General features: G+C 39.8%; 1 protein-coding gene across 4 annotated transcripts; it reads right to left on the bottom strand.

Annotated features, from left to right (window-relative positions):
* Window positions 1-734: 734 nt before the first annotated feature.
* znf217 (zinc finger protein 217) lies at window positions 735-60,753 on the bottom strand. Of its 4 annotated transcripts, none has more exons than XM_033041567.1 (6): window positions 60,630-60,753; window positions 24,345-26,203; window positions 15,448-15,573; window positions 11,024-12,754; window positions 5,788-5,910; window positions 735-4,822 (listed from the first exon to the last, which is right to left on the bottom strand). In XM_033041567.1, exons 2-5 carry the CDS (start codon window positions 26,104-26,106, stop codon window positions 5,804-5,806), a joined length of 3,726 nt encoding a protein of 1,241 aa, XP_032897458.1. In that variant the 5' UTR covers window positions 26,107-26,203; window positions 60,630-60,753; the 3' UTR covers window positions 735-4,822; window positions 5,788-5,803. The 4 variants fall into 4 exon arrangements, with proteins under 4 accessions (XP_032897458.1, XP_032897457.1, XP_032897460.1 ...); XM_033041566.1 differs by having other exon boundaries at window positions 60,538-60,731; XM_033041569.1 differs by lacking the exon at window positions 60,630-60,753 and adding an exon at window positions 50,920-51,037.
* Window positions 60,754-121,896: the final 61,143 nt, after the last annotated feature.

Here is a 121,896-nt window from a genome sequence, read left to right as displayed (position 1 = left end):
TACCCATTGTGAGGTTTATATTGTTACTGCTTTCAAACTAAGTAAGTTCAAAATTTAAAAAATGAATTAGACCTTAAAAAAACTAAAGCCCCAAATCACGTGTATTTATTTTAAGATTGAAAGAGTGGACCAGTAACATTTTACATCCCAGCAGCAGTTATAAGCAATATTTGTTTTATGGAATGAGTTGATAAAGCAAACGGATTTAAATTCAATGAGTTTTATTACTCACATTTCAATGCTATTCCATCGATGGTGGATAAATCCTAGTGTACAAGCTCCCACCATCTTAAGACATATGCAAATGAATTGGTACATTGTTTAAAGCTTGGCATATGCTCAATTAAATATTATGCTGCCTTATTTGCATTTGCTGGTGTATTGCAGAGCCTCTGATCAGGTTCTTCAATCATAAAATATTCTATCCTATATATTTTCTGCAAATACTGTCTGTGATTATGGACTATTTTTATTCCAAACCTATATTTTTGCTGAAGGGAGAAACTAATGGACGTGTGCAACTCAACATGTCTTCAACTCAAAGTGTGCCTGAACACTTCTGTGAAAATTTACACAGTGGAAAATTTCAGAAAGCGACACAAATCTTGGCAGCAAACCCACTGGAAATTGGAACGATAGGCTGCAGCAGTGAAATCATTGGAAAATAACATTTTGCACACAAACGGCAACAATAATTTCCGAGGAGAATAAAAAAAACTTCAACAGAACCAGAGATGTAAAACACCAAATGTATTCCAAAATTGAATGAATGTACATCAAACAATGGTACATTATAAATTAAAGACAGCATGAAACACTTGTATGGTTAAACATGGTTTTAAGGAAATCAGAAAGGTCCAAACATGTAATAAATACAAAAAGAAAACTGAATTAAATAAAAGACACCTTAATATGCATATCAGAGTGCGGCCAACTGCAAACTTCTAATATAGTAACACTGAGCGATCAAAACAAAAATCATGTATGTGAATTCCCTAAAAATGTCATTGCAAATGATAATGTCCAAAATTTTATATAATAGAAATTAATGAAATTGAGCATGCACCCGCAAGCAATAATTTTATAATCTGGAATAATCAAGCAGCTTCTTGCTTGGAATCAAGTATTTTCTGCACAACAATGTCAAAAATGCACCATAATAGTACAACTACAAAACATTTTCTCGCACAATTACATATGGCTCAGTCTTCTCCAGAGGTTGAGGTTGGTAAAAAGGAAAAAACATCAGAACCAATGGTCATAGGAGGTCAGTAGTGTCAACATTACAAACCCCAAGCAACTCAAAAAATGCTCAGTATATTGGGCAGTTCTCTTTCTCCCCCCCCCCCCCCCCCAGAATATTAAGAGTTTGGGATCTTGGTAAAATGCGTCATCATTCAGATACTTTACATGAAGTGTTTGGGCAAATATTTAAACCAAACACATACACGCGTGAACACATATTCTCCCACTGCATAGCTAATACTTTATTCATATCACCACTGGAATGTTGAAAGGGGTTTTAATGAATTTACTTTTATAAACCTTAGCCACCCATCAGATGAACAGCTATTAAACAGTTTGAAAAGTGTACATTTGTCCAATGGCTTCATTATGTCAGCAGCAGTTACGAGCTGGCGGACATTGCAACATTCTATGGTTGCTGCACATTCAAGATCCTTTCACTCAAAAACAAAGATTGCTTTGAACTAGTCTATTAAAATAAAACACCATTAGTTCAATTCTAAAGAAAACTAAATGCTAGCCAAAAGCTTCATTCACTTCATTAAAAACTGCCTGCAATCCTAAAGTATCAACCCCCTTCACCCAGTTGACCATACTTGTGAATAGCCAATTTAGCAGCCTAATGTACTTACATGTAAATGTTAGATTACCAGATTTACATTTATATAAAAAATATCAAAAATCAAGTCTATCATCTACCTTGTTCCACAAGTTTTCAATAGTTAGATTTAGCTCTTAGGGCGAAGGGAATCAAGGGATATGGGGAAAAATCCAGAACAGGATACTGATTTTGGATGATCAGCCATGATCATATTGAATGGTGGTGCTGGCTCGAAGGGCCAAATTACCTACTCTGGCACCTATTTTCTATGTCTCCAATTCAAAAGATCCACACTTGTCAATTACCCGAGTCAAAATAAAATTGTCTTAATTGTTTTTAATATAACATCTGATTCTGGGTAAAGGACATATACATTGACAGGGATCCTCCCACTAGTGCAGTATGTACAAATGGCCTCAAACCTAATTTTTTTTTACAGAATATTCTTGGTCACAAATCCCTCATGAACCAGGTAAGATATCGTAAATATAGGCAAGACCGCCAAATCAATTACTAAAATCTTGAAATCCAATTGAATGCTTACTTAATAATCACAATTGTTTGCTCCTACCTTGTCCGCACAAGAGCAATATAGTGCATTTTACTCTGGAACAATGAACAGCTTTGAAAATGTGGATTCCAAATAACTTTTGACCCTTGCTCTCAGTCAAACTACCTAATTCACAGAGTTTTGACACCAAACTAGACAAAAACTGGATTACTCTGTCCTTTTCAGTAACCAAAGTACAATTATCATCTTCAATAAATCAAAATACAATTTACAAACAGGTTTATAATGTGCATTAAACATCAAAAGTAGAATATTGGGCATAAATGTGGCAAATTCAATAAACTAACCGTCTTTAGTAGAATTACATGTTTAACTTTTCCATCACAAAGAACATTGCTCATTGTTTTACATGTACTGGGGCCATGGTCTTAAAAGTTCAATTCACTGAATTTTGATTAACACAACAAATCCAAGTACAGCTGTGATGAGCACTACTTAAGATGGTAAAGCATGGAACTGTTAATGCATGATTAGCAAATGTGGATAAATGCAATACTTGATCCAATTGAACTGATTTTGGTACAGTTGTTCGTAGCTGCGTTGACTAAACGACAGATGCACTTACTGAAGTTGCCCATTCCACTCACTTATTTACTCATAAAATCACAGCACCAATTTTTGCTTTTGCCTCCAAAAAGTTGTGCCATAAATGAGCTTGCACAAGATGGGACTGGTCAATAAATCTTTATTCAAAGCAGAGCACCGTTATACAGCAATACCTTCAGTTATTTCAAAGTAAAACTAAATTCACCCAATACAATAATGGGAAATATTCAAATGATGAGTCCCATTATCCCCAATGTCTACTGAGCAAGACTTAAATTTTTGGAAAAATGAGATGAACACTCAGCATTAGTAGAATTTTAAACAGTGTTCAGCAAATTAAGATTTTACTTTAAAGAAGCACCAAAAAAAAAATCAGGTAGAATCAGCAGTATAATTAGTTGGCTCCCTCAACAAAAAGATGTTCATGCAATCCAGGCTTTTTCAATTAAAATCTTTCTATTCCTCTTCAGGACACCAATTTTGTTCATTGTAAAAGTATTTAATCATGCTCAGTTTTACATTTCCAGTCAAGAGTTATTTTTTGTTGCAATCTTTGAAACTAATAACTCGTGTGACATATTGGTTCAATCCCTGACCCATTACGATGTAATAATCCAATGTGTCACCTAGGTAAAGGGAAGGTCCAAGGAGCCCACAATTTGGATACAATTAGCTGGTTTTATACAATTTATCCAAGAGTCTAGATGTTGGAATAATTATCCTTGCGAGAAAAAGTCATGACAAGGTATTCCACGGTGCAGTTTTGTTGATAATTATACTGAGCCATGAGGGAAGTCAAGGGTTCATCATTCTGCACCACCTTAATGAACTGCTTAAAATCATGGATACGTGGAAACATGGTCTGAAATTGAGTAGGGCTAAAGAAACCATTTATATAGTCAAAACACAAAGTAATTCAAATCATACAAAATCAAACTTCATTTTACACTAAATTTCTATACTGATATTTTGTCATTGTGTGCAAAATAACTTTGAACATTAGACCCAATAAGATTGGGGTTTTTGTTGCACGCTTGAGTATGATTTTTGAGTAGCTTCCACGTTTCAGGTCAATACAATGCATTTTAGTTTGTCTACCAGGTTCACACACATTTTCACTATTGATTATCAAATGCTGCACTTTTGCAGGGCACAGTGCAACCATAATTTGTGATTGCTTGGACCTCTCATACAGCCTCTAGATACACTGTTGGTGCAATTTAACCAAACTAAGACTTAATGTCACACCCAAATGTAAAATGAACTAAACAATGTTAAGTATTGCTTGCCACAGCTGCTCCACACAAGACTAGATAGTATACAAAAAGAGTTGGAAGACCGAAGCTTGAAGCATTACCACAGGTTATACAATTTATTGCTCAATTTTCCAACGTAGAAGAAAAGCCTCAGTAAGTTACACAATTTCCCAGAAATATTAAACTTCAGGTACCAAAAATCTGTTCTCTGCTTGAAAGATCTTTCAAAACAAAAAGAGCCCAACATTCCAGAATTGATGGCCCATACACTAGTGCCAAGTAATCAATATAGTTATTGCAAAAACAGAAACACTTGATAATTTTTAATTAGAAATGGTACAATTTCAAGTTCAGAATCAAAATGGAATACAAAGCAATTTTATATATATTTATATAGTCTCTGATTACATTTTTAGGCATGAATAAAAAAATGCAATCCAGAATAAATGGAATAGTAGTGTTCTATACATGTACAAATCACAGCTTATTGGATGTGCATTCTGTACTTCGAATGTGATTAGATTTCACCAGTGGACCAGCTGACACCCCTTTTGAACCTTCAGTTTTGATGCAGGAGTATCCCATTCACAGCGTTCAACAGATCTAAGGTTAAGAGCACACAAAACTGTTAGAAAATTGCCAATGGCCAATCACTATTCTAAATAACCCAAAAAAATCTAAAAATTCAGAACTTCAGCAACATACTATATTAAATACATTGACATTTAGAACATTTAAAAAAAATAAGCTTGTTGGAAGTAAAGAAGCCATCCATAATTGGGTTTTCTTTGTTTCCCTCTTATACCTTCCGATGAAAATGCACAACAACCAATCAAGCAAAAACCATGGATTGAGAATGAACTGCCAGGGAAATAGTCTCCAGCTTTTTTTCAATTTGCATTTAAATCGTTAAAGACCTGATAGATTGAAATTTCAAGAAGTCATAAAGTGACTTGATTTGCCTCCAAATTACCTCCTCAATTTAGGGGCAATTTGGGACATACAATGAAAGCTGGCAATGCTATTGATTAATTCATTCATGTATATGATAAAGACAATGCATCTTGTGGGAATCACTGAAAAGGCCAACATTTATTATCTATCTCTAATTACCCTTAGGGAAGTGGTGGTAAACCACCAAACACTTTCCATTGAAGGTAATCATTAATGATTGGGCCAAAGAGCTTATTTCTATGATCTGTGACTATGACTCAAGATAGTTTGGTGTAATGTTCCAATAACAATGAAAAAGGTGCACAACACGTTTCCAAGTTATAATGGAATTAAACTAGGAGGAAACCCGGTGGTAGTGGTATTCCAATATTCCTGCTGCCCGTCTATCCTAATGCAAAAAAGGTCATTGGCTTGGTAGGTGCATAAGACCAACTAGAGTGCATTTTGTAGATGGTAAGCACAGCAACAAGTCTGTTAGAGGTGACATTCTACATGTCTAGAATGTTAGGAGTGATACCAAATGAGAAAAATGCAATATTACAGCTCAATCAAGATATACAACTGAATGGATTGAAGTCATTACAATATCAAGTGATTGTATTCCATGCAATTACCTTCCATTAACAGGCTTCAATGGGTCATGTACTCTTTGTCTAAAGATCCACCAAGAGTGTGATTAATGCTCCGCTTTTGTGACGAACTGTTAGAATGTTGTAGATATTGGAGCGACCTCTTCCCTTTAAAAAAATGTAAAACAAAACACAAATTTGTTAAAAGCTGATGAAATCGCCATCCATTGCCAAGTTTTCAACTTAAAGTTATTAATTGGCCATCGCACACACTTTGAGATGATAAATGTGTAGGAAAAAACTGCAGATGCTAGTTTAAATTGGTAGACACAAAAAGCTGGAGTAACTCAGCGGGACAGGCAGCATCTCTGGAGAGAAGGAATGAGTGACGTTTCGGGTAGAGTCTGAAGAAGGGTCTCGACCTGAAATGTCACACATTCCTTCTCTCCAGAGATGTTGCCTGTCCCGCTGAGTTACTCCAGCATTTTGTGTCTACCTTGAGACGATAAATGTCAAGTTACCGATACAACTGACCAAAGATTAACATGCTATTTGAATCTGGTTCTTTTCCTTTTCCCATCTAACTAAAAAAAAAGTGGAGAATGCTTATATTCTAAGATTACTTAGAATACAAGACCCTAGATTTCAATATATGCCCACGTTACACTTATTAAAAGACAAGGATTTTATGCAAATCCAATTCTCCAAAAATAAAACAAAGGAACACTTTAAGACATTTTGAATTAAATTGAGTAACAATCTAGGTTACCTTTTCAAAAGAGGAGAGTGTCCACAAAACACTATTCTTGATATATCAGCATTAAAATATTGTTTTCATTCATTTTTAATACGCTTACTCGTCTATTGACAGTTTAAACAAAAATAGAGCAAGATAAACAACTGGTTCATAAGTGATAAGAGCTGAATTAGGCCATTTGGCCAATCAAGTCTACTCTGCCATTCAATCATGGCTAATTTATCTCTCCCTCTCAACCCATTCTCCTGCCTTCTCCCCAAAACCCGACACCCGTACTAATCAAGAATCTATCAAGCTCTGCCTTAAAAATATCTATTGACGTGGCCTCCAGTCTTCTGTTGTAATTAATTCCACCGATTCATCACCCTCCGACTAAGAAATTCCTCCTCATCTCCTTCCTAAGGGAACGCTCTTTTATTCTGAGGCTATGACATCTGGTCCTAGACACCCCCACTAGTAGAAACATCCCCTCCACATCCACTCTATCCAAGCCTTTCACTATTCGGTCATTCACCACATTATCTGCACCCAACCTATAAATCACACTATGGCTCCAGATTCAATGTGAAGGCACGGGTGGAAGTAGCTGACCTCAATGAGAATTGCGTGTAGGAAGGAACTGTAGATGCTGGCTCAAACTGAATATAGACACAAAAGTTGGAGTAACTCAGCATTTCCGGTTAAGGCACAAAAGGGTCTGAAGAAGGGTCTCAAACCGAAACACCCATTCCTTTTCTCCAGAGATGCTGTCTGACCCGCTGAGTTACTCCAGCTTTTTGTATCTATCCTCAATGAGAATAATATCAACTACCCAGGAGGTTAAAATAAATTACTTTCGTGTCATCTCCAGAGGGCAAATAGCACTAATTTAAGATCAATCTTTGTCAGGAAACCCTTATGTCTTTGTGAATTAGTAAACATTCAATACATAGATTTAAGCCAAAAGCAAACAACGTGTGGTACAATGCACCATTACAATATTCAAAAGAATGAAAATAATGCTTAGACCTTAATGAATTTAACTCCCAGGTTTGATGGTCAAGCCATTTGCATGCAAAGATATGGAAGAGCAATTAAATTTTCAAGGGGCCATTAATCATATTAACTCTGACCAGCGTTTAGACCACAGGAGCATCTGGATACTTGACCATATAGGCCCATTAGGCCCTCAACCAAGCAGAACCCACATGCACTTCCCGCAGAGTTGTTAGAAAACAACCTACCAACCCTTCCTTCGGGCACCAAGCCAATCTTCTCCGACACTGCCTTTTCCATAAAACTCAAATTGGAATGCAAATTACATTTGCTTTTGTACGGCACATGGAGACGACTCTTTGTATGAATGTACGTAAAATTAAGACCAAGGTCAGATACCGACTGAATCTACGGCAAACTTATTTTAACTTAAGTTACCCAATTAACTGATAAATAACTTTGCTGGCATTTAAAACCTTTGCGGATAGCTGTCACAATCATGCCAGCTCCATTCCAAGGTATACAGTTCTTGCCAAAGTTATATTTAATCTTTTAGATATATGGGAGCGAGCATAAAATTGTAAATTATAACATTGTATTTTTTTCACCAAGAAAATGGGCTCGCCTAATTCACATTGGATTGGTCACTCTCAAGAGAGTGGCAAAAGTGGAATTAGTTAGTGCTTCCTTCAAGCATCCCATTGACATTTACTATGGCTACTTTGACTTTCATTGGCACAACTTTGGTCCTCATGTTGATAAACAGCAATAAAAGTTTCCAAAGCTGATGGATAGACTTGGGTGATGAGAGACTCTAATACCTGCATTAAGGAGGCAATTATCCGCACACAAGCAATTACAAATGCCTGTGAAGATATGGTTCCCTGAAATGGGGGGACTATGTATAAGCACAGCTGTAATTTCTACATGGTGTAACCAAAATGTATAAAAATACCCTTTAATAAAATCTGACAATGTGCACTTTAGCCACATGTGATTTTTTTCTATTACAAATCTCAAATTGGAGTACAGAGGCAAATAAATAAAGAGTCTGTCCCAAACATTATGGAGGGCACTGTACTTTTCCCAAATGGTAATTTTTGATATGTCATAAAGCTTCAAGAGCCTTAGAACAGTATAATGGAGGAGTGTCTGGCTTCAACATAGCCACAATAGTTAGTGGCAGCATTGATCATTGCAATCGTGATAGACACAAAATTAATGCTCTTTTTACTGACCAGGGGACAGATTAAAATACCTTCTTCTGAAACACTGATGTTCTTTTGAAAAGCCCTGAACTTTTGGAAATGGGCATGAATCTTGCAAAATATCAAATTATTGAATATAAGCAGTTAAACCAGCCATTACCTCATTGTATGAAAAGGGACATTTATTTCAACAACTAGCCCCACCTTTTCCCAGCACAACAGCTGAAATCAAATATGCTTTTCTTTTCAGGGAATAGTGGCTGTCCAAAGGCTCCCAATTACTACACAGGCTTTTAAATACAAACAATGTTTTCAGAATGAAGACTTTCTGACGTTATACAAATGGCATACCGATTCTATCTTCTAAAGCTGAAACACTGTACATAATAAACAGAGCCACATCCAACCAATTGCATCCTTAAAGTATACCAAATAATTGGCTGGAAAATGTGAACAGTTGCTTTGCAAAAATAATCAGTTTTTTCCATACCCTCTGCTGACAAATCTCAATGCCCTATATGTGTCCCAAGTTGCATTATGACCAGAAAACAGCAGGGGAAAATGATCATGTTAAAATTCAGGACAGGAAGATGTCATTAGCATTTCTGATCTGCCAGGGCCTTTCTCTGGCTCCTATGACTATTTGACAGCCTTCATTGTCACCAGTGCTGACAATCCCTGCAAAGTGCACGGCAGCAAGTATGAATAAATTGCATTAAATTAAAAGCCACAAGCTTGATAAATCTCTATAGTAGCATCATAGTCTTGTCAGACATGATCCTTTCCGAGCAGCTGGCTTTATTTTTCAGACATCAACCAGCAAGTCAGGCAAGATGGAAAGTCGCCACCTTGATCGGGGCAACTGATGCAAAAATAACAGGAAATGAGTGGCACCAGAACTTCCCTGTCTCCTCTGGGCAACAAAAAAAAAATCAGCCTGATGAACAAGTAGTAGTTGGAAACATCATGGGCTAATCAAGTTTGCTGAGTGTAATGCATTTCCCATGTCACTTCTGATCTTTCATCCAACACAATACTCAGCCGGGAGAATTCTGTCACAGCCCAACAAGGCCTGCTTGTAATTCAAAGTGCTTTAGGATACTTTGGGCTTGAAGACGTGTAGCATTTCCTACTGCCTACGTTAGCAAGTGCAAACTGAAAGTTGGATCCGTGAGACCTCTCATTCAATATTATTTCTAGTGGGAATGCTGTTAAAAGATTTAGCAGTGATTAGTCCTCAGACTTGCATCTTACCAATATCCAGCCCTCCAATAAAGAAATGCCACACATTTAATCGGAAGATTGATGTTGCAGATTTAATATGAATCTTCATTTAACCCATCACATTTGCAAGTCAATAATTGACTTCAGCACAACTAAAGATCAGCAGTTTGTGGACAAGTACAGAGGCAATCATGAAGATGTTGTTGGCGGAAAGCAGATGGCGTTGTCAGTCGTTCAGGCCGTGTAAACACTGATTTGTTTTACGTATACGTTCTGCTCCCTGGGTATTCGCCACCCTGGCCACACACTCATTTCACCCGTCACCGGGAAGAAGGTACAGGAGCCTGAAAACTGTAACGTCCAGGTTCAAGAACAGCTTCTTCCCTTCAGCCATCGGGCTATTAAACATTACAACCTCCAATAAGCTCTGAACTACGTAGATATGCGTGTGCGTGTGTGAAAATGTGCGTGTATGCGTGTATATATATACACACACACACAGAACTTTCTCATTTATTATACTGTTTACAGTGTACTATGTTTATATATTCTGTTGTGCTGCTGCAAGAATGTCATTGTTCTATCTGGGACATATGACAATAAAACACATCTCTTGCTTAATGTTTGTCCATACGAATAATGGTAGTGATATTTTACAAATCCCTCAAACAGAATAAACAAATAAAAAGTGGCCAGTGTATAGTTGATGACTGAAACACTAGAGTCATTTGAAAGCCAAACTAGTTTGTCGTACTTGTAGGTACACAAAAATGCTGGAGAAACTCAGCGGGTGCAGCAGTGCGTCGTACTTGTACTTGGCTTCTGGAAACTATGTGAGGGCAGGTGGGATTACAATGAAAAAGACAGCAAAATTAGAAATAACACTGCTTTAGTCTGTGGCACCTTGCATGAAAATAAAATCAGACCCCTGGGACGGCGTTGAATGACCAGAATGGCCATTTTAAGCAACATTAACTACTTTTGGTTCCCCGGAATTAAATCTCCATTCGATTCCTATTTAGAATTCTCAACATTCAGCCTTCGGAAACCATTTAAAATACCTTCATACAATGTTGATTTAAAGTGTCTGAGGTAAAATTTAACAAATCAATCTTACCTTCTTGAGCAATATTAGTATCTCTACTGTTACTGGGTCCACACGTGCTGTACAGTGAAGCGAGATCTTGTGGGTTGTAGGAATTCAAAATTTTCAATACATTCCAACGAGAATCAATTCCATTTGAATCCAAGGCTGATCCTGGCTTAGCCGATATCCCTGTGCTTCTTGCCTGAAGAGGGGACATCTCCTGAGATAATTTTATATTTCTTCCTTGAACACTCCTCCTTATTCCAAATGAAAGCTGATCATTTCTTAAAGGACTATTTATTTTCATTCTTTTAGCTGTAGGCTCATGTGAGTCCAAACCTCCCTGATTCTCAGATATATTAGTAAGACACATTTTGCTAACATTGGGAGCCCAATGACCATCATATCTAAACAAATGTCCCCTGGGTCCTTCAGATTCATAGTCCAATTTAGTACCAGACTTTTCAGACACATTTCTCTTACTGGTACCAGCTTCTGAAAAACCATTCCTTTCTGCTTGTTGCACCATCTCTGGCATCTGCCTTGTTTCAGAATGTATAGATCCATAGCTTTCAAGTTGCATGTTAGGACTCTGGGTCATCTTGAAGGCATTAAAGTCACTGGAAGATCTAGCTTCTGCTGCAGAGGGAAGGAGATTATTGCACAGGGACTGGTGTGAGGAAGATGATAATTTTGCCTTTCCAGGTAGCAAGTCAGAAGCATCGGTTGGAGCTGCTGGTAATGGCGACTTGGTCCGACGAGAAAACCTTTTGCTCATTTCTTTGGTGGCAAGCAAAGAAGAAACATCTTGACCTAATAGTGCAGGAGGGCATCCAGTGCGTCTGCTTTTAAGTGACCCACTATGAAAAGCATTTCGAAATCCATTTATCGAACTCGGTTCAGGAATATATTTGTGTACCAACCTTTGGTGCATCACTAAGACCTCTGGGTACAAAGTTCTGTAGGTACAAAATGGGCACACATTGCTCAGTAAGGCACTCTTGGAAAATGAGGTAGATACATTTCCCTGAGGACTACCAGCGCTGCACAGGCTTTGCCGATATATTGTGGTACAAAGATTCAAAGGCTTTTCCAATAAACTGAATTCATATTTATCACAGTAGTCCTCCCTGTTACGTCTAGTACTAATATAACATTGGTCATTTATAGGAATGGGTTCCACCTTCATACTTCTAGCATTGTTCTGTTGTGTATAGTTTTCTGCAAGTTCCTCCATTGAGCTTTCCTCCAGAACATTGGAATCGTCAAGTTCGATAATAGCCTTTGCATCAGAGTTACATCTCTGTAACTCAACTATCAACTTTTCATCCATTAATTTCTCAGCGTGAGACATTGGCGACATTGGCAACAGTGCACTGCAGAAGATTCGTCGACCGTGATGGATCTTCAGGTCCGGGAATTCTCTACTTGTATTTGAAAACTCGGCATTTTGAAAAATTGGACTAGTAGACGAAATCATCCTTTTCTGATTCCCCCGAGGAATGTTCGCATCTAAATCTTTGGCACCGCCCAAAGAATCTGTAAAGAACCTCTTGGAGTCTTGAAGAGATTCCTGAACAGATTCATCATTTTCTTTTGGTGCTACTTCCAATTTTGGAGATGTCAATGAATTCTTCAGAGGATCATTCTTTTCTTCAGTCCTTTTCTGCTCACCCTTATGATGCCGTTCCAAGTGATACTTAAGTGAGGTTTTCTGAGCTGCAGCATAGTCACAGAGGGGGCATCGATGGGGTTTTTCACCTGAAACAATAAATACATAATTTACTCATTTTTAATATTTTACTAATTTTAAACCATCCTACCAACAACAAGAGAGCAGTCCAGAGCTACTCTCTACTTCATTTGAGACCCTCGGACTATCTTTGATCGGACTTTACCTTGCACTAAGCATTATTCCCTTTATCATGTATTTGTACACTCTGGATGGCTTGATTGTAATCATTTATTGTCTTTCCGCTGACTGGCTAGCACGCAACTATAGCTTCGCACTGTACCTCTGTACTCATGACAATAAACAAAAAGGTACAGGATATTTAGGCTTGCAAGCATGTTCCATCAGTCAATGTGATTTGTAACCCCAACTCTACATATCCATTATTTTGAAAGGATTTGGGGTGGCACGGTGGCGTAGTAGTAGAGTTGATGCCTTACAGCGCCAAGTACGTGTTATTTGTACGTTCTCCCCGTGACTGCATGGGTTTTCTCCGGGTGCTCCGGTTTCCTCCCATATTCCAAAGATGTACAAGTTTGTACGTTAATTGGCTTCGGTAAAATTGTAAATTGTCCCTAGTGTGCAGGATAATGCTAGTGTGGGGGAAATCGCTGGTCGGTGCAGGAGCTGTTTCTGCACTGTATCTCTAAAGTAAAGTATATCACTTGTTTACATCATTCATGAAATTTCACAGAGGACATAGGTTTATGGTGAGGGGGAAAGATTGAATAAGAACCCAAAGGGCTTTTTGTTTTAACAGAGGGAGGCAGATATATGGAATGAGCTGCCAGGGGGGAGTTGAGGTCGGTACTATCACATTTTAAAAGGGATATGGGCTAAACACAGGCAGGTAGGTAGGACTAATGTAGATGGGGCACGTTGGTCAGTGTGGCAAATTGGGCAGAAGGGCCTGTTTTCACGCTGTATGACTATGATCATGAAATCCTTCAGAGGATGAGTGATGGGGAAAATTCTATCGAAGGAAATATTTGAATTAAGGTATGAAATTGAATACTGAGACATAAAGCCAACAGGGAAAGTTGGCAATAGAAGGAAGAGGCGGGTTGATAACTAAATAGGCTTGGAGTATAACACGCTGCTAATCAGCTACTACCAGAAGTTAATAAACCCTTGCTTATTGTCATGTAGATATGGCCCATTTAAGTGGAAAGGTTTGGAGTAGTCTGATGGATTTTAATTTAACGAATGGGAGAGTATTCAATTACTGGTATGTTGCAATAAGTATGCATAGCACAAAGGGTTTTTTGGTGATTGTACTGGTCAAGTGCAAAGGTTAGAACAGAAGATTGCTTGATGGATAATACACTGAAAGCATAGGGGCAGTAATAAGGCAAAGTCTACTTGGATGCACAAGGCAACTCAAGTAAGTTCTATTCAAATTGAACACCCAATTAAGGAGCATGGCACGTAATTCTGGGTTAAAACATCAGAATAAGAATATGGATTTTTTTGGAAAGAGGTTCATGAGTGACCATACCCAAGGCTTTCAATGGTCAACAAGAAATACTTGAGTTATGGGGCAGCACGGTGGCGCAGCGGTAGAGTCAGAGACCCGAGCTCGATCCTGACTGGTCTTGGACAGATGCTTGTTTGTATGGAGTTTGTACATTCGCCCCGTGACCTGCGTGGGTTTTCTCCGAGAACTTTTGGTTTCCTCTCACATCACACTCCAAAGACATAGAGGTTTGTAGGTTGTGTTCAAAAAGGAACTGCAGATGCTGGAATATCGAAGGTACACAAAATTGCTGGGGAAACTCAGCGGGTGCAGCAGCATCTATGGAGCGAAGGAAATAGGCGACGTTTCGGGCCGAAACCCTTCAAGGGTTTCGGCCCGAAACGTCGCCTATTTCCTTCGCTCCATAGATGCTGCTGAACCCGCTGAGTTTCCCCAGCAATTTTGTGTACCTGAGGTTTGTAGGTTAATTGGCTTGGTATAAATGTAAATTGTCCCTATTGTATGCAGGATAGTGTTAATCTGTGAGGATTGCTGGTCGGTGCGGAATCAGTGGGCCTGTTTCGGCACTCTCTTTTATTATAATAAAATATAATATATGAACAATTACTTTAAAATGAATACAAATGAAAGGCAGGATGGAGGTCCTGCACAAGACTAGAGAACATTAGTTCAAAATTAAGCAGCTTTGAGAAAGGTTTATTATTCAATTGTTAATAGGAAAGCAGGAGATGTGAAATAGGATTACAGAAAGATGGGTTAACCGATAGTATGAGAATAAAATGGATCACCATCTACATTAAGAATGACCGCACTGCTTTAAAATAATGTAAACTAAAACCGATTTTGCTCATTAGGCCTTTAGCTCAACATAACAGTAAACCCAGTGCTTGTGGTTACAGATACTCAACATGTTTCAATATTCCTCTTTATGCTGCAGTGAACAAATAAAAAACAGGAAGGAAAGGGTCTCGACCCAAAATGTCGCCTTTTCCTTTTCTCCAGAGATGCTGTCTGAGCCACTGAGTTGCTCCAGCTTTTTGTGACTATCTTCGGCAAAACTGGGCAACTGTTAGTGGTAGAGTGACAAAGGGGATCCGACTGTAATGGCTTCCCCTTTAATATACTTGAGTAAATTATATATGTTTGTAGGTTTCGACCCACCATGCTCAACCCAACGTTCCTTTGTAGCTTTGCAACTATTGCAAACAACAATGCAACTATTTCACAAAGAAACTGCAGACATACCTGTGTGAATCCTGAGATGAATATTAAGGTAATAGTTTGAGCGGAAAGACTTTCCACAGTAACTGCATTCACCAGATGAGCCAGACTCTCTGCTTCTTCCTCGTTCTGAGCCATCCTCGCTACGATCTGGGAAGTAAAAAAAGCTACTTAATCATCCATCACTCCTCCCAAATCATCCCATCCATATATCTGGCAACTTTATCTTAATCCAAGAGAATGAGACAATACACATTTTATCTACAACAAAAATGTTTATAAAGTACATTTAAGAGTGACACGATTAAATGGATCATGAAAATATTGAAGATGGACTGTAAAATGTTTTAAATTCTATATCTGTACAAAATTAAGACCATTCAGCCCACTGAATCTACACAACTGGAATTCTCTGCTGGTTTCCTTGAATCTTATATTATTTCATATGCTTATACTCCCATCGCCCTCCCAATTCTCCTACCCAGCCCAGCCACACTGGGGATACTTTACAACATTCCACTAACACACCAACATGTACTACTTTAAGATGTGAGAGAAAACCAACCACTTTGAGGAAACCCACACTATCACATGGTGAATGTAAAGACTCCACATAGCCAGCAGTGGATGTCAGGATCAAACTTGGTCACTGGAGAATTGAGGCAACAACATTACCTGTTGTAAAACTGCGCTATCCTTAATCTTGGAATAAGTGATAGCCGCTCTATACAATGCGTTTGCAACTGTATAAAAATGAATGGATGCTAGGCTATAAAACTCCAGAGGCCTTTGAGTTAACCATCTCCCATCACAAATCTGCGCCCAGATCAAGCCTGGCTCTCTTTTATTTCTTGTACCTTACCCGACAACGAAAGCAATGACCAGCAACCTTGGTGCTCGCAAGCACACCTATACAATGTATGCAGTGCACAACACTGTGCAATCATAAATCAACGCCTGAATCACCAACTGAAATATTCATCCGATTACAAAAGTTCCCTAATCAGGTGTGCAGCACACATGAGCATTTCCATCTCAAGAAATGTATTTACCACTAGGCTAAGTGGGACCCGTTGGGTCCCAGTCACCACGGGGGGTGTGTGGTGGGGGGGGTGGGGGAAGTGTGTATGTGGGCGGGAGGGGTGGAAGAGGAGGAAGGATGTGGGGGGAGAGAGGAAGTGGGACGTGGTGGTTTGGGGGAGGGGTGTGTGTGGGGTGGGAGTGGTGTGTGGTGGAGATGGATTGTGGAGGAGAGGGGTGTGGGGGTTGTGGAGGGGTGTGGGGGCGCTGGGGTTGTGGGTGAGGGCGCGGGGGGAAGGGTGTGGTGGGGGGGAAGGGTGAGGTGGGGGGGGGGAAGGGTGAGGTGGGGGGGAAGGGTGAGGTGGGGGGGAAGGGTGAGGTGGGGGGGGAAGGGTGAGGTGGGGGGGGGAAAGGGTGAGGTGGGGGGGGGAAGGGTGAGGTGGGGGGCGGAAGGGTGAGGTGGGGGGGAAGGGGAAGAGCTCGGAGAAAAGATGGGGGAAGAGCCATGGGGGGGGACCAGAGGGGAAGGGGTTTGGGATGTGATGAGGCCTCACAGCGGTCGCTGGTCGTTCTCCTCCACCAGGATGAGAGTCTCTGCTTTCCGTTGGCGACATCAGCGCCATCTCTGACTCCGCGCTGGCTGGGCTGGGGTCGGGTCGGGTCGTTTCCGGTCCCTCCGAAAATTGTGTCCAGTTGGAGACCTCCGCCGGCCATCCAGAGCCTCCCGCAACTGCAGTAAAGATGCGATGGCACAGGAAGCGGAGTGACAGCAGAAGGGACCAATCCGCCTGACACTGAATGGCAGGAGAGCCAATCGATCTGCGCACGCGCAGTTTTTAAGATTTTTAAACCTCGATAACTCTTACCAGCTTCCACCGATCGGAACGAAACTTGGTGCAATCGCAGCATAGGAGAACGGTAAGCTGAAGAAAAATAGTAGCGCTATCGCGTACCATTTTGCGCAAATAGAATGACCACCAAACCGGAAGATAACAAGATCAGAATTTTAGTTATGTATAGATTGTCCAACTGTGGTCCATAATTCACATTAATTTAACTTGGTAAGAGCACAAGGAAAAAAATAATCCAATTGATTAATTAGATCCTTTACATCTGGCCAACATGGCAGTAAAACCAATCATGCATTGAGCAACTTCTGTGCTTAGCTAATGCCAATTGTAAATATCCCTGTTAGGCAATATCACTTAAATTGTGATTTAATTCAAAGAGTTACAATGAAACTGCAGGGGGAAAAAAGTGCAATGCAGCAGTGAACTGAACAGGCTAATCCCAGATTTGAAACTCTGAGCATCCACAGGGTTAATGTTCTTTGCAAGATGTTCTTTGTAAAGGCAGGAAGTTTGCAGCTATATGTTATCCATCAATCCCCACGGGCAAAACACGGTGGCAATGTTGCTTAAAAAGTCAGGCTTTAACTATTATAATGGTGTAGGTGGTGGACGAGTTGCAGCTACATTAAGGCAGCAAACAAAGGCAGTTGCCATTAAATTAAGAATTGTATACATGTGGTTTAGCATTTCACATTTTTAATTACAGGGAAAAGTCCACTTATAGCCTCTGGCACTGAGCGATAATACATCAGTGTTGCCAGAGATACAAACAATCATCCCCAAAAAAGATAGAGCATTCATTTTGTGCTATCCATGATGTAGTCACACTATGTGGCCACTAGGTAGATCTGTGCGCAGTACTGATGATTTCCCCCAACTTATCACCCGATTAATGTCAAAACTAGAAGTTTAATTGTTTAAGCCATTATCAATAAGGTCTGCAGTGTTATTTATGACAATTAATGTTCTATAGAAACCATATTTTTACCAAGAAATGTGGTAAAAATTGTAAGCTTGAAACACACACTCAAGCTGAACATGGTGCCAGGACAAACTGATCTCATCTGTTTTTACATAATCGATATCATTCCATTCCTAACACCCATCTAATCTAATAGCTCTTAAATGTCACTATCACATCCATCCCCACCACCGTGTAAAAAACAAACAATTGCCCCACACATCTCTATAATACTAAAAGGTGTGTGTGTGTGTGTGTGTGTGTGTGTGTGTGTGTGTGTGTGTGTGTGTGTGTGTGTGTGTGTGTGTGTGTGTGTGCGTCTCTCTGTCTGGTTAGTGTCCATTACTAAATGATTGCAAATTCAAGGAGTGTAAAAGGCACATTTTCAATTGTGCAAATGACAAATTTTAAGTTCCCATTAAAATAAATAATCTGCTGCATGGAAATATCAGGATAGCCCTGCAACAGTGCTTCCCAATTTTCCCCAGTAACAAGCCTCACGGAGACACAACCAGTTGAAGGCCATTTTATTCTGGTTGAATTAGGAGTTTGGTAAATTAGAAATGCTTTTACTGTAATACAAGTGGCTGAGCACTAGATGGTGCAATTGCACCATAATCTTAAAATTATTTGGAAAGAAAATTGGGTTATTGAATTGAATATTAGAATAAGAGTCGGTCTAAATTTTACATTTATCATGGCAAATTGCCTTGACCTTATGCACTAATTTAAGAAATTATATATATACTGGAATTCCAAAATCATTTAAAGTTTTTAAATCTGATAATACACCTTATTTTTTAGCGTTCCTTCTGTGTTCCCATAAAAATTGCAAGTTTAAATGGAAAGGGACTCATCAACGTTTTCAATGACAGGACAAAGTAAAAATAATTTTGAAATTATCAAAATATAACTAGTATAATATATGATTATAACGGAAGGAATAAACAGAGCAGGGTCCACGCCACTACATCTTCATGTTCAACTTACTAGAGCTTCATGTTTGATCCAATCAGTGTTTTGAGTCAGCCCAAGGCAATTTACTCTGTCTCATTTGTTTTTCATGGCTTTCTGCAGCCTTTGGCATTGGTGTTATCTAGCTAGTTTGGATTGTATTCAGTTGGCACTCATCTCTCTTGCCAATGCCATTAAGCCACCTGCAATGGCTTCACCTAAGCTTGCTTTCTTACCACTCATGTCCACTGGTAGATTGAAAAGATTAAACTGAAAAGATCAAAACCGGGAAGAAGGGGAACACCCAGTTGTACCTTAGTATCTCCTCTCAACACTGCCATAATCACCAAATTCTCCAGAGAGCTTGCCCCATCAGGGGAGAGCACACATTTCCTCCAAATATTGGTAAGATTCAAACCAACATTCCAATCATTTTCACAAAGTCAGTTCCTTACCGACCATCTCTCTCAATCAAAACCCTGTGAAACCGAAAAGGTAATGCTCACAAATCTCAAGTCGCATCTGACCTAGAATCAGGTTTCCGAAATCTATTCTCATACTATAATCAACGCCAGCTATTCTCTCCTCTGATACTGGCCCTGGCTTGCTCAATGTCCACAGAAACCCTCATGCTTACCATATAACCATATAACAATTACAGCACGGAAACAGGCCATCTCGACCCCTCTAGTCCGTGCCGAACACATAATCTCCCCTAGTCCCATATACCTGCGCTCAGACCATAACCCTCCATTCCTTTCCCATCCATATAACTATCCAATTTATTTTTAAATGATAAAAACGAACCTGCCTCCACCACCTTCACTGGAAGCTCATTCCACACAGCTACCACTCTCTGAGTACCTTTCATTACATTTAAGTTGCCATTTTAATACAGCCCTTGCCAGTCTTCCTTGTACATGGAGGTCCTGACAACCCCAAACCAACATTGCTGGCCATGTTGCAACTTGCATCGTGACATTCATCAGTCAGTATTAGTATTTTTGATCCACATAGCTTCAGTTCAAGTAAGCGTTGACCATAAAATGTCCATCTTAGTTTTTTCCCCAATTTTTACCATGGACATTCTCTGTAATTGCCTCCAGCTCTCTAAACATTCAGATCAGAGCTTCTCAGTATCTGGCCCCACATATAAATGTTCCACCGTTGGCAGTTATGGTTGCGAAGTCTGGAGTTCTCGCCTAAACTCCTAAAGCCTGCGACTCTTTCTTACAAAGCGTGACCCCCTTTTCAAATAGGCATAATTATCTGCTGATATCGCCTCATATGTTATGATGCAGCTGGCAAACTGTTTGCTGATAAACTGAACTACCTCTGCCAATTTTCCGCCTACATTAAAGATACAATATGAAGGAAAGTCATTATCAAGATCCTGCAGTTGTACCATTACCAACAGCTGCAATAATCAACAACTACCTTCAGAATCTTGGCTCTGAAGTAAAATGGCTGAGGGATGGGTTGGTCAATATTATCCATCATTGGTTAGAAGGTTCAAGCTAATTCTAGATCAATGTTTATTTCAATCAATTCACTGCACATCAACAAGGTATTTTTGACCTCTACATTTAAAACATACGTAATGACCCAACAGCACAAGGTATCATTGTCTTGTTAAATGCTGTTGTATTGTTTGGCATTCTGTGTCACTGAGGCCATTTTAAAGAGGTATAGATATTAGAGGTGATCACATTACATTCAACCGATGCCACCACACGAAAGCAATTAATTTTTAAGTTTTAAAACTAGGAACAATTTCGCACAATGCACAACAACTTACACATTAGTCCCTCATCAAACAGGTATCTAATTTTCACCACGATTTCAATTCCAAAACAAAATGTCTCACTGACTGGCAAGGGATTAAAAACATGAGGCAAAGGCATTTTGCATTGCTTGCAGGCTTAGCTATACAATGTGTTTATTCAGTGCCTTTCCTCCAAGACATTGTAAAAGGTGTACAAACATCTAAAAATCTCCAGAGATAACAAAGAAAAATACACACTTTACCGACTTGGATAACTGGTAAATCTGGAACAAGCTCAAAGCACCCGAGAGCCTTTATCTGTGCTTTCATGTAATTCTCATATTTCATAGGCATCAATAGTTTAGTGTTATTTTGATGAATTTAAAAAAAGGATGTGCCATTAATAGCAGCTGTAATTAAGATGCTTCCATAAGTGGTTAGAATGTTTGCAACTGATGTTCTAAACTGTTCTGTAATAAAACGATTTTGCCACCCACCCACCACCCACCACCACCTTTCCTTAGTATCTTTGCCAAATTTGATGATTTAAGCAAAGAAGCTTAAAAAATGCCTATTAAAATAATTAAAATCTGCAATGGACTACGATCTCTCGGTAAGGCTGATTTAATCATTATAATGAAGATTAGCTGAAGGTTAGAAACCCACAACAGAAAAAAGTCCAAAAGAAAAGCTGCTTAAAAGGAAAGACAACATACTCTAAAGCAGGTCCTGCAACAAAGAGACAAGATAGTCTAACAACCAGAAATTTAAAGACTTTTGCAGCCTAAAAACTGACCTTACAAATATAAAACAAAACAAAACTCCACCTGTGGTTTAACCCCCCCAACTATTTTTCGTATTGAATTGAGATAATTAGATTGCACATTTCTGTAAAGAAACCATGACCTAGAAATGTAATCACAAATGATTTTCACCATTTTCAGTGATAACACTATTTACAATGATTTCTCCCCAGGAACACCATTATAAAAACGTATTTTGTAGAATTACAAATAATTCATAGATTTGTCCAAAATTTGACCGAGTGCTTCCCATTACAATAAAATTATATAAACTCACCATGCTAAGCTGCTCTGACAAAAAGTCTCTGACCAGTTTCTCTTTCTACAGCTGTTACCTGACCTGTTAAGAGGTTCCAGCATTTTCTGTTTTTATTTCAGATTTCCAGTATGTGCAGGTTTTTTAATTTTCACTTCCCATCACAAACTGTTCCTCTCCAGATCTAATATTCGGTGCTGCTGATGCGCACAAAATTAGAATATTTTTGCACAACTACTTGTGCATTCTCCTTCATTCACCTCCATCCACCCCACCCACAAACACCTTCCCAAAGAACAGAGTCATCACCCAATCCAATCTTTCCTGTTGAACTGCACACCTATTGATCTCATGCTCAACTGACTCATTGATACCCGCCTCATTCCCAAGACGCCCTTGATGCACTGAGAGCACAACACTGCCCCATCAGCCTTCATTAAACCCTTGCCAGGGCAGTCCCAGCAGCCCCTCAAGTGACATTCCATGCCTAGTTATGCATATCACCACAAAATAAGTGATCTTGGGAAGGCAGCCAACATAGTCAAGAACCACTTAGACCGCAGTCAATCCCCCTTCTCCCCTTTCCCATCAGGCAGAAGATACAAAGCTCAAAAGTACATTACAGGAACAGCTTCTTCCCCATTGGTATTAGAACAGATCTCCCACAAGCTAGGGTGTAGTTCCTATCTTCCAACCTGCCTCACTGTTGACCTTGGACCCTTATGTAACACTATATTGCTATAACTCTATATTCTGCACTTTGGTATTTTTCTCTTTGTACATGCTTGGGTGTGGCTTGAATGAATGCACTCACGTATGGTATTTGCCTGGATAGCATGCAAAACAAAATATTTTTCACTGTATCTCAGTACACGCAAAAATAATAAACCAACACCAATCTCTTGAGACAAGATTTCTTGTTCTGAATTCAGTGCCTTACATCCTCTAGAACTTACCTTCAACCTTTCTATCAATCCACATCGCTCATCCAAAGCGTCCCAAACCCGTGAGCCCATGGTCTTGTCTCTTTTACTTTAATGATCTGCACCCAAACAGCCTCAGTGGGTCTCAAACAGCACCAAATATCTTCCAGAGACAGATCCACCACATAGACAATAGGTGCAGGAGTAGGCCATTCAGCCCTTCGAGCCAGCACCGCCATTCAATGTGATCATGGCTGATCATCCCCAATCAGTACCCCTTTCCTGCCTTCTCTCCATATCCCCCGACTCCGTTATCTTTAAGAGATCTATCTAGCTTTCACTTGAAAGTATCCAGAAAACCGGCCTCCACCGCCCTCTGAGGCAGAGAATTCCAAAGACTCACAACTCTGTGTGAAAAAGTGTTTCCTCATCTCCGTTCTAAATAGCTTAATCTTATTCTTAAACTATGCCCCTGGTTCTGGACTCCCCCAACATCGGGAACATGTTTCCTGCCTCTAGCGTGTCCAAACCATTAATAATCTTATACGTTTCAATAAGATATCCTCTCATCCTTCTAAATTCCAGTATACAAGCCCAGCCGCTCCATTCTCTCAGCATATGGTAGTCCTGCCATTCTGGGAATTAACCTTGTGAACCTACGCTGCACTAGCAAGAATGTCCTTCCTCAGATTTGGAGACCAAAACTGCACACAATACTCCAGGTGTGGTATCACTAGGGCCATGTACAACTGCAGAAGGACCTCTATGCTCCTTTACTCAGTTCCTCTTGTTATGAAGGCCAACATGCCATTCGCTTTCTTCACTGCCTGCTGTACCTGCATGCTTACTTTCATTGACTGATGAACCCCCAGATCCCATTGCACTTCCACTTTTCCCAACTTGACACTTATGTATTAAGTGTGTCCTCAATGATTATATTAAAGTCTATGAATTATTTGACCATAGAAATATCAAAAATACAATAAAAATATCAAAAAAAGCAGCAAATGTCTACAAAGATTCTATTCTAAAGACCAAATGGTTGATAACTGCAAGTTTAAATACGAAACACAAGGAACTACAGATGCCCCATTTACAAAATGAAAAGACAAAGTGCTGGAGTAATTCAACAGGTCTGGCAGTTACAATGCCTTGTAACTGTATATTTTGACTGATGGCAGACCAATTTCTCTCTGGGATAAATAGAGTTGTATCTCTGGAAAAATGGACAGGTTATGTTTCAGGTTGGGGCCCTTTCTGAAACATCACCTATGCTGCCTGTCCGGTTGAGTTACTCCAACAATCTTTTTTTCCTCAAAAGGAACAGAGTGTTTGTCACAGTGACAAATGGCATGAAACAGATGTTCAATGGACTTATAGCCACCTACCTGATGAAGGTCCTTCGCCTAGTCCTCCATCTTCTGAGCCCTCTTCAGAGCCTTCCTCAGGCTTGTCAGTCCCTGGGCTGCGGTCTTCCACCCCTGTGTTAGAGTCTATCGACTGAGTGCCAGGATCACTACCATCAACTGAACTTGGTAGTGGATTCTCCACACTTTTCCTGCCTTTCCTGTGTACTCTGGAGTGCAGCACTAACTGATGGTAGGTTCTGAATATCTTACCACATACTGTGCAGTTGGTTGGTTTAAGTTTGTTCTGAGATAATTTGGGATCAACATCCACTTCTCCCAATGGAGGCGACCCATTCTGCCCTACGCCGTTGTGCTTCATTTTAGCCTTGTCAGGATTCTCCAAGGTCATACCCTGATTGGATTTATCCATGACCCATTGTTCACTGGAATCCTCTTTGTCCGATGGTTCCTCCTCATTCTCAGAGTTTGCTATTAGCCCTGGATCTTTCACATTCTCTCGACCTACTGCCACTTTCCCTTTGGTGGCCAGCTGCCAAGCTTGGTAGGTGTTGAAGGGATCAAGCTCAGGTATCCATTTCCCCAGCTTTGCAGATTTGTTACAATTTTGCGACAGGAAAGGACTCAAATTCAGCATCTGTAGGAATCCATCCTGCGACAGAGCGGGTTCTGGATTTATGGAGGGATCGTCCATCTTCTCCGTCAAATCTTTGTTGTGAACTTTGCTGTGTTCCTTTAAGCTGTCTTTGTTAGGGAAAAGAAATCCGCACACCATACACATTTTGTAGGGAGAAGCAATGTTTCCCAAAATTGGCTCTGGCATAGCAACATTATTGATCGTTGCAGGACCTTCTGGATCCTGCTGCGATTTCCCCTTGGCTTTACTCAAGTGTGTCCTCATGTGGTTCTTTAGAAACCAAGGCTCCTTAAAACGCCGGCCACATACATTGCAGCCATAGGTAAAGGAATCCTTGTGTTTCCTCATGTGAGTTTCCAGATTCAAAGCACTCTCACAGGACAGGCCACAAACTTTGCAGCTAAGCTCACCATCATCATTTTCATCCATTGCCTCCTGTTCTGGAGAACTTACAGCGTCATGCTCCTCTTCAACGGGGCTCAAACCTTCCTCTACTCGAAGGACTGCTGGCTCACAGAGTGTAGGCTTGTGCTGAATGACCACATGGTGATGGAGATCATCTGAGTGTTGAAAGCTTTTTTTGCAGAACATACACGGGAGAAGTGGGCACGCTTCAGCTTGGACTACCTTTCCTTCCAAGCTCTCAAGGGACAAAGTAACACCGTTTACCGGTTTTACATCAATCTCAGTCACACCGGTCTCATTAGTCGCGATACCACCAGACACCGTATTTGCGATTTCAAAATTTATGGGTGTCATGTTGGCCTTATTCCTTCCCATTTTTTCTCCTTGTAAATGGTCTAGTTTGTGCTTTCGGAGGTGAATTTTCAAATGGGCTTTTTGAGAAGTTTTATGGTTGCAGAAGGGACAGTTAAATCGCTTTTTATTTGTGTGCATGGTCATGTGTTGTGCCAAAAGACTGCTAAAAGGAAAGTATTGATCACAAATTGAACAGTGGTGTTCAAACACATTTTTTGCATCCGAAAAATCGAGCGTTGAGTTTACATCGTCGTCTTGGACACCAGATGTTTTCATTATTACGCTCTCTGTGGGCTTTACCACAAATTCATGCGGCTGGTCAGTAAACCAAGGCATAAGCTCTTCTTCAGATGTTCTTTCTTGGTCGTCGTGATATTGTATTCTCATCACATTGAGACAATACAAAGCCTTAGAGCTTCGATTTCAAGCTTGAGCACCTGGCTTGTCCCTTTCCTTGCACTTAATGATGTAGAAGTTCCAAATGCTGAAAGCAGAACACAGAGCATTCAAAAACGGAATCAAAATTGTCGCTCGTCCACAAACATCTGGTTTAAAATTATGCTTTAGCACTAAAAAAAACATTGGAACTACTTTTCTAACCATAATCAAAACAGTAACACTTTCCACATACATAGGATTGCTTTCCACTGCGATATAAATGTCGGGAACAAAGATTAGAAAATCTGAATCAAGTTGCTCTTTATAGACCAGAGGACAGCTCATCACAGAACTCGGTAAACATTCATTTCTCCAGTGGCTTCTACTGAAATGGAGACCTGTTTAACTGACTCTTTTTTTCCCTCTTTGGAGCTCACTGGATTTTGCAATCGAAATTATAAAGCACCAACTGTCCATATGCAAGTTAAACCCAACTTCTCTTTAACAGCATCTTAATGGTTTGCAATAGAAAAAACATTTAAGTTATTGTCCAAGTTGTTTTGCACCCCCATTGCACAAATACTTTACCCAAAAGTCTCAGTAGACATGAAGCTGGTGATAAATATTAAATGTGCACGAACATCCCCCCCCATAAAAAGCCCTTATTTCAATTTCAGTAGAAATATTACTAAACACATCACAATAGGTTTTCACTTCAACTTCTAAACAAGCTGACTGGCACTTAAGGACGCAAAATGCTGGAGTAACTCAGCTGGTCAGGCAGCATCTCTGGAGAACATGGATATGCAACATTTCGGGTTGGGACCCTTCTTCAGACGGACTGGCACTAAAGGTTGTGCATGTTTACTTTGGTCATTCCGTCAGCTTTTAATTATTCAATAAAACAAATGTTTCAACTTTGCTGACTAAGCAGCATCCGTGCAGAGAAAAATGTTTTCGGGTCAAATTCCCTCCTTTAGAACCGGAAGAATTTTGATAGGCAATATATTGGTCAATGCAAAGAAAGAAAGGAGTCAATTGGGAGAGGGCAGTTTGCACTGTGGGGAATGGAGAATGAAGTGCAGAAAGGACACGATTGAGTAGAATGGCAGAAGTATTAAAACCAATGCCTATGCTAGAGTGCGGCACTGTGGCGCAGTTGTACAGTTGCTGCTGTACAGCGCTTGCAGCACCAGAGACCCGGGTTTGATCCCGACTACAGGTGCTGTCTGTACGGAGTTTGTACGTTCTCCCCGTGACCGCGTGTGTTTTCTCAGAGATTTTCGGTTTCCTCCCACATTCTAAAGACGTACAGGTTTGTAGGTTAATTGGCTTGGTACAAGTGTAAATTGTCCCTCGTGTGTGTCGGATAGTGTTAATGTGCGGGGATCACTGGTCAGTGCAGACTCGGTGGGACGAAGGGCCTGTTTCCATGTTGTATCTCTAAACTAAACACAACAATGATAATAGGAAAAAAGGTTGCGAGTAGTTAATGGAAGTAGTAGGCGTATTCTAAAATTGCTAACTTAATTTGAATTCAGAATAAATGTGGTGTAAATGAAAAGATAAGGTGGTTGCTGTTCCTCAAGTCAACAGTGCAAGAGATCTTGTGCTAAGTTCCACCCAAGTTAACTATTGCTTCACTTGGGAGGAGTGTTTGGGGCCTTGAACAGAGGAAGAGGAAGTGGCACAGCATGGTTTGTGGGGTAATCAAGAATGCTCCAAGTAATAATGAAAGGAAAAGGAGACAATGTGTTTTCTGGTGGTATGACGAAAATACACGGGAAGAAATTCATTGAATTTGAAGGGTGATGGAATTGCAGACTTGGGAAGTCATGGGGATGAGTGCTAGCAGAAATGAGACAAACAATTCCAACCAAGTCCATTCTTCAGAACCAATTCGTGAACCATCGAGACATACCCATTCATCTCACCTCATCAACGCCAACCATGATACCCATCTACAATAATCACACGCCTGCATTCGGCCTAGATCCCTCTACACCCTTCCCATGCAAGTATAAACACCTTGTGTTTTATGCAGGGATAACGCTCCTGAAATGCAGCGTGCAATTCAAAAACATACAAATCAAACATATTTACACAGGCATAAATACGAGCCTGTTCTTTTTCTTAAATTAGCATGTAAATTAGGTCTTTGTACTAATTGAACAAGAGCGTTATTTCAAAAATGCACAAAATCAAACATACGTAAAATGTAAGGTGCCTGTATTGTTGAAAAACCTTTAAAACATTTTATCTGCAAGGTAGAGTCCAGCAATAATATGTGAAAGCAGAGCTTGATGCCCCAGAGGGACTATAATAACCATTCAACCTCCACAAGGCAACGGTCATATTACCAACAAGGACATCATCCCTGATTTTGTTGTTACACCTGCTGACAAGGGCAAATTCAAGGTCACAGTGCTGCAGTAGGAAGTAGGAAATGAAAATCAAGATCATTGCCACATCCAGAGTTTACAGAGAAATGTTTCTGTTATGGAGTCTAGAGTAGCAGATTTGGAAGAGAGAAAGGACCTTGTGTGGAAGGGTGGTGGTTATGGTCTTAAAATAAAATGGCTAACTCGTGTTCAAAAATAAAAAATAAAAAATAAAACAAAACCCTACGTCTGCATTTCCAAATACTGCCACTTGGTGACACTATAATTAAGTGCTCCCAAAAAAAGTAAGCTCTCTCACAATCTTCAGTGTTGATACCTCCCATAATCTTAGTTCTAAACCAGTACAGTGAAATGGATGGTAGACAAAAATGCTGTAGAAACTCAGCAGGTGAGGCAGCATCTATGGAGGGAAGGAAATAGGCAACGTTTTAGGTTGAAACCCTCGGGTTTCGACCCAAAACGTTGCCAATTTCCTTCGCTCCATAGATGCTGCCTCACCCGCTGAGTTTTTCCAACACTTTTTCCTACCTTCGATTTTCCAGCATCTGCAGTTCCTTCTTAAACAGTGAAATGGGTAATGATGTGGCTTTAAAAAAAATGTTAAATAGTCAAAGTCACTGCCCCTACAACAAAGCACAAATGTAAAAGGAACCTATCAGTGCAAATATCCTTGGGAAGACTATTTAGGAATGGGGCAAGGCCACCATGCGGTTGGAACGATTTCTAAGCAGTAGATAGGCTTCAGCCAACCAATTGCAAAGATCCCAGTGCATCCAGATAGCCACTGTCAAAGGTTTTTTTATAATTTCACTGATCAAAAGATATTAAAACTAATCAAATAAACTATTTAAAATACTGGTGCATAATTAAACACTAAAAAGTGAAATGGGGAATTGGAAAGTACGGAGAACATACACACATTTAGTGCTCCACTGGGGGCATCAAAAGGAGAGTCCAGCAGCAAAACAAGAGGTCAGGGGCATTGGGATCTAACCTCTGGGTCAGTTCAAGCATCTCCATTGGGCTAAGCATGTACACAAGTCCAAGAGGTCTGAACAACTGGCAGCTGCTGTGTCTTAGAGAGCGGCTGTCATCAGTCACTTCGATTCAGCCCACTGAGTGTGGAAAGCAGAAGTGTCAACATATGTGATGCAGTAAAGTAGTCTCATTTAAAAAAAAATGATACAACCGTTTAATGTATATGGACCACATTGCATTATTTTCTAAATTTGTAATGGAAAGACAATTAACGTACTGAAAACAAATTTATTCACAGTCAAAAAGCATTTAAGTTTACTCATGCAGACAGTGTTGGGCATAACTGTTTGCTTGTTATTGTATGTGCTCAGTGATTGTGTGTAAAACAAAGCTTGTACAACCTGTATCCACTTCAGAAAATTAAACCCTTATGCGGCCTATGACAGCAGTATAAATCCTAAAGGTTTTATTTTTTTTGCAACTCTGAACTCTCAACTTCCAACTTTGATGACATTGCCTTCAATAAAACAAATCCACCCACTCTCATCACAGTACGCAACTTTCATCTTCACCACTGTCACTCAAGATTAAAGGGCATCTGTGTACTTAACTAAGTGGTTTAGTACATTCATACACCTAACATTTTAATACATTGTTTGGCTACATTCAATATCTTGCTGGGCATGTTTTCTACAAAAACCACGATCTATTGTGCAATCACACCGCAGAGGGATTATCTATCCTCAGATTCCTCTGCCAATTCATATTCAAAGTCCAACAAGTTGACAAATATTTGTCAGCATGAATACTCGCAGACCTTGGGTATCTGGAATTCCCTTATTCAAAAGAACCTACACCAGCAGGAACAATGTGGTAGTTTGAATGTACAATGCACTTTGTGTTGCTCAGCATGTGTGGGTCAGGAATTTTGTGACCAAACTATAACCACTTCTGATTATTACAGGAAGTCATAAATACAGACCAAATGGTTCTGCTGGTATAAAATTCAAAATGGGAGTTTAAACCAAAAAGGACAAGAACAAAGTGAGAATACTCAAATAAAAGTTTGAAACTATTTACAAACACAAAATTTTTACAATTAAAAAAAGTGCCAGTTAAAAACTTCAAGTTATGCTAATGCCACAATGATAATTTTAAGATAAAATATTTTAAAGTCTTCTTTCTAGGTGTCAAATTTTCACACTTGGCCACATAAAGCTTTACATAACAAATCTTTAACCCTAATTAGTTACTGAAATACAAGGTTCACGAAGTGGAGTACAGAAGTCCCTGGGACTCCAATTCAAAACTTTAGGTTGAATAGTTTTCTTTCTCTCCTCAAATAATGCCATTCAGCTAAACAACCTATGCAGGCATGTTGCTACAATAACATCCACATTTACAATAGTCCTTTAAAACAACCCCCACTATTATTTGATTCTGAGAACAGAGAAAATCCTATGTGTTCTTTCAATTAGTCAGGCAACAACTTTCAGGGTCCACTAAGTCTCAGCTAAGAGTTACTTTATGTATTGCAATCTGAACCTTTGAGTGAACACGACAGGCCAAAACGACTGTGGTGGTGAAATAACCCCAAGTAAATTGGACACATTTTTAAATTAGTGTACTGTTGTGCTGTGAAAATCTAACACAACTGTTGAGAGGAGAGAGAGAGAGAGAAAAAGAAAAAAGAGAACTTGCAGCAGTATTTCTCGATTCATTTGTGCTGGTACTGTTGGAACCCAACTGCACACAAAGTGCTTTGTACAGCAGGTGGTCCTTACAGATCTGCCAAGTTTACAACACAGCCCATTATTATTCTGTTGCAACATACTGGTCCTGTACTTAAAAGTTTCAAAATAAGTCACTTGTTCCTGTCCTGGAGAGAGTATATCTTGTATCTGGTAAAACACATCCACCCATTTCCATCGACAGTAAACACGGGAATGATGTCCATACGTGAAGTTGACCCGCAATACAAAAGTATTCAATTAAGAAACACTGCAGAAATGAGCAAGTTTTTCCAAAAACAAAAAAATAGGGCCATTTTAGTTGGAATAATAGCTCTTTCTAAAAATGGTGCAACACAAAAAGTATATGTTAAAAATAGCTACTCTTCTGCCATTTTATTGAAACAGCTCATTTTTAATTTTTTCCCCCCATAGGCCTATTGATAGATATTTGGATTTTTTGGTGTTTGATTCATGTAAATAAGCAGACCAAAGATTAAAAATACAACTCACCTTTTGAGAAACAGCTTTTGCAATAGTTAAAAGCAGTTTAAAAACCGTGATCAGCTGTAGTGTTTGAGCATTACCCAGCATATTGCAAAGCCAATGGATACAGAGTCTTCCCAATTATTTTATCACCTGGATACATGTAGTATTGATGCTTTAATATTCCACATAACCAGGGCAGATGTCGAGGTAAAACCATTGATATTAGGATCTTTCAAAATACCCATTTTGAGGTAAGCAAATCAGTACATCAAATCTTAAGGTGCAATGCTTTTATGTGAGTAGAAACTCCCTGGCCCACTGACAACATACATCAGACTATTGAAAGACCCAGGAAAGTGGTTTCTGTGCCAAGTTGGATAAACAAAACCAGCAAGCCTACACACAGGTTATCGGCCACTGTACAAATTCCACACATTGGACAAAATGGCAGCGGTAAAATCTTTAAAGTAAATTTATGTTGCTGAACAACCAAAAAGAATTTGTGCAGAACTGCAAGGAATTTAAAAGTCACCTTTAACTGTGACACGTGTTAAATTGCACACTTTTAGCATCAGTACGTCAACATTTTTTTTTTGTAATCAATCCCAAGTAGAGGCGAACAAAAGCCTGAAATATATAGGTTCCACAGACCATACATTTAGAAGGAAAATCTTCAGGAAATTAACTGTTGTCATTGAAATGGCAAAACCAGTTTTATTCCCAAAGACTTGAGGGTATAAAATGATATGGATATTTAAAGCTAGGATCACACATCAACCATGTTCTCATTGAATGACAGAACTGGCTCGAGCGTTAACAGATTCCTCCTGTTCCTAATATTGCTTTCACACATTTGCATTGTTGGAGGAAGTAACATTGACCACACTTCCTGCGTCAACCTCAGAATCAATGTGCATAGTGATTATTGATGGGAAGCACTATGTTGTATTAACAATTACTATATCACTACCAGAAGTGTTAAACCAAACTCAATATTCTGTCTCACATTAAAAAGTTAGAACAGTAAATCTACTAAATTACTCAGATTGAAAGCCTATAGTGCAGTATTGTCCAAGTAACTGGTCACAAAGCTAATTCCATTCCTGGATTATTCTCCTCTGTTCATCATAATCTATTGTGCCTGCAATCTATAATTCAATCAAAAGTGAAAGACTATAAAGATTAAGAATAAATGATAGCAGAGTACAAAGTGCTAGAAGAACTCAGTGGGCCAGACAGCAAATAGAGAGGGAATGGATAGACAATGTTTGGGACCCAAAGATAGGTTCAGGCTCAAAGCGTGCCTGTCCATTCAATCCACAGAGGCTGCCTGACTTGCAGAGTTCCTCCAGTATTTTGCCTTTCCTCGATATTCCAGCATCTGCAGACTCCTGTGTCACCAAAACACTACCTTCCATCACATCATACTCTATTATGTTATTGGAGGTCGTCAGTTGGCCCAACGAGTCTTTGCCGGCTCTCTGAGCATTCCCAGAGTTACATTCCGCAGCCTGTAACCATCACAAGCCCACTGACTCCATGATACTTTTCTTACCAGCAAAACGAGAGGTAATTTACAAATAACCAATTAGTCTACTAAGTGGCAAACCATTGGAATATGGCAAGAAATCGGACCTTCCAGGGAAAACCTACACAGTTGCAGCAAGAACCCATTGAAAATGTAGTCATTGTCAATTGGGCAGCACAGTGGCGCAGCTGTTGGAAGTGCTGCCAGAGACTATGGTTCGATCCTGACCTCGGGCACTATCGGAGTGGAGTTTGCACCTTCTCCCTGCGACCCGGTTTCCTCCCACATTGCAAAGGTGTGCAGGTTTGTCAGTTGATTGGCCTCTAAATCACCCGAGTGTGCAAGAATAGATGAGAAAGTGGGATATCATTGAATTAATGTGAATATATGATTAGTGAGGACTTGGTGGGATGAAGTACATGTTTCCGTTTCCCTCAACTAAATTTGCAAACTCCAAACGGACAACATGAGAGATCAGGATTAAACCCAAGGCTGCCGTAGCACTATAATAATGCATGATGTCACCCATTTGAATGTTAGTTTTTTCTTGCCCCCCAAAAAAATTGTTGTCTAAATGGTTGCCACCCATGCTCGTGATTAATCAGTAATATCTACTAGACATAATTCGAAATGTGATATTAATTCTGAAAATAAACACATTTCCATTACATGCAGGGCTCTCTAATCTGGCAGACGTCACATATAATTTGCCAGTTCTGATATCTGACAAGGCAGGCCAGCTTCACAAATTCTACACACTTATTCAAATGACATCAATATTCAACATCAAAATTGTTTGCTTGAAGAAATTTTAGATTTGGTAGGGAGGATATTCCAATAAAATCCACAGAAACAGAATAATTGACAATGTCAATTGTTCAAATCAAAATTTCAGGAAACTAAAAATAAGCAAGCAAAAACTGTCGGAATTAAATCACTTGAAACCTAAAAACCCATTCATTCAGCATAACATTTCCACACATTGCAACAGTGACTGACCTACCATTCTTTTGTTTAATCTACTCACGATATTATTCATTATTTGACCGTGGTGGAATGTCAAGGAAGAAAAACAGCTTTGCTACTGATACCAGACGTGCAACTAGTACAGACTATTCTAACTCAAGGATGTTAATTGACAATATCCACAATAGATGCTTTCAATTCCAGTTCATGACTAATACCAGTTAGACAGTGCTAATCATTTTATCTAAATCAAGTTAGTTTAAACAGATTTCCATGATTGAGATTAGCATTCAAGAACAGCATTTGTGACAGCAATGACATAACAGTTAAAGGTGTCAACAGAAAAACTGCAGATGCATAATGCTCGGAACACAAATTTTGAATTGCCAAAACATACAAGACCTTGTCAATATGGTAGGGAGAAACTCGACGGTTAACCTTCATTTCCTCTTCATATCAGTGCAAGACTGCAATACAGTAGCATACTGACCTTGAGGCATAAAAAAAATGCACATTTGTACATTTTTTGTTCTGTATGCTCTCTCATAAGATGAATAAAACTTTGTTCCTCTATCTACTGCGAGACATAATATTCAGGAATCTGGCTGCAGTTAAGGTGATTTATAATCATCTCTGGGGAGTTGGACATTTTTCATCCTCATTGGACTTTACTGCTCAAATTCTGCTCTAACTCAATGATTCACAATGCAATTCTTTGTTTTTGCATACAATCCAGTAAAAGCATCCAGTCAATAAATTTGTAGGTGGCACTACCATGGGTGGACCAGATCTCAAATAATGAGATGAAGTACAGGAATAAGATAGTGTTTAATACTATGGTGTCAAAACCACAACTTCTCCCTCAACATCATCAAAACAAAGGAGCTGGTCAATGACGTCAGGAAGTGGAGAAGAGTACATGTGTCAGCTGTCATCAATGCAGCTCCTGAAGATAATCAATTACTTCAAGTTTCTAGGCATAAATATCACCAACAATGTTCTGGTCCAACCAAATTAACGTTACAGCTAAGAAAGCACACCAACACCTGTACTTCCTCAGACAACTAAGAACATTTGGCAAGGATCCAATGAGTCTTATCAATTTCTAAAGAAGTACAATAGAAAGCATTCCATCTGGATGCATCAAAACTTAGTATAGCATCTGCTCTGCCCAAAACTGTACAGAAATCGTAGAGTTGTAAACATAGCCCAGCACAACATGCAACCCAGCCAATACATTCACACCCTGGTCATTCTTTTCTTCCCTCTGTAAAGCAAAATGTACAAAAACGTGAAAGCATGTAGAACCAGATACAAGAACAGCTTCTTTTTTGCTGCTATGAGAATTTTGAGCAAGGATGAATTCCCAATCTACCTCGTTGCTGTCTTCAACCCTTTTAATACTGGTTTCACTCTGCAGCTGTATCACCAGGTTCCGCACTTATTTATTTTCTCTTTTACACCCTTTTCTCCTGTCATCATTTAAAAATAGACCAGTGCCTCCACCCCCCCCCCCCCCCCCCTCCCCCCCCCCCACCACTCCCCCCCCCACCAACCATGTCATATACACAATGGCAATACATGCTTTGTATATGTCTGAAGAAGGGTTTCGGCCCGAAACGTCGCCTATTTCCTTCGCTCCATAGATGCTGCTGCACCCGCTGAGTTCCCCCAGCAATTTTGTGTACCCATGCTTTGTACATGCTTTGTTTGATGATGTTCTGACTGTGACTCTATTTATATGTTCTCTGTTGTTTTTAAATTATTGTCTGTAACTGTGGAACTGTGCTGCTGCCTGTCTTGGTCAGGACTCTCTTGTAAAAGAGATTTTAAATCTCAATGAGACTTTTCCTGGTTAAATTAAGGTTAAATAAAATAAAAAATACTTGAATCATTCAGAACAAAGTATTTATTCCCAAAATTAATGGCCTCAAATCATCTCCCACCATTTCCATCTGGGGCACAGTTTAACAAGGCTCTGCATCAGCCCCAATAGCTATTCCTCATGTATTAAAATGGTCTGGCATGAGTGTATCAAGCAAATCAGGATCTTATCCTCCCTCATCTAACGCTCTCACACATTCACCATAAGGGGGTGCAAGATAGCAAGATCAGAAAAGAGGCAAAATGTTTAAACCTGGCATATCCGTGGATAGTATGGCAAAATTTACTGACCAGGTCACAAGAGATATAGAGTGTCAATTTACTGATGTATTTAGAATATACACATACGCTGTTTCATTAAACTTGTTCCACATCATCTAGGACACCAGACTATACATAATGGGTTGTTTCTAAATGATGTAACAGGAATGAAAACTGAAGTAATAGAATTACAATAAGAAAAATGAATTAATCTGGTCCAATCCATCCATTACTATCAGTTACCTATTAGTTGCTTCTGATGAATAGTTCATTTAAAATTTCAGCCATCTTCAGATTAGAAAAAGTTGTAAATGTGCCTCCTCTTTGGCTAAAGGACTCCAAGATTGTAACAAAAATTCTCTCCACTACTCCCCACTCTGAACCAGCTTACAAGGCTGCAGCAAGTAAGAATGTCATTGTTCTAGTCCCGGTGCATGACAATTAAACACTCTTGACTGAAATATTTGGCATGTTCACTTTCATCTATTGTCAAAGGATTTCTGATAGCTTTAAAGCAATTCCAATGATGTATCTGAATTAAAATCCTAATACATTTGTTGAAGCATGGATGACAAAGGCCATTGATACTGTAATAAAATACTGTGGGCAGCCCTATAGCATTTTAAATAGGTCATCAGCCTCTGCAGTTCTTTTTCCAAGACATGGCTTGTACATTAGAGCATTCAATAGAGTCCTTTCTGTGATTCACCACAAACGCAGAAACAGGGAGAAGAAAACAAACTGCGTGGAACAGTGCCTGATTTAAATGGAGAACATTGCACACAAGGATAGGATTTAAAAAACAAATAACAGTATGCATATTATTACAGAGTTTATTCTAGAAACGAGAATAGTTTCTTAAGCTTACACTGACTTGTGCTCAGGCAAGGTACTTGCTCTAACATTTAGTAAGATATTGACAAAGCAACTCAAATCTTCTTTTCTATCTGATTCCCACCACGTTATTCCCTTTATCATGTATCTGTACATTTCGATGGCTCGATAGTAATTGTGTATTGTCTTTAACAAGTTTTTCATTATACCCCGGTAAACGAGACAATAAATTAAACTCAAACTTCAAATATCTGCCTGTCTCAGCTCCAGGGGAGCATTTACAACCTTTAGCTAAAAGAATTCTGAAGACTTGTGGACACATTTGTACTCATCTCAAATCGTCCCTAAAGCTGCTCATGAAACCGTCTCTAGTCTGGCAAAACAGCCTCAATAATCCTCCTCACAACCTCTGATCTCTCTTCAATGTTGACCAAATTTGCACTATTCTTAGAGCAACCCACTCAGAGCAGAAAACAATCCAGCCTGGGTTCACCAATTCAGAAGGAAAAAAAAAATCCTGTGTTCGGCTCTAGATCACCAAAACTACAGGATTCCTGGTGTGTCATATTATTAACATGACCCTATTAAATCAGACTTCTGAGCTTTTATACTCTGCCTCTGTTGCAATGATTACCAACACATTATTCACCTAATTGCTTCATATTTGACATTCAACATTCCATGAATCAGCACAAGATTCTTCCACCAACATTAACATCTTGCTACTTTTCTCTTCTTCCTGCAATGATTAACCTTGCATCTGCCCACATTATATTTTGTCTGCCACCATTTAATCCATCAGCAAATTTCACAATTTGTTCTCCCATCAGACTTCATACTATCTAAACTAGATACTAAACTAGATACATAACATGGCACAGGTTCTCCCAGAGAACTTTATTTGAACCACCAGCTTGTAGCAATACATAACATTGTCCTTTAATTATAAATAAGATTAATGTATAAACCGCAAATGGCTCCACACGAGTGGTTGTGACATTCCACTAACCTAAAAAATACGCTTAGTTTCCAGTTTTCTGTCCTTCAGTATTACCTCCCAACACCAGGAACTGCTATTTCATCAACCTTTGATACGGTATCTTATCAAATGCCTTCTGAAAATTCAGACATACTACTATTCACTGGCTCCCTCTTATCAACTAGTAAAGCTTTACAATTTGCCAAGAACAATTTTCCCTTTCATTATACAAAGTTAAATCAACCCAAACCATTCTATTTAAATGCTCTATTAGCAGATATTAAATAATAGATTCCTGAATTTTTGCATGCTAATTAACTAGCCAATAGATTTTTCTTTCTCTGTTCCTCCTTTTTTGAACAACAGTGGTATACTCAAGTTGCAATCAGCTGAAGCTGGTCCAGAAAAAAGGGAATTTTTATTTATCATTAATGTATCAGCAGGCAGATAATGCCTAAATAAGAGTCGTGCAGCAACTGAAATTAAATGAAACCAAAATGGAAACTATTATTTACACTTTATAATCCTCCCCCCCCCTCCCTTCTTGTGGCACTGAGTGCTGCCATGAGGTGGTGTGTGATCAAAATTTTAACCCAAAAGAAGAAAATGATTACCTGCAAAACATACTTGGATGTCAATTTGTCAAGTGTTCTTGATGTTAATGACCAACATTCAGTGATGTCATCAAGCTCTTGCATCAAAGTCCACTGACAATTCAAATTGCAGTCAGAAATGTTCCCCGAGTTTTAAAACAAAACTAAATCAGATAAGAATGATATAGACAACCTCCACGTTACCAACATTAGGGTAAATAGACATTCGGCCTCACAGAATTCACAAATCACTACCCAAAATTTGAGATAAGGAATAAAATTCACCCATGGAGTTTGTTAAAAGTAAATACATTTTTTTCTTCTCGCATTTGTCGATTACGCAGCTTTGTGTTATGGAAAATAGCAAAGCAGATCATTTGAGGAACATAACCACCATCCCATCAGTCGTGGTCACCTGTATTGAAATTGACTATATCGCAAGCTTCCAGACCCGGGTTGTGTCAACTTTATTTGCCAAACTATGACATTGTCAACATAATGAATTTTAAAATGGCACAGGTTCTCCCAGAGAACTTTATTTGAACCACCAGCTTGTAGCAAAATGTTTGGAATTGTAAGCCAAATGAAGTCCCTCTAGTGATGGAAAACAAAAACTGCAATGGTAAAATCAAGGCACACCAACATTTAGTAAATTGCTCATATGCTGAAAGTGTTCAATTCTACATTACAGTCAAACTATAGTCATTGGACCAAGGCAGACATGTCATGAAGATCATTTTTGTAATAGTAGCAATAATTTGCATGGAATAGCCTCTTTCTTTCCAACAGATTTCTTCCAACCTATTATTTGTCCAATGATAAGTCTGTATATAGGCTTAAACAGCATGACTATCCTCACATTTTTATACATCTCTCAAGGGTCCCATTATTTCAAGCGAGCGTTCAACAATAAGGCAAAAGGTATGGGGGATATTTTGTGATCAGAATACTGTAACTGTACAGGTTATTGAGCATTTCTTTCATTGCAAGGATTTTACTCAGAATGCCTGGACCACCTAAAAATATTTAAACACCTGTTATAATTATCCAGTTATGTAATATAGGCGTCTTGGGCAAAGCTAACCTTTCTTTCCCATTGCCTAATACACTCAAACTTGAGGCTGACCCACCTCAAATTACTGCAATCCTCCTGGTACTGATAACCCATTGTGCTTGTCACCTTTACCATTGGTTGTGGAGCTCCAGAATTTAAAGAAAGTGATGGCAAATGACTGGATATTTTAAAGTAACAAAGCTGTGGATTATTTAGAGGGCAGGGAATTACAGTTGGTATCACTTCCAAATGCAAGCGGGCCAAGTGTTTAACAGGTGGTATGGTGGAGCAGCGGTAGAGTTGCTGTATTAAAGTGCCAGAGACCGATCCCGACTACGGGAGCTGTTTTTACGGAGTTTGTACGTTCTCCCTGTGACCGGGGGGGGGGGGGGGGGGGGGGGGGGTCTCCCCGGGTGCTCCGGTTTCCTCCCACACTCCAAAGACGTACAGGTTTGTAGGTTAATTGGCTTTGATAAAGATTGCAAATTGTCCCTAGTGTGTAGGATAGTCCTAGTGTATGGAGATCGCTGGTTGGTACGGACTCAGTGGGTTGAAGAACCTGTTTCCCAGCTGTATCTCTAAACTAAACTGCTGTCAAAGAGCACCCTAGGCAAGCAAGGGCAATGCATTTTATAGTCTGAAGAAGGATCTAGACCCAAAACATCACCTATTCCTTCTCTCCATAGATGCTGCCTCACCAGCTGAGTTCCTCCAGCATTTTTGTCTACCTTCGATTTTTCCAGCATCTGCAGTTCTTTCTTAAGGATTTTATAGATGGTCTGTTAACTGTTGCACATCAACACAGTGGTGAAGGTAGTGAATGTTTAGAGTAACAGATGGAGACAATGAAGCTTCAAGTGTTATTGCAGCTGCATTCATCCACACAAATGGAGAGCATTTCACCATATTTCCAACCTGTGCCTGAGAAAAGGTGAAAGGTTATTGGAAAGTGTGATTCTGATTCTGAATCAGGAAGGTGAACCCAAAGACTGCAGGAGAGGGACTCAACAAGGATGATGTTGAACCAATACTTTACTTTCACTGAGTTCCCACACCCTTCTGTTGGGAAAAGAACTTTTCAAAATTGTAGCATAATGATCATAAATCAAGTTTGCTTTAGGAAAAGACATCGACCTCTGTATCCTGCGAGTAACCGAAAAGCAAGTGCCTAATACAACTGAAAGTGCTTCAGGATTGAGATGTGTTAGTGCCACATTCCACAAAATGCACCAGAACCACACACTGCCCCTCCCACCAAAAAAAATTACAAACATAATTCAACAATCTAAACCACTTTTTAAATTAAATGATCCAAAGGGAGCAATAAAAGAATGCATAGAATCTAATAAGACTTTCAAATTAAAGCTGACAGGTTTATGATTAGCTGGCAATGCAGCACCCCTTTACAAACAAAACCATCCATTCAGTATAAATTAAGCCACATGTTGCACAGAGCACTATTAGGCCTATCACTTGTGTCTATTTTTTGCTTAAGTAACTGAAAACGTACTCCATAATTTTGCTCTAACTTTTCTTTTGCTTAGAAAAGTGCCAAATTTCCTGGAAGAGATTCAATAGTCCCCACCTCAAAATGCAAATTCTTCTTTCAGACTATTCAGGGTCATTTGTTCCTTTATTGAGATGTTATCATTAATGGCTTGTAGCGTTAGGCAATAAACAACATGAAAATAAACTTGATGGTTTCGTACAAAGTTGCTCCAAGTGACCTTATATAAATGAACCCAAGAATTTACACTGAGATTGGGACAAGAAAGCCAGGCCAGTGCCTCTAGTAGTCAACATAATCAAGAACTGTTCATACTCACTCCTCCCTCCTCCCCACCCCCCTCCCTCCCAATAGATACAAAGGCTTGGAAAACCGTATTACCAAATGCAAGTTAGACACAAAATGTAAAAAAGTAATGGGTGACATTTCAGGTTGAGACCCATCATCAGACTGAGAGTCAGAGGAAAAGGAAATAGAGATGTAGATGGTGAAATGAATGAAAACAAGAACAGCTTCTTCCCAACGGTTACCACGGAGCTCTCTTACACAAAGGACATATTTGTGATCTCTCAATCCAACTTGTTAGCACTTAAAAAAAAAACATTATCTGACTCCACAGCTGTAACACTATATTCTGCAATCTGTTTCCTTTCCATTTTGCACTACTTGTTATACTCATGTCTGATATGATTTCCCTCGATATCATGCAAAACAAACATTTTCCATTGCACAGGTATTGGTTTATCATTGCCATAAGCTGTATAATTCTCACGCACTGCAGACCAGAGTTTGGGGGCATTAGCACCCCTAGCAGAGAGAAAATAAAGGTAGACAAAAATGCTGGAGAAACTCAGCGGGTGAGGCAGCATCTTTGGAGCGAAGGAATAGGGGCCATTTCGTCGCCTATTCCTTCTCTCCAATGATGCTGCCTCACCCGCTGATTTTCTCCAGCATTTTTGTATACCTTCTATTTATCCATCATCTGCAGTTCTTTCTTAAACAGAGAGAAAATAAATATCAGTTTACCCATTTACAACACAACCAGCAGTGGCAGCCTGGGGAATTTTAAAAGCACAATTACCAATGCAATTTAAATAATCATCTTATAAAATGGAAACAGCCACAGCTGAAAATATTCTGAAATTTGAAACACAAGACCAAGAATAGGTCATTTAACCCCTTGAGCCTGTCCTGCCACTAGATTATAAAATGGCCAATCTGTCTCTAACTTTATATTTGTCTTTGTTCCACATTACCTAATTTATTTTGCTAACCGATGGAGTTAATGCAGAATTAACTGATCCAGCATCAGCTGCATTTTATGAAAGGGCGTTCCAAATTTCTACCACCACATGTGTTCAAATCTAATCGAATCAAATTCATTTGCATGATAAGTGAAAATTATCTTGTGAATATATCCTTTCTTGAATGAACGAATTGTTTTTTTTTTTTTTAAAACAAATCAAAATCACGTTGAATAAAAGGTGATGATGAAACGGGTTTAGATGTGCTGCTTGTCACAATTTAATAAATCCTTATTTTCTAAACGAAACTGGGGTTTCAACTCTCTCACGAAATGTTTATTTTTCACAAAATAAAGTACATCGTTCAAACAATGTTAAAAATCAAACTTAAAAAAAATCAAATCAGAACAGCCAACTGCTTCAAGACAATGCACCATTTGTCTGAAAACAGTACAAGTTTCCTCAGCAATCTCACTTATACATGGATGGATCACAGGAATAACACCAATTTCAAATCACATTTGCAACTCCGATGAAATAAACAAAAATGTTAACTCCTACCACAGTTTTTTTTTTTTTTTTTTTTAAACATGACAGATCAGGAAGTAACAACAAAATTCTGGTATGAATCCCTCAACATGACACAAGTCAACATTCTGAAGAAGGATTCCAGCCAGAAACATTGCCCATTTCCTTCGCTCCATAGATGCTGTCTCACCCGCTGAGTTTCTCCAGCATTTTTGTCTACAAGTCAACATTTAATTTGTTTATTTCCTCAATGGATTTTGTGTTCCTTACTGGACAGAATTTTTTATTAACTTCGTGAAAGAAAGATTTTTTGTTCTGCAAGAGAAAATACCTGCATTGTTTTGTACATTTCTTTAAACAAATGATCAATATAAAAGAATAGTTGTCTTATTTCTAAGCAACCTTTATATCTTCAGAGTTCTATATGGGCAAACGTGTACTACATGGTGCTTATGCCATTGATTGTACAAACACAGGAAAAATACTGCCAGATGAGCCATACACAACTTTCTAAAGTTTGAAACATTAAAAAGCCTCAAGAGTGTTGAACAAAAGCTAGGCTTTTGCCCAAAAGCAGCTCCAGCGTCAGACTTCACAGCTGGAGTGAAGTTTAAAAAAAAAGTCACATCACATCGTTATGTTTACAATGGGAGCACATTCGAGACTGGACTCAGACCCGTCATTTGTGGATTGAAACAGAAGCTATGGGGAAGGTAAACTTTTTTTTTTGAGAGGAGCTTTTGGTATGATCTGATAGTAAGATGGCTCCACAGGCAGACAAAACAACTAAGAGAACACAGAAAAGACAGGTTCATCATCTTAGATCCACAACACAACTCAAGCTAGGAATTCTTGAGAGACTTGCTAGATCCAAAACTGAGGCATTGAGAGAGAAGTGTCGGCGACAGAGGTAATTGTGAAATTGGAAGGGGACAAAAATTGGACCAAAAGTCACATTGCAAGAAGGAATACAAAGAAAATAAAAAACTTTGCTGCAGTGCAGTGAGAAAGGATCTGGAACTCATACTAGGGAGAGGTGGGAACAATAGAACCAGGAAGTCAAATAAGATTAGTAGATATACTGTAAACGGCAGGATGCTAAGGATTGTTGATGAACAGGGCTAGGGTTCAAGTCCACATTTCCAAGAAAATGTCAGCACAGGTTGATGGTGAAGGTGGCATATGGCATAAGTTGGGAAAACATGTCGCACGTTTAGAAGATATGCATTTAGGAGATTTATTGTAATTCCAGTCACCACAATAGAAAGGACATGTTGCATTGCCAAAGTGTAGAGGAGATTCACCAGAATGTGCAAATTAGACATCTTTAGTTACGAGGAGTGAATGGATAGACTGGCTTTAGTTTCTTTGGTGTATAGGAGTGATCTGAGAGGTATACGCATTGAGTAGACAAGTCAGAATTGGGCAGATAAGTCAGAAACTCTCCCCAACCCCCTTCAAGTGATATGGATATCAAAAACAAATGGCCACAGGTTTAAGGTGAGGTAAAGGACGTTAAGAGGATTTGTGGGGAAATGTACTTTATAAAAAAGTTATTGATAACTGGGACATGAGGTGGTGGAGGAATCAGATAGGTTTCGAAAACATTTAGAGAGGAACTTAAAGCAAAGCATAGAAAGATGCAGATCGAGTGCAAGCAAATGGAATGAGTGTAGATGGATGGACCAAACAGCCTGCATGGACATAGTGGGGAAGGCAGCCCACTTCTGTGCACTACTTTGCATTCCAGGGGAGACTGCAGACACTGGTTTATAATTAAAACGACACTGAGTGCTGGAGTAACTCAGTAGGTCAGGTAGCAGCACTGGTAATATGGATAGGTGACATTTCAGTTTGCGGCTCCTCTTCAGGCCGAGGAAGGGTCCCGACCCAAAACATCACCTATCCATGTCCTCTAGAGGTGCTGCCTGACCCACCGAGTTACTCAAGCACTGTTGTGTCTTGACTCTAGGAATTGGATAATGTTTACTAGATCAAGAGCGACGGGACTGAAAAGACCAAGGAACCAGAGTGTCAGCACAGACTTAATGGGCCAAATGGCCTTTTCAGGTATTTCTTTACTGCCTCGTGTCAAAATGGAAAAGTGTTCCTGAGGTGGGCTAGCACAGTGGCACAGCGGAAGAGTTCATGTCTTCGGGTTCGATCCAGACTACGAGGGGGGGGCTGTCTGTTTGGAGTTTGTATGTTCTCCCTGTGGCCAGATGGGCTTTCGCTGAGTGCTCTAGTTTCCGCCCACATTGCAAAGACGTGTAGTTTTGTAAATACATTTGCTTCTGTAAATCGCCCCTAGTGTGTAGGATGCAAAACTGGGATAACATGTACGGGTGTTCATTGGTCGGTGCAGAGCCTGTTTCCATGCTGTATCTCTAAACTAAATGTAAACAATGAGAGAGGATTTGTGTTGAAACCTTACTTTAATTAAAGTGCCAAGTGTTTAGTAGAGGATAATTGAAAGTCATTTCTAAATACGCAGTACGGAGAATCAAAATATTACTTTGTTCTATTGACATGTAACATATGTTAGTTCTTCATAACTGATAGTAACATAGGGAGTAGTATATCTTGGAGGGCATTGATGCATGTTTATTTTTCATGTTACCATACAGATTTGAAATAATGCCAAAAAATCCAATCCCAAGGGTTTAGTGAGCATCTTATTTCATCTGAAGAATGCAATTAACTTACAAGCTCAAATTGGAAAAAAAAACTGCTTTTATATTGGCTCAATGTTAATGCATATTATGACAGACCAAATACCTGTGGAACTGCTCTCAAGTTATGCCGTTAATCCAGTTGTCCATTCTCTCAGGTCACAAAAGAAATGTGCATAAACACCAAGGTGCCACATTGATGACATCACCTTGGGAACCTGAATTACGACAGTCTCAATACAAAATCAACTAAAACAGAGTGTAATTATTAGGAGACAGGGCTACCACCCACACCCAGCTCAAAAACATTTCACTGCTATCTTCAAATTGGTCAAGTGTTGAACAGACTGCGACTTCAGGTAATGAAATAAGCAAAACAGAACGAACAGCTGGAAAAGTTTTATAATTCACCAATGCATGGTAAATCCCTGCACTCCACCAAAGATTATTGCAATCAATAATTTTATATATTAACCACAAGGCAGTTCCGTTTTTATACATCTAAGAACACAGTACTATGCAAAATGTAGCTCCCTAGGAAAGTTTGGTTTGTTTTAGATTGAACAGAACATAATCCTATTGCTTTTTAGGGGAAAAAAAGACTGCAATGATGGTACCCAAAAGCTAGTAAAGGAAATTTAAAAAAATGTTTTTCTGATGTACCGTGTTACTATTAAAGTGTGAAAAAATGACCAAATAACCTGGGATGCAAATATGCCAAAAAAAAAATTTCCACGAGACTTTTTAAAACAAGGTCTAGAAAGAAATGTATAACCCAAATTATATAATATGCAAAGTGATACACAAATTACACCAATGGACCCAAAACTATTATGTAAATTAACAGTTGCATCAGTACTTATTCATCTCAAACCCTTTAATTCATTTTATGAGCTCTAATTCACACACTAGGCACAAGTTTGAACATCTTTTTCCAAATGAACGCTGGAATGGACTGCATGCAAACAATACTGTTTCTGCACCCACATCATTTACAAAAATTGGAGCAGCTTACAACTCAAAGCCAGCCATGCCTCCAGTGCTCCTATGTCGTTGAAGCAAGTCCCTACATACACTGTAATGGCTGATTAAACATTACAGTTGCTGTCAGTATTTCAGGCTTGCACAATCAGGGGTTTGCTCAAGAGATATAGGAAAGAGTATTTATTAGGTAGGCAACTGAAAATGCTAAAATAAAATCTGACAAAAGATTACAATTTGAATAAATCCAGATCAATTTTTAAAGGTATTGAGGAACAGGCAGGGTTATGCAACAGTTAATAGCTAATCTGACCATTAGTACATAGCCTTCAGAAAGGGAAGGTTCTATCACCGATCTACTATTTAAAGTAAAACCTAAAGTATCACCCTAAATTTCTCTTACTAAAAGCTATTATTATCTTTCTAAAATTATGCTACTTTAAAACTGAGCTTTTAAGCATAAAAATTGAATTGTGAATTATCATATTAATATTTAATACCATTGCCCCCAACTGTTCACAATCTTTTTAACTACTTAAGTATCAGTATTCAAAGGTAACTGGCCAATATTGTGAAGAATTCAAGGTAATCATTTCACAAGTGGAGTACCCATCACACCTCCAATAAGAACACTTGAAATTACCAATCCAATTTCAACAAATTCATATTCCCCCCCCATCTTAATTTTCTGGACCTTCCAAACATAGATTGCACAAAAACTGCAAAACACTGAATCAATTTTGATGGTTCAATAGCAGGAAACTGTCTTCAATTTGCTTTCCCTGGCTCTTTGTCCTGCATTCTTTTCTTACAACTCATTTATCACTTATTTCTGAAGTGTTTGATTACTCAACTAGGGGTTAAGTTGGTTTTTCATCTCCACACACTCTGATAACAGCATTACAACTAAGCAAGTGTTACACAGCAAGGGGATGAAGAATGAAATGAAAAAAATACCCAAGGCTGCCAATCCTCAACATTATGTTATTTAAGCTCCTGGAACCTCTCTCCAATTCAAACCGGGATTCACCACATGTTGCTGAAAAGTCACATTCAAATGTGGGAACTCTCATGCTCGCCCTTCTTAGAGCAGGCAAATTACTCTGTTCCATCATGGCCAGGCTTTCATATTTAAGTGGGGGTGGGGGGTGGAAATCATGGATACAATTATAGATGTAAATAACTTTTAGCCAATGGAATACAGGGAAGTGTAGTGGGCACAAAAACAAAACTCCTGCTTTAATGTGGGCGGAAAGGGTAAAAATAAATTGGGAAGTGTGATTTAGAGTCCTAGTTATAATCAACTAATCACGAGTTTGTATAATTCAGTACATGCAGTGCATTCAACAAGAGACACCAGGGATTAAATTTATGCTTGAGCATTTCAATAGAGATAAATATAACTGGAAGGCACCAACAGGGAACTGTAAAGTGAGAATGAAGTAAAAAAACACTTTGAAAAAGTGAGAGAAATTAAATTATTAGTATATTATCCATCGGGATTTATAATATTAACTTTTGTGCCAAGTGAATAAGAATTCACAATTATCTGTACACTTAGGTTCTGAATGCCAAATTGAGAGTCTGAACTAGCTGTTAAACCCAGAGATGAGAATGTTAATTTCATTTTGATTCCAAAGTTTGGAAATAAAAGGAGTTATAAAATGATAGAGACCTTCCTAAAAACACATTCATTGAAAAAAACTTCTCAAAGTAACTGTGGGAATTGTTGTTCTTCCTATTGTCTGAATTTTATGAATGAAAAATTCAAATAAATCTCAATGTGACTAATTAAGGTTTTTACAAGCCTTCATCTTGCCTCAACTCATGAAGCTTTGCCCATTGATATCATGAGCACCAGGTAATCTTTTTTCACTTTGGAGCAATTAAAATAAAAATTGCCCAATCTATAGTAGACACTCCTATGGCAAGTGCAACAACCAAACAAGAAACTCATGGGAGTGGTTAGTAACATTCCTCAGCCGAGTTTAAATACTACGTGATAAACTGTTAAGCACAAATATCTCGAGATGGAGGATCGACTAGTTTATGCACACAAACGCCAATATTTCAAAAATACCACATGTTTTGTTTGGTCTTGAAACTAGAAGCCATAAGGACTAACTGACCAAAACCTAAACAAAGCAGAACTGACTTTTAACAACAGCTGTGTTTTAGCAGATGTGCAGCATGCATCTCCAGCTTCATCGTATTCCACATTTCAAGGAAAGGGCGATGCATTCTCAAATCACTTCTGCTGTAATGCTTTGTAACAATAAACTGGAAGTGCTGCGATATGCTGGAAATGCATAAACACAGCATATTCTTCCTGCTGACTGTGCTAACACTTGAGGTCACAAACCCCCCCAAAACTTTACAATCACAAATCACTGGCTTAAACAACGTTCAAAAGATGGCAGGCTGTGGATTAAAGCCAAAAACAGCAGCAGAGCCTCAAAGTTGAACATACATTTATAGAAAAAGAAATGTTAGTAAAAATTGATATTGTTATGGAACGAATGTCACATCAATAATCTTACTGGTTTTGCTCATCTTCACATTACATAAGAATACAAACAGATCTAAGTTCATGAGTTAGTTTTTAAACTGGGGAAAATATGATTGTTGGTACCTTCCTTCAGATAAAACATGAAACCAAGGCCATATTTGCACTCTCAGGTGAATGGAAAATATCCCTAGCCACCATTTTTAAGAGGCCCAACCCAGCCAATACTTGATCAATGGCACAAACATAGACTGGTCTTTGACATACAGGTGTGTGTGGGGTTCTGGAGGTACCCCTACATCACCATAAGTGTATCCTGATTGCCTCAAATCACTTCGGGACTGCTAGGTTGCAACATGTACTATACAAATCCAATTTGTCTTTTCTTTCCTGATGTGTAGACTTGCAAACGAGACTATCATCCAGAACCAAGTTTTAAAGAGTCAAAAGTCAGACGACTGCTGATTAAGCATCTGCTTGCCGTGTACCAGATTTGCACAACACTTCAATTACTTGGTCTGCAGGTGAGACGACAAAGAAATAAATGTATCACTTCATACATCTCAAGCGCACTTCCTTGCAAGTTAAGGGTGGTCCCAATGCAGGTAATTAGGGTAGGCTACAAACAGCTGACTAGATTCACTGAACACAAAGTATATGTGAATTGCTTTTGACTTTCGATAACAGACTATTTCAAATACTCTACCTTTAGACTGCCACCGATACTCACAAATAGATTTAATTATATGCATCAATGACATTCTCTAAATAAACACCTTTTAATTTAGAAACTGGACTATTTGCACGTGATTTGCTATACCTTCCTCTGATACATGCTTGCAATCAATATTTGCAACCTTGATATACATATGAACCATAACACTATCTACAGAAGACAACAGAACACTATTCCAAAAATCTATAGTCAAATAAAGAAACAGAAACTTAGCAACGTTTTTGATTTTTATCGTCTCTTCCCAATCAGGTGTTACAACATATCTTTTCTTGTCTGCTTTTTTCATCCAGAAGGCTTTTCAGCAAATAAGAGCTTCCATTAGCACAGGGGAAACCATCTCTCCTGGCCCTTTTAGCTATTCTCTAAACAGTTAGATTGTTTCTCTAACACTCTAGTAAAATATTGAAAATCCAATGCCCACAGCAAACTCTTTTAGGATACTAATCAATTCCCCTTGCCTGCAACTGTGCACTGCCCAATTCAATTCTGCAAACTTGATGTCATTTTTAACCCGAGATAAGCTTTGAATCACACGTCCATGCCATGATCATCCCTTACTTCCATCCTTGTAAAACTGCTCAGCCACTTTCTGCCTCTGTTCTGTTGATGATAGGCTCACCTTTGCCCTTGTTACCCCTGTAGCCCTCCTAACCACCCCTCTTCACTCCACCTCTGAAATAAAATAATCTGCTTCCTGTATACTAACCCATGCCCAATCGTGTTCATTCTGAGCAGTGATCTGTACCAAGTCCTGATTAAAATTTTCAGAATAGATTCCTAACCGCTCCACGATATTATACTTCCCGCTGCCTTAATCTCCACATTCCTATAATTCCAGCCTCATGATAATGCCCAAAGTAAACTGCTCCAACATTATCAGCCATGCCTTGAGCTGACAAAACTATGAACTTTAATTCCTTCCTTAAGCATTTGCACTTCTTGAAACTTACTTCTCCAGCCATTTTGTCATGAACTGCACCATATGGCTCAGTATCAAGTTTGATTTGAAAACATGCCTGGGAGGTAACTTAGGATGTGTTGTGCACCAAAAGCTGAATCTGCCACCACCTGTAATAGATAACATGCACATCAATCTAATATGGTGCTCAAGGATATAAGCCAGGTGTGATACAAGTTCAGTTATGAATACATGCGAATAAATGGTAATGGAGCACCTCTACTGATTTCAAATTCCCCCTAGTTTTGAGAAAGGTTAACAAAGATGCAAGAGATAGTTCAAAAATCTCAGTGTGCAGATGCTAATAAAAAAATCAATAAAATGGAAGATAGGCAGTGAAGTACCACTTAGAAAAAATCAGAAAGAGCTGCAGGCAAAATGAAAATGGATGCTAGAGTGAAGGAAAAATAAAAGTACAATTTGGCTCTGTTATTCCTGATACGTGCAACATTTTTAAAATAAATAATTGTTACACCAACAAAAAACAAATGGTGAAATACATCACCAGTGGTGGTCATGAGAAGACATGGTGTTTGTGCTTTAAATGATCGCTTCAAATGTTCTAAACTTTGAACTGTATCTTCATTTAATATCCTACCAAGTTAAACTTAGTTCCCATACACCCCAATGGATATGCAGCCACCCATTATTTCAATCTGCACATTAAATTCAAGATACAAACCCTGCCTTCCTTTTCATCAACTTGCCCAATTTTCTCAGCTCTCACAGGGCCTTCACAAAGGGCAATGGGAAATTGTCAATAAGGCTAATCGCCGTCTGGCTGCTTGGCATAGCACAGGCAAAATCCCTATGTTGCAGGGGATGGGAGGAGGCCACATTTTCGAAAAACGTCAATATCGTGATGAACTGTAACGTGAGACCAGATTATCTGCGCATGCAGGAAGATGTCGGAGTTGAATGCAAAAATAAATTGTGTTGATTTGTTTACTTTCTCCCAACCACAAATTCTGGGAGAATTAATTATGTTCCACACCACACATTTTTGGGCAGTGATTTCTGAATTCTGCAAGAGCAAATTTCCATAGCCCAGAAGACTCTAAAACTCGATGGTCACCTGTATTTGATGGTTAGAATTGTCAGACAACTATCCAATCAAGGTATCAAAGTATCCTTTATTGTCATTCAGACCTTTCGGTCTGAACGAAATTTTGTTGCCTTCCAGTCATACATATAATAAAAATAACAAAAACACCCAATAAACACAAATTTAACATCCACCACAGTGAGTTCACCAGGCACCTCCTCACTGTGATGGAAGGCAAAAAAAGAGTCTTAAAGTCTTATAGGGAGTATCAGCTAAATTCAAACCCAAATTCCACCGACACCACTTTCAGATCAGGAGTAAAACCTGCCCAATTTCCTTCCCCCATTGTTCTTAGCCAACAGTTTATGTTTGCCAAGTTCAAATTAGTGTGTTTTTGCTGCAGAAGTGTTTTTGCTGGTCACAAAACTGAAATCAAACCTAGAGATTCTCTGGGTGTGAACTGACCATACCACAAGCTGCATCATATGCACCCACATAGTTTCCTCCCTATCCATTATTAGAACCATGTACTCATTGGAGTTTTAAATTTACATTGCTCAGCTTCATCTTCAATCTGCTGATAGACATCGTCTTAGTGTGTACAAGCACAACGCCTGTCCAAGATACTTTTAAACCTGGTTCAAAAAGAAGAAAATCCATACTCCATACAGATTCAAGCTTCATGCCATGCGATACTTCTTCCCCATGCCCCAAATCATTAGAAATTCAATGTTCCTGTACATAAATGGTCATATCAAAATGATTTTACACAGAATTGGGCAAGATTATAACTACAAAATGTAATTGAGTTCTGCACAGAATTTAATGTCTTCTTTACACTGATGCCAAATAAAAATAAATATTTATGGCTTTATGTTCTTTGTTCAAAAAAAAAAACATGCAGATATTTAATCACTTTATCAAAAAGTGTAATAAATACTATTATGACCATATCTGCATCAATAATCAGTAGCACTCTTGTTATACCAAGTAATAAATCCCCAGGACTACTAACTGTTTACTCCCAACTCAGTATCAAGAAGATCAAGATATTAAATGGAACAGTAAAGCTCATGAACACAATACATTATACTGGATCATATTCCACTTAAACTCACAAGGACAACTGAACAGCAAATATACTCCATGCCCAAGCAGTAAGCACCTAAAATGGCTCCTAGACGGGTGGGATGGAAAGAAATCATACTGTCTAGTTAATAGTTTAACCACATTCTATTTGCATTACATCAGGTCCAGCTGTTATATTCCAACCAACACATTATAAATGTAAAGTCAGCCTTCCAAATTGATAAGAGCCTGATCAGAAGAAATACAGCAGGTTTCAATTGCCCATGAATCAGTAAACTTTATATTTGAATCATGTCTGCTATGTAACCAATACACTACAGCATTTCAATGCTAATACAGCATTCACACAATCCTCTGAGATGGAAGCTAGCAGACCTCACCAAGTAGCTAGTTTAGATACCGTCTGATAGCTTATTATGAGATTCGACAAACTAGCTATCCCCTTAATGACAAACTCTTCACTAATTCATTTTCTTCCTGTCAGCTTTTGAGAGGATGGAAGGGGCTTCTGAGCATTTTTGCTTCCCAAGTGCCAAGCTTAAAGTGCAATTACACCTTTAAGTGGCAAAGAGAAAAAATATATAATTCAACCATGCCATGTTTCAGATTTGCAAAAATGGAAGTAGCTACTCAAGGTAGAAAAAAACTGCTTTTAATATTTAGGTTAGAACTTCAACCAATTTTACTTACTCATTTACTGGATAAAATCTCAATCTGTGATTCTGTTGACATTCAGTTTGGTGTGTACAATAAAGACATTTCAATGTTGGTGTGGATTGCAATGAACAAAATACAGTAGATGAACTCGAACTTTGAAGATTACTATTCAGTATAATAATTAAGATTCAACAAAATTAACTTTTAAATTAAAATGTCTGCATTTTAAAAATGATTTGTTACTTTTAAAAATACCACATCCGATGTCACTGAATTTCCTTCTATTTCACATCACCAAATCTCCCAACCACAGACCCCCTCATCAAAAATTCATGAGGAAATTAGAAACAAGGAAATCTTGCATTCAATTCACAATGTGTCATCCTTAACTAATTTCTCAGCTGCTATGCCAATACATTCAAAATTGTATCCCTAGATGAATATGGAAGGAATCAGTCAAAATTACAACTACAGGTTACAATCTAGCTATTTGTTTTGGCACTTTATATGGGTGGTGGACAGGAAATGGTCAGGACTGACTGAATGAGCAAATAGTATGACAAAAAGAATGATTATTAAAGAGAATACTGTGAATGGCGTTTACAGAATCTTACCCAAATTGAGTATGGACTAAATATTTTCAGGATGGGGTTAGAGAAAGAAGTCCAAGAGAATTTGATAAACAAAAAATAATAATTCGTTGCGACTTACCAGTACTTAAAACTGTAAAAATAAGAACATCAAAGTTGGAAGACTTACAAAATCCCTCAGGAATATTTGGATGTATTTTCATAAATATAATAGCGAATCCAAATAATTATTTAATTTTCAAGGAAACATGCCCAAGTAAAACAGTATTACCAAAGCCATCACTGCCTCCAAAGTATCACTTTAACTTAAGCTACAAGAAAAAGAATAATGGATGTTGCATTCTTTTTAAGTTCTTCCCAGATTCCAATTAAAGGCTATAAGAGAATGCAACCCAGTATAGCAAAAAAAAGAGCATTATAGTAGAAAATATCTGATGAAAAGATCAAAAGGACAGGCAACAGAAGAGGAAGTAGGTATCAAGGAATCAAGGGAAGTATCAGTCTGGTTTATTTATGACATAAACAGATCTGAAATGTTGCAAAATAGGTATTTAAATATTGTAGCTATTGCGAGTTCAGTGGCAATTAATGCTGATTTGTTTTAAGAATATTTCCTGACAGCACTGTACTTGTTGCCACTGTGGTTACATCTGCATTTCACTGCTTATATCTCAACAACTGAAAAAAAGTGCTGGCACTCAGCAAAAACACACAAATATATTTGGAGTAGTATCGTGTGCAAAGTGCTTCCTCATACTCTTACAATAACTGCCATATTGAAAAAGACAACTTAAAGATTACTATAAATGTAATCACAAATGGTTTATTAGCAGGCCCCATTCTATTAACATCTAAATGCCAGCTCTTGAAAGCCTCAAATGAAGCTTCCTCGAGCTGATAAGTGATCAAGAGGATTGCATTGTAAGCACATCTACACACTACAGTGGAATTCATAAAGGGTTAGGTATTTTTCTGAGTAGTTTAGTTAAATAATGCCTATTCTCATTCTGACTGCATAATAACAGTCCCAATTAGATGAATGTCATTTATAAAAAGGTTCACCGAAAGAATTACTGATGCAAACTTCAACTTTTGAATATGTAATAGAAAAATGTTTTTCAAATCAGTTCAAACCCAGAGGAAATTAAAACTGGGTGGATAAATAAGAATGCTGAACTACATTCCCTATTGCTATTCTTAAAACTGTAATTAAAAATATTTGTAAATAGCTTTAAGTCTGAGACTGTTGATGTGGATGCCAATTTAAGCATGTTTAATGACACCTTGGCTGAGATAATTTAATTCAGAAAAGACACAACATTTAGTTGAAAGGCAGTGGAATACTCTGAAAAACCCAAATGGGATTGGAATTATTTTTCCTGGTTTTGTATTGCTCAGCTATATAATAATTTTAGAAATGCATCTATTGGAAACAGTGTCTACAACTACTTCTGCTTTTTGGCATACAATTTTGAATGTCACAATTCTTAAAATGTTAATGTTGAATTGGGAAAAAAAAACGTATCTTTTGCCTCGCAGTAATTCACTCATATTTGCATTTACATCGATAATCCACAAGACGTGTTTTACTACACATTTAGAAAAGAGGAACACTTTTCGAATTGTTGGATTTCGGCTGCAAAGACTATCTTAATATGTTATTTCAAGTCACAACATTGAGCATTTATGATCCACTTCTACAGTAGAAATTTCAAAATGATATTTTAAGCCATTTGCTTAATGGGCCCTTTCTTGTCCAACCTGTATGCAATTTGCATAACAGTCATTCCATCAAATAAAGTACATGGGTGGGGTTACTTCATGTACAAGATATAAAAGTCGTATTGTATTATTTACACATTTACAGGCTAAAGTCACAGCAGTTACCCAGAAATAAATATGAGCCATCAAACCTTCCAAGTTTGACAGCAAAGACCACTGGACATTTATCAGCTACAGTTTCAATCTGTTGGCAGCAAAAACACCAAATGGGACAATTCAAAATGAAAAATAAGATTGACTGAAACTGTGCAAGGTGAACTAATAGTACAAAGCAATACAAAAACATGTATAGCAATCAACCTCCTAAGTTCCCACAAAAAAAAAAAGATATGCTGCTACATAACATGACATACCAAGGCTGTTGAAAAGACAATGATAGGCTCTAATTTAGGGAACTATTTAAACCCAAAACTTTACAGTACAGGATGTAAGTGTAATGCAAACATCAATGCTGTCTAAAACCAGCAAAGACACATCTACATTTTCAATAAGAGTATGGTCACCAAGGTCATAATCCACAAGCCCAACAGGCAGGCTGACATGCCTAATGTGAAGGACAGATGTGGCTTTTAATTTAACGGCACAACACAGGAGGCTGCTTGTATATCAAAAACAGCCCTGAAAGGAAGGGTGGGAAAGAGCCACTAGACTAGTAACCGCTTCAACTTACAAAGCAACCCTCAAAAAATGCCTACTGGACTAAATATTTCAATTTCTTTGTTGTTTTATAAATAAAAATGTGACATCTTGGATTTTTGAAGAGCAGGGATGCCCAAAAAGTATCTATTTTCAATTACTGGGTTCTGCATTACTTTCCCTTTTTATATAAAGAAAGTGAACTATCTATCCCTTTACAATGAAGGGTTGTACTTTAAACAGGCAAAGTATGCCAATTCCTTACATTCTACACTCTATTTCAAGCCTCACCTATGATTTTTCTTTAAAGGCCTTGTGTATCAAAGAATTTGTTAGAAGACATTGCAAACAACACCACTAGTTTATTAACAAAATCTAGATTAAATCTGTGCAGAGCTATAGCCTTTGTTTACTGGACTGAAGGGGTATTTTACTTAATGACTCAGACTATTTTAGAAACCTTGACTTTTGGATTGTAAAATACTATTTCTCAGCAGGAAGTCCAAGAAGCTGGGATTTTTTTACATATTTACACTGAACATAAAGGAAACTGAAATAAAAACAAAGCAGATGGATATTTGCTATATTTGTTTTCAATAGCTTGCATGGAGATTAGATGATTCTATACTGCATCCAAACAAAATGAGGACTTGTCACATCATGCACAGCTTTGAACAAGGCAAAACAAAATCAAGTGGCAACTGAATTTTATTCTGAACTGCCAAAAGCAGCTGACATTTCAACTCTCCACTATCATATGAAGTCCAGGTTAACCTTTCTTAAACAGGGCTTCTGCAACAATAGTGTTGCTGCCATCATTATTCTGCCCATGAAGATGTTCATTACATCAGGATAAACAAATGTAGCACTTCCTTGATCAATGAATCATACTGGAAAAAGTATGTAACTATCAGGGATTAGGGGAGGGTGAGATGCAACAACCACTGACAGTGAAGAAAATGTGGTCGCAAACCAAAAATGTATAAAAACTAACAAAATCCTATTGATTTTGTATATGGCAGCACTGCTTTAAAATTAGACTGAGAAAATAAGGGGTCAAGAACTTCCTTCATGTATGCTGAATGGGGATATTCAGAAATTAATGTTATTTTAAAAAGGAAATGGAAAAAAAAAAAACTTCACCATGTTAGGGACAAAAGGTTTACCAATTTTATGTTACATATGACTAAACCCACAAGATAAAGACTGATCTTTTCACTTCCTGGTGCTTTTTCTGGCTATGTAATCCTGATACTTTAAATAAACTATGCAGCTGGTTGCATCCAAATACATTTATTTCAATCTGATATGTTCCAACATTAGTTTGTGGATTCCTTTGATTAGTTTCCAATTAGATTTTAAATTGACATGGTTCTCTTAAAGAACTCAATGCCACAAAGGATGCAATTTAAAAGCTGAAGTTCATGCATTGCAAAACTTGTGTGCAAGCATTAAGCAGCCAAGCTTATCTTAAGACAAGGGTTCCCAATCTTTTTCATCCTGTTTACACCTGGTAGCTCTAAGAGCACATTACAATGTTATTTCACTTATTTATGAACAACTAATGATGAACAGGTATACCAGAACCAAACACAGTCAATCAATGAGAAAAAAATATATACAAATCCACAATCAACAAATTTACCCCCTGGGTAGGCGAAATCTTTACCCCAGGTTAGTAACCTTTGTCATAAGAGAATCAAAAAATAAGTGAATTTATTCATTGGAATAGCCTTTCATTTGTTTTCTAACTTTAAAAATTAATACAATTCAAGTTTTAACTCAGAACAAATATACAATAAATATTATTTTAATTTGCCAAATTTGAAGTTTTATTAAATAGCTCTGATAGGCTTTTCAATTATTCTTTTATCTATACTGGATGTGTGTAGTCAGCAAACAAATACAGTACTGAAATTTAAAACCACTGTTCCTAAAACAAACACTTCAATTCAACACATAGGGCAAGCCAATTTCTAAAAGTACACAAAAATCAACCTTGAGACTTTTTTTCTAAAAAAACATTCAGACCCTGAAAGAGACCCATCTAGTGCCCAGTGACATTTGTGAAAAAGACTGAAAGTTCCAATCAAGGTTATGGAGACTAAGGCAAGAAAAACAAAATTACAACTTCTATGGAATTTTCCATTTCCTCAGTTCAGGTGTCCTTTACCCCAGATATGTGAACAACTAATTGCTCAGCAACCCTGATTCTGATCAATAAGTAATTAATTATTTCTCTAATCTGCAATGCAGTCCCTTGGTTTTGAATGTAAATATCTCTGGAGGAAGGGGGGAAAAATAAAATGTCGATTCTCTACAATTTCTGCTACTTTGTACCATTGGTTATTGGAAAGCAAACATGGCCATAACAATTCACTGTACAAAAGTGTTGTTTTATTTAACATATCATAAAAAGTTAGTTCTTTTTTTTTTTAACTGCTGAAAATAAAACGCTCCCCAAAGTTATTCCCAGGGGCCCAAGATTCAAAGGCAGTTTGTTCTTTTAAAACGGAACCAAGAATGCAACAAAAGCAATATGGAGATGCTTTTTTTCTGCAATACGCTATGCAACTATTTTGCAATAGTTACATTAATTAGTTCTACTCTGGATAAAAGTACTACAAATACTTCTATACATTTTAGTCATTACGTTAAAAGATTACAGTACAATTCAAAAGCGACTTTCAGCACACATGTCTAAACATGGCGTGAAGGCATTCAAGCTATTGTCATGTCATTGTGTTTGCTACCTTTTCTCCTAACACAACCCCCAACCATACCGTCATGGTATTAGTCAGCAAGTCACTGCCTGCTCCCAGCAGATAAAGTCTGAAAAACCTTCCATTTTCAACAGATTTCTTAGATACTATTCAACAGATACTTTTTTTTTTTTTAAAGCGCCACTTAAAAGTTGCTTTAAAGATCTCCACCAGAGGTAGGCGACCAACAGTCAACATAATCCTGGACCATGTGATCCGATACTTGCTGATTAGAATAAAACACGAGTGTTAAGACCTACACTTCTCACATCAATTGTTTCATAAAATAAGATGAGGCGTTATTCTGATCGACTTTAGAAAAAAAAACGAAAATTAAACCAAAAAAAAAACAATTACCCAATGCATAAAACAGATCAGCTAACAGTAATGGTCACCATATGATTATGAAAACAATTAATAATGGGACAACCGTTGAGGTTCTTCCCCCTCCCCCTCCCCCCTTCCATAAAAAAAATATTAAAAGTTGCCCAATTCCATCTGTTCTATTGATCGCTGTACAATCTGTATCGTTCAGAAAATATCGCCACTGAGGGCACAAACGGAATCCAAACGAAACAAAAAGAAACTGACAGCGATCAATGAACTTTCATAATGACTAACAAGGCTCCCTCAGACCTTCAAGGAGCAGTTCATTAATAAAACTCTCCTCGTTTTAAAACTTGCATTAACGCAGCTTGGTCGAGCAATACGACTGGGAGCCCGTAATTCCTATTATCAAAAGTTATATGTATATAAAATAGAGGAAGAAAGGAAAAAAATTCCTAGATTTTTCTTTTTGCGTAAGCAAGTTGAGAGGCTCCCTTGACTTTTGGCTGTTTGGAGTTCTTGTTGATGTATTTCTATACAGTGGCTGAATGAAGTCATTTTATTATAAGAGCATCTTTCGAATTAAAGCTACTTACAAGAGGAATAACCCCCACTTTGTAGCATGTAAAGGCAAATTAAAATACACTATTTATATATATATATATTCGACAAAGGAACAAAACAAAAAAATAACATGCACACCGCTCCCTGCATTGACTGACCTGCTTCTCCTGTGATGTTTGGACTCATTCCCTGAAGCCCTTTATTCCAAGCTATCTCATTATTTATTTACTCCGCTTGCCTCCCCTCCTACCTTGCGCTGCCAGTGCTGCAGTTACTCGCTGCTCCCTGCGCCGTGTAATATTCTGCCTTTACCACTCCAGCGCTGCTCGCACCGCCTCCCTCGCTCACTCACTCAACGCCTGGGTTCACGTGTCTCCCCCCTGCCGCGCGTTCACGCCGGCCAGGGAGCGCGTTCCCTCACCCATCCAGCGCGCCGCCGACAACCCATCCTGCGTGCACGCGCGTCCTTCCATCTATCTGTATCTATAAATGTATGTGTATGTGTATGTGTACATACATATGTGTCTCGCAGTCCTTTACTGTGCACTGTCCCAGTTTTATGAAAAGTGGGGAAAAGGGTGAGCAAGGGAAAAAAAATTACTTGATGATGCAGGGAATGAGCTGTATCAGAGATTAAATCTTTTTTTTTAAATTTTCATTTTGCCTTCCTCTTCACTGGGATTTGTTTTGAGACTTTGGACTCTACAATCACGTGAACAACGAAATGACAAAGCCCCGTGTCACTGATCTACTGTGCATTTTTTTTGCCATGGATTATTTTTGAATCTTAACTTTTATGTTCAAACTTTTAAATACAATTTTATTGGCTCTTCTACACAGATTTGGGATACTTCTATATTCACAAATCTGTGGGGTTTTTAGGGATGTGATTTTTTTTTTTTTACATTCGGTTTCTCAAAAAAAACCCTGCACTGCTATGCAAATTTACTATGAAAATCTATCAGCCATTCCAGTACAGGTGATTTCTAGCAAAAATTTGGAAGTTATTTCCAAAGGAACTGAAAGACATACTAAAATGGGTTTGTTGATGCATGGGAAACCTAATGCAGACTGGTGATATTGTCAGAATATCTTCAGTCATATCTTCAAAAGTGTGACCCCGCCCCCCAGTTGCCAATTGCTTTTCATTTTATTTCTCCATTCCAATCAAACTGACCCCTCTGGCTTGAGCCTCCATATGTAGTAAAGAGTCAAGGATGTTTGGTGACAAAAATGCTGGAGAAATTCAGCAGGTGAGGCAGCATCTATGGAGCGAAGGAAATAGGCAAAGTTTCGGGTCGAAACCCTTCCTCAGACTGATGTGAGGGTGGGGGGGAGGGAGTTGAAGTGCTGAGCCACCGGGAGATCAGGTTGGTTATTGCGAACCGAGCAGAGGAAATAGGCAACGTTTCGGGTCAAAACCCTTCTTCAGTCTGAAGAAGGGCTTCGACCCGAAACATTGCCTATTTCCTTCGCTCCATAGATACTGCCTCATCTGCTGAGTTTCTCCAGCATTTTTGTCCACCTTCGATTTTCCAGCATCTGCAGTTCCTTCTTAATCATTTAGTCAAGAATTTTTTATTGTCATATGTCCCAAAATGAAACAATGAAATTCTTACTTGCTGCAGCACAACAGATATGTAAACATAGTACTCTAATAAACAACACAAATTTCAGTCAATATATATATTCCCCGATGGCAGGGGTGAAATGAGAGTGTGGTGTGCTGTGGGTCTTTGTTGACGCTTTTTGCAGGAGAAACTTCTGTAGATCCCTTATGGGTTGTGGGGAGGTCATGATGGAAGTGTTCAGCACTTTTTGCAATCTTCTTCATTCCTGGGTGTTCAAGTTGCTGAACCAGGTTGTGATGCAATCAGTTTTAATATGCTCTCCACTGTACACTTGTTGACGTTCAAGTGAGTATTTGTTGACATACCGAATCTCCGCAAGCTTCTAAAGAAGTAGAGGTGTTGGTGGGTTTAGAATTACATCAATGTGCTGGGGTCAGGAAAGATCTTCAGAGATATGCATACCCAGGAAGTTGAGGTTTTGACTCTCTCCACCACAATCTCGTCAATGAAGACAGGTTTGTGGATCCTCGACCTTCTTCTCCCAATGTCAACAATCAGTTCCTTGGTTTTACTGACGTTAAGAGCAAGGTCGTTGTTCTGGCACCATTTGTTCATTTGATTGATCTCCCTCCTATACTCTGACTCATCATCATCCGTAATTCATCCAACAATGGTGATGTCGTTGGTGAATTTGAAGATGAGGTTGGAATTGTGGCTGGCTACAGTCATGACTATAGAGTGAGCAGAGCAGGGGGCTGAGCATGCAGCCTTGAGGTGATCCTGTGCTGATGATTATCGAGGAAGAAATGTTGCTGCCAATTCATACCAATTCTGGTCTGTTGATGATTGAGGATCCAGTTGCAGAGGTATGCGCAGAGACCCAGTTCCGTGAGCTTCATAACCAGTTTGAAGGGGATGATAGTATTGAACACTTGCTGTAGTCTATGCAGTCCATGCAGCCTATGTCGTTTTCTTGTCAAGTGGTCCAGTACAGAAGGGAGAGCCAGTGAGATTGCATCCTTTATTGACGTGTTGTGCTGGTAGGCAAATTGCAGTGGGTCCAGGGTTTTGGTGAGGTAGGAGTTGATATGAGCCATAACCAACCTCTCAAAGCACTTCATCACCCTGGACGTTAGGGCCACCAGTCGGTAGTCGCTGGAATCTGAGGAATAGTATTTAATCTTCTATTTTGGCACTTTTGGAATAAACATACTGAATTCAGCAATTCAACAGCTTGGATTATCAACAATCCCAGGTTTACATCTCCAGCATTCATTGTTTCAAAACAATGAACCGCTAAAACACAGGCAGTATCTGTGGAGGGAAATGAACAGTAGCCATGTTGCATCAAGATCCTTCATCTGGACTAAGTATGGAGTGGGAAGTAGTGATTATAAATAGGTGGAGATAGATAGATAGATAGATAGATAGATAGATAGATAGATAGATGGATGGATGGATGGATGGATGGATGGATGGATGGATGGATGGATGGATGGATGGATGGATGGATGGATGGATGGATGGATGGATGGATAGATAGATAGATAGATAGATAGATAGATAGATAGATAGATAGATAGATAGATAGATAGATAGATAGATAGATAGATAGATAGATAGATAGATAGATAGATAGATAGATAGATAGATAGATAGATAGATAGATAGATAGACGGATTGATTCGAAAGGAAGTTGAAGACTGAATCTAAATAAGGAAGGTTGATGGCAGGTGGGAACAACAGAGGGAGGGGAGAGATGAGCAGTTTTGCGGGGGAAAGGGAACCAGTGGGAGGAGTGTTGGGTGATGGGCAGATAGAGTAGGTGCATGGGTGAGGGGGGGGGTGGGGGGGGGGGAGAAACAGTGTAATGGAAGGCTTCTTTCAAGGAGCTTATTAATTAATTGGCATTTTCATGGAATAAATAAAACACGACCCAATTTACCCATGCGAGTATTTATGATCTTGCACTTAGCCTCATCAGGATCATCTTGTATTCCTTTCTCTCTTACATATTTATTTAGCATTCCTTTGACTGTGCTAATGTTACTGCTTAGAGTTTACAATTGTGTTTGGAGCATTTATACAAAGGCTGAGGGTACTGTGCTTGCACTGCAACTCAATTACTTTATTGACTCAGCAACTGAGTCATACTGGCAAGAGCTCTTGCAAGCTTTGTACCTTGTCTATAATAAATTAAACAATCCCAGATTGAGAGGCGATAAAGATAGTGGTGTTAAATGAATGAAATTAACCATCATTTCAGCATCTGCACCAAGAAGGAGAAATTTTCATAACAATTCTACAACTATTGCTGGTAGGATGCACATGCGTTATTGCACCTAGAAATGATGATCCTAAAGCTGATTTTCACCTGCGAGCTTTCCGCTGGGTTACATATTAAAAAGTAATTTAAAATAGTAGTTGTATAGGGGTTGTATAGCAGCAATAGCCAAGTGTTTAACATTCACTTGGAAAACAAAACGGATTTTGACCTCTCTTATCTGACATAAACTCCATTGAGCAGATTAAGCTTAAAAGAAGGAATGGTATGTTTGTAGAAATTGGCAGCCAATTCTGTGATAGAGATAGAATAAGGTACATCTTGAGAGTCCAAATGTTTTTCAGCATTTGCTATCCACCATTTGCCAATGTAGTTGCCAATGAAAGAAATATGTGTATACTTTGTGCGTATATTAAGTACAGAATATCAAAGAATATTCATGCTTTTGCATTGTATCAGATTCTCTGAGGATATAGAGAATGATCCTGCAGTCATCTGAACACTAGATGTATGTTGTGTTTGTCAAACTATCATCTCGACTTTATCATTCAAAATAACCATCTAATTCTGCCTTCCACTGCGTATTCTAATTTAAATTGTGTTATTAGAGCATGTATCTTCCATTATAACCATGAACTTTCCTAGAATCACTGTTATTATGAAAACAAATTAAGAATCTGGAGAGTAAACTGCAGTATACTGTAAAGTATGTTTGGTGTCTTTTTCAATTGCCTGTGCAAATCAGATATACATTTCTGAGCTTTAATTTTCTGTATTAGCGATCGCTGTCTTTAAAATATATGGGGGAGTCAAGATATAAAATATTGATTAGAATTTTCTTGGGCAAATAATTTTTCTTCATTCAGCAGTTTCCGCTGTATAGTCTTTCCGCTGACTGGTTTTCATGGAACAAAAGCTTTTCATTGTACCTCTGTACACGTGGCAATAAACTAAACTAAACTAAACTAAACTAAAATAACCAGAGAGGAAAATTTTCCCTGAGATTATATTTGCAAGTGACCTTGACATGGCCATTTTTACCCTTCACTTTGGTAAAGTAATATTTTCAATTGCAGAGCAATGTTACATAGTCTAATTTCTATCCATTCTTTCTTCTCTGCACCTCATGTAGCAAAATTGTAGCAAGTTCTTTATAAATTTGCTGCATTCCGCCAACTCAGACTTACACTCATCCAACGTGTATATGGAACATTCGTTCTGATTTGCACTTTTCAGCGGATTAGGTGAAGTCTGGTATTACTGTACTTTTAGGCTAACCATACTGTCAATGTAACTGGGAATAGCCTAAAATAGTTTAGGCAAAACATATAATTTTATCATCAACCACATCAGCTTCCCCTGGTAAGGCTTCACTGCAATATTTATGGAGAGAACGGACAGCTGATGTTTCGGGTTGGGACCTTTCTTCATTCTGACCCGAAAAACCAATTCCCTCCACAAATGCTGCCTGACCCGCTGAGTTTCATCAGCACTTTTATTTTTGCTCAAGATTCCAGCATCTACAGTTTCTTGTATCTCCATTTTACTGCAATGTTAGTGTAAAATTATTTTTCAGTCGCATCTGTAGCAGATGTAAACACGTTGATGCACTACAGATGCTGTGTCTATAGTGCACACATGTGTATGTTTATGGATTTGGAAAAGCTGTTTCTGTTCACCAATTTAAAGCAGCCCCTTGTAAACTGGTTTTCGATGATCACTACCAACAATCTATTCATGTATGTCAACAGACTACATAATGTTGTTCAGCTCATTTTCCATTACAAAGGGAAAATAACAGAAGCAAATGTAGTTTCTTGTTCTTTCATGACTCTACATTTATCTAAAAACCAGGGGCTGAACACAAACATCCACAAATGTATTTGCAGACTTTCGTACGCAAGCAAAACAGTTGGCTACATAATCTGTCTTTTATGTCTCGTCTTACACCCAAAAAAACAACTAATTATTTTGCGACGAGCATTTATGGGAATAGTCTGTCACTGGTAAAAGCCACTGCACTTCTTATCATGATCACTTTATAAATAGGTTCCAATCCAATAACAGGAACTGAACAAAACCCAGAAAAAAAACAGCTGCAAAATAATGTCCCGAATGCTGTAACATCAGATAAATTACTGGAGTTTCAGCTTATATTTTAGGAGAATTTACAACCACATGTATCCCCAAAACTACTAAACATAAATAGATTTAAAAACTGGAGGCTTTTATTCATGAGGAAAAATGGAAGACTGACAAAGGAATGTAGTATGTAACACCTATATGGATTTACAGAGGATATTTAACAAATTATAATGGTGAGTGATTATTAAAACCAAGACAAATGCAGTAGAGGGATTCGGGTCAGAATGGTTAAAAACTGGAATAAGGACAGATGCAGGATAAGACGGGACCCTTCTTCAGACTGTTCGTCATAGAATCATAAAGCTGTACAGCACGGAAGCAGGCCCTTCGACCCACCTTGTTCATTCTGACCAAGTTGGCATAGTAGGCTAGTCCCATTTGCCTTCATTTGGTCCACAGGCCTCCGAACCCTACCTACCATTGATCTATAAATCCTATCCATCTGAAGGAGGGTCCCAATACAAAATGTCATCTGTCCATTCCACTTCACAGATGCTGCCTGACCCGTTGATTTCATCCAGAACTTTTTTTTTTGCTTTGTCCAATGTGACTCGAACGGGTCATACTCATTCTTTTCCATTGTGTCTTCAACTCATCTATCTTGTTACAAATACCATGAAGTCCAAGGCAAAATAATGATTTGAAATCTCTGTCATTTCTCTACTTCCCATTATGAATTCCCAGTCTCATCCATTAATGGACAAAGTTTGCTTTAGGTGCTCCCTTCCTTCTGCCTAGCACATGAATGTTAGAAAATAGGAGTGGGTAGACCACTCGGCCCCTCGAGTCTGCCCACCATTCAAAATGACTGATCTGCCAGAGGCCTCATCCCCTGTGTCTTCTCCCCATAGTCCTCAATTCTCTTTTCCTTACATAGTGTCAAATACCTCTGAATATTCATTTCCCAGGCTTGGTAACATTTGTCACCTTGGAGCCATGTCTCCATGACGGCTGTGTAGGACGGAACTGCAGATGCTGGTTTAAACCGAAGGTAGACACAAAATGCTGAAGTAAGTCAGCGGGACAGGCAGCATCTCTAGAGGGAAGGAATGGGTGACGTTTCGGACTGTCTCCATGACGGCTATCAGGTCATGCTTGTTTATTTCTCGTTGTGCCTTTGACTTATCTATCTTGTTACAAAACTGTGCTGAATTTGGCCAAGAGCCTTCAATGTTCTGTTACTATTTTTCTTTACTCTGACTCTATTTGCTTCTCCAATCTTAAATTGTACACTTTGACTCTCCCTGATACATATGGGTCATTGCAATCCCTGACACGGCCATACACTATTTCCTTTTCCTTTCTCTTTGGCTTCTGAAATAACCCTCACCTGATTCCTTTTTAAACTATTTCCAGCTGAATAAATCTCAAGAGGATATAGATAGCCTTTTAGATTAGCATGCATATTTTCAGGATGTATGAGGAGCATCAAAAGAGGGCAAAAAGGCAGTCGGCAATAAAAGATGTGGAGGAGCAGTGAGACATGGGTGCTTAATTGGACAAATCATTGGAAGTGGAAAGACCTGTTGAAAATATTATTTAATAAAGCATACAAGATCCTATGTTTCATAAACAGAAGCACAGCGAACAGAAGCAGGGAGGTTATACTGATTCTTTCTGAACACTTATTTAGCACAGTTGTCGAGTATTGTGTTCGATTTTGATCACCATACTATAGGATGAAAACGAGGTTCCTGCAAACAATGCAAAATAAATTTACAAGAATGATTCCAGAAATGAAAGGCTTTCAGTTCTGGGCAAAGGTGCACCAAATCTTTGCACTAAACGTGGTATTCTTTATCCTTTATCTCTGCACTGTGGCCAGATTGATTGTATTAATGTATAGTATTTTTTTTACTGGATAGCATGCAAACAAAAGCTTTCCACTCTACCTTGGTACACTTGACAATAATAAACTAAACTAAACTAAGAAGGTTGGGAAGACATTTGTTAGAGGTGTACAAGACTGAGAGGCCTGAGAAGGGGTAAACAAAGAGTAGCAGTTTCCATTAATAGATGGATTATTGCTCAGGAAAGCACATTCAAGGTAAGGGGTTAAAGTGCATCGGGGACGTGAGGGAATACTTGTAAGAGCGATTATGATCTGGAATTAAATTGCTCATAAGGATAAAGGGAGCAGAGACAATCAGGCCTTCCAGAAGGAAAGGCATTTGCAAATCTAAGGGAAAAGAGGAGGGGAATGTGACGGAGTAGATTGTTCTTCAATGAACCATTATGGTGTTCAGGCGAAACATGGAAGTTCAGGGACTGGAGGGTTATGGATTATGTACAGGCAGATGAGATCAGTTCAACTGGCCATCACGTTTGGCACAAACATTGTGGGCCAAAGGGCCACAGTCCTGTTATGTACTATTCTATGTTATATGTTCTAATATATATAGTCGCAGTTAGAAAGTGTTGATATTTATATATATATATATATATATATATATATATATATATATATATATATATATAAATATCAACACTTACCATATTATATATGTGTATATATATATATATATATATACATAAATATCAACACTTACTATATTATATATGTATATGCTGTGCTGTTGAATTAATTGCATAAAACTTTCATTTTGGGAAACCTACTCCTCATCACTGCCATCCTTATTTGGCTGTATGATAAAACAAACATGATAAGCTGACAGAATTTGCTTTGGTCCTGTTGCAATACAATGGCTTTATTGCACTGAAGAGCTGAGCTACTTGGACTTTGAACAGAGCAGGCTCACTGTCCAGTGTTCAGTTAGCCAATTGCAGCATGATGTCAGAGTCGTTCCGTTTGCCCTTGAGGATTCCTGTTAGAAGAATACATGCGTGAATAACAAAACGCAGAAGCAGATTAGGCAGCGACGTTTCCCATAATAAAATTGCTTATCGACATTTGCTAGAAGGACTCGCATAAAATCAAAGATTGCTTGTGGGCACGAGAAACTGCAGCTGCTGATTTACAAATATAAAAACACAAAGTGCTGGAGTAACTCAGAGGGGCAGGCAGCAGCTGTGCAGAACATGGATATATTAGTTTAGTTTATTGTCGCATGTACCGAGGTATAGTGAAAAGCGTTTGTTGGGAGCTAACCAGTTCAGCGGATAGACAAGGATCTCAAATCTAGCAAAAGTACCCTTGGATGAGCCTCCACAGGATTTTGAATGGTAGTTTTAAGTGATACTAGACCAAGTGCAGACCCGTTGGGTCTGCTCCCTAAACGCAGCCGTTCCCTACCCGTAGCCCCCACTCAGGAATTCAAAATAGACAATAGACAATAGACAATAGGTGCAGGAGTAAGCCATTCGGCCCCTTGAGCCAGCACCGTTATTCAATGTGATCATGGCTGATCATCCACAATCAGTACCCGTTCCTGCCTTCTCCCCATATTCCTTGACTCTGCTATCTTTAAGAGCTCTGTCTAGCTCTCTCTTGAAAGCATCCAGAGAACCAGCCTCCACCACCCTTTGAGGCAGTGAATTCCACTGACTCACAACTCTCTGTGTGAAAATGTTTTTCCTCATTTCTGTTCTAAATGGCTTATCCCTTATTCTTAAACTGTGGCCCTTGGTTCTGGACTCCACCAACATTGGGAACATGTTTCCTGCCTCTAGCGTGTCCAAACCCTTAATAATCATATATTTCAATAAGACTCTCATCCTTCTAAATTCTAGAGTATACACCCAGCCGCTCCATTCTATCAACAGATGACAGTCCTGCCGTCCCACAATTATCCTGGTGAACCTATGCTGCACTCCCTCAATCCCTCAATACCAAGAATGTCCTTCCTCAAATTGGGAGGCCAAAACTGCACACAATACTCCAGGAGTGGTCTCACTGGGGCCCTATACAACTGCAGAAAGACCTCTTTGCTCCGATACTCAACTCCTCTTGTTATGAAGGCCAACATGCCATTTGCTTTCTTCTCTGCCTGCTGTACTTGCATGCTTACCTTCAGTGACTGATGAACAAGGACCCACAGATCGCGTTGTACTTCCCCTTTTCCCAATTTGACTCCATTTAGATAATAATCTGTCTTCCTTTTTCCGCCAAAGTGGATAACCTCACATTTATCCACATTAAACTGTATCTGCCATGCATCTGTCTACTCACCCAACCTGTCCAAGTTACCCTGCATCATCACAGCATCCTCTTCACAGTTCACACTGCCACCCAGCTTTGTGTCATCTGCAAATTTGCTAATGTTACTTTTAATTCCTTCATCTAAATCATTAATGTATATTATAAATAGCTGCGGTCCCAGCACTGAGCTGCGGTCCCAGCACTACCCCACTTGTCACTGCCTGCCATTCTGAAAGGGACCTGTTAATCCCTACACTTTGTTTCCTGTCTGCCAACCAATTTTCTATCCATGTCTGCACCCTACCCACAATACCATGTGCTTTAATTTTGCCCACTAATCTACTGTGGGACCTTATCAAATGCTTTCTGAAAGTCCAGGTACACTACATCTACTGGCTCTTCCTTGTCCATTTTCCTAGTCACAGCCTCAAAAAATTCCAGAAGATTAGTCAAGCATGATTTCCCCTTTGTAAATCCATGCTGACTCAGACCGATCCTGCTACTGCTATCCAAATGTGCCACTATTTCATCTTTTACAATTGACTCCTGCAACTTCCCCACCCCAATGTCAGGCTAACTGGTCTATAATTCCCTGTTTTCTCTCTTCCGCTTTCCTTAAAAAGTGGGATAACTTTAGCTACCCTCCAATCCACAGGAACTGATCCTGAATCTATGGAACATTGGAAAATGATCACCGATGCGTCTACAATTTCTAGAGCCACTTCCTTCAGTACCCTGGAATGCAGACCATCAGGGCCTGGGGATGTATCTGCCTTCAGTCCCATCAGTCTACTCAACAAATATAAGAATATAATACATATTCTCATGGTCATGCATTTTGTTGAATTTAGACAGCTAATAAAGAATTAAAATTGTATTCATGACTTACAAGGTTTGATGCAATGTAGTTTACTTTGATTTATCAGCCAGTTCTGCTACAATAACTGTTTCATGTTGTAGTTTTCAATCAGTGTTACAATTACGTTTAGGAATGGGGAAACTTTCACCCGATCTTGGCAATGCATCGTGACAAAGTAAGCTGCAGTACTTGCAAATTAGTCAAGTAATTCAACTGAACATAAAATATTACCACTGCCTAAAATTGCCATTACCTACAGATATACAGTAGTTCAGGCTGAAATCCAGATTAGAATCATTTTGTTTACAAAACTCTACCACCCGAAACATTTCTATTAATTATCTAACACAGCACACATTTTCTAATATAGTACACATTTCCTCTGTCTCTTTGCTACTATGTCTTAATGATTAACTCTGACAATCACATTGAATTTCATCAGAACTTGGATTTATGAAGGTCTCATGTAACTAAGATTTGGAATACATTATGCTGAACCAGATTTACTACAAGCTTGCATAGAAAGGCAATCAACACCATCTATTACAAAGAAAGCATCATATCAATAATCCTGCATATTTAAGGGGATTTGGCAAACATCCATAAGAACAGAGAAAAAAAAAGTTTCACAATCAAACTGAAGCAGATCAGCTGCTTTACCTTTGGCTTATTTCATAAGTTCTCTGATAGCTCTACATGATGTAAATATGCAACTTGTACCCTGGAAAGCATGAAGTATACTAATCAACACCTACGATACGATACGATAAACTTTATTCACCCCCGGAGGGAAATTGGTCTGCCGACATTCGCAACACACAAGGTACACAAAAACTTGAAATTAAAAGTGAAAACAAAAAGAAAAGGACAAGCGACTGTTGTCTGGCTGCCGTGTGCACAGCGCCTTCACCAGAACAAATGAGCAAACAAACAAACAAACACAGACTTATCCCCTGGGCAGAGGATTCTAAACTAGAGTGCCCCCCCCCTCCCCCCACACCAGGTCCCCCTTTGTTCCCCCACCGTCCCTCACAGCGGTCCCCTTACACCGGGTCCCCAGTGTCTTCCCCTTCCCCACCTATTGAGACAATGGGTGAGTCAACACTTCAGGAATGGATTGCTTTTCAAAAAGAAGTAAACCATCGTAGATTGGAACGAGAGGAGATGGTTAACGATTGGCTGCCTTACTTTTCTTTTTATATCAATGCATCCATTACATTTTCGGGATCTTTGTGTAATTTAGTCGAGTTTAGTTTAGAGAAACCGAGCCGAAACACGCCCTGCGGCCCACTGATTCCGCGCCGACTAGCCTGAAGGTAATGAAGAAAAGGTGTGTAAATATTCTTTGATATTTACGCTATCGCAGCATCTCACATAATCAATATTCTTCCAAACTCACAAGGACTTCATGAACTTTGGTACAATTATAAATACAATTAGGATTGACTGAATGAAATAATCAGTGTCACTGCTTGCAAACTACAATTACTACATTTCTTTGTTTTATTTTAGGTTTATTTGGTATCTTTTTAAAAACCTCTCTATGCTATTCCTTTTGTGATTACCACTCTGATGGGTTTAGTCTGAGAAGTGACCCAGAGCTTGTTGATAGGAAGTATCATACAAAATAGTGAAAAAATGCAATGAGTCATTTTATGCTTGTTTAAATAAATATAATTTAGAGCTAAATTAGGCTTGTTTTTCAGTGGTATGAAGTTTAACCTCTGTACGTTTTTGTCTTTGTGTCACTGAACTCCATGTGGGGTCTTTTGATGAGGGGTTAGTGGGCCATGGGCTAGCCTGTGGAGAGTAATTTTCTGCCCACTGTGGAGGGCCCTGACCTATGTTAGATTGCACAAGGCCAGACTACACACAACCTTGTATGATTCTCCCTTCATGACCAAGGAACCATAAGACTAGTTTCCATTGCAAGCATAATTGGGACATCTGTAAGAATTGCCATGGTATCATGTCACAGTGTTAATAGAACTGAAGTATCATGAATAAAGATGAGACAATAAATGGTTCTGTTGATGTGTACGATGCAATCCATTACTTTGTTACTTTGCAGATTTTTTACATCCGACATAATTATTCATTTCTACTGTTTCACCTTAGTTGGAATGCCCCACCTGGACTCTCACCTATTTCTCCCCTCCCCTCCCCCTCCCCTGCCACCTATATTCCCTCCTCTGGCTTCACAATTTATAACTCTTCAATCTTTTTGTCTCACACCTTCTGTCTTTTCATCTCCCGCCTTTGTCCAACCAACTGCCTATCAATAAGCCTTCCTCACCTGCATCCACCTTTTCTTTTACCTGCCAGGCTTATTCCTTCTCCTCCTTTTCTTAAAGTTTTCTTTCCTCACTACAACCAGTCTGAACAAGGGCCCCGACGCAAAACATCACTTTTTTTTTTGCCAAATTGAGCCAATTTTTTTTCACCCATTGAGCCAAAACAAAACTCTGTTCTCCAGAGATGCTGCCCGACCTGCTGGGTTATTCCAGCTCGTTGTGTCCTTTTATTCTAACTGAGCATCTGCTGTTCCTTTTTTCTACAGTAACTCACCTAAGAAGGTATCATGTTGCAAATCATCTGATTTTACCACTAACAAAGAGAAGGGCAGAAAATACATGGGAATCTAAGTTCCCCTCAGATTTGGAACTTCAGAAATTAATTATTAGAAATTCATTCATCATTGCTCAGATCCTGAGACATCTGCCCATCAGTGTTCACCAGAAGGTCTGCTGTGATTTAAGAAGTCACTTCACAAATAGCTTCTCAGAGGTAATTATTGGTGGACAATAAATGCCAGTCTCAACAATGACCTTATCATCTTTGAAAATGAGTTGCTGCCTTACAGCGTCAGAGACCCGGGTTCGATCCTGACAACAGGTGCCTGTCTGTAGGGAGTTTGCACGTTTTCCCCGTGACCTACGTGGGTTTTCTCCAAGATCTTCAGTTTCCTCCCACACTCCTAAGATGTACAGGTTTGCAGGTTAATTGGCTTGATATAAATGTAAAAATTGACCCTACTGTGTGTAGGATAGTATTGGTGTGCGGGGATTGCTGGTTGGTGCAGACTCGGTGGGCTGAAGGGCCTGCTTCCGCACTGTATCTCTAAACTAAAATAAACTAAACTAAACTAAACTAAACTAAGCTAAACTAAACGAAACTAAACTATCAAACTTTTCCGTCTGAAGAAGGGGCTCGGCCCGAAACATCACCCATTCCTTCTCTCCAGAATGCTGCCTGTCCTTCTGAGTTACTCCAGGTTTTTGTGTCTATCTAAACTAAATACTGAAGAAGAAGGTCTGAAGAAGGATTTCGGCCCGAAACGTTGCCTATCTCCTTCGCTCCATAGATGCTGCTGCACCCGCTGAGTTTCTCCAGCATTTTTGTGTACATTAAACTAAATACTTCCCTGGTCAGCCACTCAATACGTTGGAGAAAAGTGAAATTCTGTGCCTTCGTGGTATAATCCATTCCATTGATGATATAAAAACAAATCTTTCCTAGTCCCAGAATCTAAGGGACAATTAATTTATTTTCAGAAGCACAAATGCACTAAAATGTCCAGGTACAATGATGGTACTTGCTCACAGCAGCATGACAAACACATGGATTCAAACAAACAAAAGCATAAATTATACTTAAACTACACATCAAATTCTGCAAGAAAGTAAAAAGAAAAAAGAACAGACGTAAAAACGAAAAAGACTATTTTCAGTTTGAAAACGGTAAATTAAGTTGGCAAGATGGCAAATGGACAGATTGCTTTGGAAACTCATTGTGCTTTGCAATGAATTATACAGATCAATAGTTATTCCAGATGCTGAACTTGTAAACCTATCTAGAAAGCCACTTATTGAAATCCAGACTTTCCTTTCTTCAAGCAGTGAGGCATATTAAATTGAGGGAACTAACAGAACACAGGTAGCTTCCCCGCTTTTTTTAAGCTGACATTTTTAGAAGTTTTTTTTAAATCTCTCTCAATTTTAACCCGCCTTTATTCTTGTCTGGAAAGCTTTAAATCCTTATTGAGATACAAGGACTTTAGTTCCCAGTTAGCTAAAGTGGATTTTGTTTAGTGGTTTTGTGAGCTTGAAGCCAACTAATTCATTTGGTAGGCTGACAATTGCATGGGATATCACAATCAACACAAGTCACATTAACGCATGCATAACTAACGATAATGCACAATATTTTTCTTCTTAACTACGAAAAGAATTGAGATCAATTGTCGCATTTGTTTCACCATCAAGGCTGTGATCAACTAACTCAGCACGGACTGGGGATTGAACTTGTTACCTTCTAGTTAGGCCCTTGTTGCAATGCATACAAAGTCACAAGAGGCGTCTAAATGGCACATATAATGCCCTTGGCCTGTTATTATTATGTTCTACAGAGATCTGTTGTAGATAATAAATATTTAGTATCAGGAGAATAGCAAATTTCCATGTACCTAGTTCATCTAGGCTTTCTTTAGAAAGCTTTGTTACACAATTGTACATGGTGGTATATTTTGTGTTTCATTGTGTACTAGTCTAGAAAATATTCCACAATTTTTGTAATGGACTTTGCCTGAGTTTTATGGTTATAGTCCTTTTTTTTTACATCAACCAGGCATTTTAATGTTTAATAATGATAGATTGAAAATGGCAATTCCAACACTCCTAATCTCAGAGAAAGAAGTCCAGTTGGTTTAAGCAGTTGTTTAATTTCCCTTGAGATCTGATGCACAATTTTAAATTACAGTAGCGAAAACAATCAGATTGTACATGTGCAAATGTGGCAACAAAAGCATTTGGTTAAGCACTCACAGTTGGAATTTGCCAATTAACATCAGAATGTACCTCTTGAAAGCAAAGAAAAAGTTTTTATTTTGGTAAAATGGACAGATTTTCAAACAATACAATTGTATTATTTGTGCAAAATTCCAATTTCACTTGGTGCTAAAAGGTGTTCAAAGTTCTCAAATAATTTAAGCAATAGGTAACATTAACAGAACACCACAATAGTTGGACCAAAAATATCAAATCTAAATAGAAAGAGTAAATCATTTGTACATTCAGAAATGTGTTGCATTAGTGAACTAGCAATGCCACTAATAATGCAGGCTACTAATAATGCTAGCAAGGGTAAGTGAATGTAATATTCTCAATTGTTGCTAATGAAATGATAGAATCAATTCACTGCTTGTTCATTTCTCTGGTTAACGATCATGTAGCACAAAGGGACTCTGAAAGTGCTCAGTTGGCACATGTGTTTTCAGTCTCTGCGGGCATTTATTTTCTTCGTTGCAAACAAGGAAATAGAAACAATGCAATGTAACATTGTTGCTGAGCATCTGTGCTCTTGATAACAATAGCTTGCAATTAATATAGAGCAGCTTCCCTGGGTGCCTCTTAGAGGCTCAATCTGAAATTAAAGACGCAAAACTAAAAAAAAGAGCAGCTGATGGTGAGCATTGGGGGTGGTGTCTAAAAATCTTAATCATTTTTGGCAGGGGGTTTTAATGGAGCTGGAGAATTTTCAGCTTAGATTTCAATGTAAAGACACAAAATGTTGGAGTAACTCAATGGGTCAGGCAGCATCCCTGGAAAACATGTATAGGCGACGTTTTGTGTCGAGACCCTTCTTCAGACTGATTGCAGGGGAGGGTGGAGAGAAAGCTAAAAGAATTGGAGGGGCAGGACAAAGCACAGCAGGCCATGTAGGTGAACGCAGGTGAGAGGGTTAAGCTAAACTGAACTGATACGGTCAAAAGGGTCATAAAGGTCATAAGGGATAGGAGTAGAATTAGGCCATTCGGCCCATCAAGTCTACTCCGACATTCAATCATGGCTGATCTATCTCTCCCTCCTAACCCCATTCTCCGATAACCTCTGACGCCTGAGCTAATCAAGAATTAGGCAGATTGTTGGACAGATACCAGAGATTAACACACACACACACACACACACACACACACACACACACACACACACACACACACACACACACACACACACACACACACACACACACGCACGCACGCACGCTCACACACACACACACACACACACACACACACACACACACACACACACACACACACACACACACACACACACACACACAGGAGTAAAACAATAGGACTAAAGAGTTGCAAATTGTGTAGCTGGAGGATTGATGAGGTGTGAATTTTTTAGGAATCTAGGTGGAGATTGGGAAAAGCAAGAGCATTGATGTGCAAGGTCAGCCAGGACCTTGTTTCAAGGGATATGGGGAGAAGGCAGGTACGGGTTATTGATTGGGGATGATCAGCCATGATCCCAATGAATGGCGGTGCTGGCTCGAAGGGCCGAATGGCCTACTCCTGCACCTATTGTCTATTGGAGTAGAATTAAGCCATTCGGCCCATCAAGTCTACTCCACCATTCAATCATGGCAGATCTATCTCTCCCTCCTAACCCTATTCTCTGCCTTCTCCCCATAACCTCTGACATCCGCATCAGATCCTTGGATCCATGAAAAGTAACAATGCAGGCTTAAAATGGAAGGCTATTAGACAAGATGCCTTGGCGTTGGCAATGACATGATAGATTAGCATGCATGCAAATAAATCAAAGGCTGCACAGATGGAATGGGGGGATGATATACCCTTGTCTTGGTCATGATGTGTAACTTTGATTCGGATTGATGACAAAGCATAGACACCTAATTGTACAAATTCAAACAATCTTATAGAAAAGGTAGACATAAACATCTGAGTTAACACTATTCCTGCCTAACGGGCAAAATAAATTGAGGGAGGTTAATATTGAAAATAATAGAATCTACTTAGGATGTGCAAGCACTTCATAATTACCTGAAATGGTCACCATAATCATATGACACAGCCCATAAGGTAGACCTTAAGCTTTTTAAGTTTGTGTCATCTTAGTTAATAGCATTATGGTTTTTGAGTTTGACTTGTGAATAATTTTGCCAGGTTGTTTGCTTTTGGAGCAATAACTGTTGCTATTTGACAAATAAAAGACATATTAAGTGAAGAGTTTCCGCTGGAATGGAAAATCAATCCAGGTTTCAATGGGCATGTAATATTTTCCACCTGGTTACTTGCAAATCTAACAGAAGAAAATCTACCCAGTGAATTATTTTTCGCCAGACTAAAATAAAAGCCACCATCTGATCCTGCTGTGGTCCTGAGCAACATAAGAACATGGGAGATGAGGGAGTGGGGGCCTGGAAAATTGAAGTCATGGAGATGACGAAGAACGTGTGAGGTGTCTTGGACATAGGTGTGGAGGGATTGGACCAAGGGGGATAGGATGGAGTCTGAAGAAGGGTCTCGACCTGAAACGTCACCTATTCCTTGCTGCCTCACCTGCTGAATTTCTCCAGCATTTTTTGTCTACCTTTGATTTTTCCAGCATCTGCAGTTCTTTCTTAAACATAAGAACATGGAATGTACTCATAACCATATTTTACTGATGAAATACCATATCGGAAGTACTTTTTGTAGCATAGCAGTCATCTCAAAATTAATTCCTTAAACTTCTGTTGGCTCCATAATAATAACACTAAAAAGATAGAACAGATAAGAGAAAAGCTTGTTCCCACTGTAGACAAATTTCCCTCCGGGGATGAATAAGGTTCTATCATATCGTATCATATCGTAAACCATTACCACTTTATTATATTCCATTTCTTTCTAATGAATCCACACGTTTTCATAATCAATGAGCAAAATACAAACAGCTGAAGGAAGTCAGTGGGTCAGGAAGCATCTGTATTGGGAAATGAGAAATTTGGATCAAGACCCTTCTTCAAGAGCGAAGTAGAGAAAAGGTGGCTAATGGAAGGAGCTGAGGGGAAGAGCTGGAAAATGGGAGATGAAGGTAGACAAAAAAGCTGGAGAAACTCAGCGGGTGCAGCGGCATCTATGGAGCGAGGGAAATAGGCAACGTTTCGGGCCGAAACCCTTCTTCAGATTGATAGGGGGTGGCAGGGAGAAGGAAGGAAAAAGGAAGAGGAGGAGCCCGAGGACTGGAGGATGGGAGGAGACAGCCCGAGGGTTAAGGAAGGGGAGGAGACAGCAAGGGCTAACAATATTGGGAGAATTCAATGTTCAAGCCCGCAGGCTGCAGACTCCCCAAGCGGAATATGAGGTGCTGTTCCTCCAATTTCCAGTGTTGCTCGCTCTGGCCATGGAGGAGACCCAGGACAGAGAGGTCGGATTCGGACTGGGAGGGGGCCATCCCCCAGCCCTCACGCTCCTCCTCCTCCTTTTTCCTTCCTTCTCCCCGCCACCCCCTATCAGTCTGAAGAAGGGTTTTGGCCCGAAACGTTGCCTATTTCCCTCGCTGCATAGATGCTGCTGCACCCGCTGAGTTTCTCCAGCTTTTTTGTGTACCTTCGATTTTCCAGCATCTGCAGTTCCTTCTTGAACACAAGTGGTAGATGAATCCAGGTTCAATTGAAGATGAGTCCAATGAGGGAGAGAAGGTTGGAGATAGTAACCAATCTGATAAGGTTGTAAGGAGGATCGTGAAATCCAGAACCAGAGGGAGGGATGGATGATAGGTGGAATAGAATGGGAGTGGGGGGAAATATGAGAACCAGAGGGAGTAAGTGTGGGTGATAAACAAAAGGAGGAGATGGAGGAGGGGAAACAAATCGGGTGACAGGGGGCATGGAGAGGGGAAAGAAAATTGTGCGAGTAGATCGGAAGGAGAGAGAAGGATGGGGTGAGGGGTTGGGAGGAGGGTTACCTAACATTGAAGAATTCAATGCTCATGCTGTTAGATTGTAGGCTTCCCAAGCAGAATGTCCAGACACAAACAGACAGATCGGTATGGAGTTGGAAAGGGGAATTGTAGCGTTCATAAGTTCATAAGTTCTAGGAGCAGAATTAGGTTGTTCGGCCCATCAAGTCTACTCCACCACCCAATCATGGCTGATCTATATTTCCCTCTCAACCCCATTCTCTTGCCGTCGTCCCATAACCCCTGGTGCCCCTCCTCATAAAGACTCTGTCAATCTCCGCCTTAAAAATATCCATTGACTTGGCCTCCACAGCCTTCTGTGGCAATGAATTTCACAGATTCACCACCCTCTGACTAAAGAAATTCCTTCACCTCTCCTTTCTAAAGGTACATCCTTTTATACTGAGTCCTAGACTCCCCCACTCGTGGAAACATCCTCTCCACATTCACTCTATCCAGGCCTTTCACTATTCGATTCACTCTATCAAGGCCTTTCACTTGCAAGCATGCGCTCCAGCTGTCCCTGGTGGATGGAGTGCATATCCAATGCAGCGATTGCCTTGTCTACACTTGGCCTCACTGATGTAGAGGTGGACACATCGATAGCACAGAATGCAATAGATGAGTCTGGAGTAGGTGCATGTAAACCTCTGGCTCATCTGTTTAGGTCCCTGAATGGAGATGGAAGAGGAGGTGCTAGGTTAGATGTTGTACCCTGCCTGGGAAGATGAAGGGTTGGGTGGGGAAGGGATGATCAAACCAGGGAGTCAAGAACAAAGTGATCTCTACGGAAAACAGAAAGGGGCATGGAGGGGAAGATGTGAGTGATGGTGGGAGTGCTTTGAGGTTGGCGGAAATATTGCAGAATGATGTGTTGAATGTGAGGGCTGTTGGGGTGAAAGGTAAGGTTCAGGGCATCTCTATTGCTTTTCTGTCTGGGGGGAGGGGGTGGCCAGACCAGAACTGTGGGGAATGGAGGCAACATGGGCGAGGGCCTCATCCACAAATGCAGGGCGGAAGCCATGTTTCCTGAATCGGATGTCCTAGAATGGAGAGCTTCATCATGAGACATGGAGAAACTGCAAGAAAGGAGTGGTATCCTCGCAGAGATGGGGTGGGAGGAGATTAAATTTAGTTTAGAAGTATAACACGGAAACAGGACCTTCGGCCCACCGAGTCCACGCTGACCAGCAATCACCTCGTACACTAACACAATCCTACAGCCGAGGGACAATTTACAAATTTACCAAAGCCAATTTACCTATAAACCTGTACGTCTTTGGAGTATGGGTGGAAACCGGAACACCTGGAGAAAACCCACGATGTCACAGGGAGAACATACAAACTTTGTATAGACAACACCCATAGTCAGGACCGAACCCGGGTCTCTGGCGCTATAAGACAGCAACTCTACCACTGCGCCACCGTGCCACCCTTGTTGATGTCGCCTAGGTAGCCGTGAGAGCCAGTGAGTTTGTACTAGATGTCCGTGGACAATCTATCTCTTGAGATGGAGGCAGCCAGGTCAAGAATGGGGATAGATGGTCCCTTTTAATAAGCATTGTTCATGTTCCAATAGATAATAAGCAATATTACAGATGAATCTAAGTTGGCAGCATCAGAAAAGCAACAGATTTATCTGTAATATTGCATATTATCCATTTCTTGAACATCTAATATGTTACATCAAGTTATTTGTATCACTTTTGGTGCAGCCTTTAGAGATTTTGGTCGACATATATTATTGAACTCACTTGCACTCCTCCAACCTCATCTACTGTGTCCGTTATTCAAGATGTGGACTCTTATACCCCTGTCCCACTTAGGAAACCTGAACGAAAACCTCTGGTGACTTTGCTCCCCACCAAAGGTTTCCGTGCGATTCCCGGAGGTTGCAGGTGGTTGCCGGAGGTTGCAGGTAGTGGAAGCAGGTAGGGAGACTGACAAAAACCTCCGGGAACCACACGGAAACCTTGGGTGAGGCACAAAGTCTCCAGAGGTTTCCGTTCAGGGTTCCTAAGTGGGACAGGGGCATTACACATCGGCAAGACCAAATGTAGTCTGGACAATCGTTTCGCTGAACACCTTCGCTCAGTCCACCTGAACCTACCTGATCTCCCGGTTGCTAAACACTTTAACTGACCTTTCTGTCCTCAGTCTCCTGCATTGTCAGAGTGAGGCTAAATGCAAATTGGAGGCACAACATCTCATATTTCGCTTGTGCAGCTTACAACCCAAGGGTATGACTCTTGATTTCTCTAACTTCAAGTAACCCCTGAATTCCCTCTCTCTCAATCACTCCCCCACCCAAGTAACACCCGGTTTTGTTCTCGTCTAGCTACTGCTAACAATGGCCTGTTTCCTTTATCGTTGTTACTTTTTTTGCATATCTTTCATTCATTTGTTCTATATCACTCTACATCATCATCTATTTCTCTTGTTTCCAGTCTCGACCCGAAATGTCACCCATTCCTTCTCTCCAGAGATGCTGCCTGACCCGCTGAGATAGGCCAGCATTTTATGTCTATATTATTGAGAATTTGAGAAGGTTTTGATGTAATACAATAGTTATGTACATCTTTTGGACACATCATTTGGCCTCACAAGTATGAGGAGCAGAAAAAAGGTCAAATTAAAGTGTCAGAATTTGGAAAATATATATCATGGGAAAGCAAAAAATATTTTGGTAAAAATAGTAACAAATTGTAGATAAATTGTCATATTTACAGAAGTATGTTTAATTGTAGTTATCTGAAAGGCATGCATAAAATGCTTTGGTCATTCTAAATGCCAGCCTCAATCTAATGATAGCATGTCTGCTTCTAGTTCAAACGTCATGTTTTTAGCACCATGTCAAAAGGGTTGGCTCCAAATCTATGAAGATATTTCAGCACAGTTCTGAGATTAGGTGTTGCCCTTGAGTTGAAATGCTTAATATTCATCAGGAGCTGACAATTCTGGCATATAGGGTAGACAGTCAGAACCTTTTTCCCAGGGAAATTTCAGAAAATAGAGGGCATAGATTTAAGGTGAGAGGGGCAAAAATTAATGGAGCTATATGGGGCAATATTTTTACATGGATAGTGGTAGGTGCATAAAACACACATTCAGCAGTGGTTTGTAAGTTTGTCACTGTCTTTTTCTGCCATTCAATCATGGCTGATTCATCTTTCCCTCTCAACCCCATTCTCCTGGCTTCTCCCCATGACCTTTCACACCTTTACTAATCAAGAACATATCAATCACCGCTTTAATAATACCCAAAGATTTGGCCTTCACAGCAGTATGAGGCAACGAACACCACAGATTCACCACCCTCTGATAATGAAACCCCTCCTCATCTCCTTTTGAAAGGATGGTAGTGGAGGCAGGCATGAAAGTGACGTTTAAGAGATGTTCAGAGAGAACCGTGTACATGCAGGGAATGGAGGGATATGGAGAGTGGAGATGAGTTTAACTTGGCACCATGTTCAGCACATACATTGTGGGCCAAAGGCCCTGTTCCTGGGCTGTACTGATTTGTGTTCTATGTTTTAAGTTTCCATGTTATTGTTGAAAGAAGACAATTAATTCTCTGAGTACTTGCGTGAGTAGCTGGTAATCATGACTTGAATTTTGGAAGGCCATTGGTCTAAATTTGGGCAATTTCTACTACAGCACATGACCATAACTGACAGATATTGTTGAAAGAAAATAATGAATTAGAATAGTGTTTGAGGACACGGTTTATGCAATGACAGCAATCTGAGCATAACTCATTTCCTCCTCGAGCATCTGCAGTGCACGAAGTACTGAAACACAAAGTTAGCTTATATCTGATAACCAGGATAAACATCATGTCGAACATGGAAAATATTGAGTGAACAAAAATATAATTGCACTGAAGATTGTGGTTAATGTCGTGAATAGGAAGAACAATGTTTGAGCATCAGTCAGCACCTTCAAAAGAGAGATCTGGAAAAAATAAAGAAATTCAATGACAAATGTCTCTTATCAGCTCACCAAAGATTCACTCATCCCTTCCCACCCATACCACCATATCCCCCGATACTTTCCTCTGCAACTGCAGGAGAAACAACACCTGTCCTTTTACCTCCTCCCTCGACTCCATCCAAGGACCCCGACAGTCCTTTTTAGGTTCAACAGAGAGTTGCATGTATTGTCTCTATTCTCCTCTACTGCATCTGGTGTTTACCGATGTGGGCTCCTGTATGTCGACGAGACCAAACGTAGACTCGGTGACCGTTTCGCTGAACACTCATGCTCGGTCTGCCCAGGCCTATGGGGGTCTTCCGGTTGCCAACCATTTCATCTCCCCTTCTCATTCCCATACCGACCTATCTGTCCTGAGCCTCCTCCATTACCAGAGTGAGCCCACACATAAATTGGAGGAGCAGCACCTCACAATTCACCTGTGTAGTTTACAACCAGTGGCATGAACTTTGAATTGTCTAATTTTAAATAACTTAATCGCATACTCTTCTCCCCTCCCCCTCCCTCCTTGCCCCCTTCCTCCACCCGAGTCATTTTTACCAGGTCCATTATTCTCCGCATTGTTTCTCATAAGATCACACCTTCCCCAGGCAACACTGGACCTACCAAGAAATGCCCTGACTGAGGTAATTTGTTCACCTTACCCAACCCCCTACTTTGAAGAAGGGTCTCGACCTGAAACGTCACCCATTCCGTCTCTCCATCAGTCTGAAAAAGGGTCTCGACCCGAAACATCACCCATTCCTTCTCTCCAAAGATGCATTTGAGTTACTCCAGCATTTTGTGTCCATCTCCCCAAAGATTTAGTTGACCAAGCCAGCATGTAGCTGAAGCAGAAAGAGCATGATCCCAAAGTTTACTGCCCTCTGAGCAGGAGTAAGTTGGCAGGGGTCTCAAAGACTGAGATAGCTACTTATTACTTACCATAATAGGAAATGTGCATCATGGATATTGTGTGCGACAGGATCGGATTTAGCAACTTGTTCAATGAGCATGATTCATCCATGGAGACCTATGGTCTAGATTCACACGTGGAAAGATGATAACTAAGCTATACTTTAGCAAGAAGCCAACAGATTCACGTGAGGTCAACATTTGATGTCAGTTTAATAAGTTTATTTTGCAAATTTGTCACACTATGTCCTTGCGAAAATAACGATGACAGAGGCATTCTTTCCTACGTCAGTTGAAAAATCAGCTTTAATCAAGATTTCAAAGTTCATTTTAGTTAACAAGTTGTTTCCAAATACAGTAAAAATCCTTTTTTTGATGCCTGTATATTTCCTCTTCTTCACATGTGACATGTCAGAAAAAAATGCAGAAAAATATCTTCAAGATGTGGGGATTAGAACATTAGGATCTGCCCTGGTATGGTAGATTAGGGAACAACATCAATGAGTTTAAAAAGAAAGAAAAATGCTACTTGTTTTTGTATAATGCCTTTCACAACTTCACAATGCCTCATATGCAATGGAATCAATGAAGTTCTTGTCGAAGTGTGGTCACTGTTGTAATTTAAAACAAAGAAGTATGGCTAAATCTCACAGACAACAACGCGATAAGGACCAGGTAATTTGTTTAATGGTGCTGCACAAATGATAAATGTTGGCCAGGTCCACATTGGGACCTTTCCTCCACCCTGGCCATGTTCTCATTTCACTCCTGCCATTGGGAAGAAGGCATTGGAGCCTGAAAACTGTGACGTCCAGGTCCATGAACACACTCTCCACAACAACACAGAGGCACGGTGGCACAGCGGTAGAATTGTTGCCTTACAGCACTTGCAGTGCCCGAGACCCAGGTTCGATCCCGACTACGAGTGCTGTCCGTGTGGAGTTTGTACGTTCTCCCTGTGACCGTGTGGGATTTCTCTGAGATCTTTTGTTTCCTCCCACACGCCAAAGACGTATAGGTATGTAGGTAAAATTAGCTTGGTATAGGTGTAAATTGTGCCTAGTGTGTAGGTTAGTGTTAATGTGCGGGAAACACTGGTTGGTGCGGACTCGGTGGGCCGATGGGCCTGTTTCCATGCTGTATCTCTAAACTAAACTAAACAAAACTAAATCATCAGGCTATTGAACACTACAAACTCAAACTAAACCCTGAACAATGCCTTGTTTGCATTAGGGACTAGGGGCTTTGATTTTCTCTTTTCATTAATAATAATAATAATAATAATAATAATAATAATAATAATAATAATAATAATAATAATAATAATAATAATAATAATAATAATAATAATAATAATACACTTTATTTCGGACTCAAGGTCCAGACAAGGGACCACATTACATAAAAATACATTGCATATAAAAACATCATAAAATTACATTTTTAGAGTCATTTGTCCTGCAAAGGAAGTTATATTAATACATATATATACATATAATATAATTAGGATAGCTTCTAAAGTACTGACTCCTGCAGCCACAAGCATGTTACTAGCACTGCACCATCTAGGTTTCCTTAGCAGTGTTCTCATGGCATCGTTATAGGACACCTTTACTCTCTGCAAACTTGTCTTTCCATAGTTCGACCACAGGTGCGCAGTATAGAGTGGTGTGCAGTATGCTCTAAACAGCGACATCTTCACCACATCTGTACATGCACCAAACTTACGCAAGAGAATATTCACCTGTACATACAGCAAACATCGTTGCATGGTATTGTTTTTTTTTGTTTTATATATTGAACTTCTTTTGGTTGAATATCTTGGTGCCTACTGAGTACTATGTTTACATATCTATTGTGCTGCAGCAAGTAAGAATTTCATTGTTCCCTTTCGGGACATGTGACAATAAAACACTCTTGACTCTTGACCTTTCAACAATGCAGCTCTCCCTCAATACATGATTAAGGAGTCAGAAGCTTAGCTCAAGTGACAGGTGTCAGGGGTTATTGGGGGAAGGCAGGACAATGGGGTTAGGAGGAAGAGATAGATCAGCCACGATTGAATGACGGAGTGGACTTGTGGGCCGAATGGCCTAATTCTCCTCCTATCACATGACCTTATGACCTTGTATTTGGATGAGGATTTAACCACAGCCTTCTTACTCAAAGGCAGGAACACTATAAATAAAGCAGGTACACAAAATTGCTGGGGAAACTCAGCGGGTGCAGCAGCATCTATGGAGCGAAGGAAATAGGCGACGTTTCGGGCCGAAACCCTTCTTCAGACTCAAGGAAATAGGCGACGTTTTGAACACTATAAATAAAGCTACTGATTTATTAAAATGGCATTGGTTATAGAAAGAGACACCTGTCACATTGACACAGGTTCACACTTCCCTTGGCTAATCCTGCAGGAGAGATCCATTTCCAAACTGAATGTAACTGGAGGAACGGGAATTACAAGTTTTGGCATCTTTTCCTCCTACAAAATTTGCAGCCAATTAATTGTAGCTTCAGGCTTCTCTCTGCCATTGTGGTGCTGCTGTGGAGCAGCATGGTAGTGCAGTGGTAGAGTTGCAGCCTTACAGTGCTTACAGCACCAGAGACCCAGGTTCGATCCTGGCTATGGGTACTGTCTGTTCTCCCACACTTCAAAGAGGTTTTGGTGGTTAATTGGCTTGGTATAGTGTAAATTGTCCCTAATGTGTATAGGATAGTGCTCGTTTGTGGGGATCACTGGTCGGCACAGACTTGGTGGGCTGGAGCAAAGATCTTATAGCGGAGCTATAGGATCTTTGGGCTGGAGGGCCTGTTTCCACAATATATCTCAAAACTAAGCTAAAAATTTGCACTGGTGACCAATGACTTCCTTGTTGATGTGTGGTCCGGGCATGCATTTCCGGCAATCCCTCAAATGATATTGTTCCACTGAACACTATTAGTGGGATGGATAACAATGCATTTGGTCCATTGGCAACACCGGAAGTAGCGGCGCTGGGAACGGCTGCGGCTCGCCTGCAGTCCGTTTGTCTTTACTTTTTTGTGTTGTTTTTTTTCGTTTTGTCTAGTTACGTTTTTGGTTGTTAGGTTGTGTTTATGTGGGGGGGGGGGGGGGGGGGGGGGGTTGAAACGGGGCTTGCTGTCTCTCCCTTCGGGGGAATACGACTTTTTTGTCGTATCCCCCTTCTCTGCCTCCGTCTGCGCTGAGGCCTAATGGCGGAGCTGGCGACCTCGAGACTCCGGAGGCAGCCTGACAGGACTCGCCCTAGGCTCGCTCCCGTGAGGGCGGCCCAGCTCGGGGCTGGAACTGCGCTCCCGTGAGGGCGGCCTGGCGAGGGGCTGAGACTCTCCCGTGAGGGGCTGTGGCACTCCCGTTGGAGCGGCCCAGCCCGAGGTGGAACGGCACTCCCGTCGGAGTGGCCCAGCCCGAGGTGGAACGGCACTCCCGTCGGAGTGGCCCAGCCCGAGGTGGAACGGCACTCCCGTCGGAGTGGCCCAGCCCGAGGGAGGAACGGCACTCACGTGAGGGCGATCCGGCTCGTGGCTGGAACGGTGCTCCGGTGGCTGGGACAGCGTTCTGGCGGCGGTGACCTGAGTCCTGGGTTCAGCCGTGGGCCAGCGGCTGCGTGCGCTGGACTGGAGGGCGGCAGCTTCGACCACCCCCGGGCCGCGGTGTTTGAACCGGCCCGTTTGAGGGGTTCGGTGAGCCGCGGGACTGTTGTGCCATCGCCCGGTGGGGAATCGCCTCAGCGCAGAGGGAGAAGAGGAGGGAAAAGACAGTAACCCTAAGATTTTTGCCTCCACCACAGTGAGGAGGTGTTTGGAGGATACACTGTGGTGGATGTTAATTTGTGTTTATTGTTGTTTATTATTGTATGATTGTATGTATGACTGCAGGCACGAAATTTCGTTCAGACCGTAAGGTCTGAATGACAATAAAGGTATTCAATTCAAATTCAATTCAATTGTCCAACCATTTCTAAGATTCAAAGTTTCAAAGGTTCAAGGGTATTTTATTGTCACAGTACCTATTAAACTACAGTGAAACTCGATTTAACATATAGTCATACCAGAAAAAGCAACAAGACACATAACTACATAAAAGTTAACATAAAATTCCACCACAGCAGATTCCCAACATTCCTCATTGTGATGGAAGGCAATAAAGCTATATTTTTCACTCTTTATTCTTTAAGATTCCTCCATTTTCCAATTCTCCTCTGCATCAGACATGGAAATCAAAATCAAAAGAGGGTCTGAGGAAAGGTCCTGTAGTCGCCCCTAAAAATCGCTTAAGTGGGACAGGCCTACAAGGGTGTCAGGGGTTATGGGAAAGCAGGAGAATGGGGTTAGCAGGGCAAGATAGATCAGCCATGATTGAATGGCGGAGTAGATGTGATGGGCCGAATTCTGCTCCTATCACTTATGAACGTAAATTTATGAAGAAGCTTACAGGATGCTGGAGTAACTCAGTAGGTCAGACAGTATCTCTGGAGAACATGGATAGGTGACATTCTGGTCTGGGATCCTTCTTCAGCCTGAAGATGGGAACAGACCCGAAATGTCACCTAACCCTGTTTTTCAATATGCTGCCTGACCCACTGTGTTACTCCAGCAATTTGCATCTCTTTTATGTAAACCAGTATCTGCAGTATCTTGTTTCTGCCTTCAGAAGCTCAATGGAGTCTATAAAGCAATATGGCAATCCTGTAACAACAGTGGGAATTAAAATACATAAAAATGTTTGCACTCCAAAAGATATCGTTGTCATTATAATTCAGCCTGAATGAGAATCAGATGAGAACTGTAAATCATGCCCATATGAGGTGAATTGCTAATTTTCAGGCTAAATGGCAATGGAATAAAAACAGGTATAAATACAGATAATTTTCATTTGCCAATTCCGCACAATGACGTGAGTTCTGGAGATTTTGGGTCACCATTTTGGTATTACATCAAGCTTTATCCACATAGTTTCATTTGCAAGTAGACCTCGTGATTTTGGCTAATGTTGCTAATAATCCTAAAAATAGTTCTCTATATTAATGTATTCATGTTTGAGATTTCCTAACTAGGCAGATCTCTCTTCCATGCTTTAAACCCTTCAGCTAATGTTGGAACTACATTCTTCTGTTTGAACTGCCTTCAGCTAATAGTAACATCTGTGACCATTCCATGGCAATTCTTGTGATTAGGAAGTGTTAGCGAACTATTCACCTTAGCACTGAAATGTTCAAAACAAAACCGAATAAAGCATTTTCTTGTTTGCACTTGCAGAATTTATTGTCATCAGCAATTAGGCCTACCTAATTTCAATTCCTCAAAGATTCAGCTCATATTTCTCAACCCACGGTGGAAATGAATTTTTGAGTCCAGTTGGCTCCAAATCCATTCCTTGGTCTCCGCTGAGCTGATGCCACATTTGTATATGTCTTCAGAAAAGCCAAATAAACTGTATAAGCTTCATCCACAGAGTTATGCTTCAAAAAAATCCATTACATTTCATACATAGACCACAGAACAGTACAATACAGGAAAAGGCCTAGATTGTCCATATTAAACATGATGCCAAGTAAAATTAATCTCCTCTGCCTGCATGTGATCCGTAAACCTCCATTCCCTGCATATCCATATGCCTATGTAATAGCCTATGTAAGAGCAAAGAAAAGCTAAGCGCATGGTGGCACAGTGGTAGAGTTACTACCTTACAGCACCAGAGACCGGGGTTCAATCCTGATTATGGGTGTACGGAGTTTGTATGTTCTCCATGGGTTTTCTCTGGGTACTCTGGTTTCCTACAACACTCCAAGGACCTACAGATTTGTAGGTTAATTAGGTTCGGTAAAAATTGTAAGTTGTCCCTCGCATGTTAGTGTATGGGGATCGCTGGTTAGTGAGGACTTGGTTTCTAAACTGAACTAAACTAAACTAAAACTAAACTGAACTGAAGTGCTTAAGTACTGCTGATGATGGAAAAAACACAAAAGGCCAAGCATCATGTGTGAAGAGAGCAACATGGGGTTAACATTTCAGGTTGATATCTTTTGTCAGAATAGAAAGATAACACACAGGAACAAAACTATGTTACAGAAGTATACCGTTCAAGAAAGCAGAATGAGAATCAAATTATTCTCAGCTGTGACAACTCCCACAGTCAGAGTTCTTGCCAGTAAATTCAGGAAAGGAGAAAATGGAAAAAAAATAACAGGAACTTTTGATAACAGCACTTCCTCTGTATGCTGGTTCAATATCGAAGCGCCCACACAATACACGCCTATATATCACAGATAAATATACACATACACACACACACATTGAACATGGAGGGAAAGTGTACTGTTAAAAAGAGATGTTTTGCTACTTCAGTAATCGTATTTTAAAACCAATTGATTTATAATTTCTTGGAGGAAACAAAAAGATTTTACGTCTTCCAGCAGTGGTGTACTAGGACGTCAGCATTCTCTGCTACCGCTTGTGGTAATGAGTAATCGTAAAACCTTAGCAGTCAGCTAACTGGAATTCCTTTCAGATCCTGCTAGTTCAGAAATTGTGTTGAAGTGCGAATCTTAATGATGTGCAATTAAACTTGTCACAAAGGCATAGCAATGTGTATCAACCTACTTTCTGCTGGATCGCTTATGCTAAGTTTGAGAGTGTGTCATTTAGTGACTGAATGATTATACTGTGTAACAAACATTATTCTGTCATTCCACTGGAGTTGTTCAGAAACTAACTTATCTCTTAAAGGTCACAGTATCTTGCTGCTGTAAGTGGAGGTATATTGTTCTGGAAATTTTACGTCATACAATGGTGTTTTGTTGCTAATTTCATTAGACTCAGAGGCCGAAGATTTGGGTGTGAATGTGAGCACATAACAACTTTAATGGTGGAAAATATGTCAAATTGGACTGAAGAATCCAGAGGAAGGGGCAAGGGAGGAAGTGGGATGGTATCGTGAGTTAAGATTCAGGACCTATAATAGATTAACAGACGGTGTGACTAGTGTGTGGGTATTGGTTTTTTGACACTGGGAGACACGGGCGGGGACTGGCAGAAAGATTGGGAAGCTGAATAGACCTTTAGTCAGAGGGTGGTGAATCTGTGGAATTATTTGCCACAGAAGACTGTGGAGGCCAAGTTAATGGATATTTTTTAAGGCAGAGATAGATAGATTCTTGATTAGTATGGGTGTCCTGGGTTATGGGGAGAAGACAGAAGAATGGGGTTAGGAGGGAGAGATAGATCAGCCACGATTGAATGGGGAATTAGACTTGATGGGCCAAATGGCCTAATTCTGCTCCTATTACTTATGACCTTATGACCAGAGAAAAGGACAAGGCAAACAATTAGGCATCTAGACGGAGGTCAACTGAAGGCTTGGGTGGCTGGGATATGATTGGAGGTTAATGGCTAAGAATTGAAGACCAGGTAGGAAGGAACTGCAGATGCTGGTTTACACTGAAGATGGACACAAAATGTTGGAGTAACTCAGCGGGACAGGCAGCATCTCTGGAGAGAAGGAATTGATGAGGTTTTGGGTCAAGACCCTTCTTCAGTCTCTGAAGTGAGTCTGAAGGAGTGTCTCGACCCGAAACGTCCTCCATTCATTCTTTCCAGAGATGCTGCCTGTCCCACTGAGCTATTCCAACATTTTGTGGCTAATTGAAAACCCGGGTCAGAAATCAGCACCATGGAAGCTGAAAGGAGAGGAACCAAGAATGTCAGGGGACCTAAAGGTCGTGGAAACTGAAACATCAGAAGGTCAGGTGAGTGAGTTGGATACAACATCAGAAGATAAGGTTTTCTGGAATTTTGAGAGGGTTACCAGTCGATGGGTGAAATCAGAAAGTTGGCAATTATGTTTTGGGCCTCACTTTCAAGTTGGGGGTGCAGCAGAGAGATAATGGTGGGTGATCTGCAGATCACTCTCTGTCATATATACAGCTACTATTCCCATCTCCAAACTTAGAGACCTATTAGATGCAAGGGTGAGATTTGAAGCCCATTTCACCTCCCTCACCAAAAATGCCTTTCCACTTCCGCAACATATCCTCTGTTGAATACTTCATCCACGCTTTTGTTATCTCTAGATGTTACTATTTATTCACTCTTCTCATTGGGCTCACATCTTATACTCTCTGTAAACCTGTGCCCATTCAAAAGGTCTGCTGCAATTATCTTTTCTCCAGACACTAATCACCATCATGCTCACATTTCGCTTGGGTAGTTTACACCTCAGCGATATGAACATTGACTTCTCCAATTTTAGGTAGTCCTTGTTTTCTCCCTCCTCCCCCTCCCCTTCCCAGCTCTCCCACAGCCTACTGTCTCTGCCTCTTCCTTTCTTCACCCCCCCCCACCCCCACATCAGTCTGAAGGAGGGTCTCAACCCGAAACGTCACCTATTCCTTCGCTCCATAGATGCTGCTTCACCCACTGAGTTTCTCCAGCATTTTTGTCTACCTTTGATTTTTCCAGCATCTGCAGTTCTTTCTTAATCATTTAGTCAAGATTTTTTTCATCATGCTTATGCTTGTTGGCCCTCATTGCCTTCGACTTCATCAAATCTTCAGTTTTATGGTCTTGACCACCCTATCTCAACAATCTCTTCCAGTACTGTGCTCATGCAATCCTGGCCTATTGGTTATGCTAGATTTCAATGGATTCACCCTTGATGGCTATTGTCGTAACCTTCAGAATTAGAGTCATAGAGTCATGGGACTGTGTTGTAGGGATCGGCTGGGTACGTTGAGACTATTCCTTGGAATGCAGGAGTCGGGGGATTATCTAAAAATCTAAAATCCTATGGGGTAGATAGGGTAAATAAACCCTCAGCATTAGGGAACCAATAACTAACGTGTATAAGTTTAAGACGAGATGGGAAAAGGTTTGAAAGTAACCTGAATTGCAACTTTTTCACTCAGAAGCTGATACAGTATGTAAATGGATGAGCTGCCAGAGGAAGTGGTTGAGGCAGGTACTATAACAACATTGGGTATAGGTGGGACTGGGGTCAAGTTAAGTTGAAACTTACAATGTTGTAACTTACTGGTTTCTTTGACCCGGCCCCTTTAAGCTCACCAGGTTGACGGGAAAAAATTATCATGACTACTGTGTTACAGGTAGAAATAGTGAAATAAAAGTGAGCTTAGGTAGTATATATAGAACGTAGAACAGTAAAAGAGAGGAACGGGCAGTTTGGCCAACAATTCCTGTGCTGAATGTGAGGCCAAATTAAACTGTTCCCTACATGTGATCCGTATCCCTCCATTCCTTGCATTTTCATGTGCCTATCTAAAAGCTTCTTAAATGCCACTATTGTACCTACTTCCATCTGCATAATTTCTGAGTTTTTGAATTTAGTTTATTGCCACTGAACCGAGGTACAGTGAAAAGCTTTTGTTGCCTGCTAACCAGTCAACGGAAAGGCGATACATGATTACACTCGAGCCACCCACAGTGTACAGATACATGATGAAGAGAATAACATGAATAGCTTTAGTGCTGGAAGATCAGCTAGTCCAGCATCACCAAAGTCCCAAGGGTGTTGGATTATAATATGTTTACAGTATTTGATAATATTCCTGTTGATGAATTTTTGACATTTCAGTGCAGTGGATTGCAGTTTGCGGTTTCTTATTCTGCTCTCTCAGCAAAGGTCAGAAATCAAACCTAAAAGTTATGTTTATTAATGATTTCACCTCTTTGTAAGATGGAGGCAATCATGCCATCAGTCTGACAGCATGCCGACAAGGTTGTATATAAATTGTAATCAAAATAACCTGGATTAATGGAGAAAATGCACTGTGCCAAACAGGCACAATCACAATTCTGCAGGTGCTGCACCAGTCGTTTGAGATCCCCTGAGAGATAGGAAGGCAAACAAACTATTCCCATTCCAGTTTACACTCTTTACGTGTTTACATGTGATGCATCGAGGGCAAATATCCAAAATTTAACAATTAATTTCTAAATCGCACACAAATATCATTTCAGTTTTCGCTGAACAGGACAAAGCTGACAAAGATTACTGATGTCAGCCAACATTTTGAAACGTTGTTTGCCTCATATGATTATAATAATCAAGGTCATTTTATAGTCAACACCTCAGGTGACGAGCTCCCCAGGAGTCTGTTTTTCTAAGATTTTGTTTGGATGGATTTTCTATTTAGCCAAGTGCTTGTGAGTTGAACTAATATTCCATTGTTTGTCTCTTAGCACCAGCAGTGAACATTTTAAGGTATGAAAGAAAACAGAAAGCAAATATGACTCAGTTTCAAGCAACAGACCTTGGTTCTAACCACAGAAGGGCACTGGTATTTTATAGGTGTGAATTGTTTCACTTTTCACACTAACTACCTTATAATAGTCAGAACAAAAGTGTCAATTGATGCTGAATTACAGCTATTTTGCGAACTTTAATCACTTTGAGGTGGATCCAAATCATGTCACAGCACCTGAAACTCCAAGTAGCTGTACGATTTGCTCAAAAACGTAGAATCTTTATTCACTGCTTAATCCTCAGTGAAAATCTCTTACAGGTTCCTCCACATGCATGGCTGATAGTATCAATCTTAGGCAAGACCATCTCTGTTAATTTATTCCTCACTGGTGGCATGGTGGTGTAGCGTTAGAGCTACTATCTTACAGCGCCAGTGACCCAGGTTCTATCCTGACTACGGGTGCTATCTGTAAGGAGTTTGTACGTTCTCCCCATGACCTGCGTGGATTTTCGCCGAGATCTTCGGTTTCCTCCCACATTCAAAAGACGTAGGTTAATTGGCTTGGTATAAATGTATATATGTAAAATAGTCCCTAGTGTGTGTAAGACAGTGTTAATGTGCGGGGATCGCTGGTCGTTGTGGACTCGATGGGCTGAAGGGCCTGGATCCGCACTGTATCTCTAAACTAAGCTGAACTAATCAGATCGCACTCCGTCCACTTTCAGTCTCGCTGCCCTCTGCGTATTTACCAGCAAAATATACCTATTAACACATTAATTTTTGACCTACTTGCCACAATAAAGTGCAACTGTTGATTTGCTAAACCACCTCCTCTCGTTCAGGAGTCAAGAGTTAAAAGTGTTTTATTGTCGTTAGAGAAACGGAACAAGGAATTTCTTACTTGCTGCAGCACAACAGATATGTAAACAAAGTAATCTGTAAAATCCATAATAAACACAACAAAAAAAGTTCAGTGTGTATATATATGGAATGAATGGAATGCTATTTATTGTCATTCAAACCTAGGTTTGATGATATATATATATATTACAGGTGCTCCCCGATTTACGATGCTTTGACTTGCGTTATACGATCGGCAAACGCTTGGCAACGGCAGCGAGCCGCACGCCATTTCCGGTCACGTGATCACAGTGTATTAAATGTGTTTTCAACTTGCGATATTTTCGATTTATGATGGGTTTATCAGAATGTAATCAAGATTCATCTATTCCAATGTTTTTCTTTGGACCACTTCTTGTACTACCATGGACTTGTTTTACTGATTGTGTTTTGTACTAGTTTCTTGTTTTTGCATAGTCTGTTTTAATTTCATGGTCTTGTAATGTTTATGTGGAATTTATATTGATGAGGACCATTACATATAAATCTTTATATTTCAAAATGTCAAGCAAATGAAAAAAAGGTCTACTTTGATAATGGCTTTTATTGACAATAGACAATAGACTTTGTGCTAAAGGCAACCTCCTGCATTGGCATATTGAATTGGAGGTACATGCACCCTACTAAGTGCATTGTTCTTTGATAATACTTGCACAAAACCTCCTCATACTGAAATAACGTGTTGCCATCACGTTTAAATTTTGAACGTGAGCAGACCTACTAATGCATGACTTTCTATCACAAACAAGTTCAGGAATCATTAAAATTAGAAATTAGACCAGGTCAGATGGTCTGACAATTGCTGAATGTCTTCGTAACTGTTTTTTTCAGTCTCTGTCCCAACTTCCAACCACACTTCCCCCTCACAACAACCTATCATTATCATGATAATCACAAAGATAGAGCAAAACACACAGGCTCGAGGAACTCAGCAGGTCAGGCAACATCAGTAAGAATTTCTTCCTGATGTTCTTACTGTTTACACTCTTTACATGTTTACATGTGATGCATCGAGGGCACATATCCAAAATTTAACGATTAATTTCTAAATCGCACACAAATATCATTTCAGTTTTCGCTGAACAGGACAAAGCAATAACAATAAAACACTCTTGACTCTTGAACATCTGTGGAGGAAATGGAAAGATGACATTTCGGATTGGGACCCTTCTTCAGAATATCACATAGGTAGACATGTGCATAGGGTATTGTTTTCATATTTGAGATCGTGCATACATGCACAGCTGCTCACCGCTTCTGCCCTGCATCATACCCAACCTTCATTCCATTCATGTCTCTCTCCCTCTGTGAGCTACAGTAATCATGACCTCCTCCTATTTCTGAAATCTCTGGGATTCTTGAGGACTTCAAATAATTTATTGGGACAGTAATTCTGTTGTTGTTTTTTCGTCAGATGGAGATGTGTCCAAGAAGGCATAAGAGGTGATGGTCATCGGCACATGCTGTCTGTTGGTTTTTGTTTCTCCCTTGTAGTGCTCCTTATACTCCCTCACTCAGCTGATGGTATAATGTAATGGGTGCCAGTGCGAGGATAGGAAATATTGCCATGAGGTCTTCTACTTATCTCCCACTGTCTCTCTCGCGACAAGATTATACTCGAAGTATTTTATCAGAAGTTATGGCAAGATCAATTACACACCACTAGGGCATGAAGATGGGGGGGGGGGGGGGGGTTCAGAGGCTGAAGAGTAACTAAAGGGGAAAATGTTGCTGGATTGGAAACAAGAAAAGAAGGAAATAGCACCATGGCCACCTGAAGATCAAGGTCCAAAAGAAGTGTAAGAAAGAACTGCAGATGCTGGTATAAATCGAAGGTAGACACTAAATGCTGGAGTAACTCATCGGGTGAGGCAGAATCTCTGGAGAGAAGTAATGGCCAACTTTTTGGGTCGAGACCCTTCTTCAGATCTGACCTGAAAATCAGATGGTGAGTGGAAAGAAAACAGGAAATCCCATTAACAAATTATGTGCAGATCCATCAGCCTTGTCAAGACTACCTCTGGCCCAAGCACTCAAGGGCCACCCGACTTACAACCAAGGGAAGAGGTGAATTTATTAAGGATAGAGAGGCGGTAGATCCTTAACTGTGATGCTGTGCTAAATGTACATCTTTCACATTGTTATCTTCCAGTTGTAAAGATGAAATCTTGAGGAATCCCTCAAAAAATCTATTTTGAATGCTTTATTGTTGAATGGCGATATCATAGTTATAGAAGCTACACTTTTCTTTGTTCTGTGTTCCTTTTTTGGTCTGTGGGAGAACAACATCTGTGCACTTGCACCCAATAATAAAAATGTCATTATTCAAATCGCAGAATTCTTCCAGCAACCATTTGTAAATATTATTTGGTTTTCAGCTTGTGCAACACAAGTACTTTGTGAGACAAACATCACTGAACAATAGTCTACTGATGTAAATCCTAATTGTATGATATGTTTAACTGTATTGGAAGTAGTACAATGGATATAGTTATTTAACTGGTGACTTGTCCACGTGTGATTTTTATTTTACTCATTTTCTCGTGGCAAGGTCCTTAATGAGTTCACTGAAATTATGCTGGAAGCTCCACCCACATCATCAGCATGAAATAATTCCTGTTATAAAAGTTTTCTCCTGTGAGAAGCAACTTCTGCTGAGAGTGTCTGAAGAAGGGTCTTGACCCGAAACGTCACCCTCCTTCTTTCCAGAGATGCTGCCTGTCCCACTGAATTACTCCAGCTTTTTGTGTCTATCTTCGGTTTAAACCAGCAACTGCAGTTCCTTCTCATGCAGTTCGTCTGCTGAGAGTTAGACACTAAGGTAGACACAAAATGCGTGAGTAACTCAGCGTGACAGGCAGCATCTCTGGAGAGAATGAATGGGTGATGTTTCAGGTCGACATCCTTCTTCAGACTCTTTTAGTTTAGTTTAGTTTAGTTAAGTTGCAGAAACAGGCCCTTCGGCCCACTGGATCCATGCTGACTAGCAATCCCTGCACATTAACACACATTAGCACTATCTATAGACACTAGGGACAATTTACAATATTACCAAGCCAATTAACCCACAAACCTGTACGTCTTTGGAGTGTGGGAGGAAACCGGAGCTCCCGGGGAAAAACCACGCAGGTCACGGGGAGAAAATACAAACTCTGTACCAACAGCGATCGAACCCGAACCTGCGTCTCCAATGGAGTAAGACAGCAACTCTACCGCTTTGTCACCGTGCTGCCCTTCAAGCTATCGATGAGGATGGGTTCGAACTCGCACGTGTAGAGTACAATGGATTAGCAGTCCCTCGCCTTAACCACCCGGCCACCTCGTTAGATAAGAATGTTCAAAAATAGATACTAAAACATCACGGTTCATCAGTACATCTAACAAATTGGGAGATATGCAAAAAATTCTTCATTTAATATATATCTAGAAGCAGTCTTTAAAAGTTAAAGTCTTTAAGCAGATGCTTACAATGTAATCTTTTTAACGTTTGACTCATCAGTTTATTCATCTCTGGAGTCTGTCTTGCTCTCTCCCTCCCTGACATCCTTCCCTCTTTGATGGAGATGCTGACTTTATTGGGAAACAGACATGCAATGACTTTTTTTAAACTCTAAGTAGCAATTGGCAACAGGCTATGTAATCTAATAGCATGACAGTTCTGAGAAAACCTGCTCTCATCCTAAATCTATCCACATGCAATTTCCACCATGCATTTCAAGACCAATCAGGAACAGCAGAAAAAAAGCAACAGTCACAGCTTGTATTTATATAGTGTGTTTTAAGGAGTACCACATCTGAAAGCATTTCTCTGGAGTATGACCAGACTTAAATTAACCTGAAGCCAAATAGGGAGAAATTCTGTTTCTTCTCAGTTAATCTCAGTCATAGAGATAGGTTTTAAAAAGTATATTAAAAAGGTGAGGCAAGACATTCGGGTGGGAACTTTTTAACTTAGTGCCTCTCTTCTTGAAGGTAGAGGCACCAATAATGCTGAGCTCCATACTGGAAGTGGAGAGCTTACAGGGAAGTGGAGAGCTTAAAATTGGGTGGAATTGAAGAATACAATGTTCCTGGATTATTAAAGGGCTGTAGGAAGTTACAGAGACGTTCAGAGGAGGCAAGGCTAAGGAGGGGTTTAAACATAAACACCCTGCAATACCCACCGAGTCCGCACCAACTAGGGATCACCCGTACACTATCGTACACACTAAGGACAATTTTACAGAAGTCAATTAACTTACAAACCTGCACGCCTTTGGGATGTGGGAGGAAACCGGAGCACCCGGAGGAAATCCACACAATCACAGGGAGAACATACAAACTCCACACAAACAACACTTGCAGTCAGGATTAAAACTGGGTCTCTGGTGCTGTAAGGCAGCAACTCTACTGTTGAGCCACTGTGACGCCCTATTAATGGAGCTGTTGGTGGTGTAGGAATCGTCAATTGGTTGGCAAGTAGAAAAGTAATGAATGATTGGAGATAGACACGAAAACCTGGAGTAAACCAGCGGGACTGGCAGCATCTCTGGAGAGGAATGGTTGACTAGTATGAAGAAGGGTGTCGACCCAAAGCATCACCCATTCCTTCTCTCCAGAGATGCTGCCTGCCCCGCTGAGTTAGTCCAGCTTTTTGTGTCTATCTTCGGTTTAAACCAGCATCTGTAGTTCCTTTCTACACAATGAACGATTTAAACTTGGTGCTAACTTGATTTCAGGCAGCAGGGTTTGGAATGAGTTTAAGATACGATGGACTGAAAAATGGAGGCCAGCCAGCAGAATAATTCAAGTAGAGTCAGCCAAAGTGTGGATAAGAGTACCAGCAGCAGAAGGACTGAAGTTAAGATGAGGATGATAGATACTTTAGAGCTGGAAATATGCTGACTTGGTTTGAAGCAGATGGAAAATATTCTAGATTGGTAGGCCTTCGATGTTTGATAGAAAATATTATGGTGCACATGGTAATGGAACAAAGAAGTCAGGAAGATTGGCAGGGCCGGATTTAGATGAAGAGAGGCTCTAAGCTATTTCACTTGGACCCAGCGCAGTCAAACCCAGGGAAGTTGGAGTCTGCAGCGTGGAAACTTCAGGCCTGGTGCTGAGTCCAGGCTGCAGGTAAGGCGACGGCTGCGGGCTGCGGGCTGCTGGAGGGCAGTAGAGTGGCCAGGGTCAGCAGGCAAAGAGTAGGAGGTCCTCTCCACGATGAATATAAACCTCACCTGCATTTTAATCCCCCCCCCACAACACCAAAGCCTCCGGAATTGCAAGCACAGCACCACTGATGGTAGGGTTTGTGACAACGCCCCTATGTCAAAAGTTTTATACACCTTGGTGGAGCGGGCCGAGGCCCCCCTAGATCTCGAGGCCCTAAGCTTAAGCTTGTCTAGTTTATACGTAAATCCGGCCCTGAAGATAGGGTGTGGCAGTGCTGGTGGAGGTAAAGGAAATAGACAAGTGAGGCAATGGAAGAACTTAAACAAGTGGATGATAATGTTAACTTGCAAGAGGACTGGGAGAAAAGGTATGTCAGTAAAAACAAGAGAGATTGACAAACACAACTTGAATGGATAGGGAGACACAATTGTAGATGCTAGTTTACACAAAAAGAAAAAATGTGCTGGAGTAACTCAGCGGGTCAAGCAGCATCTTGGGAGCACATGGTGATGTTTCAGGTCAGGACCCTTCTTCAGACTGATTGTGGCGGGAGGTAAGAAAGGTGCAGAGAGGCAGGTTATCAGTGGATACCAGTGAGGGCTATTTCTGATGGGCAGATGGTCAGGCAAAAGTCAGAGATGAAAAAACAAAGTGTGAGGTAAGAATAGAAGTGTGCATTGTGAAGCTAGAGGAAGGAATTTAGGTGGAAGAGGATGGCGGGGGGAAGGGAGGGGAGAAATAGGGGTGAATCTAGGAGGATAAGGGAGGGGAGAAAATGCAGTGGGTGGGGAGAAGCGGAGGGTTGTTTGCAGATTAGTTATCTCAGTTTGGAGAATTTAATGTTCATACGGTTAGGTTGTAAGCTACCCAATATTCCACTTGGAATCTTGCCCATTAACACTAATCCCATTTGCCCGCATGGCCCACATTCCTCCTTTCCTATAAAAATAGCTGCTAAATGGCCTTTTAGATGTTATAATTGCATCTGCCACTACCTCTTCCTGTGGTAGCTCATTCCATACAAACCACTATCCTCTGTCAAAAAACTTGATCCTCAGATTTCCTCTAAATTTCTACCCCTTCACCTTAAACCTATATCCTCTACTTTTAGACTCACCCACCCTGGGAAAAAGACTCTGACCATTCATCCTATCTACGCCGGTCATGTTCTTTATGAAGTCTGTAAGGCCACTCTGTAGCCTTCTACATTCCAGTGGGAATGAACCCAATGTATCAGATCTCTACATAAATAATGCCCTCCATTCCAGGTGACTTCCAGGTACATCGGTTTTGCATTATTTCTAATACTACCACATCCTTCCTATAGAAACATAGAAACATGGAAAATAGGTGCATGAGTAGGCCATTCGGCCCTTCGAGCCAGCACCGCCATTCAATATGATCATGGCTGATCATCCAAAGTCAGTGCCCAGTTCTGGCTTTTTCTCCATATCCCTAAAATTCCCTTAGCCCTAAAAGCTAAATCTAACTCTCCCTTGAAAACATCCAGTGAATTGGCCTTCACTGCCTGGGCTTCCCAGTAACAACAATATTTCATCTGCAAACTGAAAAATCTGCAGCATTTAAAAAAAAAATCAATCAATCAAAAAAATATCAATGGCCCCACCTTTTACCTCAGGCTTTCACCCTATTTCTAGCTATAATCCTACTACAATCATTTAGTTTTAAACGGAGCAGATTTTGAACTTTGAATATCGATAATTGTGAAACATAATGATCTTTAATATAACCAGGTACACAAAAAAGCTGGAGAAACTCAGCGGGTGCAGCAGCATCTATGGAGGGAAGGAAATAGGCAACGTTTCGGGCCGAAACCCTTCTTCAGACTGACTAATATAACCAGTGCAGCCTTTAACATCACCAATGACTGGCTAGCTCAGTGACCAGAACTGTATACAATACTCCACGTGCATGCTAACCAATGTTATGTACAGCTGCAAGATGTCAACTCAATTCCTATACTCAATGACTCAGCCTATGAAGGCAAGCATACCAAATGCCTTGTTTGCTACTTTATTAAACTGTGTCTCCATTTTAAAGAAACTATGAACTTACATCCAAAGCTCCTCAGTATATTAACATTTGTGAGGCTCCTGATATTTACTTTAGGTCCTGTTCATATTTGATACACAAAACACATTACCTCATTGTACCTCAGTGTTCCTGCGATTTTCTAGCATCTGCAGTTCCTTCTTAAACACATTACCTCGCACTTTTCCGGATTCAATTTCTGACGCAAAACAAAACCCATCCTTTTTCTCCAGAGATGCTGCCTGACCCACTGAGTTACTCCAGCACTTTGTGGTCTATCTTGGACCTCTAGCCTGCCCAACCTCTCCTTATAGTTCAGGCCCTTGAGTCTTTGCAACATCCGCATAAATCTCCTCTGTACCATTTCCTGCATAATGGCAAGCGTGGGAAGATTTATTTTGGTATAGATGTTGTACAAATGCAAATCATGGTTCTACTGCTTTTTAAACAATATTGTGGTGGAATAATTACCAGATTAAAATTGATGTCAATTATAATGGAACAGAGAAGGGAACAGAGGGTTCAGGAACAAAGTTGCTAGGTTTTATGACTCATTATTTTCCAAGTTACTCCTGGTTTTTCAAAGCATTCACATCAAGCTGGTCCAATCAACTCCTAGAGTGCATTGTACACAGAAAACAAAAGATGTAGAAATAGCCTTGGAGAACCACATTCCTGTGAATCTTTTTAGCTGTTGATGGAACCCAAAATAAGTTTAGTTTAGTTTAGAGGTACTGCATGGAAACAGGCCCTTTGGCCCACCGAGCACGCCAACTAACATTCACACCTGTTTACACTGGTGTTATGTTATCCATCTTTCTTATCCATTCCGTACACATTCGGGGTAATTTTACCGAGGCCAATAACCCTGCGAATCTGCACGCCTTTGTGATGTGGTAGAAAACTCCAGCACCTGGAAGAGACCTAGCCCTTTCCTCAATAAAGAAGTTACAGGGAGAACATGCACACTCCACATAGACAGTAACTGATGTCAGAATCAAATGCCACGTCTCTGGCACTCTGAGGCAGCAGTTCTACCAACTATGTCAGATCACTAATTTCAGATCTCTTTGCTTTTAGGTTTGTGAATTACTCTGATTAAGGAATCTCCTAAATCGTGACAAGGGAGAATGAAGGAGTCAGATAGCCACATAAGTAGAAGATGAATAAGATTCAGAGTCATGCAATGGGCAGCCATCTCAGAAATGACAAATTGGCAAGTACTCCATTGCTCACACATCCGTAGAGTCAGAGTCACACAGCACGGAAACAGGCCCTTCAGCCCAACACGCCCATGCCCACTAAGATGCCCCATACAAGCTAGTCCCATTTGGCCCACATCGCTCCAAAACTTTCCTATCCATGTATCTGCCCACATGGTTTTCAAATGTTGTACTTGTATCTGAAGGGTGATGGATGGCCGTTTTTTTTTTTTTTGGATTGCAGTCCTGTGACTAGTGGTGTGCCTCAGGGATCATTGCTGTTTGTCTTCTATATCAGACATTTGGATTAGAATGTACAAGGCATTATTACTGAGTGTGCACATGACACTAACTTAGGTGGCATCGTAAACAGTGAAAATGGTTATCAGGAACCTAAGGGGCAACCTTTTCACACAGACGTGGAATGAGCTGCCAGCGGGGGTAGTTGAGGCGGGTACTGTAACAATATTTAAAAGACATTTAAAGAGGTACAGTACATGGATGGCAATGGGTTAGAGGGACCTTGAAACGCAGGCAGATGGGACTAGTGTAGATGGGGCATCCTGGGCAGCATGGGCAAGTTGGGCCAAAGGGCTTGTTTCCATGCTGTATGATACACTACGCATTTTTGTCAGTACTAAAAAATGCCAAACATTTTTAGGATATAACACTGATTGAGATAGTCAAGTGTGAAAGCTTGTGATCAGTTTTCATGCATGTCCTTGTCCATGAAGGAATGGGTGACGTTTCAGGTCGAGACCCTTCCCCAGTCTGAAATGTCACCCATTCATTCTCTCCAGAGATGCTGCCTGTCCAGCTGAGTTACTCCAGCTTTTTGTGTCTATCTTCGGTTTAAACCAGCATCGGCAGTTCCTTCTTACACACCACAATCGAGCCATTCACAGTGCACAGATACATGGTAAAGGGAATAACCTGAATATTACTGATATTGAGAGCCAGGTTGTTGTGATGGCAACATTTGGTCAGTCGGTCGATCTCACTTCTATACTCTAACTCATCACCATCTGTAATTCGTCCCACAACGGTGGTGTTATCAGTGAACTTGAAGATGGAGTTCGCACTGTGTCCGGCTACACAGTCATGAGAATAGAGTGAGTAGAGCAGGGGGCTGAGCACGCAGCCTTGAGGTGCTCCCGTACTGATTGTTACTGAGGATGAAGTATTTCTGCCAATTCAAACTGTGGTCTGTGGATGAGGAAGTCGAGGATCCAATATGGGAACCTCAGAGGGAATTTGGGACTTATTTTCCCACGTGTGCGGCTCACAGAAATATTTTGGATTGTCAATCCGGCCCTTGCCTCAATAAAGTTGTGCAGCACTTGCTTAATATCACATGAGAAGGTGCAGTTTGCTCCCTTGGCCACTGGAGGAATCAAATGGATAATAATGCAAAATTCTTCAATGCATGAAAAAAAAATGCATCAAGCAGTTCCCTGAGCTGAAAGCCTGAACTAGGTTTGGGCACATCCAAATGCATCATGCATTGTAAAACAGGACTTAATGCTGGAAGCACCAAAAGTCTTTCCTACATGATGTTCCGCCATTGTGGTGAATGAGATCATGGAGGAAGTGTGTCCATCAACAACTCTGAAGGAAGAAGATGATTAGTGGGGAAGGCCAAGGAAGTTAATAGAGGATGAAAATGGGAAATTTGGGGATGTAGGTTGGGTGGTAGCTGAAATCCATAAAAGAGTTAGGACTGAGAAATGTCTGATGGGAAGGGTCTGAGGAAATGGTTGGAACCCAGGCCTGAGGAGACAAAAATTTGATCAGGGAGATGATCAGAGGTTACAAGAGAATTAGAGGTGGGATGCCAATGTGAAAACTGGAGAGGGAGTTGAGGAGAAGTATGAGTAGCCATGAGGTTATCAGCAAAGAAAGGGTGGATGAGCCGGTAGGGATGATTATCTAGGATGGAAACAATGAAAAACAATGAAAAAAATCCATCTTTGGGTTGGAGCAGATCATGCTCCACTCAGTAGTGGTCTGGTTACTGTTACATGGCTATCAGTTGCATTACCAACTTTATTCATTTCATTGTCTCTAATATGAGATAATGACAATAAATTGAATACAAGAAATAAAAATGAGATTATAACGGCTTTGCAGATTACGCAAATGCTGTTTGTGAAAGTCGCATTTATTCGATCAATTTTCCCTCCTGGGATAAATAAAGTTCTATTGCATCGTGATTCAAACTTCAATTGTGAGGTTCACGGATTAACATTGTCTGGAATCCCCATATAACGCCAGACTGAAAGCAACATGTTTGTTTTGTGCATAACATTCCTCATTGTAGTCCCATAGGTTCAATCCCTGAAGTCAACTCTCAAAGGAAAGTGCCACAATCTAGCAATGCCATCGCAACTAGTAATGAACAATGAGTGGAAGGGCGAATGGTGCCATGATAGTAAGGGATGGGAGTGCCCTCTTGTGCAGTCAGAGGCATCTTCGCAAGTGACCGCATGCCTTTAGAAGGAATGTTGATTGATTGATTGAAAAATACAGCATGGAAACAGGCCCTTCGGTCCACCACATCCACACTGACCATTGTTCACACATGTTCTATGTTATTCCACTTCCTCATTTACTCTCTGCACAAGAGGGGACATTTACAGAGGTCAATTAACCTACAAACCCCCAGGTCTTTGGGATGAGAGAAAAAAACAGGAGCACCCAGAGGAAACCCATGCTTTCATGGAGAACGTGCATATACAGGATTGACCCCAGGTCCCTGGCAACTCTACCAGCTTTGTGCAAGAAATTCAGCAAGATCCTTCAGAACTTAAGTCAAGCATTCCTGGCAGAGTGTTGCTGGGGGATGTCTTTGTAAGAATATGATTGCAATATCTGAATAACAGCTCTTTGAAGCAACTTATAGTTTCCCCATGCAGGCAACTGCCAGTCCCCACTCTTCTGCTCTTTGAACTAAATGAAAGAAAGATGCAAACTCTCCTTCATTCTGGACGTTGAGTGATAGCCAACTCCCCTCCCCACCCCTAACACTAACACATCAACCAACTGTAAATATGAATGAGAGTAGTAGAGCTGGGTGGAATGATTTAAAGGCTCAGTAAGGCTAAAGAATACTCATGTTGGCGCTTGGAATTATGCAGATTCAGGGAAAATAGCTTGAATTAAACCTAGAGATACAAGGAAATGCAGATGCCGGAACCTTCCGTAAAACACAATGTGCTGAATAAAAAGGAACAATTAAACACGACTGTTAAATAAGAATTAGGGGCAGCACGGTGGCGCAGCGGTAGAGTTGCTGCCTTACAACGCCAGAGACCCGGGTTCGATCCGGACTTCGGGTGCTGTCTGTGCAGATTTTGTACGTTCTCCCCGTGACCATGTGGGTTCTCCCTGGGAGCTCTGGATTCCTCCCACACTCCAAAGGAGTACAGGTTTGTAGGTTAAATGGCTTGGGTTAAGATTGTAAATTGTACCTAGTGTGTGAAGGATGGTGCTAGTGAATGGGGAACGCTGGTCTTGGTGGGCCAAAGGGCCTGTTTCCGCACTGTATCTCGAAATTAAACTAAATTAAACCATAAATAAGAACTGTTGCTTTTCAGAATAGTGAGATTGGGATAAAACAGAAAACGCTGGAAATACTCTTTGACCAGCAACGTAAACTGTGTCTCCTCCCACAGCTGCAGCCTGATACTGAGGCCTTCCAGCTTTTTCTACCTTTATTTTAGATTTCCAACATATGTAGTCTTTCTTTGATTTTCACTTGGTTCGGGAGATTGAGAATCTTGCTGTAGATGATTTTTGCAATTTGCATTACTCTTGATGTCATCTAGAGATTTTGTAAGGCAAAAACAAAAATATGCAGAGTTGAATTTTCCAATGGGCACTACGACAGGCAGAATCATGAGTAAAGATTCCTGTGTCGGAAGGGACTGCAGATGCTGGTTTAAACCGAAGATAGACACAAAAAGCTGGAGTAACTCAACAGGTCAGGCAGCATCTCTGGCGAAAAGGAATAGGTGACGTTTCGGGTCGAAGATGGGTCTCGATCCGAAACATTACCTATTCCTTTTCTCCAGGGATGCTGTCTGACCCGCTGAGTTACTCCAGCTTTTTGTGTCTAGTAAAATTTACTAGCTCTCAGAAACCAATTTTCAACTATATTGTGCCATTTTATGGCTTTGTTGAAACGAATGTCCAGACTAAGATTTTTTAATTAGTACTGGAGCAGATCTCAAACATCTGGTTAAAAGTTACTCTGGGGTTCATCAGTGGTACTGCTTGCAGGCCTCTTATGGACTTCATTTGGGTGAAGTCAATCAAATGTTATACACTGATTAATGTCCCTGTCTGTGCATTGCCTAGGGACCTTTGTGCGTATGTGCCCATGAGATGGCTGGAGGGTCTGGATTAAATAGCCCAACAGCAATCAGATATCATGTAAAATTCACCCACTTAGCACAAAGAATCTTGGCCGTATGTAAATTAGTTTCTTTTTTGGTATGTTCAAGATAGCAAACAAAAACACACGCTCACGAATGTTACAGAATCATTTTTGGATCCCAAATGATTATTGTGCATAAATTTACTGATAAGTATATTTTTTAAATATTTCAATAATAACCATATTTCAAAATGCTTAATCATTTCAAAGCTATTTGGGATGCCTTCAGTTTGTGAGATTGCAAAACCAAGTTTTAAATGACATACACTTTGCCCTAGATACAATAATTAAAAATAAAGCCTTGTGACTTTCATGTCAAAATGTTTCAGATTACTGAAATGCTGTAGTTATTCTTGAGGTGATTAATTTTGGACCGGTTTAGTGTCAATATATAGTTAGTTAACTAATACTGTATTCATGGATACAGCATCTTTGGCTTTAGAGTGGAATCAGATCAGTTGGATTTCCCATTCCTAATCACTCTTTACTAATTCCTATCTTAAAATACATGACAGTGGAATTTAGGTTAGGTTCTGGAGCTGCCGATTTGAGCAGACTGCCTTTAAAGTCAAATATAAGGACACGGTATTCATTAAAGAAGGGCCTTGAAATGAGAAGAAGGGGAAGGCAGGGTTGAGTCTTAGGGCACTGCTGCCGATTGTACGACAGTGGGAAGAAAAAGCTGCAAGACACAGAGGCAAGAGAAAGTAATGGTTTTTTTAAGTAGAGGTGGGTGAATGGTTGAATTAAGGGATTTTAGGATGACTTGGAGACTGAAAGTACAGGCATCAGTGTAGGCCAGTGAGATGAAAGGTAAATGGAAAATGGATTAGGATGTGAGTAAAATTCAAATAAGATGAAGTTTACAGATAGTGCTGAGTAGGGGCCATCCCAGGAGCGCATGGCCACAGGCAATGTTGGGAATAACTCAGTGGTTAAGAGCTTCAGTTGTATATAGTCTGAACCATCTTTCACTATCATTCACTGATCTTAAGGTCGGGCCAAAAAATGTGTATGAAAATAAATGCTATGTTAGAATATTACCTCCAGAATGCATCCCTCTTTACTGGATACATTATTTTGATTATTCTTTATTTTAAGATAATTCTGAATTTCTATGCATTGTGGTCACAATGGAATTTTTTTTCCCCCCCCGTGTGTCAACGCACTTGAAGAATGGGCCGTGTCAGTACGGCAAAATGAATTGATCACTTTGAACAGAGAGAGGGGATGTGAGTTCAAATTATGCAAGTCAAAGGCAGGGTGAAGAAATGGTGGGGGTGGGAGTGAGAGAAAAATCAATGCACTCTTGTAAGAGATTATTTAGTTAAAATTGTTTAGACTTGTTTTATATTTCAGTCAAAAATAATCCTAACAGCAGGAAAGGATGTTCTACAATGTGATTTATGACCTTCAAAATGAATAACCCAGCAAAAGGGCCATATCGCCAGAAACACTGTTCTCAGTTGCTGCATTCCAGGCACTACATTAAATGCATGGATGAATTCTCATGAGGTTACATTATACAGAAAATGGTGGAAAACAATGAAAGTGAGAGAAGGGCGATACATTTGAATACATCTGCTTCGATCCTTTCTTCCTTTGTCATTCTGTCACTATCACACTAATCTAGACTTGTGGAGCTGTGTAAAAAAAAATTGCATAGGGGCTTTAAAAATAAATTAATAGAGAATACATACCAAGTGCATAACTTGGAACAGAATGAAAGAATAGTTCTGAATGGGAACAAATGTCTGCTTAAAATACCAATTGTAGTAGTTGCTAAATGGTCAGCTTGAGGTAAAACATCAAATTTATTGAGTATAAGTAAATGGCAAGTTTAGGCAAACAGATACAGTCACAGGAGAAAATAACTTCCTGAACTTAAAACACATTTCTTTTGAAACATAATCACGTGGAAAACCATGTTCTATTTGTATTATGCTGGTGAAGGGAGTTGTCCCAGTTTTCATTAGTCTACTGACCTTTGAAATTTTATGGGACCATATTTTAAACTAAAATGTTGGCACTGATATGTATCAATGTATACATTTGTATTTAAATTGTTTTTATAAAGAGTTTTAAATACTTTTTATTTTCAAATTCATTAAAAAATATATATTTAAAAAAAAAGCACAACAGTGCCTGTAGCTAAGCAGCCGTACTTACAACCTTAATTTATTTTAATTATGACCCTACATCAGCACAGCTGCTAAACAGGCATAAGTCACACAAATCTCCAGTTTCCACGTAATCAGCTTCTCATTCAACCCACATGTTCCGGCCTATCTTGAATATCTAGCAATGTAAATCGACCCATCCCCCCAGTGCCACACCGTGTACAAGCCATCAGGGGGTGACTTCATTGTTCCTCAAATAATGCAGAACTTCTTCAATAGCGCATTAAAGCACTTAAATGCAGGGACCTTTCCAACTTCTAAAAAGTATTTAGCTTCCACGACACCAATGTTAATCTTAAAAAGAAATCAAGAATGTGTGCTTCAGAATTTTATCGTCACCTTGCGGCTCGCAGCAAGCGAATCAGATTATTTTTTTACTGGAAATGATCAGGAGGTTGGTCTTTTTAATTCACACCATTTCACGTGGTGAAGTGTTAGAATTCTGCACATGTTTCAATGCCACTATTGTAAGCGGGAAATAATGCAGTAGTGTATTAGATATCGACAGGACCAGTGAGTTTCGCTGCAATTGCTTTTTGAACTTTTGCATCTATGAATGCAAGGCAACTTCCCCTCCTTCCTAAAAGTAGTGATGGTGCAAAAATGAAGGCAGTGGGCCCCACATGATTGATCACTACAAACAAACTGCAGGAGGGAGGAAATTATTCCAGACTTACTGTAACAGAAACATCTCGCAGCTGATTGCAAATGTAAAATAAGCATCAGTAAGCAAAATGTCAGAGCAGGTCTACATATTGCTCTGAGAAATGTACTTTTGAAAGTACTTAGTTAATTAACACCTGATCATTCCTCTCTTTCCATTAAACAATGAGCTATCCTACATTACCAGGCATGCGCATTTGTTGTTCAAGTTAAGTAATTAAGAACATCAGACATGTAAAAATATAATTTGCAAACTAAATCTGCACAAAGCTTCAAAGGGCCAATCAAACAAAGAACTGTTAGATTGACAACAGATGTTCAACTAAAAATGTAATTCTTTGCACTTCCTGAACAGAATCAGTAATTTTTCTATTTAGATTTCAATATCTACGCACACATACAGAAACAAACGCACACACACACACACACACACACACACACACCCAAACAGTCACAGACACATCCCGAACAATCAGTTATATTTTCTATTTAAATTTCAATATCCAGGCACACATGCAGAAACGAGCATAAACACACAAACACCGGCAGATAGATGGGCACACACTCACACAAATGCACACAGACACAAACGCACACACACTCACACAAATGCACACAGACACAAACGCACACACACTCACAAGCACGCGCACACACACACACTCACAATTATAGGCATAAAATATTTATTCATTTCCGATTAAATGCATGTGTGTGTCTGTGTTTGTGTGTATGTTAAATAATTTTCCACTGCCTTAGCAGTTTTATCTAGTGAGTTGCTGATTAAGCAAGAAGGAATAAAATTCCATAAATTCTATCCCCAAACTGTGTTTAAAGTGTCAGGTTGCTGAGTGGAGATTTGACTACAGGTCGAAGCCTCTTTCGGATGGAGAAGGGGAAATTGCTCAGGGTGATCAACATCCGGAGAGTTCTGCTGGAAGTGCAAATTTATGAACATCAGTAATGGGATTAGGCTTGGCCATGATGTTTTTCACATCTGAATAGTCCATCAACACTTATTGTCAGAACTCATACATGAATAATGGATACTTGGAGCAGGCATGGATTTGGGGCATGGAGGAGGAGTGGTGTTGTCTGGCACCTGTAGAACCACATTCCATTAAAAAAAAAAGACAATGTCTTTAAATGAAAAAAGGAAGAGAAGCAAAAAAAAAATAGCAAGCAAAGAGCAAGATAAAAATAATATACAAAATAACTTTATTATTTGATTCACTGGAACAATGCGCATGTACATTCAAAATGGATTTGTTGCACACCAGTTGTGTATTAGTGTGTCAGCTGTAGCCTGTAGCTCATGCTTAATTGATGATGCTCATTCCTCTGAATGAGGGGGGGGGGTCAGACTTCAAATCACTATTCAGAGATCTGAGAATGAAAATGAAAACCTTGGCAGATACTGTGGTGTAGAATAAAGGGGTGGTTCACTATCTGAGGATCATTGATGCATCTTTCAAGTGGGAATGGCAATTGAGGTCCTGTGCTTTTTCACGGCTGGAAGTAACTAGTCCGTGATAATATTCTGACAGCGCAAGAGAGTTATGTTTTGGGAAGGAACTGAAGTTGCTGGTTTAAACTGAAGATAGACACAAAGTGCTGGTGTAACTCGGCGGGACAGGTAGCATCTCTGGAGAGAAGGAATGGGTGATGTTTCAGGCCAAGACCCTTCTACTCTGAAGAAGGGTCTCAACCTGAAACGTCATCCATTCCTTCTCTCCAGAGATGCTGGTTGTCCCACTGAGATACTCCAGCACTTTGTGTCTATCGTCAGAGCTAGAGAGTTGTCCCCTACTGCTCCAGCTCATGTTTATACCACAGTAAGAGGCAACTAAATATGTTTTAAAGAGGCACTGAAAAAAAAAGGTTTTATCATGGCTGGACAAGTCCGTGCAAAATGAAATTCTGTGATTTTGATAGTCAACAATGCTGTTACATTTCATTCATGGCAACAAAGCCTATACTTCAGAAGTAAAGCAATTAGGGTGATCTGAGAGGGACATGGAAGGGGCTGCATGAATGTTTTTGTATGTAACAGGTTTTCAACACCAAGAGTCAAGAGTGTATTATTGTCATATGTCCCATAGAACAATGACATTCTTACTTGCTGCAGCGTAACAGAACATGCAAACATAGTATGATATGAAAACGAGAGAGAGAAGATGTATACTCAACTTTTGAGAACACATACTCAAAAAACAAACAAAACAGAGCAACAACAATAATAATAATAATAATAATAATAATAATAATAATAATAATAATAATAATAATAATAATAATAATAATAATAATAATAATAATAATAATAATAATAATAACAACAACAACAACAACAACAACAACAACAGTGCAACACTAATAATACCATCAATAATTAGTTGGTTTTATCCTTCATCCTTTTTTGATCAATTCTGGAACATTTTCTGAAGCCAGTTCATTGGCTGCATTTAAGAGGGTGTTAGATGTGGCCCTTGTGGCTAAGGGGATCAGGGAGTATGGAGAGAAGGCAGGTACGGGATACTGAGTTGGATGATCAGCCATGATCATATTGAATGGCGGTGCAGGCTCAAAGGGCCGAATGGCCTACTCCTGCACCTATTTTCTATGTTTCTATGTTTCTATTTTCAAATCTTTAATCTTTTGGGAGATTATGACCATTTACTTTACAATTTCCACTATTCTTCCCTCAGCAATTGGAGTTGTAACTAAATCAAGCTATTTACCCAATGAAACATAGCACGTCTTTCTAGAACATCTGATTTTTAACTGGTGAACTATTGTGCTCCTTGTTATCGATGTTTTAACCAATCTGGTGTTGAAATGTTAAGGTTTATTTTTCACCTGCGTCTTTAAAGTCTTTTCTTTAATGCAATTTGCATTTTGGAATTCTCATTTCACTTTATGCATATCATTTAAATCTAATATCCTACATTATAGTCCATCGTTTTGTCTGATGTCAGGCCGGATGTAGGATCTTACCCAACATGTCACCTATCCATGTTCTCCAGAGATGCTGCCTGATCTACTGAGTTACTCCAGCACTTTGCGTCTTTTTGCATATTGACCAGCATCTACAGTTCTTTGTTTCTGCTCTAAGATCATTCATTAAGTTTGGTTGGAGAAATGTGCTAGTCTAACTGCAGATACCTTCAAAAGGACACTCATAAGGATCAAATCTGCAAATTGTGCTCCAACACTACCAATATTTTGTGGGCAGCAGTTGACAAGGTAACTTATTTACTTAACTATCTATTTAAATATCCAGATGCAGGCAAATTGGGACTACTGCAGATGGGGCATCTTGGTCAGTCTGGATGTGTTGGGTTGAAGGGCCTGGTTCCATGCTGTGATTCTAGTTATTCATTTTTCAGAACCTGGGTGTCGGTGGCAAGAATTCACGACGATAAGCCAGCATTTATTGCACATCATAGTAACATAGAACTGCAGATGCTGATTTATACCAAAGATAGGCCCACAGTACTGGAGTAACTCAGCGGGTCAGGCGTAATCTCTGGAGAAAAAGGACAGGTGATGTTTCCAGTGACCCGAAACGTCACCCATCTTATTTTCTCTAGAGGTACTGCCTTAGCCGCTGAGTTACTCCAGCACTTTGTGTCTATCTTATTTATTGCACATCCCCTACTCTCCTTGGGAAGGTGGCTGTGATTTATATACAAGTGAGTGACTTTCTAGGCTACTTAAGAGTCAGTCGCATGTAGACCAGCCTGAATCAGGATGTCAAATTTCCTCCACTGAAGGACTTTAGTAAACCAGATGAACTTTTGCAGCAATCCTGTTGCTTTAGGGGCCATCATTATTAAGAACAGTTGTTAACTGAATTGCAATTCTACAGCTGTTGTGGTGGGTTTTTAACGTGGATCATTGGATTATTAGTCCAGACATCTAAACTACAGTCCCATAACTGAACCACTGTACCCAAGAATGTAGACCCCTGTACCTTTGTCACTTGCCTCAAAATCCAGATCAAGGAATATGATCTGAATAAGCAAGGAATAAGTCTGAAGAAGGGTTTCGGCCCGAAACGTTGCCTATTTCCTTTGCTCCATAGATGCTGCTGCACCCGCTGAGTTTCTCCAGCTTTTTTGTGTACCTTCAAGGAATATGATGATGGCTGATGGATAAATGTTGGCAAAGGTATGAGGTAAATCTCTGTTAAAGTTAAGTCACTGGACCTTTTGGAACTACTCTAGAAGTGCCTCAGTTTAACAAGGTATCTAACAGATGTCACTTCCAACAGTACAGCTCTCCCTCAGATCATGAACTTAGAGTTGTTGAGAGGTTGAAAATATGAATCTCTCATACACTTCACCAGAACAGGGGAAGAGAAGGAAATAAATAGGTTTATATATTTCTTTCTTTCTTTCCCATTTATTTCAGATTTCCAGCATCTGCAGTTTTCTATCATTTTGATTATGGTGACGGGGCATTAGTCTGGTCCTTTTGCACTATTATAGTCTGTTTGTTTTTATGAGTATGAGTATGTATACATATACCTATACACATATATACATGTGTGTATATATGTGTGTATGTATATGTATATATAAACACAGACACACACACACGCGCACACACACACAAACACACACACACACACACACACACACACACGCACACGCACACGCACACGCACGCACGCACGCACGCACGCACACACACACACACACACACACACACACACACACACACACACACACACACACACACACACACACACACACACACACACACACATATACTGACCTTCTTTTCCTCATTTATTATATTGTTTACAGACTACTATGTTTACATATTCTGTTGTGCTGCTGCAAGTAAGAATTTCATTGTTCTGTCTGGTACATATGCAAATAAAACACTTGACTTTTTGACTAGATCTTATATTTTCACACCACCTTTGCATAACTGGTTGTCCTTGCAATGGAAATTGTTTTTAACCTGTGATCCACCTTTGCTCTGCATATTTAGCTGGGGAAATTTGGAGGCTGTCAATAACGGCAATAGATGCAGGGGCAGCTCTAAAATCATCCAAACAACTGCATTTTAGCAAAGGACATGAAGATCAAGGAAATGATCTGTTCCGGCAGCTCCAAGAAAAGTTACCAGCAGCAGCAGCAGCCATTTATCTTTGCCAAGGCAATGTTTTTTTTTCTATCCTGTGGGGACAGGGGAGTTAAAGTGATATAGGGACAAATCTGGAGTTTCAGGCGCTAGTGAAAAGGGCAATTATCTATTAAGAATATTTTGGGGAATGCGTCCCCCTTGACTCTCCCTAAAGGCTGCATCTATATAAAGAAGTATCCAAAGCAATGCTCATGTTTTATTCATGCTAAAATGGTATTTTCAACGGTCCAGTGAAATTAGGTGATGAATCAAAAATGTGCCTGGTTCTTGGAATTAGATGTTCAACAATTTTCCTGGCTGGTGGTATCAAAACATTAAGTGTTCCAAAAAATGGTTTATCATCCCGGATATCAGTTTTAAGGGCTTAAATTCATTTTATCTCTTTCTGATGTCGGCCTAACAATGGAGACCCGGAGTGACGTAGGCAGATGTTTGTACAAGACTGAGTGTAAGAAACAATGCACTTGGAGCTGCACCGTGTTCACAGAATGTGTAGCTCTATTGTATAGACATTGCCAACAGTTCGACTGGAGATTACGCACCAGTGAACAGAGCAACAACACAGCTTTATCTGTAAAAACTCTTTTTGCTGCAACCTGGTTAAATCAGATCCCTCCCCCTCCAACCAGTCTTTATAAACTAAACAGAATATTCCACTGAGAACACTGTACTACCAAAATAGATGCAGCATTGCACCCAAAGTATTAAACCCACCTTCTTTTTTTAACTGTTGACTGACTCACTGTGCTTTCAATGCTTTCCATTTTTAATTCCAATCGTGACGTTCATCTGAATTAAATATTTTTTAACTCAATTTTTATTATGTTTTCTGTGTGGCTTTGAAATAATATTTAAAACAAATTAAATTCCTTTTAGAAAAAGGGATATGTTGAAAATCATAATAAAGAGCAGACATTGTTAGCTGGCAAGTGTGATTATGGAGCCAATGCTGTGTGCCAAATCTCACAAAACTGTTGAAAAGGTAAACATCTGGTTAGTGCTTGGGGAAGCTTCAAGGTTTTCTCCAGAATCAGCAATTCAGCTGTTTCTGCTTCTGGCTCCAGACTCTCATGAGCCTCCAGCTATTATTTGTTGTTGGCCTAGCGTCAGTGCGATCTGATTAAAATAGGTTGGTTTAAAAATTCTGTTGTGCTCAACGACTTTGTTTGTGCTTCAGTGACATCACTGCATTGACGATCATTTGGTCCTCCACCGTTTTAGTACATAAAAATAACGTAATGAAGATGGATGGTGTCGCTTTTAAAACAAAGCGGGTTCTCGCAACTGGTGGGGAAATTTTCTGCCATTCATTACACGTGCCCAAATGTTAAATACATTAGTCACAAAACATTTTTAGAAGTTAAGGTTTAATAGCAAACAGAGGATAAACACATTAGGGAACTCTGGGATCATTAGGTGGCAATATAACGGCCCATTCTGTAACAGTTGTAAATGTAAACGGGTGTGTGTTTGAGAAACAGCAAAGGGAGGGTTTATTGTGGTCACACACTTGGAAATGCCAATGCAGGCAACAGCTTCATTTCTATCCCCAGATAAAGATTGGTGTTGAGTGGAATATTAATCCCATGAAGGCAGTATCAAGCAGTATGTACATCGCCGTTCTCCCAAAGCCAGGAATGATAAAATAAATAAGATTAACCAAATAAACAACATGTACTTTTTGTGGCACTTTCAATTTAAAAATAACTTGCCACAGAGATGTAATCGGAAGAAACAGGCTGCAAGCTGGAGAAAGTAATAGTAAAGATAGGAGTGAAGTTGAAAAGGCAAAATTAGAAGAAAAGTCTTAAAGAAAATAAAAGGTTACATGAAACAATTCTAAAGCATTAGATCTAAGTGGCTGAAAATGTAATTGCTAATAATGGGCAAAGACAATAAATTAAATTATCTGAAAACCTCAAAGTGATGAAAACATCTTGCAAATATAGGCTTCAATTTGACTAAGAACAATTAAGTTGTTTTTCATTTTTAATAAGGGATTCCTTTACAGAAACTGCAGATGCTGGAATCTTGAGCAAAATATAAACTGCTAGGTCAAGCTGAGTCAAGAGAGAATGGACATTTTTCCTTTAATTAAAAAAATTAACTTATGCAGAATAAAAAATACATACAAAGCCATGTATGTACTTCACAATGTTAAGGGAAAGGGAATAGGTAACGTTTGGGTCCCGAAACGTCACCTATTCCTTTTCTCCAGAGATGCTGTCTGACCCGCTGAGTTACTTCAGCTTTTAGTGCCTATCTTCTGTCTAAACCAGCATCTGCAGTTCATGCCTACTCATACATTTTTAGCGTCCGTACATTAAATTGTGTCATTCTCAGTAGTATTAGCACCTGTCTTTACGCAAAACTCTCTTGTCACTCATGTGACCCCCCCTAGGGTGATATTCCTTCCCTTCTTTGAGGGTGTCCCCACCAATCTCAGCCCCTCAATATCCAGTAATGGAAGGACCCTAGACCGTGATCCTCCCCCATAGAGCTATTGTGTTGGCTGTACCAAGCTAAAGTGCATCCTTCAGAATGTACTCCTGCAGTCTGGAATGGGGAATGGGACATCTTACTGTGCCGGGGAGAGAATGGACAGACAATGTTTTTGGTTGGGACCATTCTTCAGTTTGATGGTGTAAAAGCTTGAAAAGAGAGGTTGGAGTAGGAAACCTCGGGCAGGTGATAGATGAATATCGGTGACAGGGGGTGATTGGCAGATGGGTGGAATCAGTTGCATAGGGTTAAGGTGAAAAGGAGACAAAAAGATAAGGAAAGAAGAGAGGGAGAGAATGTAAAATCCTGAGGGGGGATGTGAGCAGAATGGGAGAGGGGGAAGGAGGATGAGGAGGGATAAAAGAGAAATAGGGAACTTGAGGATAGGAGTTGAGCATACAGAGAAGGGGAGCAGGGTGACTAGGCTAAGCATTTCCAATGATCTGCCCAAATTACTTTAAATATTACACCTTAAAATGATGAAAACAACAATCAAAAGAAATTACGAATTATTTTTACATTGAAATATATAACGTAATGTTATTGCATGCATTGTTTCAATTTTCATAATGTAGGGAGACTCTGCATTGAAACAATTAATTGTTTGCAGGAGGAAAGACAATAGTGTGGCGGTGATTTGCCTGCAATATACATTGGATATGGGTCAGAAGCCTTATTTCCATGTACATAATTGAGTCATTCAGCAAGGAAACAAGCCCTTCAGCCCACCATGTCCATACAGACCACAAGTACCTATCTACATGAATCCTATTTCTCCTCTTGCAGTGCTTCAGTTCTCCTCTCGTCCACAATTCTCCTTCCACCCACCTATGTCATGTATCGTTTACATTGGTCATTGAACCTACAAACTTGCATGACTTTGGGATGTGGGAGGAAAGTGGAGAAAAACCATGCGGTCACAGGGAGAGCAGGCAATTTCCACACACGGACAGCACCCAAGGCCGAAACCAACACAGGGCACTGGAGCTGTGAGACGGCAGCACTATTTTATCATGGGATAACTTTATATTGCTACATTTACAACCCACACAAAAAAACAACTTTTCATTAATGAATCTGCTAAAGTTTGTTCATTTTTCTCCTGGGAATTTTTTTCTCTAAAGAACTACAGAGACCATGACATGTAATGGTCAAATTGGATATGTAATGGTCAAATTGGAACTCCGGAGCCAAAGTGCACATGGAGTGAAGATGCCATTAGCCATGATCCAGATGAATGATAGAACAGGCTTGATGGGCTGAATGGTCCACTCCTGTTTCTAATAGCAAAAATTACCGCTGTTGGTGGTAACTTCAAAGATAACAATAATGAAGATCGAACTTAGCTTGCGTTGTTTGCTTGATTTGAACATCGGCAGTTTAATTTGTGGAAACTGTACTGGTTTCAAGAAAGGGCGAATTCTTGACTTTCTTCAATGGCTTAAACTGACACAACATCTGGCTTCGATTAAGGACATATGTTGGATGGGAAACAAAGCCACTCAATTGTACATGTTATTTTTCTTCTTCTACAATATGAAGATAAATGTTATTTTTTCTAAAAAGGCAACATTACCACATCTAATACCTGCCACTTCTTATATAAATTGCTCACATGCATCTCGTGCGTCTACACGGGGGTCTGAACCAAGGAATAAAAAATTGCTGTTCAGATACTTTGCTATTGATGTACGTGTTAGTTAAATGCTGCCAGTCCTGTTCTTATATACATATTGGAGTAGGAAGGGAAATGTTTTATCTTCATGTAAGTATTGAAAGTTTACAAGGAACATATCCAAAGAGATGAATTTAGTTCTGACCAAAAAAAAAATAGTGGATGAATAAATGGTTGGGAAGGGTTGTGATTCTTTTGTTAAATGTGTGTTAAATGATGATACCCATATGGCAGATTAACATGAAATGTCAATGTAAGTTTTTCATGTTCTTTGGCGAATGTTACAATTAAAATTAAGCAGCTTTCTATTAATTGAGGAGGTGGGAGGTCATCTTTTGAAACTATTTCCTTTTCTATCAATTACAAATTGAAAGGTAAATTAGGAAAATACTTTAAATGTTATTCATTTAAGAGAACTCAAGAGTCCATCTTTAATTCATTTCTATAATCTAGCAGCTACTCTTGCTATTTAGTCCCTTTTTTCTTATTTCCTGAACCATTCCTTGAATCTCTGTGTGAACAAGGAACAAAAATGCAAATTAGTTCAAGTCATTCAAGTACAAAAGAAAATAAATGGATTTTTCATGGGCTGCAGAATCCATTCTTTACCATTTCATTTATCTTTTTAAAAAGACAGTTGCTTTCAACTTTTGATCTGCTTGCCCTCTATCAGATAAAGTTGTTGTTACAGTCCTGTTCACTATCAGCTAGCTAAATCAGGTTTGGTATCATCAAATATTATCTATCATTAGGATCAAGTGAATGTAACA

Source organism: Amblyraja radiata, chromosome 23 (genome assembly GCF_010909765.2).
Source record: "Amblyraja radiata isolate CabotCenter1 chromosome 23, sAmbRad1.1.pri, whole genome shotgun sequence".
Taxonomy (NCBI): Eukaryota; Metazoa; Chordata; class Chondrichthyes; order Rajiformes; family Rajidae; genus Amblyraja; species Amblyraja radiata.
This window is presented reverse-complemented; position numbering and strand designations above follow the sequence as displayed.

Coding starts and splice junctions, on each gene's coding strand:
- znf217 (XM_033041567.1), bottom strand. CDS start 26,106: ATGAGAATACAATATCACGACGACCAAGAAAGAACATCTGAAGAAGAG. Junction 15,574..24,344: donor AGGCGAAGGACCTTCATCAG/GTAGGTGGCTAT, acceptor TTTACTTCCCAG/ATCGTAGCGAGGATGGCTCA. Junction 12,755..15,447: donor TCATCTCAGGATTCACACAG/GTATGTCTGCAG, acceptor TTATTGTTTCAG/GTGAAAAACCCCATCGATGC.